General features: G+C 37.7%; 4 protein-coding genes across 5 annotated transcripts; all 4 read right to left on the reverse strand.

Annotated features, from left to right (window-relative positions):
- Nucleotides 1–622: 622 nt before the first annotated feature.
- si:ch211-130h14.4 (uncharacterized) lies at nt 623–18,688 on the reverse strand. Of its 2 annotated transcripts, XM_052613925.1 has the most exons (13): nt 18,039–18,688; nt 15,512–15,643; nt 14,567–14,713; nt 12,465–12,554; nt 12,231–12,360; nt 11,602–11,717; nt 6,314–6,415; nt 3,199–3,285; nt 2,886–2,986; nt 2,752–2,812; nt 2,096–2,235; nt 1,889–2,009; nt 1,322–1,756 (listed from the first exon to the last, which is right to left on the reverse strand). In XM_052613925.1, exons 1-13 carry the CDS (start codon nt 18,123–18,125, stop codon nt 1,709–1,711), a joined length of 1,362 nt encoding a protein of 453 aa, XP_052469885.1. In that variant the 5' UTR covers nt 18,126–18,688; the 3' UTR covers nt 1,322–1,708. The 2 variants fall into 2 exon arrangements, with proteins under 2 accessions (XP_052469884.1, XP_052469885.1); XM_052613924.1 differs by having other exon boundaries at nt 623–2,009.
- Nucleotides 18,689–19,144: 456 nt separating this feature from the next.
- On the reverse strand, nt 19,145–21,179 carry prr18 (proline rich 18). Its single transcript, XM_052613929.1, has one exon. The coding sequence runs from the start codon at nt 21,022–21,024 to the stop codon at nt 20,260–20,262; it is 765 nt and encodes a 254-aa protein (XP_052469889.1). The 5' UTR covers nt 21,025–21,179; the 3' UTR covers nt 19,145–20,259.
- Nucleotides 21,180–22,905: 1,726 nt separating this feature from the next.
- LOC128026680 (vesicle transport protein SFT2A) lies at nt 22,906–49,356 on the reverse strand. The gene is made up of 8 exons (XM_052613934.1): nt 49,175–49,356; nt 47,055–47,141; nt 45,032–45,117; nt 38,465–38,546; nt 37,265–37,300; nt 37,123–37,181; nt 32,309–32,338; nt 22,906–23,390 (listed from the first exon to the last, which is right to left on the reverse strand). The coding sequence occupies exons 1-8, from the start codon at nt 49,238–49,240 to the stop codon at nt 23,351–23,353; spliced, it is 486 nt and encodes a 161-aa protein (XP_052469894.1). The 5' UTR covers nt 49,241–49,356; the 3' UTR covers nt 22,906–23,350.
- A 418-nt stretch (nt 49,357–49,774) lies between these two features.
- On the reverse strand, nt 49,775–91,645 carry LOC128026671 (ribosomal protein S6 kinase alpha-2-like). Its single transcript, XM_052613922.1, has 21 exons — nt 91,315–91,645; nt 79,862–79,978; nt 77,936–78,017; nt 76,381–76,461; nt 75,687–75,766; nt 69,948–70,054; nt 67,169–67,206; nt 66,919–67,061; nt 65,627–65,697; nt 65,333–65,421; nt 61,978–62,042; nt 61,477–61,579; nt 60,310–60,440; nt 57,857–57,982; nt 57,569–57,658; nt 55,114–55,272; nt 54,806–54,967; nt 54,621–54,697; nt 53,641–53,758; nt 52,549–52,686; nt 49,775–51,740 (listed from the first exon to the last, which is right to left on the reverse strand). The coding sequence occupies exons 1-21, from the start codon at nt 91,411–91,413 to the stop codon at nt 51,615–51,617; spliced, it is 2,202 nt and encodes a 733-aa protein (XP_052469882.1). The 5' UTR covers nt 91,414–91,645; the 3' UTR covers nt 49,775–51,614.
- Between the last annotated feature and the right edge of the window lie 14,407 nt (nt 91,646–106,052).

Genomic DNA, 106,052 nt, shown 5'->3' on the forward strand with positions numbered 1-106,052 from the left:
AAAAATCCCAACTACGCGAGTTCTCCAGTCGAAAAAATGGCTGATACTAGAAGAGTTGCATCCAATTAAATACCCCCAAAGTGAAACTTTCTCCATACTTGGCCCAGGAAAGCTCTGATTGGCTGATCTCTGCTTTGAAATGCAAGCTGTGGAGCTAATGGTCCAGTGATCCAGTGTAAGGCCATGCGTAAATATTTACTCATTCAGTCACATCGGCGCATATTAAATGTGAAATATTTCCTCCTTACAAGAAAACTTAATAAAAAATACCGTTGGAAAATGCATGATTTATACACTTTTATTAAGTCTTCATACTTAAAAAGCTAGTTCATTTAACTGTTAAGACTTTATATTCAAACTACAGTATGAATGTGTTAAAGATGCAATATATTTTATCTGCTGAATGCCACTGGAGAAAATAAAATAAATAGTAGGCTATTTAATTCATAAATTAATTATTAAAGAAAAAAAAAATAGATTAAACAAAAATATTATTATTTATCAAGTAGACTTTAAAAAAATTGATTAAAATAGAAAAAATATTTATTACATTTATAAAAAAAAAAAAAGTAAAGTGCCCCCTCAGGGCACACAGACGTCGGGTGACGTCATCGACCAGGAAGCTTAAAAGCACGTGCGGCAGTGCCAGCGTCAGCCTCTAGGAATGAAGCAAGTGCTGGCAGGTGTGGCAGGAGAATGGCTTCGAGACGCAGCGTCTCGTTCCTTCGAGGAACCATGGTTACATACATAACCTGAGACGTTCCTCTTCAGGAACTTGAGCTGCATCAAACACTTTGGGGAACGAGGTGCCCACACTGCCAGACTTCCAAATCCCTGCCTAGTGTGTATCCGAAGAGCAGAGCTAAGGCTAAGGTTAAGCTGGTGTTCTCTGCACCATCAGGTGTCATCTCTCCTGACTGGAATCTTCCATGGAGAGCTGTCGAGTAGCGAGATCAGATCTGAGAACCATACTCAGCCCGGCCAGAATGTGGCTACTAGTAACATCCCGGCATACTTTCGACAGAACTCCTAGGAGCAGAGCGACTGGGGAAAAAGCATACAATCAAAGCCTCGGCCAAGTCATAGCGTCCAGTCCCAGAGGAGCTGGATGAACTAGAGAGAACCAGAGGGGACATTGCGATGTCTCCTGAGTCGCAAAAAGGTCCACCTGAGCCTGGCCAAAAAAAAATTGTGATTCAGAGTGTGGTCACGCAGAGGGCGTTCCCCATAGTATTAGACCCAGCTCGATCTCCTGAAGAGGAAATTCCGCTAAAAAAAAAAAAAAAAAAAAAGATTTTATAGGAACAACAAAATGTTTCAGAAATTATTTTTTATGATATTTATTGACTAAATACACAGTAAAGTAAAACAATGTGATAAAAATGAAATGCATTTATGAGTAAAACAGGACGTCTTTTAACTTATGTCCTCTCCATTAGCTAACAGCATCCTGGACCTGCGCTCTCAGAAAAGTAAAGAAATGAAAAGAAGTAAATTCAAGTTTATTTGTATAGCAATTTTTTTTTTTTTAACAATACAAATCGTAAAAACTAGGTACAGCTTTACCACTAAAGGGTTCGTAATAGTATACTAAGAGTAGCTTACTATTACTACTCTAAAGTAATATGCACCCTTTATTGGTAAAGAAGGTGACCCTAAAGGTAAGTTTTTGTACATTTATTCTCAAAGTTTGTTTCAAAGGGACAAATCAACACTCTGTGTAATTTGACCACATCTTCACTTCAGAGTTTTCCACCTGAAACAAAGTAAAACTGCAGTTAACTGATGAAGAAATTATCAGTATTATCAGTATTATTGTGTGGTTGGTTGGTTGGTTTGTATCTATTTTATCATAGAAACAATATGGTGTATAAAACACATACAGTACCTCAACAACATGACTAGTATAGATGTCAGTTATGCATAGAGGCATGTCGATAAATGATGATTGAGTGTCTTCAGCAGAACTAGATTGGGATTCATCTGTGCTTTTCCCAGCTAGATGGAGACTACATATATGAATGAAAAATTATAAAGTTTGGAAGCAAAATAATTGACAAGTTCCTTAGCACATTCATTCAAAGTAATTCCTAACCTTGGTGAGAAATTAGTATTTGGGCTCTCAGTGAAGTATTCTGGGTTCTCAGTTCCTTTATCACTCAGGTGTGTAAAGTCAGGCTCTGTGGGATATCTGGACTTCTGAGTTTGGATGTTGTGGTGACATTCATGCTCCATCTCCTCAAAATAAATGAGAGCGAATTGCTAAATAACAAATGATCTATAAAAGCAATTAGGTAAAGGAGTAGGTTACCCAAAAATGAATATTTAGTCATGATTTTAAGGCAATTTTTGTTTTTGAAGAGAACAAAACTATGAATGAGATTTGAGTTTTGGTAGAGTGGGAGATCACTAGTCAACAGCTTGGGTCTAATCTCCTCAAAAAGCTCATGTTTGATTTCAGGATACCTTGAATATAGCACAGTGATCTTGCAGACTACTTTTATGATACATTTGTTGCTTTTATGTTTTTTTTTCTTCTCACATTTGACACAATAAATCATCATACACTATACGGCTGCATGGAAAACCAAAACTGGGAAATTCTTTTCAAAATCTTCTTTGATTTTCATGTTGAAAGAAAACACAGTGGTGTCCAAACAACAAGAGGGTAAATAAACTTTATATTGGGTAAACTACCCCTAACTACCTCTAAGTTTTTAGAGCTGAAGAAGTGTGATGTACATCACTCACCAATTCTTTAATGCTGAAACCATCTGTGCATTGCAAACTGAGTCCATTTTTTGCCATAATTCTAAATAAATATAAAATTAATACACATTTTTATTTTATTTAAATGAGATGCCAGACATTATAAAATTATTCACCTCTGAGTGTCAGCCATATGAGAGAGCGAGAGGTTGTGCATGAATCTCGTTTTGTGTTTAATGTCAAAGGTCTTTGAGCAGATCGGTGGCTCATAGATTTTCTGTTATGATGAAAACAGAGAAACAACAACAGTTCTGAAAATACAAAACCAAACCCTTCTTTCAAGAAAAAGCATTCATCTGCATGGTATTCACCATTTCATGAATCCAAACATGCACCTAACCGGTAGCACTACTTGTATCAGTTTCCCCAGTCTCTGCTTAGTTAACTAAAGTAATGTGAACGTAGGATAATAAAATGTGTTACAGGTACCAAAAGAAGCATCTTGGAGCTGACTTCTTCCAGAAAGGTTGACCGCAAACTGGAAAATTTAGGCACTTTGAGCTCCCGAGTGAAGACCTAAAAAGAAAACAAATTATTTGCACCTCACCATATGAATGGTGTTAGGGTAGGCCTCACCTCTACAGCTTTTACGCCACATCAACAACTGCAGTGGTAAAGCCCTGTTTATAAAGCAAGTACACTATAATTTGAGTGGGTTGTAACACTGTGTAAAAACCCTGTAGAATTACATTAGATCACACCAAATATTTTTAATGCAAAAACATTTGGTGAGGTGTTCTGGGTGTTTATTTACCCAAGTGAAAATAATTTTTATGTCCCATTGCTATCGGTTCAGATGAAATGTTTTGCTTTAAGAAATTACATACGGAAATACTTCAATTCATATTCACGATTAATAGTTTTACCTCAATAAACACCTGCTTATAAATAGTTAGTAAGGTAGTAGTTAGGTTTAGGTGTGTGGATGGATTAAGGGATGTAAAATATGGTCATTCAGAATAAGGAATTAATATGTGCTTTATAAATCTTAAATAACAGCCAACAGGCTAGTAATATGGAGGCTAATAAACAACTATTGGTCCTTTAAAGTAAAGTATTACCTGATTGACTTTTTCTTTAATACTGTAAAGTATTCATCTCAAAGGTTAATTTGTGTAAAACTGAGACATTTTCTAATGCAGGTGTAAATGAGAGAATATATATCTTGAATTGTAATTGAGAGATGTTTGGATATTTTCTAAAGGTCTATATTTGCAGTGTCTGTCCATGTGAAAAATGTCTAGGAGCTGTCTCCAAGGTGAATCTGATTGATTTCTTGTGTGTTGCAGCTGTAAGTGGGATTCAGTGCTAAGTAATACCACTCATTGCTGGCACTTCCCAACTCTGTCTGTCCAATGATTGCCATCCCATTCCTTCCTCCAAATCCATGCTTACACACGTCGACAATGACAGGGAGGTGTGTGAAAAACGAACCATTCATGTCTTTCTACAGGTTTGATCTCATCTCAGCTTCACTGCTCGTTCTCTTCATTCTCCTCTCTCACCTCCATGCTTGTCTGGAATTTGGCATTGACTGGTGTCTTGCAGTCAATTACTTTAACACCAATTTTAATAGATACAACTTTTGATGTTAATAATGTATTAGTAAATGTTTGAATCAACATTAACAAATATTAATAAATGCTTTAGAAGTATGTTTAATGTTATCAATGTTAACTAATGTAGTTAATAATTGAAAACAAATGGAACCTTATTGTAAAGTTGTAACCAGGAGGCTGAGAAAGTATTAGAATCCAAAAAAAAAAGTGCATCAACGGAGTTGTGCAAGTGTTTTTGTTTGTTCCCTGCATTTCGAAGATGCTTGTTTTACAAACAAGGCCCAGTTTGACGCCGGATTTGTACATCGTTTATTTCTTAAGGATAATGCAGTCCCAATGAAAAAGGGTCATGATCGTGTGTTGGAACCGCAGGCGGTGAGTAAAACTGCTTAAAATATCTCTTTGTTGTTAACTTAGCTATCGGCGCGTAAGCACATCAAGTAAACAACATGCGATGTTGTCATCAAACTGCACTTTCCACATGTACAGCTTAAAAAAAAAAAAAAAAAAAAAGACGACATAAAGTGGAACTTAGTCATTTTACAAAACCGCTAAGCAAATATTATACAGTTTCAATACATACCACATAGAGACGTTGTTGCTGATGCTGCTCTTGTTAAATTTCAGCCTCTGGATCTGATTCTGGATCATAAATATACGCTGAATCTGACTGTTAGCCATGGTTTGTTTTGGATGATGTTTTTTTCCTCACGGTAATGTCACAGCTTCCAAACGCTCTCAACGCAAAAGCTATCTCGCGCTCGTGATTCTTTAGCTCCGCCCACACGTCACGCCTCCAGGGGCTCGTGTTTTTCTGGGAAAAATTGGTACAGACTATCTTTCTCTTATAAATATAATAAAACTAAAGACTTTTTGGAGTTATGAAGGATGCAGTACTACTCTATAGGTACTCAAGATTAACAGGATATTGAGTGAAAACGAGTATTTCACCCCCCCCCCCCCCCTTAAGGAAAGATCTTACAGATAGAGTAGTTAAACGAGGTAGAGAGTCAGTACCATAATGGCAGTCTGATCTTTCAATATAGACCAGGAGAATCCAAAAGGCAGAGACGAGTAGGCAGGCAAAAAGGTCAAACACAAACACCAGTCCAATCAGGCAGTAAATCCAAACAGGCAGAATCATACACAAACAGGCAGTCAGAATAGTCAATGAAAAAATGCTTGGTAAGGCAGTTAAACTGGCAATACTTTGCAAAGTAGGAATACGCTGACTCGTGTTAAATAGTCACAAACAGGAAATGATTGTAGAAGCAGAGGGAGCGGTGAACAGTCAGTACTCAGGTGAGGGCTCCCTCTGCTGGCGTGGCATTACAAAAGTGTTTTCAAACTTTTATTGTATAGGCTATGTAATGGAGGCCGAGTGTTATGAGGTAGCTGTGTGGGTAAGCCTCACTCCCCTTGCTTCAAGAGGTGAGGTCATTAGCACCATTGTTAGTGTGTCAAAGTCTCATGCTGGCAATAATCATTTCTTCCCCAAGCAGAACCAGTTACAGTGGTGCCATGACCCGTATGAGAGTGAGGTTTAGAGGCGTAAATATAACAGGATTGTTGTGAAGGTAACCCTCACTCCCCTGGCTTCATTAGTCACACTAGACCACTTATCCATGGCTCATGGCTTCTCTTTTGTGCAGGTGAATCTCATTCCCCCAGTTTCAAGAGGTGCACTAGCAACTAATATTAGAGACTGCTTCATTAGTAGACCAAGCAAAATTGATTATATTGCAAATTAGTGAAATAGCTATATAGTTATTCAGAGGTTACAAAAGTTATTGATATGGAAAATAGAATTTGGAATGTAAACAAAAAGTAGACCATTCACAACTACACTGAGCTGTCTCTTGTCTTTTTAAGTGTTGGTGAATGTGAGATTATGTACAGTATGTTTGTGTGTGAGACTGCTTGCAGGTGTGTTTGTCTCCCTGTGTTTCTTACTAAGTTCAGAGCCTCTGTGGTTTTACACTTACCTCAGGAAACATGAGCTCAGTTTCTTCCCGTCCACAGCTCTGTTTGCCCTGTTGTTGGAAAGTGTTCACCTCTCCTTCATTCCCTCTTGGTGAGACTGACATCTGTGAAATAAATAGACATTATTACAGTAATGCTTTATAAGGACTAATATACAGCCAATATGCTAGTAATATGCATGCTAATAAGCAACTAGTTAATAGTGAGAACTGGTCCTTAAAAAAAGCTTGGTTTAAACACTCTGCTCAATTGTTCTCATGTTGTTCCAAACCCTTGGAACTTTCTTTTTCTCAGAAAACAAAAAAATATTTAGAAGATTGTTTCAGTTGTTTTTCCCCAATGGTTTTCATTTAAAAAACAAAAACAAAAAACAATGACACTTTTTACACAATATCTGTGTGTGTGTGTGTGTGTTCCACAGAAGAGATGAAGTCATTTAGGTTTGGAACGACATGAAGGTAAGTGAATTGTCATTTTAGGTTTGAAATATTTTTATAAGTATGTGTTATTGAGAATGGACACAATGAACACAAGACTTTGCTTTTTACTGTTTTTCTCTGATTGAGATAGATCTCCACTTTTTCGCACTTTGCAACATAGCAAAGCCTGAGCGATACATCAGAGCAACCAATGGAGTGAGTGTATGGCTGTTAATATATTCCTAATGATATGCTACTTCTCAAGAGGAGCCTCAGACACAGCCCAGCTCACACCCTATAACTGCGCATCCACGTGAGGATGGCGAGTGTGATTTCACCAAGTCCAAAATGCTCCTGGATCAACATCCTTGTCCCCCAGTGACCCTTTGGGATTAGGTCGCTACGGAGACCACATCCTACCCATAGGGAGGTGACATGTGGAGATACTGATATGGACTGGCCCGGGGGGCAGTACTACATATGGAATGGGTCTCTGAGGCAGGTCCTACCTTAGAGTAGGGATGGAAAAGCTGCCAGAAGAGACTGACAGAGCGGGTCTGTCAAGGGAAGACACGGGTTTGCCAAGAGGGAAACCTTACCGTGGAAAAATGCACATATGGGATAACCCATAGAGAATCAAGCCATATGAACACCTAGCCCAGTACAGGGGCTGACTGGAACTCCGGGCATGCCAACACCAGTACTGGGCCTGGCGACAGACATATAACCATATGAAACATATATCCAAAACAATCCAATTCATCTGAACAGACACAATTGCTTCATCCAGTGTGATGAAAATATTTAATGTAGGCTTTCTCATATACATGCCTGCTCGACACACAGGAGGCAATGAGGTTTGTTCTCGCATGCCAAGAAAGCACTTTTGAGCTTAGGTTTAGCCTATATGATGCACTCTATATATGTGTGTTTATCAGTTTTATATATGAATGAAACACTAAATTAATTTGTTCAACACATAAAGTGATTGAGTCTCTTCAGAAGAAATGAACTGAAATGCACAATTCATATGGATTGTGTTTACTGTGCTTTTACAAACTTTTTGAAACACTAAAGTTTTGATGGTGAATAGACTTCTCTCAGAATAGCCTAATTCTGATACATGCGATGACTATCCATTATGATATATATATATATATATATATATATATATATATATATATATATATATATATATATATATAGCCTACAAAAATATTATTATGCATTGCAATCCTCAATTTTTTTTTTTTTTTTATTTGGCATGTTTGTGTGCTGCTGTGTGTCCCTGTGTTTAATATTAATTGCACCAGACTATAGACCAGGTTTAAGTTGGTATATGGCGCAGTCTATTTTCAGCTCCTTAAAATAGCAATGCACCTGAACACACCTCTTTTTTAGACCAGCACGCCCATGGGCGCACAAATGGGTGCAAATTAATTTTCTACCTTGGAGTAGGGATGGAACGGCTGCCAGAAGAGACTGACAGAACGGGTCTGTCAAGGGAAGACGCGGGTTTGCCAAGAGGGAAACCTTACCGTGGAAGAATTCACATATGGGATTACCCGTAGGGAACCAAGCCATATGAACACCTAGCCCAGTACAGGGGCTGACCGGGACTCTGGGCATGCTAACGCCAGAACTGGGCATGGCGACAGACTGCTCCACCAAGTCTGACTGCCGAGGGTGCTGGAGGATGCTCGACCAGGGTACGCCAACCAGGGATTGCTGCAAACCAGTCCTGGGGCTGAACGCATTTGAGAATGCTTTTCTGCGTCAGCATCTTGAATGGGAGCTTGTGCAAGGCCCGATTCAAGACTCACAGATCCAGGATAGGCCGAAGGCCAACGCTTTTCTTGGGTACGATTAAGTAAGGGCTGTAAAACCCCGTCCTCATCTCGGCTGGAGGACCGGCTCGATTGCATCCTTCGCCAGCAGGACAGCAATCTCCTCGAGCAAGACAGAGGCGTCCCGGACTGCCACCGAAGTCTCGAGGATGCCACTGAACTTGGGAGGTCGCCGGGAGAACTGAATCGCGTAACCGAGGATGACCGTCCGAATGAGACAGCGTGACGGGTTGGGCAGCGCAAGCCAAGATCCCAAACTCTGTACAAGTGGCACCAAAGGGACAGTCGACATACCCGCAGTGGTGCAGCGATGGGGAGTTGTGTCGGATGGCCCAGAAGGCATCGCGTTCCAAGTCATCACAGCCACACTCCTCATGTTCCCGGAGGAACTGGCCAGAGACGCGTGGAGAGGCGTTGCGTCTCCGAACCGCGACCTCTTGACCGTTGGCGACAGGGGGCGTCGTGGGTGAAAATGAGGAGGCAGTGCGTCGTTCATCGTCAACCCACAAGCCTTGCAACTCGGAGGAAAGGGAAATTGCTCTTTTTTTGACAAAGTGGAACAGAACAGAAAGAAACAAAAACGGAGGATTCTCCAACCGGCCCTCCTCCGCCAGCTCCTGAAGAGCAGTCTCCCACATCTCCGAGTTGCCCATGTCAGGGCCGCTTAGTCATCTTTTTAGAGGACTTCGCAGCCGGGAGTGACACGGGGGGGTGCCGCTCTCTTGCGCGGGGCTCGACGCACCGGCCTCGAAGAACTCTCAGCACTGGGCAGAGCTGGTGTGGAGGACGCAGGGGGGGCCCACGGCGACGGAATGGTGGCAACCGGAGGATCATGTCGGGGCAAGATGTGCTGGATGGCCTCAGTCTGCTTTTGCACCACCGAGAACTGCTGGGTCTAAACCGTGACCGTGTCGCCAACAGGCCTGCCTGGGTGACGGGAGCATCGAGAAAGCAGGCTTTGTCGACGTCTCTCATCTTGGCCAGGGTCAGCCAGAGATGGCACTCCTGGACCACCAGCGTGGACATCGCCTTCCCGAGGGACCGTGCCGTGACCTTCGTCGCCCGTAAGGCGAAGTCAGTCACCTTGCGCAGTTCCTGCATCAAGCTCGGGTCGGTACCACCCTCGTGCATCGATTTCAGTGCCTTGGCTTGATGTACCTGCAGGATAGCCATGGCATGCAGGGCAGAGGCAGCTTGGCCCGCAGCTCTATAAGCCTTGGCAGCCAGAGCAGCCGACAGCTTACAGGCCTTGGATGGGAGGCGCGGATGATTTCTCCAAGTGGCGGCGTTTTGTGGGCACAGGTGCACCGCAACCGCTCTCTCCCCCTGGTGAATGTCCACGTACCCCCTGGCTGCCCCGCTATCGAGGGTGGTGAGGATGGAAGAGGGAGGCGAGCAGTTACTGGCCGTGGAAGGGGCCGTCCACAACTTTGTCACCTCTTCATGCACCTCCGGGAAGAAAGGAACTGGGGCAGAATGAGGTTGTGAGCCGCACTCCGCACCGAGAAACCAATCATCCAGCCGCAAGGGCTTGGGGGCTGGGCGGTGTAGTCACCTCCAGCCAGATACTCACGGCTGCCCGGGCAAGCATGGCCGACAACTCCAAGTCAGATTCGGCAGCAGCGACAACACCCGAGGGGGGCAGCCCCGCCGAATCCTCATCCTCAGAGGTCGATGCTGTACTCCCCCTGAGGAGAGAGAGACACGTTCGCAGCGCTGCCATGTTCATACACCCACAATAGACGCATGAATCATCCACGAGCGCAGGCTCAGCATGTTGGACGCCCAGACACTGCAGACAACGCTCGTGACCGTCAACCGAAGATAGGAAACGACCACATCCAGAAGGACACGGACGGAACGGCATCTTGAAAAAGATGCGAATCGTCCGTGATTTGCTCTTTTAGAAACTGCTCTTTTAGCCGAAGGGCCCAGGGGAATCGCTCGAACGCACAGATGAAGGCTTTGTAGAGACTGGATACATCAACTACTCGGCTCTGAAGCAAAAATCTAATGAGTGGATGCACCTGTCGCCCTATTTATACCCGTTGACACGGGGAGTGGCTCAGGTATGTTAAATCCACTAACCAATTTTAATTGACGTTTTCTCTTAAACTCAGAGATGATTGGCCTCCCAAGTGAGACCCCATATGTCGTTCGACATAACTCGTAGTGACCAACAGATAGGGAACTTAGTAACAGTGTCCCAGGGGAATATTACAAAGTTCTCAGTGAAAATTCCTTAGGAAAAATTCAAATAAAAACTAATTAGACAAATGTTGGTTGTAAGTACAGCTCAGATAATTTAGTCTTAGAAGAATGAGTTGAGAAATGTTTGATTTCATATTAAAAAAACGCTCTCAATAACTGACTTGGCAAACCTGACCATTATTATTGTTGAAAATATACAAGATACAAAAAATATAAAATTTCTAAGATCATCTATAGGAGACAAAAATAAAACTCCTTATGTTGTTCTTGTGGTTGCAAGCTAGATCATTTGCTAGACGCTTGTGACTGATCTATCTATCTATCTATCTATCTATCTATCTATCTATCTATCTAGATAGAGAGATAGAGAGAGAGAGAGAGAGAGAGAGAGAGAGAGAGAGAGAGAGACTTTTTCTTTATTCTGGAAAAGGTTGTTTAAGGTCCAGAGAGCTCATTTCCAAACAGTTTAACTCATTCCATGACCTCCGGCAACATGTGACATCGCAGGCTAAATTGGTCAGTCTGTTTTGTGTGTGAAATAAATGAGACATTCTTCCCTGGGTAATTCTCTTTTCAACTGGCTTCCAGCAGACTATGTGTTTGTGTAAGGCCAGCAGGTTAAACAGCATGGGGAGAAAGGATAGTTGCAGGCCTTTTTAACTGCAGCAGCATTTTAATCAGTCTAAATAGAAGATTTTCTTTGCATTTCATTAGCTAAAATGAACAGACTTGGTTTTTCTAAGTAGTTTAGAAATACATAGTCAATTGAATTTGACATTCAGCCAGTGACTGACTGAATGAGCCTAACCTTACATGTTTGTGTTGTACTCTGGAGTCATCAGGTGTGATCTGAAGCTTCGGGAGAGACCCAGACTTCTGTTTCAGCATGTTCTCAAGAGTAACATCTGAGCTGGGATTACTGCTGTGTTCTGCCAGCATGAAATGACAATGACAACAAATGAGCATCCACAATATTCCTGATTTAAATTGGAGTAGAGAAAAATAGTGTTAGATTTGGTAAATTTGATAAAGTTCTGTGAACTGGTACAAACAGTCAGTTGCAGTGGATTCATCCACAACTCTGATTCAATGTTTTGTTTAGTCATTATTCTCTCTTCCTCAAAAAGTTAAATATATAGTAAAAATATGTGAGTATTTCTGTCTAATGCTATTTATTGTAACATTAGCACATTTATAGTATATGGAAATTAACATTCCTTTTTGTGTTGTGGAAAACATGTCTTTATTATTCTTTTAATGAGATTTCTACTATATTTTGCTATTTTATTTTTATTGATTGATTGATTGATCCAATGTGGATAATATGAAAGGTATTACTATGATACTTTTTAGTTTTTGATATCTTAAACAGGTTTTTACCTTCTGTGAATTGATAACTGATTGAGGGTGAAAACAGCACTGTTTGTAGCATCAGCTCTCACCCATTGCTTGTAGTTGCTTCTCAAGTTGACATGTGCTTCGGTGCTGTTCTGTCCAGACCCTGAACACCTCCTGTTCCCTGCGGCTCTGAAGATACCCTAGTCGTGCCAGCTGTTTCTGCAGTTCCAGAACCTCATGTAGGTCAGATTAGAGATGACTGATCATCTGCATTTTACTAATCACATAAAGTCCAAGTAAATATCAATGCAGAGAAAGCTAGGTAAAGATGGTCTCACCAGGTAGAAGCGTGTTTTAGGAAGACACTTCAAGTATGCATCATCGTGTGTGAGGGTTGATCTGGTGGCCCTCTGAATGGTCACAAGCTTCTGTGACAGAAAGAATAAACTGAGGATGCAAAGAGGATCTTGAACTGTGGATAGCAGACTCTTACATATCGACAAATCAAGGCTCAGCTTAAAACATTGAGAAACAGTCGAGATCTTGAAACAATTGAGATCTCATTTGAGGATTTTCTTTCCAACCACAGGAAGCCAGTAACTACAACAGGGACCAATTAGGCCCCAACAGGTGTCCACGGTTCAGCCTGCTTTGGTCCCGGCTCAACATCATGAAGTCTGGACAAAGTTTTTGGCCTGAGCTGAGGAAACAACAGGGCAGTTTCATTTGGTCAGCAATTTGTACCAAAGCTTTCCAACTGGCAGCCCATAACGTCCTTTATAGCTCTCCCTTTGTCCTCCCCTCCAGTGTTGGACATTAGAAGACACAGTTACAGCCAACTGAAGAAGTCTTGCTTTTATAGGAGGAGACTGATAAGCCAAAGACCCTTCCCCCACATCCTTGCCCCCCAGGCTCTATCTCTTTATTGTCTTCAACCCAGAGGGACAAAATCAAAGTCAATCGCATGTCCACACCAACTGCTTCCACCATATTACAACGACAGGCTTCCTCAATCCTCCAGACTTCAGCAACACTTCAAATTGGCAGTGGAAGACACATCTACTGTCCTGCAAAGAGTTACACTACAGCGCAACTGACATTGCATAGATACAGTTTCTAGATACATTTTTGCCAGCCATGCTGTTTTGTACATGTAGCGCAAATTAGTTTCAGCAAGGCTAGAGGTTTTTATTAGAGTTAGAGTTAGATTAGAGTTTTTATTTGTTTTGGAGAGGTTTTGCCTAAACTCTGTTTTAGGAGGAATAGAAATACATAACGAGAGAAGTTTTAACACACGGTACGAGTGGTCATACTCAGGGTTAGGGGTGACACATTACAAGTAACACGAGTTATGTAATCAGATTACTTTCCCCAAGTACCTAGAAAAGTAATGCATTACTTTTACATTTACAACAAATTATCTTAGTTACTTTTTTATTTATATAAGTAATGCAAGTTACTTTGTCTTCCTATTAATTCACTGACAGCTCTCTTGTCTCAGTGTTGAGAGAAATCAGGAGTGAGGTGCAGAGTGAGAGGCACTTCCTTCAGCCTGAGGCTTATTAATTTCGCTTTTGTTGTGAAAGGGCCTTTACAGTTGCAAAAATTACAGTTGCAAAAAAATAAATAAATAAATAAATAAATAAATTAGCTTTAGGATTTTTGTTATTTAAAACAAATAAGCAAGCCCAGACCAAAACAAAAAGTAATGCAAAAGTAATGTAATGCATTTTGTTGATGTTGATGTTATGTTATTTATGTAATGTGGACATGCAGAATACGGCATTAAAATCTGCTTTGAACACAATCTGAGACTTTGTTAAGATTTCTTATGAAACTCTACAGGAGACACTGGTGAGACCACTAGGGTGCAGATGTTTCAATATGATCTCATTTTAATCACAACGCTGTTATATTAAATAGGTCTCACAGGTGATTTTTTTTCTTTCCTTTTGGTAGTTTAGCATGGTATGGACAGCCTTTCTTAATTTCTTCAGGGCTATGCAATTAGTGGAAGTGTCTGTACTTGTATAATTGCCGATGCAGTTGCTGGTAAGGTTTTAGTGGAACACTGTCATGAATATTTCAGGAAGTTTGAGGCTGACTTATGAGTTCCTTTTCAATATACACCTCTAAACAACATTCACAATAATGGCCTTGAACCAAAAAACAATAAATAAAAATAATAATAATAATAATAGAGAAGAGAGTTTCAATTTAACTAGACTTAAGCTAGTTAACTAAACCTACGTATAAAAATAATCAGCAAAACAGGAAAAATGGTTCCTTAAATATAAAGAGGTCCAACAGAAAACACTGCAACACTTCCTTCTCAGCACTGCCTTCTACTGGAGAGATTCACTAATCACTGTACTTGTTTTTGCTCTCTTTAATGAACACAGATTAGTTATAACTAGTCATTGATTCCTGGAGGGTGCACCTGTTCTTTGTGTCCTTCTCTAAGTTTGGAATCATGGTGCTTCATCTCTTGTCTTTGTCTTTGAACTTTTTCCCTCAGTAGTGTAGCATGCTGGTGTGAAAGCAGGTCTTTCATACGCTGTAGTCTGTAGTATGTCTTCAGATGGCGCTAGAATGGAAGAAAACGAGAACTAAAGCATCGGCGCGTTACAGAAAAGAGCAAAAGAGAACAATTACTGAATTTGTGAAACTGTCAACTCTTTTATACATACAGAATATGTATTTTATTTATTAATAGAGAATATAAGATCTTATTGACATGACTTCAAATAAACAGATCATTTAGTGGCAGTTTATTTTTGACTATGATTAGACTGATCTTATTTATAAAAAAAAAAAAACATAGAATATTTAATTTATTATAAACAATGTCAGTACAAAATGATATTGTAAGCACCTCTTAATTGGTTTAGTTTGCCTATTTAAAAAGTAAATATAGGTACATTTGCTGTAAAATATAGACGGAAGATAGATAAAGTCACTAAAATGCCTCCAATAATGAAACATTCTCAGTCTATTTGTGGAGGTAAATGTCTGGAATAATAATTTATTTGGAAATGTTTTTAGAATGAGCAAATTTTTTTTTTTACAGTGCAGCTAGTATAAAAAGTGGGAACTATCTGTTTGTGGTCCTTTCCTACATTGAGTCTATGGTAATCAGTCTAGTCTTTCATTGACAGTATTTGCACCTGGGCCTTTGTTCTGGCATCCAGCTAGCCTTTCAATATATCAAAGCATCCTGGTTACTGATTGGGTTTATTATGTGCTGCAATTTAATGCCAATTTGAACAGACTACCTTAAATATTTGGGACCTAGGAAACAATATGACCTGGTTTCTCTATATTTCATATATGAAGCAAATTCTTATAAGAGATCAATTGATTAGGAAAGGAATACTGATAGTACCTGATCTAGAAGAGCTTTTCGTTTTCTCTCAAGCATTTGATCAGAATCCTCAGCATGAGCAGAAGTCATCTCCATCGGCATCTTGCCTGTTCTGCTGGGGCCTTGTTGTCTCCTCTGCCTCTGACCGGCTGCCTTTTGGAGAGAAAACCACACTTGGATGACAAGAGCCAACAGCAGCTGTGCTCTTGTCTTCTCTGCTCATAGAGATCGTAACGCTGCGGTCAGTAATAGCATGGGCTTTCCAGAATTAGCCAGTAATCATTCTCAAATGCCAAAGAACCTGAGCTTGTTAGATGATTAAAAGAGTGCAAATTACAGTAATAAGCAACAAGATGCTGATGGTACATTGGTACAAGTTGCTGATTGTACAGACTCTTCTGTGTCCCTGTCATAATATATTGAATAAAACATTAAACTGCAGTATGATAGCCTCTTATAATGCTGGGCACTTATTGTTACACAACTCTTTCTGTGCACCACTGACTAAGGAATGCTCAGACGGACGTGTACAGCACTGGTTAAGGTTGTACTGCATCGCTTACATTGTTTCAAAGGTGCAACTGGTGTCCTGTGGATACAGAATAATATTAAACAGATGGTATTATGCTTTATTTTATGATATTTAATGACGGTATGAGATAAATATTTGTTTTAAATAAGTAACACAAACAGAAAAGCAAACTGTCTTCATCCTTGTGTACTGTACAGGCACTTCATGCTTTGTGTTCATTCACAAAGAGCTTTTAGAAGAGGGCAGCATTAACGGTTATCTTGTCTGTTAAATAAGGAAATGTGATTGTAGGATGACTGGAAGTGGTGCTTCGGCACTGTGTGTGTCCGCTGTCGTGAATCAAGGCTGAATGGTTTCACACCACAGGAAATCAACAGGAAATCATATATCGACTGATTCTGATTTTGATTCACATAAATGATTCAGATTCCTTGATTCCATTGACATTCTTTTCAGGATTAAATACAGAGGAAACTTTTATTATTATTTCCTAATAATACTTATCATTAAAAAAACAACCACAAAACAAACAAACATATAATGTGTATTTTTAACAACAAAATTGAAATAATAATCATTAATCTTACATTGTGTTTAATAGTCAACCAATATCAAATAGTTTTGTTTTGTTCTGTAAACTATTTTCATATGAGCAAGATTTACAATTCATTAGCCCCTATATAACTAAAAGAAAGAAAGTGCAGCAAAAACGTTTATAATAATAAAAATATAGTTACTTGAACTGAATCAACAATTAGCAGATTTCAACTGAATAATGATTTTTTTTATTGTCTTTTTAGAGCTAATAGGATTTTGAATACAGCATTTTGACAAAGTTTGATACGAATAGCAATTATTATGTCTAATGTCAAACTTTTGTAATATTAAAACAACTGTTTTCAAGGAGGCAAAATAACAGTGGCATATAAGCTACTTCATAAAACATATTATTTGGATATGAGTCAGAATTCGGGCTGTGCATTGAACCCATCCGTGTGGGCATTAAGGGCAGTCACAGTGTAATATAGCCCTTCAGCTCCATTTGTATTTTGTTAGGTCTTAGTTGTCTTCGCTGGATTTTAGTAAGTGTTCTCAGCTCCAGTTGTTGTTTGCTTAGTATATATGTTCAGTTTCTTGTATTCCGGTGTCCTGTTTTACTTTTCTTGTATTCCTGTGTCCTGTTTTGCCTGCATTTGGATCTAATCCCCCTTCATCTCTGAGTGCACAGCACTTTATAACTCAGTATTGTGATGCAGAGCTGCAAGATAGTATAGTGCAGGAAAAACTGTTGAAATATTTTAGTATAATGATCTATCCTCATTAACTGAAGAATGTAACTGGTAATGAAACCAAACCTTGTGAAAATAACTTCACCATCCTTCGATAGGGCTATACCTAAATTATATCTGTTTTCCCAACACTATCTCACACTGTCAGACACTGAGAAATATGTTGGATTGGGGAAAACATGAGCCCATGCTCAGATTCCTTTCCCCACAATGATAACTTGTATAAGCTCGCCTTGAGCCAACAAACTGGGACAGAATATATATAAGAGCTCTGGAGTACGGGTGCAAACAGAGAGGAGTAATGAATGCAAAGGTTTGCAGAAAGAACAAAGGCTTTTTCCTATTGAAGACGACATGTGAAGGCAACCTGGGGACTGTGTTGCTAGTTGTAACCAGGGTTACTAATACTGAAGTTGTTCTCTTTTCTACTATTTGCATGGATGAGGATGAGGACACAAAAAACGGGATTTTATACGGATCAGATGATTACAGTCACTTTGAAACCAGGCAATACCCCATGCAGTGAAATGACACAAATGCTGAAATGTGTGGCTTGATTGTGCTTAAAGAAACACCACAGAGTACATTTATTTATTTTGGGTTTTTTTTCCTTAAGAAAATCTAAGGTAATCAACCTGTTAAACCTATATGAAACTTTGCCTGAAAAGTGTTGTATTCTGTTAATTATATTGATGCTGTTAGTACTATTTAAAAGGGTCACACATACCTTTTCGGGACACTGTGCTGATGTGTATGAGTCTAGGATAGGAGGCAGTGAGCTGACATTATAAATATCTTCAGTTTTCATTGTCATAATCAGGCCAGTGAGCTATGAAGAGGACAACATGGAAATTACATTTGTGTTTGTTTGTTTAACATTAAGATTTGAGTTTAAAATATGTAGGCCTATACCTTGATGTGCTTTAAGTTTGCTTAAGTTTTCAACATATTAATTAGCTTTTTCCAGTTCACTTAAATGTGGCAGGGTTAATAACTCTTAAATGATAAGACATAAGAAACAATCATTTTGAATGCAGTCAGCTACCTAAATTCATCATTTTGATGTTATCTTGTTATTGCTCATAAAAACACACATTTTTCAAATATATCAGCATTGTTATTCCCATAAACATATACAAATTTTGATCCAGAAAAAGAAAGACTTACCAGTTCTGGAAGTTTTCAATATTAGTTAGGCTACTAACATAGAGTACCTACTGTACTTAGACTGGACCTCCCCACAAGCAAACAGCTCTTCTAACAGCTCACTAACATTAATGGCTGTACATATATTCTATGTATCCTACTCAGCTGCCTAAACCTCAAGAATTATTAGTTTGCTGAATGACTTTTAAGTAGTTTTAGTTGTAAAGGAAAATCCAGCTCCTCCACAGAAAGAGCTCAAAGCGAAGTGTGATGATCTGTGTTTAAGGGGTCGTTGTCATGGTGCGAGCTTCACAACCTCAGTTCTTTTGATAGCGTGCTGCCCATTCATTTTACTTTGTCTATTGTACGCATGTTTTGTTCAAGTTTTACCCACTTTATATATATATATATATATATATATATATATATATATATATATATATATGTATGTATGTATGTATGTATGTATGTATGTATATATATATATATATATATATATATATATATATATATATACTGTTGAAGTAAATAACTTGCATGCAGTATTGGGAATGTTAAATCAGATAATACAATCAATTGAATACTTAGAGAAGATTCTGGGCCTAGACTACATAGCCTATATTTGCATGCCATTTTAAAACTACTGGTTGTTCACAGTTGATCGTTCAAATAATAAGCGGGAAAACATAACTTTTGGATTTTATTGTCAGCACCCTTAAAAATGACTTGGAACAACACACGGCATATAAACACACCTCCACATTGCAAAATAAATACTGTACATGGCTGGTTTGTCTCGAGTCCATAATACACACACACTTTTCTCAGATATTAAGTGTCTGTTCTAAGGCTTTCAGACAGTGTCCCCTTGACAGCTATTGTTTTCTGGCACAAAGGAAGGGCCATGGCCTCTGGATGCATTTCACTGGTCGACAGTCACATCCTGTCCCTCTTCATTCTCCGTAGGCTATTACTTCCACAGATTGAAACAAACATCTGTCATTCAGCCCAGCAAAGAGAAAACAATAGCAATGTGCAAAAACACTACTGCTTCTCAGTCAATGCGTAAAGTAAACCTGCAAAAAATTCTCTGAGTGATCAGCAATATTTCTCAGTGCAGAAAAAAACAGCAACATTCCAGTCCAGTCAGTCCATTATGAAAGCTGTGTGTGTGTGTGTGTTAGTGTGCAAAGGACAGGCTCTTGCGTTCAGTCCAAGATGTTTATGGATTGTTGTTTTATATTCGCCGCGTCATATGGCCATATTTGGCCATCACATCGCAGCTTGCGCCATCAAGTTTAAATGGCGCGCGTAAAGGTGGAAACATTCCGTTTTTTAAACGCCTCTGCGTTCTGTTCCACGTTCACATGTAACGCCTTCTTTCATTAAATCTGATCGGTTTTGGTCTCATTGTTGGTGTATGTTAACACTGCGTTTTTTACAGTGCCTTGTGCGTATATGTGCCAAGATTTTAAGTCGCACAGTCACGTTCAAAATAGCCCATTGTTGCGCTTTTCAGGTGATTGCGAACACAAGAGCGCGCGCCCTGTGTGCGAGACCCATGTGAACACAGGATATGTTCTTTCTTTTCGTTTGCGCGGGGTTTTTTATTATTATTATTATTTTTTTACAGTTGCTCTATGTACACTTGCCTTGTGTTTTAAGACGGTGTGTCCAGTTAAACACAGTTTGTCCAGTTAAACACCGTTGCGCTCCGTACAGCTGTTTTTCAACGCAAGAACGCGTTGAACTGAAGTCTTCACCTTTGGATCTTTCTTTGTGGAATGAAGTAGTTCAGGTTATCAGCATTTAAGATGAGGCAAAGATGACAATTTATCGACTTTCCCAAAAGCAGCAGCACTCTCCACACCTTTGAGCCACTCTTTGCATTTCCTCATGACTGTCTCGTCCACGTCTCCGTCCTCCTCCTCGTACTCCACATCATCATATTTGTACTGATCGTTGAGGAGGGAGATCTTCACGATGGTGCTAATGTCATTGGAAGCGTCCAGTTTGGCAACAGGTCCGGAGCTCTTGTTACTGGAGCTGCCCTGAGCTCTCTTGGACGGGAAAACCCTCCGGTGTCGCAAGTCGGCGGAAGCGCAGCACTTCTGTTGCTTGGCCATCATCTGCTTTTCCAGATTGCGCTTTTGGATGACCAGGATGGCTTCGGGGGTCAGGCTGAGGGAGAAGTGGATCTCTTGCTCGCCTAATTCTTTCGCTAGAGAGGTCCTGGAGGCGTATTTATGGCTAGACTCTCCAGAACTTGACCGTGGGACGCTTTCGCATGAGGTAGCCAAGGGTTTGGGGACGCTCAACCACGAATGTTTGCTGTCCGTCTCGGGATCTGGAGGGACTCTGCTCGGCTTGCTTCGTCCCAGCTGCTTTGAATGGGCCGATGGCCACGATGTGGATAGTTTATCTTTCTCCGACTCCTTGTCGTCTCCTGTCCTTTGGCTGAACGTGGATTGAGGAGGCGCGACATTGTCCCTGCTCTTCTTTTTTCTGAACAGCTCCTTTCTAGGCGATGATATCCGTGAGTGCAGGTTTATCGGCGGAAAAGGCATTTTAAACGCTATTGGCGCGCAAAATAACGAAGAAATCTGTGCGTAAATGATGTGAGGAATAGTTCCATCCGCCTCGGTCCACCGGATCTTTGGGTATTAGACGCAGTAGCCCTTCTCGCTCCGCATTTTAATTCTAAACTGACAAGGGGCGGGGTTTATGCGGGTTTATCTGGTGTCGTGAAGAAGGGGCGTGGTCACAGCATTAAAGTAAAAACAACAAAGCCATGCTCACACAAGTGCGATACAAAATAATACAGCTATGTTCACACTGATCTAGCTGCGTAACCACTTGCGTAGTTAATCAATATCCATAAATATGTCACCTTTTTTAACTCTATGTCTATTGCTTTATTTAAACTTTTTATGCGTCAGAATAAATGCGTCAGTTTAATATTGTTTTCTATCCAATGTAATGTCATCCATCAAAATCACCATTTGCCTTTCTTAACATTACAATTATTTTAACATGACTTTAGTCTAATAAATGAAAAAATAAAAATCACTAGCACTAACCTTTCTAATGCACAGCTAGCCTTTATCGAATTTTATTTTTTTTCTCTTTTTTTTTTGGTAGTCAGCGTTATGCCACGAAAGCTTTTATATTGAATATTTAATAATGTAAACATTTTGTCCGAATAGTCTTGGGTCCACTGATTATCTGCACATTAGCTTTTTTTTTTTTAAAGTAATTAGAACAGAATAACCGGTTTGAAATAAGGATGTATCGGAACGCGCTATAACGCAGATGCAACCGATGGCACTTTTTTGCTGATTGTCAGTATTTTCTCCCTGGTGACCTTGGCAGAGCACAGAGGAGGCTAAAGACAAGCGGCCTCCATCGTTATCGATCTGTCGCCCTCCTTTCGTAATTTCACAGTGACAGCTGTTCTGTCACCCAGCCCATGTGTTTCAGCCCCAGTGAAACGAGGGGGGGGAGGGGGGGATCAATAGGCTTATCCTTACTGTTAAGAAGCAGACAAAGAGAGGCTCATTCTCGCAAACAACGTCCATAGATTGCCTACAGAATTAAATCACAGGGATTACAGGCAAAACTCTTTCTCAGTCTCAATTATTAATTCAAAATGATCCATGATGAAAACTGATGGTTAGCAACCTGATGTGCTGCCAGATGTGAAATGCTCAGAGACTGATATGTGGGACTAAACATCTGCACTTCAGACATACAGCCTATATATATATATATATATATATATATATATATATATATATATATATATATATATATATATATATATATATATATATATATATATATATATATTCTTAATATAAAGCATTATGAATGTACGCAGTGTTTTTTTGCAATGTAAAATCTAAAGCATCTTCTCAGCCATAAACTGGAGGGTTCACCGACATTACTGACTGTGATTTCTGACACGTGATCTGAGCTGTGCATAGAGGTATTCTGTGGAGGAGAGATGCTGGAGAACACAGAGCACTCCCACAGTTGTCAAGGAAACCGCATCTCTGGAACCACTGTTTCCTTAATTAATCCGTCTAAAAACAGACCAGCCACTCAGGTTATTAGGTCATGTGAAGAACACGTGACACTCGGAGGTGAGGAGCAGACCTGTATCTGAGCATGCAAGAGACAGTCGTATACGTGTTTTAAACCAAAACGTATTGCTTCGTAGATGAATCACACACAACGACAGTTAGATGCCATCAGCGGATCTCCTGAGACGGTGTGTGTGTGTGTGTGTGTGTGTGTGTGTGTGGTGAGACAGATGTCTGAGTTGCCCTGGGCTCAGACAACCAACATAACACACATCATTATTCTGAACACATCGGGCTGAAGATTATAACATACGACACATTCAATCCTTGTGGAACAAACAAATAAAATCACAAAACGATGAATGAACAAAGCTTGAGTACTGCATTTATTTATTTGGTGCATGGTACTGTATCATACGAAAAGGCTTTTCTCCCATTTTTTGTTAATATATTTGGTAGAAATGCATTTTTTTTTTCCTGTACAAAAGTGAACAATGTAGTAATTGAGTTCATTTATAAACGTCACATGTTATAACAAGACACTTGTTTTCACTCAGATTTAACTGGCAGTATATTCTCTATTAAGCATTTATCCGCCACAGACAAAAAAACAAACAAACAAACAAAATAAAAAAAAAAACTGGTAAGGCTTGCAATAAATGCAAATATTACACATACTCTTAATATCACACAATTCTTTTTTAAAATTATTATATTAAGACAAGAGGAAATGTTATTTTAAGGTAACTGAAAACAGTGTGGTTTGGAGATCGTTTTTGACGTTTAGTATTCAGGACGATCGTCAGATTCAGCTCAAACAGGTGGTGAAACACTTCATAACAGCATCCCTGTGAAAACAAAAAGACATGGATGTTTACAGCTGGCAGCTCAATAAAGAGTAGGCTATTACATACGGACGGGAGGCTCACAGCGAAATCCAGAGAAACAGATGGATAATGAAAATACTGATGATGAAAACCATACTTAATCCCAAATAACCCGATAGCTCCACATTAATGCGCTTTATTGCCTTAACGTTCAATTTAATTCTTTGTTATGAAAAACGAAAAAAAAAAAAAAAAAAAAAAAACGCTTGTTTTGAACGATTGTTTCTTTGTTGTCGCTGGGCAGAGCTCTTACATACAGTATTGTTCAAAATAATAGCAGTACAATGTGACTAACCAGAATAATCAAGGTTTTTAGTATATTTTTTATTGCTACGTGGCAAACAAGTTACCAGTAGGTTCAGTAGATTGTCAGAAAACAAACAAGACCCAGCATTCATGATATGCACGCTCTTAAGGCTGTGCAATTGGGCAATTAGTTGAAAGGGGTGTGTTCAAAAAAATAGCAGTGTCTACCTTTGACTGTACAAACTCAAAACTATTTTGTACAAACATTTTTTTTTTCTGGGATTTAGCAATCCTGTGAATCACTAAACTAATATTTAGTTGTATGACCACAGTTTTTTAAAACTGCTTGACATCTGTGTGGCATGGAGTCAACCAACTTGTGGCACCTCTCAGCTGTTATTCCATTCCATGATTCTTTAACAACATTCCACAATTCATTCACATTTCTTGGTTTTGCTTCAGAAACAGCATTTTTGATATCACCCCACAAGTTCTCAATTGGATTAAGGTCTGGAGATTGGGCTGGCCACTCCATAACATTAATTTTGTTGGTTTGGAACCAAGACTTTGCCCGTTTACTAGTGTGTTTTGGGTCATTGTCTTGTTGAAACAACCATTTCAAGGGCATGTCCTCTTCAGCATAGGGCAACATGACCTCTTCAAGTATTTTAACATATGCAAACGGATCCATGATCCCTGGTATGCGATAAATAGGCCCAACACCATAGTAGGAGAAACATGCCCATATCATGATGCTTGCACCTCCATGCTTCACTGTCTTCACTGTGTACTGTGGCTTGAATTCAGAGTTTGGGGGTCGTCTCACAAACTGCCTGTGGCCCTTGGACCCAAAAAGAACAATTTTACTTTCATCAGTCCACAAAATGTTCCTCCATTTCTCTTTAGGCCAGTTGATGTGTTCTTTGGCAAATTGTAACCTCTTCTGCAAATGCCTTTTTTTTAACAGAGGGACTTTGCGGGGGATTGTTGAAAATAGATTAGCTTCACACAGACGTCTTCTAACTGTCACAGTACTTACAGGTAACTCCAGACTGTCTTTGATCATCCTGGAGGTGATCATTGGCTGAGCCTTTGCCATTCTGGTTATTCTTCTATCCATTTTGATGGTTGTCTTCCGTTTTCTTCCACGTCTCTCTGGTTTTGCTCTCCATTTTAAGGCATTGGAGATCATTTTAGCTGAACAGCCTATCATTTTTTGCACCTCTTTATAGGTTTTCCCCTCTCTAATCAACTTTTTAATCAAAGTACGCTGTTCTTCTGAACAATGTCTTGAACGACCCATTTTCCTCAGCTTTCAAATGCATGTTCAACAAGTGTTGGCTTCATCCTTAAATAGGGGCCACCTGATTCACACCTGTTTCTTCACAAAATTGATGACCTCAGTGATTGAATGCCACACTGCTATTTTTTTGAACACACCCCTTTCAACTAATTGCCCAATTGCACAGCCTTAAGAGCGTGCATATCATGAATGCTGGGTCTCATTTGTTTCCTGACAATCTACTGAACCTACTGGTAACTTGTTTGCCACGTAGCAATAAAAAAATATACGAAAAACCTTGATTATTCTGGTTAGTCACATTGTACTGCTATTATTTTGAACAATACTGTATTTGATTTTGTTTTGGCGGGAAACCATCGCATAACTGACCCCCTAGATCTTGATGACTGTAATGATTTTTTCTTTTAAATCAGCAATTTTCCTAAATACCATTTGGTGGTATCACTTTACAATAAGGCTACATTTGTTAATATAATAATATCCATTTATCAGTTATCTTATTATCTTTATCGCATTCAATTATGTAAATATTAATTTCAATATTTATAAATATCAAAATCAAAAGCTGTATCAGTTAATATTATTTAATGAATCTGAGCTTACATCAACTAACAATAAATGTTAGTTGTTTTATTAACTAATGTTAACAATGATTAATAAATACTGAAACAAATGTGTTGCTCATTGATAATTAATGTAATAAAGTTAAATACAGTTAATTTGTTAACATTTTTTAAGAGCTGTTTTACAATTTTTTGATGCTTTGGGTTTCAGATTTTTTTATTTATTTATTATTAATTAATTATTATTTTTTGGTTGAAAATTATGGTCCTGACTTCTTGGGAAAAAACAGCAAATACATAATAAATGCTGAGATGGTTTTATTAGGCTGAAAAATATTTTTAGCGATGTGGCCCAGTCCTGATGTGGAGCTAAGAGATGAGGTAACCATCACGGTCTCCAAGGCAACAGCAGAACAAGGTCACGGTGCCTTCCTCGTCTCAGCCTCCACCCTTTCTCCGCTCTCCTCCGCCTCTGTCACCCTCTCTAAACGTGTTGCTATGCAGACTTTGTCAAGCTCAAAATTCACAGAAAGTGGAGGAGGCGTTAAAACAGTCAAGGTTAAAAGAGTAGAGAATCATAGAGAGAAAAGAAGGACAGAATGAGGAGGGAGATTGACGAACGTCTGCAGATCTGTTCCTCATCCCTCCTGCGTTACACGCACCCACACCGCATCACGATCAGGAGACGGTTTAGTGTTTAGCCTTAAAAGCACTGCACATACAGCACATAAATAAATGATGATTAACTCCCCTGCGTTCTGATGAAATATCGAAGCAACGGAAACCCCGGCTCTCCAGCACAACCAGCGGATTTCCTCAAAAAAGCTGAATAAGCCAGAACTTAAATGACCAGAACGCAAAACACATTTTGGGCTAATACAAAAGCAGATACATTAAGGGATTATTGTAAGCATATTATTCCCACAAATATAAATGTGTTGTTGTTATACACAAGGAGAATACAGAAAAGGAGGGGTAAATGTTAGGACTATAAAGCTAAAAAAAGCTTTTTGATTTCATTTATTATATATATATATATATATATATATATATATATATATATATATATATATATATATATATATATATATATATATATATATATATATAATTTATTTATTTTTATTGAGGGAACCATTATTTCAAGCTGGCCTATACTGTATTGTTGCCAAGATGTTTAATGCAACATTAGCTCCATATTAATAATATAATATTTATCTCCTAATATTTTCAGTATCTCATAAGTAAATATTACAATATAAACATTTGTTATTGCTTGAAATAAAATAAAATTGAACTGAAATGTAAAAAATTAAATAGAAAAAGTTTTTTATTTTAATTTAGCTAGTTGCCAAGACACACACATACATACATACACACACACACACACACATATATACATATATATATACACACATATACATATATATATATATATATATATATATATATATATATATATATATATATATATACACACATACATGCATGTATATATATATATATATATACACATATATATATATATATATACACACATACATGCATGTATATATATATATATATATACACACATACATGCATGTATATATATATATATATATATATATATATATATATATATATATATATATATATATATATATATATATATATATATATATATATACACATACATGTGTGTATATATATATATATATATATATATATATATGTATATATATATATATATATATATATATATATATATATATATATATATATATATATATATATATATATACATACATACATATATATATATTTATATATATATATAATGACATAACTAATACAAATGATAAAAACAGCAAAATAACAAACTTTAACTGACCATTTATAATTCACTATAATACAAACTATAAAACTAAAAAAAAACCTCCTTTAATGATTCACAGAAGAAATAAAGTAATACATGGTTCCAACAAGATGAGGGGAAACTGTTTAAAATACGATTTAACATCTTAACACGCTCATACTTGAGAGAAAAAGAAGGGAAGTCAATCTAATCTAATGACATGATCTTTAAGAACCTTAATGGCCAAATAAAAAGCGCATTATAATCATCACGATATTAGATTGTGGATATGCAGCATGCTCATGAAAAAACATGTGCACAGCCCAATGTTGAAAACAGAGATCAGTGGGATAAACAGCTGATGACGTGGAGCCTGCTCATGCTAATCCAGTAGAAACACAATGAAACGAGCCCCAAGCCACTCAACAACAGCATTACTGAGCTTGATGAAAGCTGAGGCTATTTCTAGGAAAACAATCAACAATGAAACAATGGTGTAGATGAACCATCTCCAGATAAATGGAGAGAGGAGTCCAGGGTTCGGTCTTTGAATGAAGCTAGCGCAGCAGGTGGAACACAGAGGGAATCATTCAGGAGGAATTGTTTTCTGAAGTGGGAAGGGAGTAAGGTTGGTGGGGGATGGGGCGTCCTGGCTGTCAGAATCCATCAGAAACACACACCAGCACCTCTGGCAGGGAAGGAGGGGGGTGTCGGGTTCAGCAAGAGATACTATATGTTATAAAAATTAGTTTCTGTTTGGATATCCAATTCCAGTCAAAGCCTCTCGAATGCTCTGTCTGCTGTGACTTGTTTACGATGTCTATTGTTTATCACGGGCTAGATGTTTTTTTATTTGTTTTGTCCCATGTCTTTTATGATTTTCACCTGCAGTTTTCTTCACCACATTATCTTTCTTCTTGCCTTCTGTTGTAATTTACTCACTCTCATGTCATTCAGTTGAACACTAAAAGGGAATTTATTTAGATGTCCATGCTGCCCTTCTCCATTTCCTCTTCGCTGAAGTTGCCCTACTCTAAAGGTGTAATGGGTATAAATGGGTACAGCAATCCAAATTAAAAATAGTTGTTTGTCTCTACCCTTTCTCCTTAGAGCCGATGGTCACACGTGTTACCAGATTGAGGACACCTAACAGGAATGAGCGCAACTGACAGTGGAAAGTGACAAGCCCTAAACTGTGAGATGAATAAATCATTTATCCAGATTTTAATTTGCCTCTAGTGCTTTTTAGATGGATGCTGAGGCTTTTTAGGTTGGGCAGAATCTGCCATCTCTGACTCTATCATCTCTGACGCTCTCTTCTATGGCTGTGTTTTCCACCAGCTGGCAACCCCAAGGTGTTGAAATACTATTGGGTAAATTGGGCGGGATCACACAGATCTAAACTAAAACAGACATTATGACATGGAACGCACATTATACATTTCAAAGTAGAATAACTGGCTCTAGCATTGTTTTTCAGAGAAACAAGCATGTGAACTAAATCCTTTGTGGATATTTAGGAAACATGCAACAGTATTTTTGGTTTAGTATATGGTTTAGTACTAGTCTTGCATTGACAGACGTGCAGACTGATGACTTAAGGTCTGGAATCCATGGCAGACCATGAGGCCGTTTGAGCGACATGTCAAACAATCAGTCACAGTTCATTTCGTTTCAGAGTCACGTTTCGGGGTGTGGAAATGTCGCCATAATAACAGACCGATGCGTACAACTCTCTGACGTATTTTAAAGATTCTATACCGTGAACTTTAAATATTTCACATACTTTTGAAAATCGCTCGTCGTCACAGTTGTAAACACGATGGCTTTCTTTTTTCGTGAGGGGGTTTGGCGGCACGACATCTTTGTTTCCAGGCAGAACGTTAAAGAACGCAACACACACGTCTCCTGGAAATCCTGTATAATACAAACAAATCCGATGACGACTTCGAAACTCTTAAAGTGTTTCCACTTTTGTGTCCCATATGCATCAAACGTTCAGCCAACGGACATCTGAGGCTGAGACTACTTCAGTACAGAAAAAACTATAACATACAGCACCTTTAATGGTACATGTATGGTGCTTTTATTCAGTCTGTTTTGGAGCTTGACAGCCTATTCACTTGACTATATGGAAAAGAGCAGCACAAACAGTTTTCCAAATCTCCAGAAAATAATAAAAGTGAGCAGACCATGACAGAATTTGCACTTTAGATGAACTCTCCTCCAAATTTGACTTCCTGTATACTCCTATCCCTTTAAGGGTCATGACAAGCAGACTAATACAAATGATTTATAAACGATTGACAATAATTTTCAACTGCAAATTAACTAAGATACAACACACTTTCAACAACTGAGAGCACACGTTCTTTAATGAGTCTCAGTACACTCTCAGACAAAAACAAAAGCTGTCAGTGGGGCGGTACCTTTACACAATGTAAACCATTGTAGACACAAGTGTCTATACTGGTTCCTTAAAGGTACACATTAGTACCTAAAGTGCACATATTAGTACATAAAAGGTACTTAAAGTGAACCTTTTGAAAGGTACTGCCCCAATGACAGCTTTTTTCCTAAAAGAGTGTAGGTTCTCACAAAGAGCCCCAACAAAGAAACAGATCTGGATAAGCAAAATGCCTCTTACACATCTTTGTTAATGTATCAGATAAATACATTTACTTGGCTCATGATGAGGAGCCTTCTGCATGGCGCTGGGAGAGCAGCGCTTCAGCTGGGGATTAGTGCCATATGGTGAAGGCCATGAGTAAATAACAACACATTTTCATTCAGGGAATTCAGCTCCCCATGTGTACACAACCCAATCCCACCCAACAAACATGAACTGAGAGAGGGTGTCACAATCTGACACGCTGCCATGTGGAGAAAAACTTATTGCTTCTACTGAATTTAACTGGAATTTAAACTGGCATTTCAGCTAATCTAGTTCGACTCATCACACGGCTTACCTGTGTCGCACATCTCAGTTAGAGCCCACACAAGCCTGGCTATATTATCATGCTTAACTAGCTGCAGGACTACAATAACAGTGTGAACAACGCTGTGACCAGACAAAGAAACTCTTGGAGAACACACAGAGTAGAATGGAGTTATCAGAGATTAAGGATGTCTATGAAGTGCATGTATGCAATTAATATGATGTTAAACATTCACTGTAAAGTTTGTTGTCCAATCGGATATGTCAAAATGCAAGTAAGTAAAACAATGCACAAGTAACTAAAGTTACTTGACAGTAAGGAGAGAGAGAGAGAGAGAACTTCTGTTGCATCATCATTTGGATTAAACAAAGATTATAAGAAGGGCTCTGAACTGGTTCAAGGAACGAAAACGAAAACCGGAAACAAACGAAATTTTGACAGGAACAGAACCAGAAACGAAATCAAATTGTATAGTTCTGAACAGAATCGAAAATTTTAAATGGCCATTAACCGGTTAATGACGTTATTTTATCGTTCCGTTTAATATTTGAAATTTGCTGTCAACGAATCACGAATTCCAGCAGGACGGCATATGCAAATGTGATGCTGAAGCCAACGAGTGAAATGTCCCCTCAGCTGTGGACTCATCATAGACAAGTCTCAATGGCAATGCACCACCTTCAGGGCCGGATTAAGACCAAATTCGGCCTGATGATGACGCAGCGCAAAAAAGGCCTTTTTTTCGCGCCATTGGTGCATCATGAGCCTGAGCATGCAGCTCTCCTTTGATTATTCCCAACTTTGAGGACACCATCATGCTCAGATAGATGCGCTATATTATATATATATATATATATATATATATATATATATATATATATATATATATATATATATATATATATATATATATATATATATTTTATAGTAGGCTATAATAAACACTGTAAATATAGCTAGGCTATTTTTATAATAATTTGGCATTCAAATACATCGTAAATAAGGTAACATTTGATTTTGTATCGAATGAGAGACCCAACGTTGGTATCCGTTTCATTTTAGCCTAAATTAATTACTTTTGGTTTGTCGTTAATATTGCTATAGTTTCTTATATTTGTAATTCTTGTTCTTTTCTAAATACTGTTAATTGAAATGATTTGTTGTGGAGTGAGGGGAACTAAAATAGACTACCAGAGCTTCTCAAATTTCCCGGAAGCTGCCGTTTTCATTTCACGCTATACTTTGTTGTTATTATTATTATTATTATTATTATTATATTATTATTATTAGGCAAATTATAGGCAAATAATATTGTTTTTTTTTTAAATAACGTTATTAACCGGTATTTCTTCCACCCGAGCCGGTTTCGTAATGGTAATAATATCAGAGGAACGCAGAACAGAAACGTTAACATATTGATTCTGCTTCGAGTGAACCGATTGGATTTTTTTTCCGTTTTCAAGCCCTGATTATAAGGACATTCACTATAAACAACTATTGCATACACACCTTTATTTTAAATGAAAAGGGAAACTAGCATCCTGTACGTGTCTCTCTCATTCTGCATCAATATAAATGTGAGCATACATTGTGCTTATTTTGCTTGCTTGAGGTTTACTGCACTATATTTGTGGCTTTGGAATATAACTCGTAGCATGATTCAAGTGATAAAAAAACATGACATATTTCAGAAAATAAGTTAATTGCTGTTACAAGATTTATGTATGAGTGGTTCCTTGCATTATTACAGTAAAAAACATTGTGCAATGGAGCAACTCTAAAATGCTATTAAATTAAAGATGAAATAAGATGAAATAAAATGAACAGTGAAAGTAAAAGCTTCTACATTACATTTCAATGGCCATAAATTAAGGGTAAAAATAACTGAAGGAAATATCTATTTGCTAAATGAACTAAGCCAACTAACATTCATCATATTATTTTGGTTTCTGCACACAGTATTTTCAAAAATTACAGAGGCATTTACTTACCGTGCAAATGGAATGTAGGAGATGCTGTACCTAAAAACACACAAACACACAGTGTTAATACCTAATGTCCCATTAAAAGCTTAGCAGATGCAAAAAAAAATAAAAATAAAAAAAGGACAAATCCATATGTACGTCACAGATGCCAGTTACAGCTTGTTATTATAGTAATGAAATTATGTAATAATAGTAGACATGCTTTCATAGTGAGTTTAAGTGTTTTTTTTTTTATGCTCACCCAAGGCTACATTTATTTGACCAAAAGTACAGTAAAGAAAAAAAAAAGATTAAATAATAGAAATATTAAATAATTAAATAATGATTAAATAATATTTGTTATTTCTAAAAAAAAAAAAATATATAATTCTTTGATGATGAAGCTGAACTTTCAGGATGATTTAGTGCTGAAGATGATTTCTTATCATTATAATCATCATGAGAGCAGTTGTGCTGCTTATTTCTGTAGAAACTTGTACTTTTTTCAGGCTTCTTTGGTGAATAGAAAGTTAATGTATTACAAATAGAAATATAATGTATTTTAGTAATATTTTGTATCATATAACATATGTAAATTCCTTCACTTTTGATTAATTCAGATAATCAGCTCGTTAGAAGTGAGCTCCGTGCATGAACTTGACATAGTCCCTCCCTACACAGTGTTCATTGCTCCCTACTCCCTGAGCAGGGTTTAATCTGTTGATGTTTACTTCGCTTCAGAACATTCATTCACATATTTGCGCTGTGCAACATCTTCACACACAGACACGTGTGACATCACATAACTCTGTAAATAAATACTATTTATATTCATGTCTCGCACGCTTCAATGCACTTTGATTGGAACATACACGTTTGCTTCAAACTCATGGAATCATGGAGGAATATCCTGTGATGTCCACTTCACAGGGCACTTACGTTCAAATAGAACAAACGTCTGAAGCCATAAGAGAAACATACAAAATATATATATATATTTATATATATAATTGCCTTAGGGTGAATTGCCTTAAAGTGGGACACTGCCTAATGTGGGACTCTTAAGGTTTCTTGCTTGTAGCTCCCCTATAAATACATGAATTCCAGTGAAACTCTGGGTTACCAAAGTTGTTGTGTCAAATGATCAAAATGTATCCATCTCAAATGTACAGTCAGAAATGAGGGTGGAGGAATCATCACACTGGAAGCACATTGTGTGAAGACCACCCAAAGGTCAATGACAAATTTGATATTAAGTTTACATTCATTTTATACAAAACAATCCTGCTACTTTTTGGCCTAATGTGCTTATTAAATGATTTTGGCCTTTTAAGTGCCCCACATTAGGAACACATCTGTTCCACATTAGGAAGCTGCAGATTTTCTCAGACGACTTGCATTAAGAGCACTAATATGTCTATCATTTCTTTTATGATTGTATTATCCGGATTTTCTCTTTTGATTTATTTAGGACACATCCTGGGGTTTCTGAAATGGTATTAGGTGTGGATTTAATGTTTTGCCTACACATCGCAATATGTCACAGAAATCTGAAATGCAAAAATGTCCTACATTAGGGCAATTCACCCTATATATATATATATATATATATATATATATAGATTTACGCCGATAATTATTTTATTATTTTAGTTTTATATTTAATTATTTAATGTTAAGAGATAAGATTTACAAGAAATATTATAACTGCTACGATGTAAAAGGAATACTGCTGTAAAAAAAGCACCTTATTTGTTTAGTGTTTGCAAACCAAATGTTATTGCACTTTTGTTCGTATAGCAGTACTATTAAATAAAACTACTTTACACTACTACACTACTTTTTAATGCATTATTAGTTTTGTGCATGACAATGCGATTAATCACAGACAATCATGTGATTAATCGTTGCCCAGCACTAATATATATATGTATATGTATATATATGAGACAAAGTACAACAAAATATAGAACAATACAAAGTATAAAGTATATACAGCCAAAAAAAATATCTGAAAAATAAGCCCCATGTTACAAATGATTGAAAAACTGATTACGAATTTGTTACACACAACTGACTTCAAATGAAATGCTAATGTACTGAAAGCTTCTCAGAAATGTCTAGCATCAAGGAATCCTCCCTGCAGTTTTCCCAGTACTCTCTCTTCGCCAGAGTGACTCCTGTCAGAGTAAGACTGACGCCAATTACATGGCCAATAAAATCTGACCCACTGACGTGTTAAATACTGGGCAGCCAGGACCTGTTAAATGGCCATCTTCTCTCTCTCTCACACACACACACACACACACACACACACACACTGTCCTCTCTGTTCATCTGACGATCATCTATCAAACCAGAAATGCTGTGTAAAATATTACATAACCTTCAAAGTTCAATGCTTTTCAAAACTTTTCTTAAACTTTCAGGCAAAGCTTTGTCAAACCAACATCTAAATTTTGCTTTGAAGAACTTTTCTGTTCTAGTTCTAACAGAGAGAACCCATGTGTGTGGAACGCATATGAAGTTAGACATGTAGGTGAAGTGTTGCAAATAGAAATCACTCCACAAACACACAACATTCCTCTCTTGTCTCGCAGAGGTCTTTGCATAGTGAAGTGGGAAGCCCCATCCACCTGGTTCAGCACCTGTGTGCTTGCTCGTGGCCAAGTGAAGGGATCAAGACACGCTTAGAGGATCAGATTATTTCTGCTGCCCACTTCTGCTTAGCTGCTTTAGTGGCACGGGAACACTGCCCATCTGCCCGTCTCTACCTATCATTCTTGAGCATTGAGTAGCCTTTAATAGCTCCCTCTCGTAACTCCAAGTGTTTGCAAACTTTCAGCTAGGGGGAAAGATATAGCTGAGCTCGTGATCTTAATGTGCTTGAGCTGATGATGCTGATGTTCCACACTGTGACACTGATCAATGGCACATTACTGTTAGCAGCGCCAATCATTAAAGTGAAATAGATAAGCAGCTTTCACATGTCCTTTAATAAAATGAAATCTGTGTTGTTGCCTAGGCATTGCAAACAGGTTCTGAGAGCTGCCAAGGCATTTTGTCTGGTTGCTAAAGTCTCTTTGTTGGCTGCTGGGGCACTGCTAGGTGGTTCTGGGTGGCTGCTAGGGCGCTCGTGGTTTGGGGGGGTTGCCAAAGCTTTCCTATGCAGTTGCTAGGGTGGTTTCTCTATTATAGTCTCTAGATATGGCCTTCCTTCAGTATACAGTACAGACCAAAAGTTTGGAGACAACTTCTCACTCAGAGTTTTCTTTATTTTCATGACTATGATAATTGTAGAGTCACACTGAAGGAACCGAGGGCTATTTGATCAAGAAGGAGAGTGATGGGCCTCCACAGTCCTGAACCCAATCGAGATGGTTTGGGGTGAGCCGGACCACAGACAGAAGGCAAAAGGGCCAACAAGTGCTAAGCATCTCTCGGGGAACTCCTTCAAGGCTGTTGGAAGACCGTTTCAGGTGACTACCTCTTGAAGCTCATCAAGAGAAAGCCAAGAGTGTGCAAAGCAGTAATCAAAGTAAAAGGTGGCTACTTTGAAGAACCTACAATATGACATTTTCAGTTGTTTCACACTTGTTTGTTATGTATATAATTCCACATGTGTTAATTCATAGTTTTGATGCCTTCAGTGTGAATCTACAATTTTCATAGTCATGAAAATAAAGAAAACTCTTTGAATGAGAAGGTGTGTCCAAACTTTTGGTCTGTACTGTAGGTCAGTATATATTTCAGTGTTTTAACGCCCGGCAGATAAAAATAGTTTGATTGCTTAGAACAGAAATAACACAAGACACAATTTAAGGTATCATTTCATTCCTTGCCACAAAGAGTGCCGACTGTATTATGTGCGAAAGAGTAATAACAGTTTGGGTTCCTAAATGTAAAGATATTTACCACTGTTTTACTAAATATTTTGAGCATAATTCAGTAATTTCAATAGATTCAATGTGATTGGGGGTTCTGCATAAGGACAAAATATTTCCACAGTCAGCAGGTTCAAGTTGTTCACATGGATTCACCGCAATGACCAACAGAAAGCTGGCTTCTGTGTGAACTGTGCTGACATACATCACTACACTATCCATCATAACAAAAAAATTGCTTGCATGTATTTCTTAGTTAGATTCTTGACTGAATGTTTTCTTAGTCTTAATGCACACCATCTTCCACCAGTTACACCGATGATACTCTACCTACAGTAATCTCTCATTAGTCTCTTCAGTCACCCTGATCATGCATCTATTTTTGGTCCACTTCCTCACCTTGCCAAAGACTCAAGCTCCTGGCTCTAACCCAGCAGGCAGTCACTGATGACAAACTGCATGCACAGTTTAATTAACAGGTTATGAGCCTACACCAGTAGAGATGCCCAGGCAGCAGGGAACCAGGAAAGAGCAGAGCGAGCTGCTAATTGTTTTTTTGTTTTGTTTTTTAGGTGCCCTGGGCACAGCAAGACCAAAAGTGCTCAGGTCTGTAGCTGCTAGAGTAATTTAGCGTTTGACCTACGGGTTAAATTTCAGGATAACTGTCATAACACACATGTAGAGATGTACAGACACTAATATCAAGATTTATCACATTATCATGACATGACAAACTTATTTTTCTAGTTATAGTACTTTCAATTCTACTCAATAACAGCAGAAAAAAATTACTTTAAAAATCTTTTAGAAACCATTTTTAACATGTACTGAACATGAGTACTAAAATGAAGTTACTAAGAGTAAGATACATTTTTAACAAAGATACAAAATAAAATAAATCTTATAAACGTTTTCTTATTATTATTTTTAAAAGATGATTGACAATCTATCACCTACCATGTCATGGCCAAAAATTGCAAAATACAGAAGATGATCGCCAGGCCCCTTTTGTTCCACTGCAGGGAAACAAAGAGCAATAAAATATGAATAATGTACATTTTTTTCAAGTATCAGCAATACCTGTTGTGAGGAAGCTTACCCAAAACACTGCACATAAAGTCAGCACAAGGAATAGCTGGGAAAAAAAAAGCACACATGGGTTAAGAAACTGTGGTCAAATAAACATGAGGCATTTCACAAAGAACTTCCATAGAGGTTTATGCTTGTATATGCATGGAAACAATAAACCTCTTAACAGCTGGTGAGATCAACAATCTGGGATTAATCCAGATAATTCAAGGATTCCAAGTGTTTATTGTCATATACCCAAGTGTGGAAAACAAGTTTCCCTGAGCAATGAATCTCTTACTTTGCTGTCCACAATGAATGCCAAAACTATACACACACAAACTATACACACAATGTAAGAAACATAATAATAAAAACTATGCTGAAGTAGTACGAATATAGACTACAAAAATAGAAATATAGACCATGTATATCTATATATCCGAGAATAGAGTAGGAACATAGAATGTGAAAAAGAGAAATATAGACTATGTATATGATATTTATATAGAGTTAAACACCCAATGTTCTTTTAATAGTTGGCAATAATCCAGAGTACTTAAATAACTCCTGTTCACTCCATATTTTAAATCTTTTATGATAACTGCAATCATAAACAAAGATCATAAGAAGGTGCTCATCATGCGTCTGCACAGAAACACGTAACGATCATTTGACAGTCTGGTTACAACAAGCTTCACATCGTGCTGTGCTTGAGCAAGTGTGAACAGATTCAGACCAAACACAGATTACGGGGGAAAGTGTCACACTGAGTGGCTGTGATTTCTCTGGATTACTACAGCAGTCCTTACAATCTCTTAATGCCTCGTAGTCCCTTTAAGAGCTTCCAGATTTGTGACAGTAAAAGGCTAAAGCACTCCTTCTGTCCTACTAGCCTGCATGTGCATATCTGTAATGTCGCATTAATTTAACGCAACTACATCAATATTCTGTCTATTTTTTTTTAATTATGACTTTGAAATATGGTATCTGCCACAAGTCAATTATTAACACTTTGATTTAAACTTCTTGTAAAATGTTTTAAAATGTTTGCATTTTTTTCCTAAATACATTCCACCTGGTTTGACATTTTGTTGTCTAATATAATGACCAGGTAAAAAGAGCATCTAATAAGGATGAGTCAACCGGTTCTGCTAGAAGGTTAAATTCGCCTTTCCAAAATGTCTTTTGTCATTAGCTGTCCAGTGCTAACACAGAGGCTCTTTCTTACCAGCATCATAATGGTGGCTAAAAGCCTGGTGGGCTCAAACATTCGCTTCAGCTGTTTGAAAGGGCCCATCAGGAAACAGGTGCTGGGAAAAAGAGGGAAACAGAATCAGATCAATTCACAAGGCACAGTATCCATTACTTCATTACAGGTGCATTAATCAGTCATTAATCAAGCAGCAAAGAGATATCTTGAAGATATTCCAATTTTTATGCAAACATTATTTATATACGGATTTCAACTAGGTAAAAGTTTACTGGTAAAAGTCAATTCTATAGTACACAAAGAACGGATATGCACTGTTGTATGTGTGCAACACATTTTTATTTTTACATTTACAGTGTTACATTTAATATATATGTATGTCAGTCTGACAGATTTTGATGAATCATTTTGGATGTGATAGCTCACAAGATAATAAAATATAAAAAATTTCGCTTCAACTCGTCAGGTTAGAACTAGCAATGTGCATTTAGTTATTGTGAAAATTGTATGCAATTGTACTTTTTTTTGTATGTAAGTGTACTTTCCAAAACATATGCAGTTTGACTTTATTAATCAATCAGGGAATAAAGCGATCAGGGAATTTTAATGATCTAAGTGCATGGTCTAAAGCGCATGGCGCAGGTGCACTCGGGGAGTGTACGAAACAACTTTTGCTAGTTTAGCGACCGGAAAGTGGTTGGCACACCCGGGCACATGGTTTTAATGGGTTGTCCCTATTCTTTTAGTGAGTAATGGGTATTTTTTGGGCGTAACATGCAACAAATCAATCAGAGTCTCATCTCCTATTCAAGAGTCAGTTGCGATCGTGCCACCATGACAGATTTGAAATGTACACAGTGGAATTAGCAAGCGCAAAGAAAAGCATGTTTGTGTGCTGCTGTGTGTCCCTGTGTGTTTAATAAGCAGCGTGTACATGCGTTGTGGACCCGCCTATACTAACGCACTCTTTACATAAAGAAAAAACATTGCGCCAGACTTTAGACCAGGTTTGAGTTGGTCTATTTTCAGTTCCTCAAAATAGCAACCCGCCAGCAATGCATCTGGACACATCTAGTTTTCAGACCAGCCCATGAGCACACAAATGGATGCAAATGCATTAGCTATTTAAACAACGCAGCGCAGGACAAGAAAATGAGAACCGCGTCGGGCTGAAACTAGCAAAAACACTTGCGCCGCACCTTGTGCCGTGTCTATGATAGGGCCCCTGAACTTGCTGTTTTGAGAAAAAAAGAAAAACTCAACATCCACTTTGGTGGAAGACACCAAAGGCACCAATTAGCATAATTCCTAAATCTATAAAGATTTATTAATTTATTCTGAGACATCAGCAAAATCAGTAAGCATCAAAATGATGGAGACGGGCTGTGATCCCGCCCCAGGAGACTGAACCATCTCCCCTGCATTACTCAAGCAACCCTAACCAGGACACTCATTAGATCACACAAACACTAATGCATGAGCCAGCCATGATGTCATCCTCTCTCCTACGAGCATTGAGGGCGGACAGAATCTGACATTTCCAAACATGGTCGAACAGTCTAAAGAAGAAAAAAAGGGCTTGCTCACTTGCTTGTCCTCTAACCTACAGTTACTTCAAGCTAAATGCCAAAAACGAATGAAACAAATTAAACATCATTCTTATTACTATATTGGGAAGAAGAGAACGCTAGGTTTCATAATAAACATACATCATGGTCTTAATCCAATAACTACAGCTCAGTTCAGATCAACAGGTCTTCTGAATGTAAATGCAGAGTTGCAAATAAACCTCATGATCTGCATCAGTCTAGGTCTTTAAACGAGGTTTCCCGAATCTTTTCCAAATCACTACCATGACCAGAAGCAATGTTGTGTGAATTTAAAGCATGTAACCCAGACAGCATGACCCTTCACTCTAAAGACCTAACCTCTGCTCTGTCAGGACAAGTCTGTGGTTGAGGACAGAGTCTGGTTACTAATCAAACCTGATCAAATCTTTACTGAAGAGGCCGAATGGCTCAGTTTAATGATTTCTCACACAAGTGAAAAGCAGTCAGCGGATATGCAGAGGCGCAGTTTTGGAAAATTCCAGGGGAATTCTTCTGGGTCATTTTTCCATCTCAGTGCCCTGGTTACTAACTGGGTCTCTTCCTGGTTCCTGCATCATGATTGGAAATAAGTGACCACAAGCCTTCTATGACACAGCAATGTCATGCTTTTCTGGAATTCCATCCACATTACACATAATTTACATCCAAAGGTCAAAGGGGAAATTTTTTTACATATTTTTACTGACTGAGAAGCCATTCTGTGCTCTCACTAAACAGATCGGTGCGCTCTTTGAAAACGTGTTCTCTGCACAGCGCATGGTTTGACACTTTATATAGCTACATTTCAAATGACTTCCCTGCATTGCACAAAACAAAAAACAACCAAAGCGTTTTTGTCTTGTCTACAGTCTAAAAAAAATAATTTATTTCATCTAAATTAAGTGCATTTGACTAAAAGTAAGTGAAATGATCTACCAATGGGGTGAGAAAAATTATCTTGTTTTAAGAGGATTCTACTTGTTTTAAGCAAAATTCACTTAAAACTAAATATCTCATGTCTTTTTATTTTTCTAGTAAATGTATCTTAATTTAAGAATTTTTTTATATTTTGACTAAACGCAAGACAAAATACAAAGTAGGACCTTTTGTGTGTTTGTGTGTGTGTGTGTGTGTGTTTTATAGCTTTTATACAAATTATGCAAATATATAGCTTGAACTATACATTTATAAATTGAGTGTTTGCAATTAAAGTACACAGGAAACATGCAGAGGCACTTTCTTTTTGTAGTATCACCATTCTGCCACTAGATTCTCTGTGTAAGCATGCTCAGAGTTGTGCTTATATTAACACACATTACTACGTTTAAGTAGAAGTTGGTAGATCCCACACTTTGCGTGAAACTGTTCTTGCACACTCATTACGCACAAATCTGTGCATACGTGATGTTGATAAATGAGGGCCCAGGATTCTCTCTCAGTGCTTTATATCTTTCCTGTAGGTAATAAAAGTTAATAACACCTGCACACTACTCACTGAAAAATGAAACATCAGCTGATTAAATACTAGACCGTGCAGAGAAAATTCAATCATCCATTTAAAATATCGTCTCGATTACTGTTCAGCCTGCTGCTGATTTCAGAGAACCAGACAGACCTGTTTCAGTCTTTGAGAACAGAACATCTCGCCCCACATGGCAACCCAACAACACTGTAAGAGGAGGAGAACAAACTTCTGAGCCCTACTTACAAGACAATGCATGTCAATGGGAGCCAGAGAACATTTGTGAAGAGAAGTTACAAGACTTTGACAACTTGAAACAGAGCCATCCTCTGAGCCGGTGCATTGACCAAGCACAACGTTATGAAAGCACACTAACTGCACGGCTTTAGACAACTAATCACGTCAGCCTCTTTATGCAATCATGCCTTCAACTGACATGAACAAAGACATGAACAAATTCCTGAAGTCCGGGTCCATTAAGGACAACGGAGGCCACTTGGGTAATGAGTGGCAGCTGTGGATTTGGTCTTCTGCTCCCACAATATGAAAACATAAATGACAATAAATAAATCAATAAATAAAAAATAAAATAAAAAACAGCTTCTATAGCTGCCTGAGCAATACAAGCACATCAGGAAAACAGATCTGTGTCTGCCAAATCCATACAATATAAAACATACAATAATATTCAAATGTCAGATTTCTTTATATAGTGCTTTCAGAATACATATTCAGGGTAACTACTGTTTTGTAAAAAACAATGTTAGTAATAAAATGAAGAACAAAGAAAATCGTAACATAGAACAAGTCACACACAAGCCAAGCACTTGAGCTCAATTCTGATGTATTGCTTAGATCCGGATGGATGTTCACATTATTATTAAATGTGGCCAACATCAAATTGCTTAACTGACCTTCATGCACAAGAGAACAACAAAACAAAATTAAATTACAACTTTATTAAAAATAAACGTTAACTGAAATAAGTTTAAATATTACATGTAACATTTCATTTCAATTATTTGGCAAAGCCTCATTTCTCATTTTCTTTTAGATGGCTATATAGAGCTGTGACTCTAGAGCGGTCACAAACAACAGCCTCTACCCTGACAACCGTCGTCATGCTCACTGAGTGACCAAAGAACTAACGCTATGTAAAATCTCCCATTAGCGGGGAAAAATTAGAGTCTAAGTCACCATGAATTATTGTACTATGATCATTCAGACTGTGGTTGAATCAGATTCAGTACCACATACAGTATTGTTCAAAATAATAGCAGTACAATGTGACTAACCAGAATAATCAAGGTTTTTCATATATTTTTTTTATTGCTACGTGGCAAACAAGTTACCAGTAGGTTCAGTAGATTCTCAGAAAACAAATGAGACCCAGCATTCATGATATGCACGCTCTTAAGGCTGTGCAATTGGGCAATTAGTTGAATTAGTTGAAAGGGGTGTGTTCAAAAAAATAGCAGTGTGGCATTCAATCACTGAGGTCATCAATTTTGTGAAGAAACAGGTGTGAATCAGGTGGCCCCTATTTAAGGATGAAGCCAACACTTGTTGAACATGCATTTGAAAGCTGAGGAAAATGGGTCGTTCAAGACATTGTTCAGAAGAACAGCGTACTTTGATTAAAAAGTTGATTAGAGAGGGGAAAACCTATAAAGAGGTGCAAAAAATGATAGGCTGTTCAGCTAAAATGATCTCCAATGCCTTAAAATGGAGAGCAAAACCAGAGAGACGTGGAAGAAAACGGAAGAAAACCATCAAAATGGATAGAAGAATAACCAGAATGGCAAAGGCTCAGCCAATGATCACCTCCAGGATGATCAAAGACAGTCTGGAGTTACCTGTAAGTACTGTGACAGTTAGAAGACGTCTGTGTGAAGCTAATCTATTTTCAAGAATACCCCGCAAAGTCCCTCTGTTAAAAAAAAGGCATGTGCAGAAGAGGTTACAATTTGCCAAAGAACACATCAACTGGCCTAAAGAGAAATGGAGGAACATTTTGTGGACTGATGAGAGTAAAATTGTTCTTTTTGGGTCCAAGGGCCACAGGCAGTTTGTGAGACGACCCCCAAACTCTGAATTCAAGCCACAGTACACAGTGAAGACAGTGAAGCATGGAGGTGCAAGTATCATGATATGGGCATGTTTCTCCTACTATGGTGTTGGGCCTAATTATCGCATACCAGGGATCATGGATCAGTTTGCATATGTTAAAATACTTGAAGAGGTCATGTTGCCCTATGCTGAAGAGGACATGCCCTTGAAATGGTTGTTTCAACAAGACAATGACCCAAAACACACTAGTAAACCGGCAAAGTCTTGGTTCCAAACCAACAAAATTAATGTTATGGAGTGGCCAGCCCAATCTCCAGACCTTAATCCAATTGAGAACTTGTGGGGTGATATCAAAAATGCTGTTTCTGAAGCAAAACCAAGAAATGTGAATGAATTGTGGAATGTTGTTAAAGAATCATGGAGTGGAATAACAGCTGAGAGGTGCCACAAGTTGGTTGACTCCATGCCACACAGATGTCAAGCAGTTTTAAAAAACTGTGGTCATACAACTAAATATTAGTTTAGTGATTCACAGGATTGCTAAATCCCAGAAAAAAAAAAAAAAAAAGTTTGTACAAAATAGTTTTGAGTTTGTACAGTCAAAGGTAGACACTGCTATTTTTTTGAACACACCCCTTTCAACTAATTGCCCAATTGCACAGCCTTAAGAGCGTGCATATCATGAATGCTGGGTCTCATTTGTTTTCTGAGAATCTACTGAACCTACTGGTAACTTGTTTGCCACGTAGCAATAAAAAATATACTAAAAACCTTGATTATTCTGGTTAATAACAATGTACTGCTATTATTTTGAACAATACTGTATGGAAACGTCCCAAATCAGAATCAGAAAGATCAGATTCTGATCGTGGTCTGTTCTGTTCACACCATCATGAAACTAAACGATCCGGGTCACACATGAGTAAAACAAAATGGATTTGGGATGATTTTCCTGCAGTGTTTCAAGTGGTTTGAAGCGGATTCCTTTCTAGCTTAGACATGTTTTACGGAGCGTGTGAATGCAGGACAGTGGACCTTCAGGAGCGGGACTGGACACCCCTGGGCTACATTAGGCTACATTTAGAATACTAGAGCTGGGCTCTCATATAACTTACATAATTTTCTAATACAATAGGACTATATATATATATATATATATATATATTTTTTTAATACAGATGATACAAGCAATCAAGCAGTTGTTATTTCCTTTTGAGATTTGTATTTATGCACATGTACTAATATATTATATACAGTACAGACCAAAAGTTTGGAGACACCTTCTCATTCAAAGAATTTTCTTTATTTTCATGACTATGGAAATTGTAGGAGTCACACATTTGGTCTGTACTGTTTATATACAAAATTAAAATAAAGAGCTGGGTGATAATATAGTTACATTTTGCAATAAAAAAAAGAGGCAGTCGACATCAATACCACAAAATCAGCCATAATTACACTTACCTTGAAAGTGCTGCGATATTTCCAAGGGTGTAGAATAAAGCGAACAATTTAACACCAGCTTTAGGTAAGAAGAGGAGCGCAGTTCCCTGTTACAGAAGATGTAGAGGCTTGTTCATCAATTTTCAAACATTTCTCTGGAACAACATGTCTATGATGTAACAAAATCATTCTAGTTCATCCACTATCAATTTCAGAGATTGTACATGAACAAATTAAACAGTTCTGCCACCTAGTGGTGTTACAAAGCCTTTGCGCTACATAAAATATACAGTGGCCCTAAACAGTGTTTGGAATTTAATTACACTTACAAGTTACAACAGTATGAATATTGTTGCATTCGATAACAAAATATCACACACACACACACACACACACACACACATGTCTGGTCAGCTATCCTTGTGGGGACTCTCCATAGGTGTAATGGTTTTTATACTGTACAGACCGTATATTCGATCGCCCTTCACCAACCCTACCCCTAAACCTAACCCTCACAGGAAACTTTCTGCATTTTTAGATTTTCAAGAAACTTCATTCTGTGTAAGTTATTAGCTTGTTTACCCGTGGGGACCTCAATTTAGGTCCCCACCGTGACACGAGTCCCCATGAGTCTGTGTGTATTCAGGTTTAAGTCCCCACCAGAATAGAAAAACAAGTACACACACACACACACACACACAGTATGCTAAATGAAGCTAGAGCTTTTATTAGCACTAACTTGTTTAACCATGTCTGCATGACTAGTCTAGAAACTGGTGTCAATGTGGTTTTTAATGGATTTCTGAGTAAATATATATATATAATCCCTGGTATAACGTACAGCAGTCTACACATGCATACTTCATGGGCGCTGCTGTAAGTGTTATCAGTAAAGTGTTATCAGTCTGCTGTGGCCAACTGAACCACACACCAACTGAAATCAACTGGGAGGGGGAAGAGGAACAGGGTGACGTTATTAGGGCGGCCAAGTCACCCATCTGTGATCATGTGGTCATTCACATGTATTGCATTGCAACAAGCAACAGTTTTGCTGTCAATTACCTTTTTTACTGAGAAACTGAGATTAGCCGATTAGTCTAAATAATATAATGAGGGTGAGAAAATATAATTTATTTTGGGTGAACCAAAGCCATAACCACACCATGAACATGACGTGGTTATGAGGGGTGTTTTTTTTAGGGGTTGATGTAAATAACCCAGTGGGAGTGGTGTTTCTATTTGAAATAATTAAATAAAATTAAGATTTTAAATGGATTTAGAAGAATAAAGAGAAAGGAAGATGATATAACTGTGAAAAACAAAAATAGGCTTTTAATTGTTTTCAAAATAATATTTTTAATATAACATTAATGGAAAAATCCTTCTAGTGTCATCACATTCAATTGAATGACACAAATCACTTAGGTTTCCAATTCAAAACTTTGAAAAATAAAAAAATAAAATAAAAGAATGTTGTTAACTACTTTCATCTTACCCCTCACTCTTTCGCTGATAAAAAAAAAAAAAAAAAAAAAAAAAAAACACTAATAGACAGCTGGAATTTGCAGTTTCTGTGAGTAATAAAGCCCACCTTCTTTGATTTGATTGGCCCTCTCATCATTTTGACATTGACGAGTGAAAATCACTAACTTTTAATACTTCTTATGACATATACTGTCAAATATCAAACAATTGGGGGCGACAATTTGGCCATCAAAAATGGCAAGTTATAAATGTATGGTAAACTAAATAGTCAACAATCAAATATTTGGGATGATAATTTATAAAAAAAAAAATAAAGTTAACTTAAAACTTCTGTCAAATATTTTCAAACATCAAATTGGGGGGAACATTATGGTCATTTCTCATTATGATGGGGCGGTGATGTTTCTTGTCTCTCTCAAGGTCTGTGGTAGTGACATCACTGTGGTGAGTTATGTCTTAAAGAATAACTTAACAACACATAAGTCTTAGAAATCGACAAGGTTAATGTGGCTGACAGATAAAGAGCTTCATGGGGAAATAATGAGGAAAATTAACTCACAAGTATAGAGCACAGGACCCCTCCTGCGAAACAAATGACAAACCACTTCACCCGTGTGCCAAAACTGAGTGTTGTGCTGTCCAGGATCTACGGAGAAGAATCACAGGATGTCACATGGCTCATAACGGCCCTCGAACAAACACCAAGAGTTCATGCTTTAAACTTGTTTCATTGAAATGCCTCTGATTTATATCTGCAGATACCCACAGGAAGAACAAGACAAGAAGAAAATGTACTATTGTTCTGGCTTCTCCATATTATCATTCACACGATTGAAGACCATCATGCATTACAGCCTAAACATTTAAGATTAACAGAATGGCTGGTCATTTACAGAGGAATACAGGTGCATCTCAATAAATTTGAATGTTGTGGAAAAGTACATTTATTTCAGTAATTCAACTCAAAATGTGAAACTTGTGTATTAAATAAATACAATGCACACAGACTGAAGTAGTTCAAGTCTTTGGTTCTTTTAATTGTGATGATTTTAAGATTCTCTCTGGGGTTCAGGTCTGGTGATTCTGCTGTCCAGTCAAGCACACCAACACCATGGTCATTTAACCAACTTTTGGTGCTTTTGGCAGTGTGGGACGGTGTCAAATCCTGCTGGGAAATTAAATCAGCATCTTTAAAAAGCTGGTCAGCAGAAGGAAGCATGAAGGACTTTGGACCAATGACAACAGTCCAGATCTTCTTCTCCTTAGCCCAGGTAAGATGCCTCTGACGTTGTCTGTGGTTCTGGAGTGGCTTAACAAGAGGAATATGACAACTGTAGCCAAATTACTTGACACGTCTGTATGCCTTGATCCCAGCCTCACTCCATTCCTTGTGAAGTTCACTCAAATTCTTGAATTGATTTTGCTTGACAATCCTCATAAGGCTGTGGTTCTCTCGGTTGGTTGTTCATCTTTTTCTTCCACACTTTTTCATTCCACTCAACTTTCTGTAAACATGCTTGCATACAGCACTCTGTGTACAGCTAGCTTCTTTGACAATGAATGTTTGTGGCTTACCCTCCTTGTGAAGGGTGTCAATGATTGTCTTCTGGACAACTGTCAGATCAGCAGTCTTCCCCATGATTGTGTAGCCTAGTGAACCAAACTGAGAGACCATTTTGAAGGCTCAGGAAACCTTTGCAGGTGTTTTGAGTTGTTTAGCTGATTGGTATGTCACCATATTCTAATTTGTTGAGATATATATTGTTAAACGTGAGCCAAAATCATCACAATTTAAAAAGCAAAAACAAAGACTTAAACTACTTCAGTCTGTATGCATTGAATTTATTTAATACACAAGTTTCACAATTTGAGTTGAATTAATGAAATGAACTTTTCCACGACATTCAAATATATTGAGATGCACCTGTAATATATAACGAACAACAACACATCACAGCACTGTAGAGCTTACAGTATTTTATTATGATAAACTTTTAATCTTAAAGGGATCACTTAAAATGTGATTCCTCATGATATGAACCCTTTAAGACACTACTGTACATAATTTACATCTAGTGCTATTTTAAATGGAAAAACAACTAAGGTCTGCACCAGTGCTTAAAGCCTAGTTTCAGAAACTAAACACCATCCGGAGGTCATGACCTTACCTCACATGATCCTTCATCTCAGGAAGCATGTAAAATCAGCAATGTTAACAAATATCATTATCACATAACAATTATATGCAAACATACAGAAGACAGACCAAAAAAAAAAAAAAAAAAAAAAAAAACACAACAGTACAGCATTCTTCTTATGTAGACTATTTCTCATGACTAAATTGCACCGTGGTATTACTATGGTTTTTGATAACACAGACTGGTAATATCATGTTGTTGATTTTAATATTTAACATGGTCATAATGGTAATAACATAACGTTAACTTACTCCCAGTATTATCTGAAGGACACGGGAGCACCATGCTGTATAAATATGGCATTCATCCATTACAATGCTATTAACATCTGCTACCTCTATTGTAAAATAGCAACGTTACTAAGTTTTAACTCAAAAGAAGTAAAAAATGTGTGAATTTACAGTACTCCATAAACTCTATGGGGCCTATCAATTACAGACGAAGACACACTGCAAACAAACACACGTTCTCCTTGATGTACCTGTGATGTAAGTCCCGCTTCTTCATTTTCCTCTCGACCACTTAATACACGACGCAACTTCTCCATCGTTGCTCGACAGGTGAAACAGTGGAGTGCCTAGCTGAAATTATCCAACACTTCCTTGAAGTTCAGCACTGACACAAATAAGACGTTACTTTTCCCCACCCGTATTCCCATGAGCCCCGCCCTTCATCTTATCACTGACTGCAATGGTTGGGCGGACTGTAATGAATGACCCCAAAACTAACCAATCATAGACAGCTTTTGAAGATTGACAGCCAATCGCGAGGCACGAGGCGGACATTGCGTAAATGTAGGTGGAACGTGCTCGCGCGGGTCTGAGTCGTGGCGCTGTTTTTAAAGTGCCCGTCATTTATTATTATTATTATTATTATTATTTTATTTTATTTTTGCATGAGAACAATAAGAAATTAAATATGAATGCACTTGAAAACGTCCCTTCTAGGGACACTGTTATGAATAAGTGTATGCACTTATTTATTTAAACGACTACAAAGTTGCACACACTATATTGTACCATCAATTTCAAAAACTGGCATTCAGAATTCACACACAATAGTAATACTGTGACCAGTTCGATCAGGTTTTTACGTTGTTTATTTGTAAATTGTTGGTATACAAGCCAACACAGGACATAAAAGTATAATTTATTTTCTAGCAAGGACAGATCCTGAAGCTATTGCTGTTTGGTATAGCAACCATCTGATGTACAGCATTAGCTGTGTGGTTTAGCTAGTAGAAACACTAATGCATTGACAAACTTGTTTTCTGGTATTGTACAAAAAAAAAAAAAAAAAAAAAAGAAAAAATATCCTGCATTCTCAACAACAAAAAAAGCAAACCTTCACATAAAAAAAATAAATAAAAATGAATAAGCCACACCAGCAAAAGATAAAGTGTTTGGCTAAAGGTCATCAAACAGCCCAGAATGTGTTCCTATGCTTATCAGAGCTTCATTTTGGAAAAAGTGATCATCATATTCATACAAAAATACTGGACTGTCTTTTGGAGAGTCACTTTTTCATACAAAATTAAGGTCATTTTCATCTGTAATGCTATCAATAAACTTCCAGAGGCTGCTACAAATCGTGTAGCATGCAAACATAATTTCTGGATATCTTTAAATAAGTTTCAAAGAGCGGAGAGTGTTATGTGTGGAAAGCCCATTTCCTAATACACTGTCATTAATGCGTATAGACAAGTTGTGACTTTTAAACAAAAGAAGGATTTAACACTGGTCAACTCTAAAATAAACGAATAGAAGATTTAAACTATAACTATAGGTTTATAACAATTTATAATTAAATTAATAGATAATGACCTCGGTACATAAAGCGTATCGTGTTTTCAAGATCATTAAAGACTTTGCAATAAGATAGATACAATTTGGAAATCTAGTTCAAACTGTATTTACACATTTTATTATTATTTAAATTTAAATTTAAACGAAAATACATGTACATGATTCTATTCTTTAAAGTCTTTATTTTATTTCTTTATCATTATTCAATCGATCCAGTGTAAAGGTGTGGCACTTGTTTAGGTTTAGGTGTCAATGCATAAAGGTCACTTAAAAACAAACAGATACCGGATATCATTAATAAACACATAAATATTGAAATAATTTAACAGAAATATAAATAAACGTGCATATCAACAAAATTATTCATAAATAAATCAATCAATAATATAAAACCAATGTGGTGCAAATTTGCAAGATGAAAAAAAAATAGAATTAAACATAATTAAAAAACAGTTGTTTTCATTACATAAGACCAATGAAATCAGACAAAATTAAAGGTTACTGGTAAACCAAAAAAACACGAACAATGCTCTTTGTGCTTTCACTAGCATCTTAGAACCATTAGTTTGTCATAAAAATACATACTGTACATGGCATGCATGTTCAAAAGATGCTGGCACGTATCTTAAAGTGCAGCACTGTCACCATGATAGGCCAAAGCATCTTCTACTAACTTCTACATGGCTCTAATGGAAGTGTCTGCAACTTTTATGAACGACTGGCTTTCCAACCGACTGCACACAGTTTGGGAACAATAACTGCAATCTTTGTTATGCACCATTAAAACGTATCACTTCATGATGCACACTCCAGAAATTCACAGGGGTGGCACACACACACACACACACACACACACACACACACGCACACACGTCCCGCTCTGAAAGAGCTGTTTTCGAGTCCTGACAGCCGTGATGTTTGCATCTGGCCCTCATCAGTCTCAGGACATCAGCAGATCATTTTGTTCACTCTTTGGAGATTGATCCGACACTCTGAGGTCAATCTAGTTTCCCCACTCTGCTCCGGATGTTTTGGCGTTCGCCTGGTACCTCGTCCGAAGCCTGTGAGCTCCGACATTTCTTAAAGCTGTAGAAGCTCATGTGTCTGGCTGGAGTGCTATAGACGAGTGGATGTGAGTCTTTTCATGCCTCTTCTCTGAGCCAGACAGGAGGAAAGCACTGGCTCCAGTTTTGGGGCCTGAGGTGACCGATTCAAAGCTGAGTATGTGGCAGCCATCGCCCCCTATGAAATGATAGGATTGATTAATAACTCCTAAATGATACATTATTATTAAACATATAAATGATTAAACATCTGAGCAGAAATAGCGTGGTCATTTAAAGTGACAGTTAAGTTAAGTTAGTACTGTTCAAAGGTTTGGGGTCATTAAGAAATTAATACTTTTCTTCAACAAGGGCACATACAATTGTTAAAAAGTAAACACTTTTTTTTTTTTTTTTTTACATTATTACAAAAGATTGTTATGTCAAATAAACTGTTTGTTGACGATTTATACTTTCTATGCATTGCAGAAAATTAAAAAAGTGTCATGTTTTTCTCAAAAAGATAAAGCAGCACAAATGTTCTTAATATTGTTAATGACTTAATGACTAAAACGTTTCTTCAGCATATTAAAATAATTTCTGAAGGACATTGTTACACTGAAGACTGGAGAAATTATGCTGATAATTTAGCTTTACATCACAGGAATATATTACATTCTAATATATATTTAAATCGAACATACTTGTATTCAGTGGTAATAAAATTTTAAAACATTATCTGTATTTTTGATTAAATTATCCAGGTTATCTTAAGCAGTATATTTAGGACTCCAGTAACATGACTTCAAATTATAAAGTTAAAAATGATAACGATCACCTAAATTGTTTAGCTGCTAAGTCAAAAGAAGAATTAATTTCTGTAGGTTTAAAGTGGAGTAGGTGCAGTTTTACAGGTAAACATGAGATGGCGATGTTGCACTTTGACAGTGGAGAGAGGATCTGGCAACCGCTGGAATGCAGCAGCAGGTGGATGACAGGAGCAGTACCTTCACCAGCTGCACGTCCTGTCGGATCAGCTGGCTCTGAGATAACTGATCGCAGTTCACTATCCAGGGATGTCTGAGAACAAGAGGTGCCGTCAGCCGCTGATGAGGGTCCACATGCAGCATTTTAGTTACAATGTCCTGTTAAAAGATGACAAAAAATGACTTCTTTTGAGGCTGAAATCATTTGGAACCAAACAAAGATGTTTCTTCACAGCTGATGAAGCTCTCTGCATGGGTTTTACTGCCTTTGTATTGCCTGAATAATCTAATCTACACTGCTGCCTGTTACAGTGAACTGTAATATTGACACATACAGATACAGTAATACAGGTCAAAAATTATGTTTTAGAAAAAAAAGAAAAACCTTTCTGATCAAAAGACAACAACAACAACTTTAAATGTAGCAGTAAACAGTAATATTGTAAAATATTATTACAAATCGAAAGTGTTTTCTATTCTAATATAATTTAAAATGTAATTTATTTCTGTGATGGCAAACCTAAATCATCAGCATCAATAAATGTCATGTGAACCTCCAGAAATCAATCCAATGTGCTGATTTGGTGCCCAATTATTGCTTAAGAATAAATTACATTTTTAAATATATTAATATTGTAAACAGTTATTTAAAAATGTAACAATATTTCAAAATATTACTGTTTTTTTCACTGCATCTTCAGTCAAATAAATGCAGCCTTGCTGAGCTTAAAGATGGGGGAAAAACATGACTTTCTTTTGAATGTAACTAAGTAAAATTGTAAGTTTGAACAGTAGTGTACATAAATATAGAATTGAAAAGGATTAAACATCTTTCTTACATTTATGCAATAAAATAAATGTGGAAAACATGCCTTTGTTATTTATATACTCGATATAACTCGATTTTACCCAATTTATTGTATTGAAAAGAAAAACAATGTTAAAAATCATACTGAATATTGTCAAAAGACAGACAATATATATATATATATATATATATATATATATATATATATATATATATATATATATATATATATATATATATATATATTTGTCTATATATTGTATTGGCCATGCCTAATTCCAACATGCAGAAAGCGGGTAGCTGACCTTGGCTGCGTCAGACACCGTGTCCCAGTTGCCTCCTGACAGGGCAAATTTCCCACTGCCAATGCGAGCCAAGATCTCTTCTGGTGTGTCGTCAGGGCCGTTAGCGAAGGGCGTGAAACTGTGGGACAGAACAAGATCGGAGTGTGTGAAAGAACTTGTGAATGTGTCCTTACAGAGATAAGGTGAGAAGAGAAAGAAAAGAAAGGCTTTTTATATAATACCCCCATTTCCACCCAGTTATTTTTAGTGTACACATATGGCTAGGTCAGAAGAGTGAGATGATTCCTTCTTCTTTTTTTCAAATGTTCTGATTATACAGAGGTTTAAAGCTCAATCCGTCGTCAGGAACATTAAATTGAGAGTGCTGCTTGGCTTCTGATAGCTCTGGCATTGTGTTCATTACAATTACTTTGCGACTTGACCCAGCTTACTTTAGTAATCCTCTCCACCCTGCTCTGGAAGTTAGTCCCTCATCTGAGCAAAGGGAGAAAGGATGTGCTATATAGAGATTTGTTTTGTTTTGTTTTTATTTTTTGATCGGTCAATCAAGATTTTACAGAAAGTGAAGGAAATTAAGGCTGGGCTCTTGGGTCATGTGGACAGACTGATGTTAGAAAGAGTGTTTAAACATGTATCCTGGACACTTCACACCTGCTTTACCTTAACTATCTCAGCCATTTTACTGTCTTTATTAAATTACTGTACAATTTAGTAATAATAATAATAATAATTATTATAATGATATATATTTTTAATATTCTAAACTATTTCTTTGAGGGCAAAGCTGAGTTTTTGGCAGCCAAAACTCTAGTCTTCAATGTCACACGATCCTTTAGAAATCATTCTAATATGATAAATGTCTCTTTTGAGCAATTTAATGCATCCTACCTGTGTAAGAGTATTGTATATAGTTGTATTATATGATATATATGTAATGTATATGTAATATATAACATATATCCGGTTAAAACTCAACTTACCCTGCCAACATGGTGTACAGTAAGATTCCTAGGCTCCAGATATCACAGGCGGCATCATATCCCTGTCTCTTCAGGACCTGGGTGAATCACAGGGTTGTAATTTTACATTTGAATGAGTATTTATATATTTTTTAAATGAATATATCATAAGACTAAAAAGAAATATGTACTGTATCTAAAAGTACCTCTGGGGCCACAAAGTTTGCAGTGTAGCACGGTGTCATGAGCAGACCATTTTCAGCCCTTAACTGTTTGGCAAACCCAAAATCACATATTCTGATGGACTCTGGGTCACCTGTTTCATCGACGTACAGGATGTTACTGGGCTTCAAGTCTCGATGCACAACCTAAACACAGACGCAGAAGCAATAATGTAGTACATTCCGAAATCTGTGCAATTTGCTGTATTAGAACTTCTATGGCACTTTCATCTTCAGTAGTTGCTAAATAATGAACGATTTAGTGTCTCCACTGTGAGCACATGCAAACTGACCCCCTGTGAATGCAGATACTCCACAGTCTTGGTGATGGTGCAGAGCACAGCTGAGGCCTCGCGCTCTGAGAAGCACTTCTGCTGTAGGATCCGGTCCAGCAGCTCTCCTCCTCTCATCAGCTCCATCACCACATACACACATTTACCGTCGTCATAGACCTTTCAATAACAGACATCAGCAGATCAGAGGAAGCCCAGAAGGGCTTATGCAACCAGTAGAGAACTTGTGAAACTGGATCAGTGGTAAAGCAGGTTAACATGGTAAGACAGCTGAGATAAAGGCCTTGAAAGGCAGTAAACATTCTGTTAGCAGGCTTGAGTGTTCTGCAAAATTCTGAATTTTAAATTGAGCTATTTTTCAATCTAAGAATTTAAACAGAATTAACAACACACAGGATGTTGAATTTGCTGAATTTGAAACTGAATTTGAAGCTGAATTTGAAACTGAAATCTTACTTAGTATTTTTGTCTGGTGTTCCATCTAAACATTCTTAAATCAAGACACATACAGTAAACTTGAGACTTAAAGAGATACTCGACCCAAAAATGATTTTTTTATTTTTATTTTTTATTATTAATCACTTACCCTCATGTCGTTAGAAAAAAACGTAAAAGCTTGGTTCATCTTCGGAACACAATTTAGGATTTTTTGGATGAAAACCAGGAGGATTGAGACTGTCCCATAGACTGCCAAGTAAGTTACACTGTCAAAGTCCAAAAAAGTATGCAAGACATTGTCAGAATAGTCCATCTGCCAACAGTCGTTCAACCATTAAGTACTGAAGCGACGAGAATACGTTTTGTAAGTGAAGAAAAAAATAATGACTTTATTCAACAATTCCTTTGTCAACAGTCTCCTCTGTCTCTCTATATTACTGTATGTTGTGTACGCTCTTCTGTATCAGCTGCGCCACAAGGATGCTCGGTTTTCTTTCAATTCAAAGCTGAATACACTAGAAACAGAGCATCCTTGTGGCGCGGCTGACACAGAAGAGCATTAGCAACGGTGAACGTTACGGTTGAACCACTGATAGCAGATAGACTATTCTGACGACGTCTTTCATACTTTTCTGGACCTTGACAGTGTAATTTAGTTGGCAGTCTATGGGACAGTCTCAAGTCTCGGGTTTTCATCCAAAATATCTTAAAGGGATAGTTCACCCAAAAATTTAAATTGTATGTTTATCTGCTTACCCCCAGAGCATCCAAGATGTAGGAGATTTTGTTTCTTTAGTAGAAAACAAATTATGATTTTTAGCTTCAGTTGTTGCAGTCTCTCAGTCGTACAATGCATGGCAAATGGTAACAGAATCTATGAGAGTAAAAAAACATGCACAGACAAATCCATATTAAACCCTGCAGCTAGTGATGATACAGTGATGTGTAAAGACATAATGGTCAGTCTGTGCAAGAAACTGAACAGAATTTATATAGTTTTTTTTTTTTAACCTCTGATTCATGTAATATCCATGATGCTTCTTCTTGCTTTATGGCAGATCGCAGACTTATAAGCGAATTACCGCCACCTATCTCTCAAATGGACCATTGACACTGACGTGCACAAGAGTGCTAACAGTTCGGACACTGCGTGGAAACTATAATAAAACCTATATAAATTCTGTTCAGTTTCTTGCACAGAATGATTGTTTTGTGTCTTTACACATCAGTGTATCATCACGAGCTTCAGGGTTTAACATGGATTTGTCTGTGCATGTTTTTTTTACTCTCATAGATTCTGTTACCATTTACAATGCATTGTACAACTGAGAGACTGCAACGACTAAAGCTAAAAATCATTATTTGTGTTCTACTGAAGAAACAAAGTCACCTACATCATGCCCGTGGGTAAGCAGATAAATATCTACAGTAATTTACATTTTTGGGTGAACTATCCCTTTAAATTGTGCTCTGAAGACGAACAAAGCTTTTACGAGTTTGGAACGACATGGGGGTAAGTGATTAATGACAAAACTGTCATTTTGGGGCGTAGTATGCCTTTAAGGTACAAAGTCCTGTTTTCTGAAAAAAAAGGGTCAAAGTTTGTTAGATTTTCCTTAAAAACAAGAAAAACAATCTGCCAATAGGGTAATGCATTTTTTTTTACCCCATTGGCAGATATTGTTTCTTGTTTTAAACTAACAAATTGATTTTTTTCAGAAAACAAGGCTTAATATCTTAAGTCATTTTGCTTCTTAAGTATATTCTTGACTCAAGAATGTTTAGATATTTGTACTAGAAAACAGATCAATATAAAATATTTGTCTACTTTACTCTAGTAGGGGGTCTAAATATATATAATGTATATTAAATTATATATATATATATATAAAATGTATATATATATATATATATATATATATATATATATATATATATATATATATATATATATATATATATCATTATTATTATTATCATTATTATATAAAAAAAATGTTTTTTAAGTGTGACTCACATCTTTCAGAGTAATGATGTTTGGGTGCTGGCCGTATCTCAGGAGAATCTCGATCTCTTCAGACGGGTCCCTCTTGGCTTTGTCAATAATCTGAAATGAAGTAGGCTGGTCACAGCGGCGTCTGATAAAGCCTCGACTGACAATGACTGATGCTGTCCTCCATGGCAATTCATCAAAAGCTCTTATGAAACAGCCACTGCCTCTGCTGTTCACTAAATAACAGGCTGCACTTGTGTGTTTTGTCACACGAAGAGCGTTGTACTTTTCAAGATTAGATCTCATACTTACTTTGACAGCATACTCCACACTGGTGATTCTGTGGACACAGCGTTTGCAGACCGAATACGCTCCAATGCCGATATCCTCCTTCAACTCATAGCCGTCATTGAAATGAATGTTGTTACCATGAAGTTGCTACAATAAAACACCACACATTAATATACTGATTCATAATTAGGAACCACAAACCATGGTAAACTGATGTTAAGTGTCTAGCTCAAGGGCACAATAATGGTAATAATTGCTAGCCCAAAAATAATCATTCTTCAACGAAAGATTCCTCATGTTATTATTAACATATGATCTATATATATATATATATATATATATATATATATATATATATATATATATATATATATATATATATATATATATATATATATATAATTTTAGATACATTAAAAACATGAATAATTCCCATTGACCTTGTCGGAATGTTGAGCATTGCATCATTGTAATATTTGCTCACTGAACTGTGTTTGGTCGATTCCTTCTTGTTTATATTTAACAGTGAATAGTCACCTTCACTCTGTGAACACACATTATGTGTTGATACTCATGCACAGCCGACAAACAACGAGAACTGAAAAACAACAAGGTGATGTCTAACAACTCCGATATTGCATTTTATTTAAACAGAACAACTCACCATTGAGGTCACAGGCCTTTTTTTCCCCTTAGGTGAATAATAGCAAAGTAATTGCCTAAAATGATTGAAAATAATCATTTAATATTTGATACCTTTGTAACTATAGAAAGGTTAAATGCATAACAGTAATACCCAGTTATGCAAACCTGAACCAGATCCATTTTCAGCACATTAGGCATAAGATTAAGAATAATTTTGTGCATATTGTGAATTAGTAGTAGTAGTATTTTAACATTTTGACTTTTACTGTTTCCCAAATTAAAAAATTCTAAATAGCCTTTCAGTACACTCACTTATCATCATAAGACCTATACTACACTATGGACAATATATATATATATATATATATATATATATATATATATATATATATATATATATATATATATATATATATATATATATATATATATATATATATGGGAATCAGGAAATACAAATTTAATCTTCAGTGCTTGTAACAGTGCATGGAGAAACATTTATTTATCGGCTAAATGTGAAACAGACACATATGCAAACCAGCAAATAACCGACAGCATACAGCATCTTCAGGTAAACGAAACGCCTCCAAAAAAAAAAAAAAGCAATTCAGGGCATAGAAATTCTCTACAAATAGCTGCACTGGTGCATGTTCATGAGTGCTATCAGAGTAAGTTAATATGGTATGCTCGGCAGATGCCACATCAGATCAGAATGATCTAGACAATGGGCTTGTGTGCCAGTGTGCTCCTGTCAATCAATACATCTCACTCCGGTCACCGCAGCTGCAGCCTCAGCTCAGACGCTTCAGTAAAGCAGTTCTTCAGGTATGAACCATCTGGCAGAATTAGTTCAGCTTATGTAACACAGGGCTATTTTTTCCTTCTCTTTCTTTTTGTTTTGTGCTGTGCAACACAACAGTGCTTCCCTGAGGAATAGGTCTGAAATGACTGCGTGTGTACAGCCAGACCAAGGTTAAACGGATACAGAAAACAGCTTTGGCTTGGCTGACTGCAATATTTCTTATATGTCAGCAACTAGTCCTCAGTGTAGCATAGCATGCATAAGTGAAAGATTGATTGTTTTTCATCACTCTATTGTATCATCATGACTACTGCGGGCATGCTTACATCACAAAAGAAAATACATTTGTACATTTTCTGAAGTGAAGAAATGGGAGATGATTTTGCCAGTGCAATTTGCTGCATTGATGCCTAAGTGATATGGGTGGTTGCTAGGGTACTTTTATGCAGTTGCTAAGGTGTTTTTTCTTCTTTTTTTAGCATCTTGCTATGCCCTATTTCGAGTTGTTTATAGCATGTTGCTACATGTGCTAAGGTATTTTAAGTGATTTGCATGTCGTGGTTGCTGAAACATTATGAATGGCTTTTAGTTGGTATAAAAGGCATTTTGAGTGGCTTTTAGCACGTTTGCTAAGCAATTAGCAGATTTTAGCATGCTAGTGCATGTGCTAATATAGTTTAACTGTTTTCGCCTGTCCCTATGTGGCTGCTAAAGTATTCTGAATGGCTATTAGTTGTTAAAGGTTTACTAACGAATTCGAAGTGGTATTTAACACGTTGCTAGGCATGTATTTTGACTTGATTTTAGCATGTTGCTACAACAATTAATGTAATTTCAGTATTTTCTTTGTAGATTTTAGTTTCTATACTTTTGCTACATTATTTTTAGTTGCTGTGCACATGCTAAGGTATGTTGAGTGACTTTTAACAAAATGCTATACAACGACTAAGGCATTTTGGGAAGTTGTATGCATGTTGCAGTGGTTGACATCATATCCAGTGATGATCATCATCACGGTCCTGCTCACCTGTACAATGGGGTTAACAGAGCTCTGCTTGGTCTCGGCCAGTGGCTGTTCTTGACCCAGGTTAGAGGCCACGAAGCTGAAGCCGCGGAAGAGCTGGTGTGAGTTAGCGCTGGCTGGAACTCCGGGTGAGTCTGCAGACACACACAGATAAAAACTAATTTAGAAAAGCAACAAGGACACAGTCTCTCTATGAATGGAAACACATGATTGATCCCATCTGAGCTGTATGAATTGACTGGGTGCACTTTGCGGCAGGACCCGAGGGCTCTCGGTAAACAGCTTCTGCTGCTGCAGTTCACTCTAATTTGTTTTTGCACTTTCCCTGTGCTTGCTGGGCACAGACTGTTATGTAAGAATAGTTTCCAGCTCGCTGTCTATCACATTGTCTATAGAGCAGTTTCCATCATCCTGTTTTTATGAGCATTTTGACCTATGGCATCAGAAACGAGCAATGTAAACAATACATTTCGCAAAAAAAATAAAATAAATGGAAGTTTTTTTTTTTTTTTGGGGGGGGGGGGGGGTTGGGGTAATGTGAGTTTTTTTTTTACTTGTGTTAAATGCGGATAATGGGAGATGGAAACACATTTGCCAAATAAATTCCTCTATGGGCATCACAAACGTGATGTGACTTTGTGCTATGGGATGACATAACCTGACTAATCAGTGGGCTGATCTTGTTGCACAGCATCTCAAATGTTACAGTCTTTCTTCGAAGCCCGAGCAGAGTCTGTCATTAAAGTATTTCTGTATAATTGCCTTCCAGAACTGTCTTATAAGACTGCAACATTTCCAAACAGCAGCATCCACCTCTGAAAGCAATGATCGCATTGATTGCATTTAATGTGCTCGCGAGGCGCAAGTAATTTACTTTATTTACATGAAAATGATTATATTTAGTGGCTTCTCCTACTTTTCTTTGTGGTATTTAGTGCCAGTTTATCAGGCAGTGATGTTTTTGTTCTCTTTGATTCGTTGGATGGAACTGATGCTTATTTGCAAATGCTTTATGCGTTATAAAAATTTTGCACGTAAGTTAAATTCGCAACTTTGGATGGAAACCCGGCTTATGATGCTTGAAAGCAAACACTTCTTCCAGCCATAATTTAAATAAAATGGCATATGAGTGTTACGTGTAATCTGAAAATCAATTGCAATTTGTGTCACCTGTCGGCGTGCGGGACGTGAACTCAGGATCAAAATGGAAAGTGTCCTCTGGTCGGCCCACGGCTGGTTTGAAAGGAGGCTTGATTTCTCGTCTGTACAATTTCTGTTGACCAAAAATACATCATTTAAGACATTTGAGCAGTATTTTTTTATTTCAAATTACTGAATGTAAAATGTCATAACATTTAAAAGCTATGTGAACTAAGTGTTGGATTAGTCAAACATAAATAAGCATAGCATAATAGCATAGCATAAACATAATCATAGTATAGACAGTTTTATGTCTGAATATTTAAATATGACCCAGTTTTTGGGAGCTCTTCCTTAATTTTTTGTCTTAACTCTTACGTGAAGATAAGCCTGGTGATGCAATCACAACATGGTGGCCGCCATTAAAACGAAATCTTTGAATAAAATAGTAAACGATCTTGTCCTACACATGAGTTACCAGGCTACATATTCAAGAGTGATTCACTTTACATAACTTTACATGGAACTCACATTCCAGTCTACTGTTGCGAAAAATATATGCCGCTTGATTTCTTCCACTCCATCTGGTCCTGCGCCTGCAAAACAACCAGAGTACAAACAGTAAGTCAGATAACAGGTTGCATGGACATATTTATTTATTTTTATTCTGGATGGGATAAAATGCATCATAAAAATCCATCTTTCACACACACACAAAAAAAAAAAACACTTTTACACTTTAAATTTAAAGGATATGTTTCCCATGAAATATTGGTCTGTTTGTGAGTCAGACAAGTGTTGAAAGCACTCTGCTGAAATCCTCTACAGCTCTGTGTCCCATCCTGCTTGCTGTACCTAAGCTTTTAAAGTCTCAACAAATAGGAATCTAAAAGTGCTGTATAAAAGTGTTCAACCAAGTGGCCAGGTTTGTCTGGTTAGCATAACCCAGGTAGCCCCTGTTAGCAGGTGCCAAATCATCTGGCTGCAAAAGGCATCTTCCAGCGCTGATGGTGGTCACGGCCATGATTTCTGTTCCCATGGTAACAGTGACTTCTCTGATTGGTGGATCTCTCTTCAGGGTTATAAACTCTTTAAAAAGGTGGTTCTATAAAGGTTCTCTATGTGTAATAACTGTTATATATTGATCCCTAACATCCAGAAGATCCCATTCATGCTGAAATGGTTCATTTTGTTCTTTTTGTTTAAATCTGTAACTCATTATTACTGGAGCTCATTATAACATACTGTATACTGGAGCTCAGTGATCCAACTACAACAGGGGTGCACAATCCTGTTCCTGGAGGGCCACTGTTCGAAAAAATTTAGCTCCAACCCCAATTAATCACACATGAACCAGCTAATCAAGGTCTAGGCATACTAAAAACTTCCAGGCAGGTATGTGAGCAGACTGTCCTCCAACAAAAAATTATCCTATAGGTCATTTGTGCAAGCACCTTATTACGACCCATATTTATGTTTTATAGTTTATATATATTATATAATATATAATGAGAGTGTCTTGTTGTATCTGTCATCATTAAAATGACGTATAACTGTCATTACCATTGAAAATGCGTGTTTATGTACAGTAAATGTAATTTGTGGTGTTTTTACATGGTCCAACCCGATCTCACAGGAATTTGTACATGTTTACTAGGCGGCTAATTCATATGAATTTGTACTAATGACCCCTGTGATGAGTGGGGCGGGGGCGAGGGATGTGGGAACGAGCGTGGCTGGTGGAGTGATTGGTAAATGAGCGACGCCTGCGACCCACCACCGGTCTCGAGTCCCACAGAGGAGATGGAAGTTATATAAAACTGGAGCGACGACAGTGAAGGACGAGAGAGGACCAGGCCTGGGATTTAGTTTATGTTTTGGTTTTTATTTGTGCGCATTAGTCGTCCGTGAGGGGCTGATGCGCTGTTTTGTGTTTATTTTGAATTATTAAAGTCTTTATTTGATTGTCCGCCAGTTCCTGCCTCCTTCTTGACGATGATTACGAAGGTTTTATTATTACAACCACATCTAGCTCCGCCCCTAAACCTACCCTCACCGAAATCATGCATAATCGTGATTTATAACACATGATTGCACATTGTCGTATAACGCAATGTTTTACCAAATGAGCTATACGAAACATGAATTATGATGCAAATAAAATAATACAAAGCATTACTTTGAAAGTGTCCTGTTGCCGATAGGTGTGCAATTGTAGTATACGCTTTGATGGGTTGTGTTTCATGGATTTTGACCTCTGCGGGCGTATTGGGTGGAGTACATGTTAGTGTGAGACAAGTTGGAGCTAAACCGTGCTGGACACCGGCCCTCCAGGACAGAGTTTGGAAACCCCTGAACTACAGACTGTTAACGCACTCTCAACAGGAAAACTATTTCATTCTTAAAATTAAATATAAAAGGTAATTTAAAAAAGGCAATTGATTTCCAAACAAATTAGTTATTTTCTCATGTAAGTGTGAAAAGTTCTGTTAAGCTGTTCTGTTAAGTGTTAATTACCACTTTAACAACCTCATGGTAACTCATAGTAGATCTGTCTACTGTTTATGTGCTATCACTAAACATCCTTTCCTTTCTGAACAAAATGAATGGATTTTTATTTCGGTAAACCTACTGTTGCGCTCTACGGCACAACACTTTTCCAGCTTATTAACTAGTCAATTTTCATTTTACCATTCAAACCATGTTAGTCGTCCTACACAAGTGAGTCAGGACCTGGCTGGGATGTATACAACTAATCTGAGATGGAAGAATATTAAGCCACATTCAACACAAGGTCATTTATCTCTGCCTTATAAATTATGGATAAAATGATTCACCCAGCTAAATTCAATCTGGGCTCTGACAAACATTCAGTAGCAACGTCTGGAAGTCTGTCTGCAGTCATTCACACAGGAAGTCATCTCTGACTAAAATCATATTCATGCCCACTGCTGCTGTTGCAAGAACAATGCACAATTGATTTATACTATGTTTAACTAAAAGAGCTATCACTGTGACCATCTGATACATTTATTGGGCTAAGCTTTTCATATTGTTTACACTGAAAAAAGGATATACGCCAGTATATATACTATATATACCAAATTATGTATACCAGTGATTTGCTGGTCTTTGATGGCCTCATTTTAAATCAGCTCTTCTCATGTGGTATTTCATGTAACATGTTTTTTTTCTTCTTCTAAATAGATTTATACAGTCAAATGCAGACTAAACTAAATATAAAATAAGGGGTTAGGTTAGACTTTCAAGGATAATCTTCCATAAAACACTACACAATAAGGTACCTTTCATAAGGAACTAAAACACCCAAGTGGCATTGAATTCAGACCTAGAATCATTGAATTTTTGTATAATTCCCAGCCCTACAGGTCCAAAAATACAAAAGAAACGTGTCTATTTCAATGTCAGTCAGAGATCATCATCCTCCCATTTGTTTTAGTTTGATTATTAATGCAAACACCAAACCAGTAGCCAACCAATGTGATCCTATTGAACAGCAGTTCCTTCCTTCAGAGACTACTAAGGAAAACTGAAGAAAAACATCACACAAAAGAAAAGAAAAATGTGGATCTGAACCTGACGGAGGCTATATACACACACACACAGGCTGAACAAGATCATTAACCAGACACAGGTGGAAATCAAACAACAAGAGTATGCACAAACCAAGGTAAAACAAAAGAAAAACACGGATGAAACCTGACAATTGACTAGATTTCCAACAACAAACTGTTTCATGTATGCATCAATATTGTGAAAACCCAAATTACATTAACAGATGAACCAAAAAAAAACAGGAGGAAGGCTGGTGGAATAGAATATTTGTTGGTTTAAGGCAGTGTTTGGTTCATGTAGAGTAGCCTACCTAATCTATTGGAAGGGTTTCTTTTGAAAAGAGCCCGCAGTAAACTCTGGACCTCTGGGCTGAGGAACTGTGGCATGCCGAGTTTTGCCCTGAAAAAAAGAAAAGAAAAAAGGAACCATTAAATCTGTTATTTATTTAGGACTGTGATGCAAAGCCACAAACATCACAAATCATCTTGACAGATCCATTTGTGAGGACAAGTTTAGAATTACAAATCTTTAAAACACACACAAACACACACATACAGAAACACTAGGCTGTCAGAAAATGTACAAATACAACAATAATTCTTACTTGAGAATAAGTGCCATTGTCTCTTTGCGGTCTTTGCCTTGAAATGGCAGGGATCCGGTCAGCATTTCAAACTAGGAACAGTAATAGAAGCATCAGGCTTTGCTCTAGCAAGTTTATTTATGGATGATACAATAAGAGAAGTGTGTATTCAGCACTGCCGCACAGTAACAGAGCATCCTGAAACCAAATCTGTCTCAGCGTGCTCACTCTTATGTAACACTTTTCCCTGTGAGTGAATTCGTTTAAGGCTGGGTTCTGCTGTGGATATTCAGAAGTGAGCTAGTTCCACCAAACAACAAATGGGATCAAATTTTTAAACAACATACATTATAAAGTGTTTTAAAAAAGAAAAAAACATGTTCATTGTTATAATATCTTGACAACTTCATGCCTTATATTGACCTATTGCTAAGTTTTTATGAAAAGATCAGTGTTTTGATTGTTTAGCTAAAGGTTAGCAGCTGATTTCATTCAATGGCAGATGATGAATATTCATATTTAACAAATGTGACCAGATTCAGGGCTCTCAAAATGTCAAAATGTCCCAGGTAGATTAATTAGATTCAATAAGCCGGAGAAACAATTTTTCAACTTTTCAAATGTTATTTATTTTACTGGTTGTGCTTTTCATGTTATTAGCAACACATTGCAACATTTCGAGAACTGAGTTTAAATGTGGAATTGAATCTGAAATTGCAGTGTTTGACAGCAAAAAAAAACAAAAAAAAAAAAAACATGATACTATATGTCAAAATAGATAAGTGCTATAAATGTGAATTGTGATAGTTTACTCTTTATGTGTCTGTGTATATATGACAGTATAAATGTTCTTTTTTTTACATTTTATGTTGCTGCCTTACAGTATGTTAAACTGCTTTAACTTTCAAAAAAACAAAACAAAACAAAAAAAAATCCCACATCAATCTACACTCCATACACCAATATATATATATAGCTTTTCTATCCCAGATCTTATCTTTTGTTATGGGGGTGAAAATTAGCTTTTCATACATATTATACATCTTTACACATTTGGATTCCTGGAAAAAATGCAGTTCACAAAGTTAAATACATTCTGACTTTCCAAGTTGAATGGAACGCAGCATAGCGAGGATAGTCAGTGCATTAAAATAACATTAAAACATAGTCTAACTAATGTAATGTGCTTAATAATTTTGCCCCAAAATGTGTTATCGGACCCCCACAGAGCTGCGGGCCACATTATCCTTCAGCCCCGGGCTAGCGGACTCACATTGCCCACTAGGATCCTTCACATTCTCAAGGACACTCACCATTAAGACGCCGAAGGACCACCAATCAGCACTTTGAGTGTGACCTCGTCTGTTGACCACCTCTGGGGCCATGTACTCGATGGTCCCGCAGAAGGAGTACGCTCGTTTGTCATGGTCGATTGCCTCTTTGCTCAGGCCAAAATCTGAGAGAGGAGAGAAGATATTAAACCATCAACATGTGGCACCTTTGGTCGATGAAACGTAAAGAGCTTGGCCGTGTGGAGAAACAAATTAAAAACATTCTGCTCACCTGTGATCTTTATGTGGCCCTCTTCATCAAGGAGAATACTGCGAAGGTGAAGCAACAGTGGATTACATTTCATTTCAATATTACTGTATAGAGAGCAGCTACAGAATTAAAATGAGAGGACATAAGTTCATTCTTTGCAAAAGTGCAAACCTCTCTATATTAAAAACCTCTTTAAAAGTAGAGTTTAGTTCACTGGTGCTGTGTCCTTTGGACTATCTCTGCCAATATGCCATTAATCACCTATGACAGGTCTCAGAACAGCATGCCCTTAAGAGATCTGCTACAGAGCCCTCCAGCGAGAGCTGCTCTCAGGCCACCTCCACTTTCACCTTCTCAGGAGCAATAGCTCTTCTACTCTACAGAGTGTCCCTTTCATTAATTCCAGCAACGAATCTCCCACAAGAGCCAATTCAGAGAGCAGGTGAGCTTGGTTTGGCCCCATTGTTTGAATAGATATGAGAGAGACAAGGCATGAAAGAGTCACATTACTGTAAGTGGGAGCACAGGAAGGAAAAGGGGCTAGTAGTTGTTCATCACAGCTCAACAATAAGGATGTTTTTCTGCTGGTCTAGGTCAGGATTTATTCTTTTGAATGAGATTGATTGTAATAGCATACTCATGTGGTTGCCTCATTTACTACAATACATTCAACAATGGAAAAGCTTAAAGGGATAGTTCACCCAATAATAAAAAAAAAATGATGTTTATCATCCTAGATGTAGGTGACTTTGTTTCTTCAGTAGAACACAAAACAAGATTTTTTATTGAAACTGTTGCAGTCTATCACTCTTATAATGTAAGTGAATGGGAATCATGGCTAAAACATACAATACAAAACAAAAAAAAATCAACATAAACAAAACCAAATTAAACCCCGCGGCTCATCATGATACACTGATGTGTAAAAACACAAAATGATTGGTCTGTGCAAAAAACTGAACAGTATTTATATAGTTTTTTACTTCTGATGCACTGCAATGTCAGAACTGTTAGAAGTCTCCTGAGTGTGTTCTCAAGCAGGTGTGTGAGGAGACTTCTTCTTCTTCTTGCTTTATGGCAGATCGCAGACTTAAAAGTGCATTACTGCAACCTATCTCTCAAGTGGACCATTGACACTCCTAATTGAGATTGTAGATAGAGTAGATAGAGACACGTGCCTCCTGCGCTGTCAGGACAGTTTGGGTTTAATCTGGTTTCGTTTTTATTGTATGTTTTAGCCGTGATTCCCATCCAGTTACATTACAAGAGTGCTAGACTGCAACAGTTTGAGCTAAACATCTCAGTTTGTGCTCTACTGAAGAAACTTTTGGATGCCCTGGGAGTAAACAGATAAACATCACATTTTCATTTTTGGATGAACTATCCCTTTAATGATAAATGTATACTGGGGAAGACGTGGCCTAATGGTTAGAGGGTTGGACTCCCAATCGAAGGGTTGTGGGTTCTAGTCTCGGGCCGGATGGAATTGTGGGTGGGGGGAGTGCATGTACAGTTCTCTCTCCACCTTCAATACCATGACTTAGGTGCCCTTGAGCAAGGCATCGAACCCCAACTGCTCCCCGGGCGCCGCAGCATAAATGGCTGCCCACTGCTCCGGGTGTGTGCTCACAGTGTGTGTGTGTGTGTGTTCACTGCTCATGCATTTCGGATGGGTTAAATGCAGAGCACAAATTCTGAGTATGGGTCACCATACTTGGCTGAGTGTCACTTCACACTACTTTTCTCTAAGAGGTCTCTTAAGCATTCTCAGTCTGTTGATAAACCAAAGTATTTTTCTTTTTTTGGACCACAAAAATCTCACAGGCCTACATGTGTGGTAGATTATACAATACAATAATTATAATAGGAAAATCAAAAAAAAAAAAAAAAAAGAAAAGAAAAGAAAAAGAAAAATAATGAAAAATGAAAAAGAATGCTGCTATAATGTTATAATATTTAAAACAACCCAATAAATTCATTTAAACATCTTACCTTATGGGTTGTAAGCCAAGTATGAAGTTATCCTAAGATATTTTATGGGGATTTTTTATTTTTTTTACAATATTTTACAACTTTCATGTAACTTTAACACAAACAAACAAAAAAAAAAATTTGCTACATATAATTTGAAACAATGGCTGGAAACTGCCCATTATGTTACATCAAGAAGGCAATGACAAACATTAAACATAAACTGATTAATGATATCATCACTAGTCATTCTGGAAAAACACATCTAGATTAGCCAGCTACCGAATGTTAAATATGTGAAATGCTTAAATCAGCTGAAATCGGAACAATATTCAATACATACCACAAAATAAAATGTTTAAATAAAACGCTTGTATTTGGACCAGTGAGCCTCAGCAGGGATAAAACTCACCGATCCTGGACCATCAGGTCATCCTTATTGCTGAGCCCTGTACACAATTCACTCTAATGTAAGGTAAAAAGCTTTGACAAGCAATCTGAATCCAGCTGGACACAACACAGATGCTGCTGCAACTGCACCAAAGAAACAGGACGCTCTCTGGGTGGTTGCATCACCCAGTTTGAACCTCTGAATTATGACTGTAATTACATGAGAGTTTCACAGAGTTCTTTTGACTCTAATCCAGATGTGGATTATACTGCTGCTTGAAAATGCAGGACTTAAGCTCTGCTGAACATTATGTCCAATCGAGGTCGTGCCAAGGTTTTCAACACAAGGTCACTATCTAGGCCACTTAAGTAGGCTACGGTGTAAATTAGAACACATGATTGCTATTTACTGATAATAATAAATGGGGTTTGGTCTTACTTCTCTGGTTTAAGATCACGGTAGATGATGCCCAGACTATGAAGATGGTCCAAAGCCAAGGCCAGCTCAGCCAAATAGAACTTCACATCTTCCTCTGTAAACATTACCTAGAAAGAAAGAAAGGAAAAAAGAAAAAATCACAAACAACTAATTTGGTATTTAGCCCGTACTTTTACAGAAATCCAATCCCTTTAGGATTAGGGATTTGAACAAGGCCCTAACCAGAACATTTAATCATGTAACTCGTCCCACACAGTTTGTGCTGTGGACATAAATCATACCTCAAATCATGCAGCTTATTGAGGGGAGGTGTATTATTGCTTTTCTTAGAAATTAGGCTGGAGTAAAATGACTTTAAAAGGTGCTGAAGGAGGGATCCAAACCTCCACAACACTGCTTGTAATGTAAAATGTTTAGCTTTTCATTTAAATAATACTTTTAACTAAAACTTACATTAAAGGTTAATAGAAAACCAGCCCTCTTGGGTTTTACCTGTGGATTAATGAGTCATTGTGTCAACCATTCAATTTTTCAATTGTTCTGAGTTGTAAATTAATGTCAATCTCAGCAAGACTCTGTTCCTGCAGTTCATACAATCAAAGGGCAAACATATTCATGGTAATGGATTTACAATAGAAGGCAGTTGCATATTACCCAGCTAACACCTTTAATGCAGAACCTGGTCAGTGACAGATCTTCAATAAATCTGCAGTAACACATTGTGTTCTTCTATTTAGAAGACCAAAAACTGCCATTTTCACGGCTAATTTTAATCACTGGGAGATTTATTTAGACTGTGTAGAGAGCATCAGGGGACAGACAGTGGCATATTGAGGAGAGTAGATTGGCGTAACAAGTTCCAGCCAGGAGAGCAGCAGCTGTTGCAGCCAGATGAGAGATTTGAGCACCAGCGGTAATTAATTTACATCGCACTTCCCAGGCACAGTTCTGCGGAGAGAATCATGATTAAATCAAGTGCACGAATCTCTCGGTAAAAGTGCTCCAGTTTCTTTTTTTATTCACATTAGTGATAAGTCACAAGAAATAAAAGTGCAGGAGTTGCTTTTTTGAACAAAATGATCTCTAGTGTGAGATGAGAAACCTCCAGAACCACTTGCCTCTGTAGCACTAGCAAACAGCAAAATCATTTATGACTGTAAGGTAAACTAAAGGCAATTCGCTTTAAATAAATAAATAAATGTAAAGTACATTATGACATCGCCCACCCACTTTTTCATCAGCCTTGTTTCGGAAATATGTTTTCCATTAATTTTCCCAACTGTATTAAAAAAAAAACAATAAAAAAACAAGTGAGAGTTTTAAGCCAGGAATCAAACCAGCCAGCTACAAGGTTAATCATATACAAACTTTGATTTGAAGCAAAATGTACAAAACTGTACTCAACAAATTTAACAAGGAAAATAACTATCCCATGTGTCACCCCCCGAACTCATTTTGTTGTGTTTTTCCTCCCCATGTGTTCTGTGTCTCATTCTTTGCACCTGTGTTTAGTAATTATCTCTAGTATTAAAGTTCCTGTCATTACTTCTCTCCTCTGTTGGGTCTACTTCATCCATACCTGTGATTCCTCACCCCCATGTTGGATTACCCTTGCGTTTCAAGAAATGTAAAGATTGTTAATCGTGCTCCTTGTCTCCTTAGTCCTTCGAGAGTGTTATTGTGACAGAAGGCCTGGCCTGCCTTCCTTCATCCATTATTCCCTCGTCCAGCCCTGAGGGGGCTTCCGATGCTCCAGTGCCCTCACTTCGAAAATTCACAGCCTTCCACCTGCATCCTGCGTCTGGCATCCCCTCTGCTCGCCCTTGGCCCACCATCATTGTAGTGCGAGCTCCACAGGACTGCCATCCTCCAGCGTCACCATGGTCGGAGTCTCCCTCACCTCCACCTCCAGCCTCTGAGGCTCAGACTACGCCTCGGCCCGTGGACCCAGCGGCTCCACGGCTCCTAGCTCCCTCACCTCCAACGTCACCCATCGATCCATCAGCTCCACCTGGCTCCCTCATCCCTCCAGCTCCGCCTTGGTCTGGAATTGACCCGCCATCACCTCTGGACTCCTCTCCTCTGGCCGAGCCTCGTCGCTCTGTCCTACCATCTCCATTGGGCCCCGGATCTCTGCCTCCACCCTGGTCCCCTGGATCCTCGGCGTCCCCCAGCAAGTTGGTTCTCCGTCTCCACCTCGGACTTCTCCTCCACCTGCTTCGCTGCTGTTGGTTGGCCTCCTGGAGTCGTCTACCATTGCTCCCCCACGGCTCCTCCCCCCGTTGGCTCCATCGTGGGTCAACATCATGGCTGTGGCCTGGGTCCTGCTGGGCTCCTCCTGCTCTAAGCCTCCTCCCTGGACTCTGTCTGCCGACTCACCTCAGGGAGTCTGTCCTCCTCCTGAGCCTCCTCCCACCCATTCCCCTCCCATGTTATTTCCACGATGCGAGGATGAATCTACCGGGGGGGCATCAATTAAAATAAAAACAATGGATAAACCGAATATGTATATATTATTTCAATAATTTCTAAAAAATGTTACATTAAATATATATATATATAAGGTTCTTGATTTCCTGTGAGTGATTGATCTTAGATGTGATTTAGGCACTTTTTGAGTGAAAATATCTTGCAGAACATTTACACTTTCTAAAATTACAGCAGTTAATTAATGATTAAAAAAGACCTGGGGGGACAAGAGATTTCAGCAGTTTATTGCTGATTCTATATAATCTTGCTATCCTAAAGCAAAGTGGCCTATATCATGCACAGTGACACAAAGAGGTCTGCAAGCAAATGATTAAAGACAACTATCTCTACTCAATCAGAATAAAGACAGAACAATATGACTGAAGAAGAGTGATGTGTACAATAAAGCCCAGACAGGTGGAGAAATCAGGTTATTTAGCCGAGTGAATGAGCATGGCCAATGAGTCACATTTATCAATGTCTGAAGGAAACGTCTGCTCCAGATAAGTGTGGGGCTGTTTTCAGCGGAAACACCAGATACTGGGTTGAAGTCATTCTCTGTGCTGGAGCTTTTCAATCAAAGGCAACTACAAAATGCATCACAACCTGAGTGCGAGAGTCACACAGGAATATGTGTAAACATGATCTAAACTGAATCTATAATGGTACATAACACAATTCACATATCTTGAAGAAAATGTGAGCTTGTGCTACTTTGCTAGGGTATTCTGGGTAGCTATCAAGGAGTTCTGAGTGGTTTCTATAGCACAGGGTGAGGAATTTGTATATATTTTTTAAATCCATTTTATCATCCATCATGTGAAAATCACAAGTGATTGATTGCTTTCTAAAGCACTGGCACGTCTCCTCAGTATGCTGCATGATTTGAGGTATCATTCATGTCTTCAGCACAAGTTATCCACCAAAGTTTAATACTTCGGCTTATGGGTTTGTTTGAACTGTAAATATGAGCAATAGTAATGATGGTGCTTGAAACCAATGATTTCCACAAATGGCACATCAAAATAAAGTGCATGCACTCTGCATGAGGCATCTGCAGGCTTTTTAAAGCAAAACAGCGGTCTTGTTGTCATAGATAATGCAAATATAGAATTCTTTCTTCTTTTCAACAGTAAATGCTTCTGTGCTTTGAAACTTTCAATGTAAACGTTGTAGCACAAGAACAGATTTTGTAAGGAGTGGATAAAAAACAATACATTGCCTAGACCAGTATAGCAACACAAGATGATGTCACACCTTAAAAGTCCAATATTATGCTTTTAAATAAACGTTGCCATCTCTCAGCCGATTACCACGGCAACACAGTTATTCTGGGTGATTTGCTGCATGTACTTTTTATAGATTTAAACCACTCACTTATCGGTTGGAGAACTCTGGAACATCAGAGGCTGTAATTATGTTAAGTGTGAAACTTAAGAAGCACTTTGCAATCTCATTTTCTGAAATAATGTCAGAAGTTATATATATCTCAAAAGTCACAAAACATATATGGAAAGAAACAATGCTTTTAGTATATGTGCATGTTTTATATATTTTGCCATTTTTAATATACATCTATTTAATATACATTTACATTTATTCATTTAGCAGACACTTTTATCCAAAGCGACTTACAGATGAGGATATACAATATCTACATCATAAGATTGCATATATATATTACAATATTAAAATAAAGTGATACATTGATCACAGGGGTGAATTTTTCCAGGTGATTTGTCCCCATCATGAAAAGTATGTAACAAAACATATACATATATGGGTAGTGGATAATAGGAAAGATCCAGAAGCTGAAATTTACTAGAAGTGCTCTAATGTTGAAACTCATTACTTATTTAGGAAGAGAATACACAAACACACACACACACACACACACACACACATTTATGTAGGTATTGACAATAACAGAATTTTCATCTACAGTAAAGAATGTCCTTGGTTTCAGTTGCTTATATTTTCAGCACACAGGTGATCTATTACAAACTCTATACTACCGTCAGACACACACTGTGCTTATCAATGTAAAACAAAGTATTTCCCCCTGATGCTTACCAGCATCTAGACACCATTGAATTTCCCAACAATGGCATTGATCATTTTCCACCGATGGCCTCTGCTGCTTTAATGTGCGATTCACAGCTCAGAAAGTACAGATTTCAGCAAGCCTTGCTGTCAATGGATCAATAAAAACATTTGTTCCCATGTGCAAAGGGAACAGGTCCTTGAGGGGAGTTTTCATCGAATTTGGGAGATTAGAAAGTGATGTGATCAAGACAATCAAACACCCCTTTAAGTATAATTAAAGTATAGTTAGTGCTAAGAGGGACCAATTACACCATCTACCAGAGAATATGGTGTAATAAACAGAGAATCTATCAGTTCAGTCTGCACATGTGGATATACATGTACCTCTGTTCAACGCCTGAACGCTTAAAGCCTATCACTAAGCAATGGCTGCCTAGCTCAACTGTATAATGACTGGACACAAATACATTGGTATAATTACTGTTTACTCGTTTACTCACTCTCGTGTTCTCCCAAACCTATGACTTTAAATTTTTCCCCTAGAGCACAAAAGGAGAAATTTAGAAGAATCTTCACTGGGATCTTTTACATTTAATAAACTTAAATGAGAATGCTGTCAATCTCCTAAAAGTGACAAATGCACAATAAAACTACCATAAAATAAGTCAGTTTGACTTATTCTCACATTGTCAAATTAATCATATAGCATTTGGGATTTGTGAACTTTATTATTTTTAGAGCTTGACAGCATCTCTTCCCATTCACTTTCAGGAGAAAAGAGCAGAAATAACATTCTTAAAATATCAGTTTTATGGATCAGAAAATAGATAACACTTTAGTATAGGTCCAATTTTCATTGTTAACTAGCTGCTTATTAGCATGCCTATTACTAACATATTGGCTTTTTATTAGTACTTATAAAGCACATATTCTGCATGACCATGTTCTACGTCCCTAATCCTACCCTAAACGTAACTACCTTACTAACTATTAATGAGCAGCCAATTAGGAGTTTATTGAGGCAAAATTCATGAATAATGGTTTGTTAATAGTGAGAATTGGACATTAAAACAAAGTGTGACCAGAAAATGATATATTAGGGGATTAGAGCAACATAAGTTATAACAAGACATAAGCATTTACAAGCGAACAAGCACGTCATGTTTGTCTGTTTTGCAACAGCAGAATTATTTAGTTGAATTGAGCTGTTTCACAAAAACTGACCTCTTTGGAGAGGCGTGTGAAAAGATCTCCCCCTCTGAGAAAGTCCAGTATAAGGTACAGCTTTCCTTCTGTCTGAAAGGCTGAGGGGAAAAGCAACAAAGGTGACATTTAAGCAGGATTTTTCGGAAGCACAAGGCAAAAAACCCCAAAGAAAACTGAAATTGTAGTTTGTGCAGTTACGTGCAACCCATAATTGAAATGTTACATTCAAGCTACTGGCTTTTTAATAAACTCATCAGATAATATAAATTAAGGTCACACTTTATTTTAGGGTCCAATTCACACTATTAACTAACCATTAACTATAACTTTTACCTCAATTAACTCCTTATTTGCTGCTTATTAATAGTTTATAAGGTAGTTGTTAAGTTACTGTAAGTGAATTGGGTAGGATTATGGATGTCATGCATTATATATACTTTATAAGCACTAAAAAACAACCAATATGTTAATAATAGACATGCTAATAAGCAACTAGTTATAAGTGTGAGTTGGACCCTATACTAAAGTGTTACCCTGTAAATGCGGCAGAGATACTGTCATACAACTGTAGAATGAAGCATTTCTATGTAGTCACTCCTCAACACTGTCTGTTTGTCACTTCAGTAGAGCACGGGGGGTTCAGAAACTGATGTTCCTGTCTAAATGCTCTTCTTCTGTTGTTTACAGGTCTCCACTTGAGAAAACAACTCACCATAGTGGAGTTTGACAATGAAGGGATGATTCACTTCTGCGAGAATGTCTCGCTCCATTTTCGATCTCACTCTGTCCCGCACTTAAAATACATAGAGACAAAATGAAGAGACTCATTTTTTATGATTACATATAAAATTGTGATTAAATAATAAAAAATAACATATACACTGTCATTCCTTTCACTGACAAAAAACACACTACTCTACAATGAATTGCAAATTGCAGATCAAGAGACTTGCATCCATCTGTATAGTGATTTATGTTAATATTTTCATACAGTTTTAAAGAGCCTAAAAACTATTTAAATATGTTCCCTTGATAAGGGTAAATTCATATTTCAACAATGTGTGTTTTTTTGCATACAGATGACAACATTGTCAAAATGATCACACAGATCCACGAAAAAAATAAAAATAAAATAAATATATATAATATGCATGTGCATTACATTGCATCACAATTTTGGAAAAAAAAAACTAATAGTAATTTTCCTCACTGCAAGTTATGTACCTTACACATTTCTTAGCTGCCTGTCATCATGTAGCTCCCAATTACTTAGTTTGGATATGCAGACGTCTAAATGAGTGTTACATTACAGTGATGACATGAAAACATAACTTCTCATTAAGAAAAGATCAGATATGGATATTTAGACACAAGTACAGAAATTAGATATGCACTTTTTTTTTTCGTTTACATGATTGCAAGATCATCTGTGCCTGATATGATTTATGTTACTGTATGTTATTAGTTAAAAAATTCAGTGTTTAGATGAATGACCTACTCTTAGATTCTGTACATTTTACCATCAACAAATCTACAGTCTTCACCTTTAAGCATGCAGGACTACAGATCTTGGACCAGTCTGACATCAAAAGCAGCATCTGAGATGCTTCATTCACACGAGTGCTTTACACTGAATGGTCTGTGTTATGTAACAGCTGCAGCATTGCTGTGGTCCGACAGTGAAGTGCAAGTCACCAACACTGTTATTTTCATTCACACGTACATGAAGAACTTGCACAACATCATCCGCCGAGAGCAAAGGCTTTGGGATGTAACCATGGTTACATTGAGTGAATAAGTTATGTGGGTTGTGAAATAAACTACCACTCCAGCTTGAGCATTATGAATCATTGTCTTAACTGCGGTTTTGTTTAAATTTGTGTAAAAACAAATGCTTAAGACTTCAGATTTATCTGCTTTGTTTGTTATTAGATGAATTCATGTCTTTGTTCCAGGGAGGCTGCTGTGGATCTGAAGTGTGCAATAATGAAAGACTGTCACTCAGGAGAAATGCCCGTGTGTCTGAGTGGGAACATGTTAAAAAAGTTGATGATTCAGACACTCCTTAGAAATCGGTTAGTGAGCACTCCTAGCAGCTCAGTTATGACTCACAGGTTAGATGTCATGTTGTGGTGAAATAATAACTGCAGGTTTTACATCAGTGCATACTAGGGAAAGATTGACAAATGCAAAGCACGCAAATTTGTAGAGATGAATCATACTGTAATTCAGATCACATAATTTAAGGGCTTAAGGCTCAGTTTTACCTTTTAGTGTTGCTTTTTTCAAGACCTTCATGGCATAGAGTTGTCCTGTATCTGAACCTCTGATTTTTCTCACCAAGAACACCTGTAAAATGAAAGGTAAGGTCAAAACCCCATAATATTCACACTTCTTAGGGCACGTGTCGAACTCTGGTCTTGGAGGGGCACTGTCCTGCAGACTGTAGCTCCAAACACCTGCTAGGACGTTTCTAGTAATCCTTTAGTAATCTAGCAGACCCAAATTAGCTGGATTAGGTGTGTTTAATTAGGTTTGATTAGGTTTAATTAGACAGTTGTCCTCCAAGAGCTGAATTTGACACCCCTGTATAAGGGCCTGTTTACACCTGGTCACTCCATGTATTCTTTTCTGATTGAATAGTTATTAGATCTGATTTATTGGTTCTGTTTACACTTGACCACATAAATATGTCTCCGCAAAACCGATATAAATATGATTTTCAATCCCTCATTATATGCAAAATTAAATGGGGTTCCCGTTAGCAAAAGATCTGCAACACGGACTGCAACAGCCCTTATAGAAATGAACCATGGTTAATTTTCATAAGGGAGGAGAGAGAGTGGCATCAGCACTGGTAAGATAACTTAGTATCATCAGTTTGCTGAAGAGATACTCCGCTGCTCATCTGCAGCAAAGACATCTGGCTATAACATGTCATATAGCTTATAACACACTCTCAACATTTTTTTTTTTTTACATTTTGGGAGGAGAACAATTTAAATATGTGGTTTAAGCAACTGAATTAATTTACATTCGTCCAGTTTTGTCTGGAATGCGTCTCAGATCAACTCTTGACTGGATTTAAATCTCAAAAGCATCTCGGAAGGTATTTACACTTGATCTGTTCATGATCAGATAGCTAATAGATCAGAGAAAACCATTAAGTGACCGGCGTTAAACCGGACCAGATAGCATCTGATCAGTAAAAACACATTTAGTGACCAGATGTAAACAGGCCCTTAGTCAGTGTCCGGGGTCTCTCAAGCTCTAAAAAAGTGGGAAAACAGCATAAAAGATGTCCATAAAACAGTATATATCAGGTCGTCTTAAGCTATATGACAGCTTTACGTATTTTCTGCTCTGAGCTGCCTATGTAGCCCACATTTAAAGGCATTAAAAATGTCAGTGTCTTCCTCACAAAGAGCTATCACATGGCATTTGTACATTTTGTACAATTTTGAACATGCCTGACATCTTTTGTGTTTCAAAGGAAAAAGGCACAAAAAAGTGGAGTAATTAAACCGCCTACACAAGCATCTAAGGCAACATCCTTACTGACATGAACATGAGTGATTAAATTGAATTATTCTAAATGGGAAGTAACTCATACAAATAGCAAAGAAGACTCAATTCACAGTTGAGCATGTTAGCATGTTGCTAAGCTAACAACACAGTACTCTATTAAACAAAATACACAGTACACATAAGCACAGTGTAAAAGACTAACACTGTTTCAATATTAAGTGAATTCAAATTATATTTATAATCAACAAGTCTTTTGCTTTGTCTGTTTTATTAAGATAATTGCATTGTATTCTGGGATTGATTCTGGGATTTGACCTGATAAAAATAAATGTGACGCTTTCTTAAAATCTCTCCAAAAGGTATGTCTGATTACGCAGCTTAACTAAACGGCCTTGGTGTTGATCTTATTAGGTTTAAAACTTGTTTGGTTTTAGAATAGCTAGGCAGTTATTTTTTCATTTTGGGACACAGGACAACAACTGATCCTGACTTTCTCAAGTTCAACTGAAGGGTTTATAAGGACGCCAAAAATGGTTATACATCGATTAACTCCACATGCATTAACAAAATTACATCCAAACGGCAAATCTAATTTTAGTTATCGATGACTCTGCTTTACAGTAGCATACAGAGAATAAGTCAAATGCAGCATTTTCAAAGCTCACCTTTCCGTAGGAGCCCTGACCCAACACCTTGAGCAGCTCGAACTGTGACGGGTCGGCCTTCTCAAAGCCCTCTTTCACATGATGGCTGATATCAAACTCCTTTAAGATGCTGTCATCCTGCAAAGGCAACAGATGGCACGGCTCAGAGGGAAATAAACAAAAGCTTCTGCCATAAAGCAGTGTGTTTAAGCATATTTGGCGATTCGACGCCAGCTGGCATTATGGATAACAGTAGTAAACAGGTCAAGGAAAAGGCTTCAGATGGTGTGATCATGAGTGTATGTATTCCAATGATATTTCCATAGGTGCTTTTTCACAGAGCAAAGGACAAACACAAAACTTGCAATATATTTTGACTAATTTGATAATGCTTTAAACTACATACAAATGTAGAGCACAGTGACATACACTGTAAAAGATGCAGGCTTTATGTACACAGACTGCAGTTGCATAGAGTAGAAGTTATTCTTCACTCTGAAAGTCTTATATTTGATGACATGATATCGGTAGATTACCACTTTTACAGTGTACAAGCAGCCTTAAATATCATGCTTAAGTTCAGGTTTATTTTTAGTATAAAAGTAATTAGCAGGCTTGTGATTTATCCAGTGTGATTTACAGTATAATTATAGTGACAGGCTACCTGGCACAATCTGAGGTCAAGCACACACACACACACACACACACACACACACACGTTTGTTTTTGTGAAAAGTGGGGACATCCCATAGGCGTAATGGTTTTTATACTGTACAAACTGTATATTCTATGGCCCTTCACCAACCCTACCCCTAACCCTAACCCTCACAGGAAACTGCATTTTTACTTTCTCAAAAAAACTCATTCTGTATGATTTATAAGCGTTTTGAAAAATGGGGACATGGGTTATGTTCTTATAAGTCACCCTATCCTTGTAATACCTGTGTCATACCCATGTCATTATACAGAGTTGTGTCCTGATATGACACAAAAACATGCCAACACACACACGCGCGCACACATGTACTGTACACAGTCTAAATGATCATTAAAATGTATTTTGTTTGAATAAATGTTGAGGAGCTCATGCTGTAGATTAAACTATGTCCCAGTCCTCCTTGACAAAAATTTACATGTATTACATTCTAGGTTTTTTGTTTTTCATATTATTTATATACATTAGGGTTTTGTCATATTTTGTTAAATTAATTTTTATTGCATTAAGTTTAATGAGTGTTACCATGATTTTTTATGAAATATATGTTTTAGTGCAAATTTTACTTCAATCTGTAAAATTTTAAATGTTGCTGCTATTTATTTATTTATTTTATTTTTTTTATGGTAAAGTTCTGGCAACCACAGTTGCTGTTTTCACATAAATTAGCCTAAATATTTATTGAATTTGACCACTTTACGGGCACATTTTATTGAAAATGACAGAAATCTCCTAATTATTTCTCTGTCTGAGCAAGTAACAGTAACCAAGGAGCTTAGTGAAAGAGTTTAATGCAGTCATCTCTCTTGGGTTCTGCCAGGTGAGGGTGGGCGCCTGCAGAGGGGACAGTTTGGACTGCCACACTGCAGAAATGTGCCTGTGAACTCAAACGCTGAGCACAGCTGAATGATGCACCATCCTGGGACTGACACACTTCAGAGACACAGCTTAAACCGGCTTATGGCACGCCATGCAAACAAATAAATAAATGCACAGCTGCATTGCATAACCAAAGTCCAGTCCAGGCCTCTCCTGTGACGTGATGATGAGTAACCTGAGGATATACAAGCTTCAGTCTCAGCACTGGGGCCTGATTAACATTTCTGACAGCTCCTGTAGAGCTACGCACATAAAAGCCAAGCCAAGCAAAAGAGCTCATTGTGACCGTCAGCAGAATACATGATTTCAATTGTAAACTCTTGTTTGGTGATAATCAGTGTTAGATAATCAAAATGTAATGAATTACTATTACTAAATACATCATCAGTATTGTATTACTTTACTAATTACACTGTCTGAACAGTAACTTGGTTAATAAGTAACTTAATTATTCAAATTGCTAATTAGGCTACATCTTAAAATCCCTGTAAATCTATAAAATATATATAAGGTGACCTTCTTTTTAACAAATAGAAATACTCTGAATAACAAGACGGCTTAAGAAAAGTTAAACAATACATTTCAGTTTGGCAGGATGTTCCGGAAAAGCCCAACTAGTATAATCCGTACAGGTTTATGTAAAAAAATAACCTGTTAACTGTTAATGTATGTAAGAATAAATTCACTTATCTTCTCTGCTGAATAAAGCCATGTCAGATAGTGCTGTTCTTCTGAAGTAAATAGCTCATATCAAAAATTATGAAAATTAGACAAATATATATATATATTTTTTTTTTTTTTGCATGCTAGTGACTGCATATAATGAGCTCAGATACGAGAAAGACTACATCTCACTTTAGTTTCATATGGGTATGTCTCTGTGTCAAATATTCGCTGAGCTTGTGATGTGTAGAAAGTTGCTCACTGAGACGGAAGAAAGTGCATAATGTTTGTTTTGCAAAAGCACACTGTTTTGTTATTATTGTCAGTGTACACAAATAAAAACAGTCCCTTTTAGATTCAATTGATTTAAGTCTTTTAGTCTGTATCTGAGTATTTAAGGTTTCTCTGTGAATAAGGAAAAACTGAAAGTGAAAGCGCAGGCGTGCAAAGGGTTAAAGACACTGCATTCAATTTGATCTTTAAACAGTAAATTTAGATTTCAAGTTCAGTTTTTTATTTTAGAACTGTTGGAATGATTAACTCTATGTAACGCAAGTAAAGGTGCTGCTCATATAATTACAATATCTTCAAAAAGTGGATTTATTTCACTAATTCCATTCAAAAAGTGAAACTTGTATATTCATTCATTACACATAGACTGATATTATTTAAAATATTTATTTTAATTTTGATGATTATAACTGACAAATAAGGAAAATCCCAAATTCAGTATCTCAAAAAATTAAAATATTACTTAAGACCAATACAAAGAAAGGATTTTTAGAAATCTTGGCCAACTGAAAAGTATGAACATGAAAAGTATGAGCATGTACAGCACTCAATACTTAGTTGGGGCTTCTTTTGCTTGAATTACTGCAGCAATGCGGTGTGGCATGGAGTCGATCAGTCTTTGGCACTGCTCAGGTGTTATGAGAGCCCAGGTTGCTCTGATAGTGGCCTTCAGCTCTTCTGCATTGTTGGGTCTGGCATATCAAATCTTCTTTTTCACAATACCCCAAAGATATTCTATGGGGTTAAGGTCAGGCGAGTTTGCTGGCCAATTAAGAGCAGGGATACCATGGTCCTTAAACCAGGTGCTGGAAGCTTTTGGCACTGTGGGCAGGTGCCAAGTCCTGTTGGAAAGTTAAATCTACATCTCCATAAAGTTGGTCAGCAGCAGGAAGCATGAATTGCTCTAAAACTTCCTGGTATATTGCTGCGTTGACCTTGGACCTCAGAAAAAGCAGTGGACCAACACCAGCAGATGACATGGCACCCCAAACCATCACTGACTGTGGAAACTTTACACTGGACCTCAAGCAACGTGGATTGTGTTCCTCTCCTCTCTTCCTCCAGACTCTGGGACCCTGATATCTAAAGTAAATTTACTATAATCAGAGAACATAACTTTGGACCACTCCAAAGAAGTCCAGTCCTTTTTGAAGCGAAATGCTTCTGGCGCTGTCTGTTGTTCAAGAGTGGCTTGACAAAAGGAATGCAAAGCTGAAACCCGTGTCTTGCATACGTCTGTGTGTAGTGATTCTTGAAGCACTGACTCCAGCTGCAGTCCACTCTGTGAATCTCCCCCACATTTTTGAATGGGTTCTGTTTCACAATCCTCTCCAGGGTGTGGTTATCCCCATTGCTTGTACACTTTTTTCTACCACATTTTTTCCTTACCTACATCTCTCTATTAATGTGCTTGGACACAGAGCTCTGTGAACAATGTTTTGAGTTAATTAGCTGATTAGAGTGTGGCACCAGGTGTCTTCAATATTGAACCTTTACACAATATTCAAATTTTCTGAGATACTGAATTTGGGATTTTCCTCAGTTGTCAGTTATAATCATCAAAATTAAAAGAAATAAACATTTGAAATATATCAGTCTGTGTGTAATGAATGAATATAATATAAACGTTTCACTTTTAGAATGGAATTAGTGAAATAAATCAACTTTTTACACAATATACTAGACAGCAATTTGTCTTTTGAAAATCATATTTCCAATGTTACAAAAACTGCATTCTTCCATCTTAGAAACATTGCCAAGCTACGAAACATGTTATCTGTTTCTGATGCAGAAAAGCTAGTTCATGCATTCATGACCTCTAGACTGGACTATTGTAATGCACTTCTAGGTGGTTGTCCTGCTTCTTCAATAAACAAGCTACATGTCGTCCAAAATGCAGCAGCTAGAGTCCTTATGAGGTCAAGAAAATATGATCATATTACCCCAATTTTACAGTCTCTGCACTGGCTACCTATTAAGTTCCGTATCAGTTACAAATTATCATTACTTACCTATAAGGCCCTAAATGGTTTAGCTCCAGCATACCTAACTAGCCTTCTACCACGCTACAACCCATCACGCACCCTAAGGTCACAAAACGCTGGACTTTTGGTCGTTCCTAGGATAGCAAAGTCCACTAAAGGAGGTAGAGCTTTCTCACATTTGGCTCCCAAACTCTGGAATAGCCTTCCTGATAATGTTCGGGGTTCAGACACACTCTCTCTGTTTAAATCTAGATTAAAAACACATCTCTTTCGCCAAGCATTCGAATAATGTATCTTTTTAATTGTGAGTGTAGTTGCATCTGTTCAAAGTTGCATTTTTATTCATTAGCTTGGGTTAAACTAATTTTACTTTGTTGGATCAGCAGCTATGCTAATGATGTCTGTATTTTGTTTCTATGTTTCGCCACAGGATTTACATCCCGTGGTAACTAGGATTTAAACAAGCTCCAGTCTGGATCCAGAACACCTGAGAAGAGATGATGCTGACCCTCAGAGGACCTCAGATGATGCTAACCTTGAATCAACAAACAGAACTAACAATTATTGCTAAATGTGTGACTGAATCATATAATAACTTAATAATATTGATAGTTCATCGTCTAGCTGACTACGTCTTGTATTATTATTATTATTATTTCTAAAATCCTGTCAAATGTGCACAAACTACTAGCTACTACTAAATATTGTAGAAACATAATTTTCTGTAAAGTTGCTTTGTAACGATTTATTTTGTAAAAAGCGCTATACAAATAAACTTGAATTGAATTGAATTGAATTTTTGATGCCAGCACCTGTACTTTGTAAGTAACTGTAATTAAATTTCCTAAAATTGAGCAGTAATCCCTTACTTTACTTTATCAGTGGATAAGTAATTTATGTACAGTTACTTAGTAATGCGTTACAACCAACAATGGTGATAATTTAACTTCAAGAGAAATAAACTCATCTTGAGAAATATCTATATGACAGCTAGCCCTAGCCTCGCCTTTATATATTTAAATAACTTGTATATGCTGAATTTAGTTTAAGTGAAAGGAAATGATCAAAGATTGATTTAGAATTTGTCACTTCTAAAGAAAAATAAATAAATAAAACTTCCACTTGTCAACAGACCAACCAGGCTTTTCAATTTAGTTTTCAATTTAGGATTCGGCCTGAGTGGTTCCATTTTCAGACTCATCTCACAAAATACTTTCCTTTTGATTGCCTAAAAACTGTACTACTGCAATAATAAGCAAACAGATACTAGATTTATTTCATTTTGCTCACCTAACTGAGGTTTAATACAAGCCCATTGTGAACTGTGTGACATTATACGCACACTCCTCACATGAAATCTGTTTCGAATGAAAGACACCATAATTATGCAGCCTTCTAAAATAACTGCTTTTGGCCAAATTCGAAAATAAAAGTTTTTTTTTTTATTATTTCTTTAATTATTTCGTTACATGAAACTGGATGTAAATCCAGTCAACTTAATATCTAATGTTTATATTGTACTTACTTTTTCAATCAAAAAATTAAATGTTTACGATCACCTAAGAAGCCATTGGCCATATTACGAAACAAAAATATTGGTGCCAAATTAAAAGTGCCATTTTTTATTATTATTTAAACACTTTAACATTTCAGTCATAGTGTCATGTGTTTATGTCTCCCCTCCTTTTGCAGCATCATCATTTTAATAAAACATTTAGATGTCCTGGGAACAGAAGGTTCACTTAAAGTGGAAAATTAATTACTTTTTCAGCATGAAAACGATAGTCATAAAGAATTGTTTAATACACACGATGTGTGCCAATATCCTGGATCATAACTTTGTCAGCACCTCTTGGCCACTGAGTTTGGGCTCCTCCAGCTTGAGTGCATCCTAAATGTTGTCATATTGTATTGCACACATCCAGTCTGTTTGTCTTCATTAGTAACATGCAGTTATATAGGAGGTGTGAATTATACCGTTAGCTCCATGAGTTTTTTCTTATCATGTAGACAACAGGTTAAGTAAAGCTATGAATATGCAATATAGTGCATATATTTAGCAAATGGTTTTCTTTATAGTTATTTCTTCAAGCTGACTGATAAGTTTATGGATGTTGAATGATCCCACAGTTTGAAACACCAACTAAGCGATTACATGAGACATTTCAGTAGGTTGTACTGTATCTTATAATATACCTATTGATGTCCATTTATGTTTATTCCGTACTATAGTAGTAAAAAGAAAGATATTATGGGTTCATGTGCCGCTTGAACTGAGGTGCTAAAGCAAATGCTCATGTCACATTAAAAAGTGCCAAAATGGAATTTATTGTATTGTAGCTTTAATTTTAAAGCTGATACTTTGTTTATTAAAATGTAACAGAGCACAAAGCTTACTGAAATTATTACTGTATACAGCTTGTTTGCTACAAATAATATGGTTCACACATTAACAGAACACAGTATTTCAGTGTGATTATTGATTTATGTTCACAATAATTCAAATTTGATCAATTCAAGTCAAAATAAAAACTGTGCACTGCAGTCATTTTTTCTTTGGCACAGCACAAATTGAAGGGCCTAAAACTCCCTTTACTGTTGTCAAATTCTGTAACGCATGGCCTATTGTCTTATTGCAACAAATATATTTTCACATAATCTTGGATATATTTTACACACTTCTACAAAATAAGGTTAAAACATCAAGGAACTCCTATTTTAGTTCAATTTCACTTCAAAATTAAATCGTCATGGCATTGTTTTCAGTCAACACATTGCTGTAAAATCTTTGCATTCAAACAGATTAGAGATTTTACTGTTGAAAAAGTGTTCTATTATTTCACGTTATATGTATAATAGAATTCCCAGCAGTTCTTGGAATGTACAGATTTTTCAGAAGGTAAATGTTGGTGTGCTGAAGTAACTACTCAAGACAAGTGCATGTGTCATAATGAAATCTATAATATCTTTGCAAATCTGACACGTGACAACTTGGACAGCATTACATAACCTGATATGGATAGAAATTAATGCCTAGACTTAGATTAGCTTGGATTTAACTTCAGCTCTTGCATAAGTAGATTAGCTATATTATGAATTGTTAATAAACTTAACATGCATCAAATTATAGATAAAGCTACATGTAACCCTGAATACTGAATGATGAGAGCAGAATTACGATGGATCGACGCGTCTCCAGTCCATCAGTTAACGTCTTGTGAAGTAAAAAAGCTTTCTAATTAGCAAGGCTTGTTTGTAAAAACAGATCCATCTAGACGTTTTTATAGCTAAAATATGAGTTCACTATCCATAACATTGCTTTCTCTAGTGAAAAAGTCGTTTAGTCTGAACCAGGAGAGAAATATGCAAAGATCAAGCACTTTTTACAGCCAAAAAGCGAGTTTGCTTTTTTTTTTTTCTTACATCAAATTCTCCAGACAGAGTAGTGTGACTCGTCAGGTTTTTATGCAACTAAATTAACCTAGACCTACAAACAGTCAAGTAAATTGCCCACATATTTTTATTCTCACCCCTAAAACAAACTTTAAGCCAGTGAATCCATGAGAATCGTTTTTAATCTACAGGAGACAGGCGTTTATGGAATAATCTACAATTCCTCACAGTTCCCTTAGGTACTGTAGCATAAACAAAGCAATATTTTTGCATAAAACAAACAATGTTGTTCTGTTATGATAATAACATCTGTGTTTACAGAATTGAAGAAATGCAGACATGAAAAAAATAAATAAAATAAGATGAAAATATAAAGGTCACCGATGATTATGCATCTTTTTACAAAGGAGAGTTTTGTTTTTTCTTTCCTTGTTGTTGTAATACACAGATATATCGGCCGGATAAAAATGAGTACAGTACTTACTTCTTTCTTTGAAGTTAATTATGTTCTTGATACAAGGTAGCTATTGCCATATATGCCTTTTAAAGAAGCAAGATTTTATTCATCCTTTTTTTGTAAAGGAAGCCATGCTTACATACAATACATAACATTTCCAATGCGTTTTTAGAGTAGCTGTTTTCAATTTATGAGTATGTTAAAGGAATAGTTCACCCCAAAAATAAAAATTAGCTGAAAATGTACTCATCCAAGTTGTAGATTTGGAGAAATGTAGAATTACATCAATTGCTCGGCCAGTTGTTTGCTATTACATCACAGACTGACATCATAAACTGATCTATTTGTCTTGCATTGTGCAATGTTGATTACTGTACTCACATTTAATTAAACCTGTCTTCTTATCACTGTTGATTGCTTTTGCCAAACCCGATGACTTCAAAGCTATAAGCTTAGTGATGCTGGGCCTGTGTTTGCACTAACTAAATTACTCCAGCCATTTCATTTCACGGGCTGTGTTATATGCTGACTATAATTATCACTGGTGTTTAAATATGATCTCCTCTCTTCAGGGTTCTGTCTCTATCTGCATTAAAGGTTATCAAGACCTTCTCAAAACACTGAGAATGAGCATCTAAACTTATTATGCTCAGAATTACTGACATTTCAATCCTAGAGTTAATGCATGAATTTAATAAGATGGTAGAAAATACCTTTTGTACACAGTGGGACTTTATTATAGCCCAAATGATGAATTAAGGGCATTATTATTATGTACATTTATAACACTGTACTTTTTTAAATTATATTACCTTCAAATTAGAATATACCTGCATCAAATTACAAACTAGTCGCTACAACTGCTGTGAGGGTGTTTCTAATACAGTGGCTGGAAGTGACAGTAAATTTGTTCTCTCTTAAAGAAACATACTTTTGGACAGATTTTTGATTTTTCATGAACATTAAAAGAAATATTGAAATACAGTGCATACAGGTGAGAGTCCAATATCTTAGATATTCCAATTCAGTATGCCATTGAAAGACATTTGAGAAATAATGAGTTGCTTCAATTACTGTGTGGAATTAATTAAACACTGTGGAATATTTATAACTGCAATAGTGAAATACTAAGAAAACATAATTGTGGGGAAGGGATGTGCTTGATTTGGAATATGCAGATCTCCATGCTTGAAGCACACATCTTTTCAGAATAAAAATAATCCAGAGTATGGATCTTAATGACAATACAGGGTACAGTGCATGCAGTGCTTTGCTAATCTAAAACTGAGCAGCATGTGGATTTCCAATATTTCAATACTGTTTTGGCAATTGAACATCCCATGACTCATCATTTCATGTCAAGAGTTTTGTCAGGTTCAGTGATGCATGGAGCTTTAACACATCAGAAATGTCTGACAACAGTGACAACATTTAGCTGCTTAACAGTGAAAAAGAAAGCTTTTCTATTTAAATATTTCAGAGATGATAAATAAACAAGACATAATGTATTCCATAAAGAAACAAAAACTAACAAGTACTAAAATTCTAAATCAGTGAGCACACACACAAACACACTCACACACACACACACACGCACACACACACACACACACACACACACACACACACACACACACACACACACACACACACTCATCAGTTTAGTGTACAGGTATCAGAGACAACAGACATAAAAGTTGGGTTCATTTCATTATCCATTGGACATCAGGGCAAGGGCAAAGATGCTTCATAGATTGCAACTCTTCTGAGGCTTTAACTATTAATACTGAGAGACAGGTATGTTAGCTTTGATCATTGTTGCCAGCAGACATTGGACTGTTCGGCAAAAACAACACAGGAAGAGTCCACAGCTGTTAGAAATCCAACCAGGACATGCTGTTGTCTACTGCTTCTGATGAGAATCATATTGCAGTTGTTCTAAAATTGTATAATAATCAAAAAATAATAATAATAATCTTGAGCCTAATTATACTTAAAAAATAAATAAATATATAAATAAATAAAATATACCAAGGGAAATGTTCCACAAAATTCCACAGTAAATACTGGATGATGTGGCTGGCATTACTTTACCATACAAATTGATAAAAGCTCAATTGAAAATCATTTGATGAGTATATTTTAAAGATCCTAACTGTAAAATAAGTTATATAGTGTTAATTAATTAATTAATTAATTAATAATAATAATAATAATAAAACTCTACAGCACTTGTTAGAAATAATAAAATAATTCATATTGAGTGTATAATTTTGCCCACACAGAGACAAAAAACACCATCAGAGTTATACAAATAACTCTGATAATAATAATAATAATAATAATAATAATAATAATAATAATAATAATAATAATAATAATAATAATAACATGCCGCTTTATCTGTAAATTTAGGTGACAAATAATATGTTTACCTATAAATATATTTTAACAATATTTTAGGCTTTCTACAATATTGTAAAATAAAATTACATGCTTGTTTTGGAGTAGGATTTTCACTGTTTACATTTTCGTTTTTTCGTTTTTTTCTTTTCTTTTTTTTTTTTTTTTTTTTTTTTACAAATTAAACTACTTTCAGCTTTGTTGTTTGTTTCCTGCTGCAATTAATCCAATATGTTATATGCAGGGTGTTAAGGTACACAATATACAAAAGGAAACAACATATACAGCATGAACTGCAATGGGATCTTTTAAATTCTTAGCGGATCCTTCTGGATGTTTTCCAAATTATTACATTCCTGTAGCCCATGCTTTTCTGACAAGTTCAGGCTATTTCAAATCAAAGCCTATGAGAAATCTAATTGAAAACTCAATGCATGGTTCATATATATATATATATATATATATATATATATATATATATATATATATATATATATATATATATATATATATATATATAAATCTGAGCAACAACACTGAAATATTTGCCGTCGCGTTTTCACAATTCGCGCTTCAACACAACTACACAGCAAATCAGATTTCGATATGGTTTACAGGCACTCCACACCTTTAATACAAGAAATAAGACACACAGGTTGGCATGCGAAACAAATGAAGTGATACCCACCTCTAGTTTGCATAGACTCGAGCTTTTGGATCGCGACTTTCTCCGCAGGTACACGGAAAACCATCTTCGCACCGTAAATTTGCGCATGTTCGTATCCATTGTCCCGGCTCGCCTGCTACTATCCTCAAATGACAATGTATCTGTCCAGCGTTTAAATCCAGATCAGCACAACAGTGGGGATTTACAGTCGCCTCCCCTCCACTAATCCATAATGCTCACTTATGAGGGGAGGAGGCCATCCAGAGCCAAACCTGTTCCGGACGCTGACCCGTCCCACTCGCGCGCGCTCGTGGGCTTCGGTTGTGGCACGGCAGAGATGTCGGGAGCTGTCCTCCTCAGAACCACCTTCACACACACACATGCTGTGCTGAAGATCCCTCCCCAATCACTGAACTCCTTAAAGCTGAAGGCTGGCTGTTATTTATTATTTATTTATTTCGGATGTTAAATTAATTTGTTTTATCCCAACTAAATATTCTATAAGAAAGCCATTCACATGTTAATGCCCCTGGAAAAATAAATAACAAATTGCTGAGGCTGTATGGTGCCATCAAAACAATACTCTGATTGTTGTTTCAGCTTTGTCACAGCCAATGAGTAATTTTGGGGCAGAACTATGTTTTTCTAGGCCAATGGAAACGGGAGGAATGTTTGGAAAAACTTGTCTTTGACTGTATTTTCAGAGCATGAACTTTCAACTTAATTCAACTGTTCAAATCTGATGGACACTCTGCTCCTGTGGACTTATGGGATAGCAAGGTGTACTGTGCTAGTGCGTTTCATAATCTAAGTGGATGCTGTATCACAGGTATTTCTTGTTTTTTATAAATACTGCATATTTGAACACTCAGCACATTTGACAAACTGCTTTTTTTTTTGTTGCATAGGGTAAGAAGAGGTAAGGAGCTCCCTGGGGCAATAAAATGACCAAGATTATTTTTCTCTGGGCCATAGATGGCACGAAATCTAATCTCAACATTTTGAACAATTGCCATACTCTTTTTTTTAATGCACTGTTTTTTACTTTTTTTGCCATTTAATCTGAATATCAACATTTGTGTGATTTAGTCACTTAAAACAGCTTTGAGCTTAACTGATCTAATTTTGTGGCGCTGTAAAATATGACATTTTTTGTTTTTGTTAATGAGGGATCTGTAGACACATAAGTGTTTGTGGATTTGTGGAGTAAATTTTTATTTATTTATTTATTTATTTTGAAGTAAAAAAAAAAAAAAAAAAAACCTGAAGTATATGTACAGGTATCAAAGACTTAATTTCTGAAGAACCTCAACTAAAGATTCTTGCACAGTGGAAAATGGTTCTTGATAAGAAAAGGGTTTATTGCAATAAACCGTTTGTATAAGCTTTATTTTTATTAAATTAGGTTGAATTATTTTTATTAAATTAGATTTGCGCAGTACTGTCTGTCAAAGTGTTGGTTGAGAAACCCCAGTGTATACGCATTAAGCTAAATGTAATGCAATGATATGCTAATGCTACTGTGCACTTAAACTAACTTTGGATTTGTATTACTATATGTTGTGTACTAAAATCAAACTCACTGAAATGAATCAGCTCAAATGATTTTCTATTTTATTGCAGCATATTCCTGTGATGCCTGGAGTGTTTAAAGCATTTATGCCAGGTAAATACTCTCACCGCAGCTCTTTTTAGCCACAGGGGTTTTGTACTGAAAGCAAAGGATAGATTACAATGAAACAACCCCCCTCTGACAGTTTAGAGTTGAAATGCTGTGTTCTATAATAGTGGTGCTTATTTTATCTTCTTTTTTTTAAGTCTTTGTTGTTGTTGTTGTTGTTTTTGGTGCATTGACTTTACTATATTATGTCAAGTTGCACAAAAGATATATCTGCATTTACACTGGTTTAGCAATTTGTAAGCAATGGTTAGGTACAAACCGAATCCCAAAAAGCTGGGACACTGTGCATATTTTGAGTAAAAAAGGAATGGAATAATTTACAAATCTCATTAACTTTTTGTTCACAACAGAATATAGATAACATCAAATGTTAAAAGTAAGACATTTTTAAATGTAATGCTAAATATTTGCTCATTTTGGATTTAATGAGAGAAAAGATTCAAAGAAGTTGGGGACAGGTAGCAATAAGTTAAATGAAAATGTAAATGTACATATAAGGAACAGCTGGAGGACCAATTTGCGACTTATTAGGTCAATTGGCAACATGATTGGGTGTAAAAGGATCCTCTCAGAGTGTCAGTGTCTCTCAGAAGTCAAGATGGGCAGAGGATCACCAATTCCCCCAATGCTGCAGCGAAAAATAGTGGAGCAATATCAGAAAGGAGTTTCTCAGAGAAAAATTGCAAAGAGTTTGAAGTTCATCTACAGTGCATAATATCATCCAAATATTCAGAGAATCTGGAGAAATCTCTGTGTGTAAGGGTCAAGGCCAGAAAACCATACTGGATGCCTGTGATCTTCAGGCCCTTAGACAGCACTGCATCACATACAAGAATACTACTGTAATGGAAATCACAACATGGGCTCAGGAATACTTCCAGAAAACATTGTCAGTGAACACAATCCACCATGCCATTCGCCGTTGCTGGCTAAAACTCAATAGGTCAAACAAGAAGCCATACTGTATCTAAACATGATCCAGAAGCAAAGGTGTTTTATCTGGGCCAAGGCTCATTTAAAATGGACTGTGGCAAAGTGGACAACTGTTCTGTGGTCAGACGAATCAAAATTTGAAGTTCTTTTTGGAAAACTGGGACACCATGTCATCAGGACAACCCAAGTTGTTATTAGCGCTCAGTTCAGAAGCCTGCATCTCTGATAGTATGGGGTTTCATGAGTGCGTGTGGCATGGGCAGCTTACACATTTGGAAAGGCACCATCAGTGCTGAAAGGTTTATCCAAGTTCTAGAACAACATGCTCCCATCCAGATTTCGTCTCTTTCAGGGAAGACCTTGCATTTTCCAACGTGATAATGCCAGACCACATACTGCATCAGTTACAACATCATGGCTGCGTAAAAGAAGAATCCGGGTACTGAAATGGTCAGACTACAGTCCAGATCTTTCACCCATAGAAAACATTTGGTGCATCATAAAGAGGAAGATTTGACAAAGAAGACCTAAGACAGTTGAGCAACTAAAAGCCTGTATTAGACAAGAATGGGACAATATTCCTGTTCCTAAACTTGAGCAACTTGTCTCCTCAGTCCCCAGACATTTGCAGACTGTTATAAAAAGAAGAGGGGATGCCACACAGTGGTAAACATGGCCTTGTCCCAACTTTTTTGAGATGTATTGATGCCATGAAATTTAAAATCAACTTATTTTTCCCATAAAATAATACATTTTCTCAGTTTAAACATTTGAGATGTCATCTGTGTTGTATTCTGAATAAAATATTAAAATTTGAAACTTCCACATCATTACATTCTGTTTTTATTCACAGTCTGAACAGTGTACCAACTTTTTTGGAATCGGGTTTGTATTTCTTGACTATGAAAAATGCAACTGCAATGGAAAAATGTAGAATATCCAACAATATATTGCATACTTCACACCTAATTTGTCAAATAGGATATTTAAGAAAAATGCTGTTTTGGAACTATAGATGGTTTATGACACTGATTTATTTATTATTATTTTTTTTGTGAGTTTTATATTGATTGTTTAATGAAGGTAATGAGTCATCAGCACCACTGAAGACAGAGCTGGCTGTGCTCTATAAATAGAAAGGACTGACCTGGCCTCAAGGGCTAATCTTGCTTTAAAAGGCTGAGCAGGGGCATCTTCAGATGGCCGGTCGTACCTGCAGCCTTCAGTTTGTGAATTGCACTCCATTCTTGAAGGAGCTGTAAGCCAATTTCCTTTATTACTACAGCGTGATGGATTATGTGTTGTGAGATATCACGCCTGTCTTTGTGACTGGCTCCATAAAGTGCAATTAATAAATAAAACATAAAAGAGTCAGTTGAGCAGCCTGTTATTTTTTAGCTAATCAGAAAGGTCTTTGTCAATTCTGTGACACTGGGTTTGCAGGCCTGACTTTGAAGGATTGAAAACCAGTGACAACAAAAGTTAGTAAAAGTTATATATTTTTTTCTTCTAAGAATATATAGGTTTCAACTGTGTTTCAGTAAGAATAAGTTAGTCGGAGCTCATATTTTCTCCCTCTGCCATGATTTCAAAAAGGCCTTCTCCAGGAAGTAGACATAACAACAGGATTCTGTTTGCTCACTTTGTTGTGCAAGCAGTTTTAGGCGGCACATTGATAATGCACTGCATGTCATTATGTATCACTTTATTATACATTTACATACACAAACATGCACAAATATAGTTTTGTTTATAAAGCCTTTTAGATCAGTGGTTCTTAACCAGATATTTATGACAAAGATTCCTTTTTAATAACACTTTACAAAAACTGGAAGTAGGCCTATTTAGGGTGACCACCTGTTCAATTTTAGGAAGGACAGTCGGTTTTGAAGTATCATGCCCGCCTACTGCTGCAGTGGGATGCTCATTTGTCCACCTATATTTTATATAACAAACGGATAAATGAATTTTTTAATTATGTACATTTTTGATATAATATTGTCAATACTGGCTGTTTTTGTGCAATTCTGCCAATGAAAATAGTTCCAAACTGACTCACAGCAGTTGTGTTTCATTGCTGAATGATTCAACAAATTTGGGGAGGACAGGTCACTTGAGGAACTTCATTATTGATGCATATTGCTTTTATTTTATGGTTTTTATCCTGGGTTCACTGAATCCTGCATTCTTTGGCAACCCAAATTCCACTTTCATATCTCAATTTTATGTATTTTCTCAGCATTGTATTTAGTTTGATTCTTATTGTACTGTATCTGAATAAGAATTTATTAATTGAAATACTTTGAAGTCCAAACTAGCTTTTTCCTTGAAGGTTTGACCGCTTTTTGAGAACCACTGTTTTAGGCAGTTTTAGTGTTTAGTGCTTTCTGTGCTCTTTACAACTGGCAGAACACAAGACAAACGCTGATATTCTTTATAAAACAGTAAAAACCACTAAAAGTTAATTTATTATGTTCAAGAAAAAAAAAAAGGGCAAAGGACTGTGTTTAAGTTGCTGGTGGAATAAACTCTTTGCCCTGCATATGTATTGCTGCCAAAAGCCAATTAGCACAGTTAAATCAGTCTTGAGAAATGAAGAGGTCGTTCAGGGCATTTACAGGTGTCCCCTGCCAGCTGAAGTTGCAGTATAAAGGCCTCTGTACAGAACACCTGCACTAAGTGGAGCATCCTTGAGCACACAGCGCGGTGTTAGGATGGAGTGTGTTTTAATGCGTGTAATTGTGTGTAACTCCTGCTGTGTGGTGATGTGCCTGTGGGGGCTAGAAGTACACTGTCGGTCTGTAATAGCCCTGAGGTTTAAAGATTCGGATGCTGTAAAGTATCTTCAGCTATGCAGTCAAGCAGCAAATGTAAGAAATGCTGCGTATGAAAATGCAATATTTGCTCATGCAATGATGTGTAGTTTGCTTAAACCAAAATCAGTGCGCTTATTATTTTCCAAAGGTAACACGTGCCTATTTAGGGATAAATGCAAGCTTTTATTAACCTCAGGAATTGTAAATAAAAGTGCATAAACATATTATTTCAGCAAAATTTGATTACAAAACACAGTAGCCAGATAAAGGTAATTGCAACTTTAAATCTCATTAACTTTATTTTTTTACAATTATGACACAATTCTGAATCTTCCTATTTGCAACTTTATATTTGACAATATGTCATTACCATTTCAACTTTATATATTACAAATACTACTTTATTTCCAGTATCAGACACTGTGACTGTATATTTATTATTATACATACTTTGTCACAATTACTTTTTTGTTTGTTTATCTGATGTAGACACAGACTTCAGTGACACTTGCTCTTTGTCTTTTTATTATTTTATTTTATTTTTTTACACTATACACACACACACACAAAAAATAAGATTCCAAAAGGTGGTTTTTGGAGTTATGCCATAAAAGAACCATTTTTTGTTTCCCAAACCCTTTAGTTTATACTTCTAAACAGAACCATTTTTTTTCCGCAGTGTAAAGAACTTTTTAATAATGTAAAGAAACTTTTTCCACTCTAAAGAGCATTTTATGCAATGGAAAGGTCCTATGGTTCCTCTTGGAACCATCAATGCCAATACTGCACCTTATTGTATACAATAAAGGGTTAAATTCAAACTTGGATTACAATGCATCCAGTTTGCTGCCTCAATACAATTCAGAAGAATTTCAAAGGCCTTCTCAATTCAGTTGGGAATGCTGCACACCAATGAGTGATGGTGTTCTGGCAGATGAGATAAAGGCCCGGAAAGAACTCCACCCGCTGTGTCTGTCACTGGTCTATACGTGTTATCTTACAGGTGCACTGCTGCTTCCATTCATATTGGACGTAATCCATCAGACAGAAGAGAGCTGATTAATTCGGTCATTTTGACATAATCTCTCTCTCTCTCTCTCTCTCTCTCTCTCTCTCTCTCTCAGTGTCTAACAGAGAGGGAAAGAGTGAGACACATTGGATGGATAAGCAGACATTTATTCTCATACACTCTTCTGTCACATTTCTATCTGCAACTGAATGTAATAAGCCTCTTATTAAGAAACCACAACTAGATCCTAGTGAACTGGCAAATTATAGGCCCATTTCAATTTTCCATTTATGTCTAAAATTTTAGAAAAAGTTGTGTTTGCTCAATTGTGCTCCTTCCTGCAAAAAAAAAAAAAAAAAAAAATTCTGTATGAAAAATTTCAGTCAGGTTTCAGGCCCCACCATAGCACTGAAACTGCACTTGTTAAAATTGCAAATGACTTGCTTCTTGCGTCAGATCAAGGCTGCATCTCATTGCTAGTTTTACTTGATCTTAGTGCTGCGCTTGACACCAAGATCATGACATACGCATAGATTGATTACAAAACTATACAGGTAGTGAAGGACAGGCTTTAAGATGGTTTAGATCCTTTCTGTCAGATCGCTACAACTTTGTTTATTTAAATGGGGAGTCATCTGATTTATCACCAGTAAAATATGGAGTACCACAAGGATCTGTCCTAGGTCCTCTGCTATTTTCAATATTCATGTTGCCCCTTGATAATATTATTAGAAAATACAGGATTAGTTTCCACTGTTATGCTGATGATACGCAGCTATATATCTCAACGAGACCAGACAAACTTCAAAATTATCTAAGCTAACAGAGTGTGTTAAAAATGTAAAAGATTGGATGAACAATAATTTACTCCTATTAAATTCGGATAATACAGAGATATTATTAATTGGACCGAAAAACAGTACACAGAATCTTGTAGACTACAGTTTGCAACTAGGCGGATGTACTGTTACTTCCTCTACAGTCAAAAAACTGTCACAAAACGCTGGACTTTTGGTATTACCTAGTATAGCAAAGTCCACTAAATGAGGAAGAGCATTTCACATTTGGCTCCCAAACTCAGGAATAGCCTTCCTGATAATGTTCGGGGTTCAGATACACTCTCTCTGTTTAAATCTAGATTAAAGACACATCTCTTAGGCCAAGCATTCGAATATTGCATCTCATAATTTTGAACTGCACTGCAGTTATATCTGATCAATTGCACATTATTATTCTTTAACTAGGGTTAAACTAATTAATTTTACTTGGTTGTAACAGCAGCTACACTAATTATGTATCTGTTTGTTTCTATGTTTTGACATCCCGTGGTAACTAGGATTTACACAAGCTTCAGTCTGGATCCAGAACACCTGAGAAGAGATGATGCTGACCCTCAGAGGACCTTTTCCATTTCTTTTTAGTTCACCAAAGGATTTGTCTGAAAATCTTCAAAGCTCTCCCTCATTGTCTATGATTTAACGTTAAGGGATTAGGTGAGGTTAACTAGATTTCAGGGAATTAGAGTGTTTAAAGGGTTTCTGGTTTTTACATCAGGACAGATACTGTGAAATCTAGAGCAGAGACACTGTGACTTCCCATAACAACAACAAAAAAAGAAATACATACCCGTTAATTGAATAAAAAAAAATAAAAAAATAAATGATAACAATTGCCTTAATTTTAGCACACAACTTATTCACCTGTAGATAATCATTTAGAGAAATCATTTTTCTGTAATCATCATGTGTTTAACATAATTTTGTTTTCCTTTTACTTATTAAATATTGTTATAATGATTTAAATAAATTAATTAAGCATTGCTGGTATAATATATAATTTATATCTTACTACATCTCGCGAGAGGTTAGGAGTGATTGAGAGTTTTTAAGTTTTTAAGTTCATGTGAGAATGTTAAAGGGATACTCCACCCCAAAATGAACATTTTGTCATTAATCACTTACCCCATGACGTTCCAAACCTGTGAAAGCTTAGCTTCCTTTCAGTTGGTCACGTTCGACGTTACGGATGGTTATCTCGCCCGAGAGCCCAGTCACCTTCGAGTGGTACAAAACGAGCCAATGGTACACAAAGTACCTTGGTCTGCGGAATTTGCATCGCGAGCTCCGCCCCACAGAGCGGGTATATAAGGAGCAAGGCATGACCATCTCGGCGTTGAGATCGAAACTCGATTACCTTAAAATGTATAGAGTCCCCTCTGCCACACCCCATTCTAGCTCTTCTCGTAAGAGGGCTACTTCGGCTGGTGGCCAGGGTGATCTGAGGGTTACTGAGTGGGCTTCCCCGACGAGCGAACCTCCTCGGGCCACACCCCCCTCACATGCGCGGCAGCCGGTTGAGTTTCCGGATGAGTTTGCTGGACCCTCTCAGGCTCCTGACATCTCATTCGGGGCTCGCGAAGAGGACTGTATGTCGATCCCCGGATCACAAGGCGGGCTTGAGTCCTAGGGAGATGAGGGTTCGGCTGCGTTGCCTCCCTCGGGAGTACCAGCGTTGTCTGAGTCCGATCCCGAGCTGACGGCCGTGCCTTCCCGGGCAGCGGAGAGCATCGGGATTGAGTGGAATCCTCCGCCCTGTCCCGAGTGCTTGAGGCTGGATGATTGGTTCCTGGGGGTTGCTCATGCGGATCGCCAGCACCCCCCTCTGGTTCCTTTCTTCCCGGAAGTGCACCAGGAAGAAACTAGTTCATGGAAGGCACCTTTAACTGCCCAAAACCGTTCTGGTACTTCCTCCGAGATGGCCGCAGAAGGGCCAAGCGGTGTTCCTGAGACGGGCGACCCGGAGTTGGACACTCTTTGCTACTTGGAGTCAGACGAGTGCCCACACTCCACCCCCGCTAAGGGACGCTATGCCTCCCATGCTGGGGCTGTCTGCTCCACCACACTGCCCCAATGTGGGTATGTCTGTAGTCCCCGGGGTGTCCACGCGATGATGGTGGGCAAAGATGCCCCTGTCCTGCGCGCGGAGGTCGCGACCCTGCTGGCAAAGGGTGCGATAGAGCCTGTCCCTCCAGCCGACATGAAGTCCGGCTTTTACAGCCCTTACTTCATAGTACCCAAGAAGACAGGTGGGTTACGGCCAATCCTGGGCTTGCATGCCTTGAACTGAGCTCTGCATGGACTCCCGTTCAAGATGCTTGCACCCAAGCATATTTTCGAATGCATTCGTCCGATGGATTGGTTTGCAGCGATTGACCTGAAGGACGCGTACTATCATGTCTCAATTCTTCCTCGACACAGACCGTTTCTTCGGTTTGCTTTTGAGGGGCAGGCATATCAGTACAAGGTTCTCCCATTCGGGTTGGCCCTTTACGAAGGTCGTGGAGGGAGCCCTGGCTCCTCTCAGGGAACAAGATGTCCGTATCCTCAACTACCTCGACGACTGGCTGATCCTAGCTCACTCTCAAGAGCGGTTGTGCGAGCACAGGGATCTGGTGCTCAGACACCTCGCCCGACTGGGTCTTCAGGTCAACTGGGAAAAGAGCAAGCTCTCCCCTGTGCAGAGGATCTCTTTTCTCGGTATGGAAATAGACTTGGTCGCCATGTTCACGCAGCTTACGACCGAGCACGTGCAGTCATTGCTGAATTGCCTGAGACAATTCGAGGACAAGAGAGCGGTTCCACTGAAACTGTTCCTGGGGCATATGGCGTCCGTGGCAGCGTGGCAGCGGCACCGCTTGGGCTACTCCATATGAGACCGCTTCAGCACTGGCTTCACGACCGTGTCCCGAAATGGGCATGGCAACAGGGCACCCTCCGAGTGACTATCACTCCGGCCTGCTGCCGATACTTCACCCCGTGGTTGGACCCCTTGTTTCTACAGGCCGGCATGCCCCTAGAACCGGTGTCCAGACATGTTGTTGTGTCAACAGATTCCTCTGTCACGGGCTGGGGTGCCATGTGCAATGGGCATTCTGCATCAGGCTCCTGGACAGGACCCCGACTTCAGTGGCATGTCAATTACCTCGAGTTGCTAGTAGTACGCCTTGCTCTGCACCGCTTCAGGGCCCTGCTGAAGGACAAGCACGTTCTGGTCCATACGGACAACACTGCGACCGTAGCATACATCAACTGTCAAGGTGGTCTACGCTCCCGCCGCATGTCGCAACTCGCTCGCCATATCCTCCTGTGGAGTCACAAGCATCTGAGGTCGCTTCATGCCATTCACATTCCGGGCTGGCTCAATCATGTAGCCGATGGCAGCAGTCTCGTCCCGGGGGATGGAGACTCCACCCCCAGTCGGTTCAGCTGATTTGGGAACACTTTGGAGACACTCAGGTAGACCTGTTTGCCTCTCCAGAAAATTCCCACTGCCATTTGTTTTACTCCCTGACCGAGGGCACCCTCGGCACGGACACCCTGGCACACAGCTGGGCCTGCGTAAGTATGCGTTTCCCCCAGTGAGCCTTCTTGCTAATACGTTGTGCAAGATTAGGGAGGACGAGGAGCAGGTCCTCATGGTTGCGCCTTTTTGGCCCTGCCGGACCTGGTTCCCCGAACTTGTACTCCTCGCGACATCCCGATCTGTGGAACCTACATGTGTGGACGGGTCACGGAAGGTTTAGGTACCTTGCCACCACAGGTGGTAGCTACCTTCACTTCAGCTAGAGCCATGTCCACCAGACATGCCTATGCTTTGAAGTGGAACCTCTTCATCACTTGGTGTTCTTCATGGCGTGAGGACCCCTGGAAATGCCCGATTGGGTCAGTGCTTTCCTTTCTTCAGGAGGGGTTGGAATGAAGGTCTCCTTCCACCCTCAAGGACTATCTGGCCGCCATTTGGCTCACCATGACCCTGTTGAAGGTAAGTCTCTTGGGAGGCACGATCTGATCATCAGGTTCCTGAGAGGAGCAAGGAGGCTCAATCCACCTCGCCCTCAGCAAGTCCCCTCTTGGAACCTCGCAGTGGTTCTATCAGCACTGCAGAGAGCTCCCTTCGAACCCTTGCTCTCAGTAGAGCTAAAGTTTTTATCTTTGAAAACTGCGCTCCTGACGGCTTTGGCTTTGGTGAAGAGGGTCGGGGACCTGCAGGCATTTTCAGTTGACGAAGCGTGCCTGGAATTCGGGCTGGCTAGCTCTCACGTTATCTTGAGACCCCGGCCTGGGTATGTGCCCAAAGTTCCCACCGCTCATTTTAGGGATCAGGTGGTGAACTTGCAAGTGCTGCCCCTGGAGGAGGCAGACCCAGCCCTGGCGCTGCTCTGTCCAGTATATGCACTCCGCACCTACGTGGACAGAACTCGGTGCATTAGGACCTCAGACCAGCTCTTTGTCTGTTACGGAGGCCAGCAGAAGGGAAAGGCTGTCTCCAAGCAGAGGTTATCCCTCTGGATAGTGGATGCTAATGTCCTGGGTTATCAGGCTCAAGACCTGCCATGCCCCCTAGGGGTGAGAGCTCACTCAACTAGGAGCTCCTGGGCTCTGGCACATGGTGCCTCGCTAGCAGATGTCTGTAGAGCTGCGGGCTGGGCGACATCTAACACATTCGCAATATTTTATAATCTCTGTGTAGAGCCCGTGTCCTCCCGGGTACTCGCCCCTTCGGGCCAGTAAGGACCTGCTCGGTGTCAATCCGCTTGCTGCGCCATTCCACTCCGCGGACTGGATGCATGCGTTATTCCCCCCAGGTGAGTTCCTCAGTCAGAACCCTGGGTTCCTCCAGCACTGTTGATGTCCAATACTTGCGTACATGCCCTTTGGTCAGCCATGTGTGGGACTAGGTGCCTCCATGTGTAGTGATTCCCCTTTCTGGGTAATCCCACATGTGTATGTCCACAGAAAGTCTTTCCGCAGCATGTGCCTTTCCCTTGGCAGGCTCCTTGCCAGCTCTGTCGTTGAAACTTCCACCCTGCGGGCTGGGTACCTCAGAGTTCTTATGTATCACCACCTTGGTAGATACCTGCCTTCTGTAAGTTCTCCCACGGGCAGGCAGCCTGCTAGCATATGTCCAGCTGGAATATGCTACCCAGTGTATTCTGTATGAGTTATACGCCCTCACTCGTGCTGGCCTCACGACAGGGTGCTATCACTCACATGGGTCGCTGGAAGACAGCCATGTGGCATTTTGTAAGGGACCCCATTCGTAACGTCGAACGTGACCTGAAGGAGGGAACTGAGACGTTACGTCCCCTTGCCACATCGCTGTTCTGCTGAACGGCCGGGTCACTGGCTCGGCTGGTCAGTGAAGACTTGAATGCGAGTTGCTCGCCTTGCTCCTTATATACCCGCTCTGCGATGCAAATTCCGCAGACCAAGGTACTCTGTGTACCATTGGCTCGTTTTGTACCACTCGAAGGTGATTGGGCTCTCGGGCATGATCCCATTCGTAACGTCTCCGTTCCCTCCTTCAGGGAACGAGGGTTACATACGTAACCAAGACGTTCATCTTCAAAACACAATTGAACATATTTTGAATGAAAACCTTGAGGCTTGAGACTGTCCAATAGACTGCCAAGTAAGTTACACTGTCAAAGTCCAGAAAAGTATGAAAGATGTCGTCAGAATAGTCCATCAGTGGTTTAACAGTAACGTTATGAAGTGACAAGAATTCTGTTTGTAAGCGAAGAAAACAAAAATAATGACTTCATTCAACAATTCCTTTGTCAACAGTCTCTGTGTTTCTCCACATCACTCAAACTGCCTATGCTCTACTGTGTTAGTAGCACCACAAGGATGTGCTGTTTTCTTTCAAATCAAAGCATAAATACACATAGAAACAGCACATCATTGTGGCGCGGCAGTCACAGAAGAGTGCAGGCAGTTTGAGTGATGTGGAGAGACCATATACTGTATAAATACAGGAAAAGACACAGAGGACACTGCTGACAAAGTAACTGATGAATAAAGTTGTTGTTTTTTTTGTTTTATTCGCATACAAAAAGTATTCTCGTCACTTTACAGTATGGTTGAACCACTGTTGGCATATGGACTATTCTGATGATGCATTTCATACTTTTCTGGACAGTGTAACTTACTTGACAGTTTATGGGACATTCTTAAGGCTCCCGGTTTTCACCCTAAATATCTTAAATTGTGTTCCGAAGATGAACAAAGCTTTATGGGTTTGGAATAACATGGGGGTAAGTAATTAATGACAAAATTTTCATTTTGAGTTGGAGTATCCCTTTAATTTGACTGTGAGCTAGTTTAAAATCAATTGTAATATTTTATTTTAAAAAAATATATATTTTATAAACATTACATTTTATTTTGATGGTCCACTTTATCTACTGTGCAACTAAATGTCAACTAACTCTCATTAGAGTATTAGTAGACTTAGGTTAAGGTTAGGATTGGTAGAATAAGTTGACGTTCTTGCAAAGTTGTTAACTGGAACCATCAAAATAAAGTGTTAGCAGTTATTTAGCAGACATACTACTAATCATCCAATGACTGCTATAATTGACATGTAGTTGCAAAGTTACTTATCAACAGTTGTCTAAAAGGTACCTTTAAAATCCATACTGATAATACTAATTCAAACAAATGTTTACACATTCATCTAATGTGATGAAAATGTGATGAAAATGTATGGCTGTTTGAGAAAAAAATATTATTATTTATAAGTGGTCTTAAGTAAAGTGGAGTTACTTTACTTAAAGCAGATAAATAACACTTAAAAATAATAAGACCATATTATAAAGCCTTTTGGATATTTCCATTAAGCCTTTGTATTTGTCAATTTACAGTAAAAACCCTTATAAGATGTTCTGTTGTGCAGAAAAGATATGGGACATATAATAAGTGGATGCAACATATTTATTTTGTGTTAAAAATCATCATAAGTATTATGATAAATTAAAACGGTTCTTATGAATATTTACGATATGATACACATACGTTTTTTTAAATAATATGTTATTCATTCATTATAATGCCTTAATAATACTCTTATAATGTATTATAAATACAGGCTTAATATAAAGTGTTACCATATATTCTATTGCATTATTATCTTAACATGCCAATGCCCTACTGAATACTGTAAGTATGCTACATTGCATTGCACTTCCTTATAAGACAGCATCCTAAGTGGACAGTAGATAGCTCACTAGGTATTGGAACAGACCTCTGTCCACCGAGGTGTTCCACATAACTTCAAATGGTCCCTCTTCTTCAGAGAGTAAAGCACAAGTACTGTCAAGAGAAACAGACACAGCTTCAGATCCACACACACACACACATCTCTCTCTTCATCACTCTTTCAGCCTGAAGGACAGCTGTGACTCAGCCCTGACTGTCCAGCAGCAAACCACTCTCATGGAAACATTCAGAGCTCTTTTCACATACATGTATGAATGAAA

The sequence above is a fragment of the Carassius gibelio genome, chromosome A13 (assembly GCF_023724105.1).
Source record: "Carassius gibelio isolate Cgi1373 ecotype wild population from Czech Republic chromosome A13, carGib1.2-hapl.c, whole genome shotgun sequence".
NCBI classification, from domain to species: domain Eukaryota; kingdom Metazoa; phylum Chordata; class Actinopteri; order Cypriniformes; family Cyprinidae; genus Carassius; species Carassius gibelio.

Bases quoted from the DNA above. Each gene is read 5' to 3' on its own strand.
- LOC128026671 (XM_052613922.1), bottom strand. From the start codon at position 91,413: ATGGATACGAACATGCGCAAATTTACGGTGCGAAGATGGTTTTCCGTG. The intron at 67,207-69,947 runs GTAAGACCAAAC...TCACCTTCGCAG, and splicing joins CGTGATCTTAAACCAGAGAA to TATTCTCCTTGATGAAGAGG. The intron at 54,698-54,805 runs GTACTTTTAGAT...TGATTCACCCAG, and splicing joins CAAACTTTGTGGCCCCAGAG to GTCCTGAAGAGACAGGGATA.
- LOC128026680 (XM_052613934.1), bottom strand. From the start codon at position 49,240: ATGGAGAAGTTGCGTCGTGTATTAAGTGGTCGAGAGGAAAATGAAGAA. The intron at 47,142-49,174 runs GTACATCAAGGA...TCTTCTCCGTAG, and splicing joins AAGCGGGACTTACATCACAG to ATCCTGGACAGCACAACACT. The intron at 23,391-32,308 runs GTAAGTAAATGC...TTGTTTTCACAG, and splicing joins TCCTACATTCCATTTGCACG to GGATGCTGTTATGAAGTGTT.
- si:ch211-130h14.4 (XM_052613924.1), bottom strand. From the start codon at position 18,125: ATGACAATGAAAACTGAAGATATTTATAATGTCAGCTCACTGCCTCCT. The intron at 15,644-18,038 runs GTATGTGTGACC...TCTCTCCAAAAG, and splicing joins CAGCACAGTGTCCCGAAAAG to GCAGCCGGTCAGAGGCAGAG. The intron at 2,236-2,751 runs GTGAGTGATGTA...TATTTTGAGGAG, and splicing joins GTTTCAGCATTAAAGAATTG to ATGGAGCATGAATGTCACCA.
- prr18 (XM_052613929.1), bottom strand. From the start codon at position 21,024: ATGCCTTTTCCGCCGATAAACCTGCACTCACGGATATCATCGCCTAGA.